The sequence below is a fragment of the Homalodisca vitripennis genome, chromosome 7, assembly GCF_021130785.1.
Source record: "Homalodisca vitripennis isolate AUS2020 chromosome 7, UT_GWSS_2.1, whole genome shotgun sequence".
Taxonomy (NCBI): Eukaryota; Metazoa; Arthropoda; class Insecta; order Hemiptera; family Cicadellidae; genus Homalodisca; species Homalodisca vitripennis.
The window spans coordinates 13089131-13233309 of record NC_060213.1 but is presented as its reverse complement, the minus strand read 5'-3'; the positions used below and the strand labels follow the sequence as shown (position 1 = coordinate 13233309).

The following is a 144179-nucleotide window of genomic DNA, read 5'->3' as shown; positions in this document are numbered from 1 at the left end:
GAGTTTCAGAATGTTACATTATATAAATAAATAAATATATATATATATATATATATATATATATATATATATATATATATATATATATATATAAATTTATTAAGTGGTTATAAGCATGGTTATAAGATGGTTATAAGCACAGACATTGTATGTAAAGTTTTTTCACTTTTGACATTTTTATATCTTTGGAAAGCTGTAGTCTTCATCTTTCAGATCATACATATTGTTTGTCTATTATTACAATAGAAAAATTAATAAAAATTCTTAAAAAAAGTGTACACTTGGAATGATTTAATTTTACACTGCACAATTGTATCATGTCCAGTGATTCAGTACCAGCTGATCAGAGAAAAATACCGTTAGAGCACAGATATAGTATCTTTGGACTTGCAATGATTGTGCATGAAAATACTAGGCCTACTCTCTCTGGTATTTGTTTTGCATCTTGTACTATGTCCAAAAATTCGCTGATTTCAAGTGCACTCATATAGTTAGTATGTCCAACATTTTGTTTTACAATTAGGTTAGGTTTACGACATACAACATCTGTGCACAACAGAACATAATCTATAATAATAAACGAAACCACGAAGACTATCTTAATGTTTCTAGTTCGAGCTGTTAACCTCTACTAAGAAAGCTTGTGTTATAGACTTTTCTGATTATTTTGTAATTACCGTAATTACTTATGAAAATTTTTAGGTTGAAATTTAAAAAATTTCAAAATGGTTAGTCGCGGGCAGAAAATTCTCAAACTCTTACAAAACTCTGAACGGAAAGGTGGACTCAATAATTGTGAACTCAAAAAGCTAACCTCTGCTTTTCAAGTTAAGTTTAACTCAGCTTTTCTATTTCTTTGATGAAATTATACCTATGGTTTGAAAATAGGCCTATAAGTTAAAAAATTTAAACAACTTTTTATTAGATTTAGTTTCAGCATTAAGTTACAAACCTTGTTTGTTTGTTGTTGATACTTCGAGTTGGTTTAGTGTTTAACTAGGCCTAGGCTACCTCTGGTAAACCCAAGAATATTGTAAGACCCATACTGCAGGTAAAATTACCAGTATTAGTTTTATAACCAATGAAGTAGGCTAAATGGCTAAAAATAGTGTTATAGAAACAGAATATTCCTCACTCAACAACATTGAGAAAAATGAAGAGGTTTTAGCATTAAACACCAAAGAATCTCAATTTGAACCAGTCGTCAATGTAACAGGTATAGAATCTTGGTTACACTATTAAATCCAACCGATTCAAAATTTCCTACTGTTGCACCTTTATGCTATTAGCGTACAATAAACTCCGTAGTTGCTCATTGATTTCCGTATATGCATCACAACCAGTCGTCAATGTAACAGGTATAGAATCTTGGTTACACTATTAAATCCAACCGATTCAAAATTTCCTACTGTTGCACCTTTATGCTATTAGCGTACAATAAACTCCGTAGTTGCTCATTGATTTCCATACATGCATCACAACCAGTGTAGGTAATTTCATACTCAACTTTTGCACTTACAAAATTGCGTTTTAAGCCTGATGTATTACTGTACAGTATTTCTAGGTATGTGAATAATAATGCATTACGTTACTACGTTAGATTATTACCCTTCATTCGAAAGAGCTATTATGGTTTGGTTTTCTTCAGGTGTTTCAGCAGAGGAAGGACATGAAGGAAGGCAAGATGGACCAGAACCTGAGGAAATTAATAATAGTACTGACGTTTTTAATCTATCAATATTTCAAGGTGGATTTGATGATCACGATATTCTGCTAGAAGAGACAAATTTAGATTTTGAATCCATTACTGATACAGGAGTTTTGGAATAAAATACAAACGTTGTAATTGAAGTAGTCAACGAGGGTGACATAATGCTATTAGGAGCTCAAGATGAGGTAACTATGACAGGCCTAGTCCAATAACAACATCCCAACATTTCAAATGGTAATGAATTAGATAATGAGGACCCTACAATAGGTACTGATCAAAACTTAAACGTAGAAGAAGCTAATATAACTGTAGAAAATAAAAACACACAGACCAAGAAAAAGAAGAGCGAACTCTAAAACTTTGGGAAAGAAATGTAAGGAAAAAGGCCCAATTATTAGGTGAATCCTACATTACAGCTAAAGGATAGGTTATGCCTCAAAAAACTTTTTCAGTTGTAGAAAATGTTAATACGTGTAGATATAAGAGTGATGTAAATATACCTAAAGAACAACAGAAACAGCTATTCAAAGAGTACTACGGATTTGGTGAAGATTGTCGTCAAAAGGCATTTCTTTCTTCTTTAGTAGTCGAATGTCCTGTTTCAAGAAAAATGAAGAGAAACCCTGAAAAAAACAGGCAGAAAAAAATATCAAGAGTATACTATTTACCTGATGAAAACAAGGAAAAACACCGAGTATGTTTAAAGTTCTTTTGCACAGTTTTAAAAATCAGTTTCCAGGTTATTGATTTTTAGCATTTAAGAAATCCTCATCAAGTGGAGTTTACAATGGAACAGATGGTAGGAAGGGTAGGCCAGCTCCTAACGCAACCTAACCTGAGGTAGTGTGTCAAGTAAAGAAACACATAGATAGTTTTCCAATAACAGAGACTCATTACTGTCGTAAGACTTAAAAAAAGTTGTACTTAGCACCAGAGTTGAACATGAAAGAACTTTACAGACTTTACGTCAGCAATTTCTGTCCAAAAGAAAATATTGAGAAGCCAGTGAAAGATCAAATATATCGCTCCATTTTAACTCGTATGATTCTCCTGTATCATTCTATATTCCCAAGAAGGATCAGTGCTCTAAATGCAACCAATACAAAAATGCTATCACAAAGAACTCAGCAAAGAGACCAAGAAAACCAAGGAGCCTAAAAAACCACCGAAAAGAGTAAAGAAAATAAAACCTCATTAAAGCAGTAGTAATAAAATGTCTAAAACGACAGCACTGCTGAATAAATCCCAGAAAGACTGACTCAATGTAACTGAAACACATTTAGCTGTTTACATAAAGCACTACCTAATTTATTTAATGTTTTGTTTATTTGTATTTGGGTTTCTAATAGTTTCTAATAGTAGCTGGTAGTAATCTTTATTTTTAAAATGTAAAAAAATAAAAGTAGTATACAATGTATGACAATAATATTATTATACTATTTGTTGATTTTTCATTTCCCTACTAAATCATCTAGGGACAGTTTTTGTTTTGCACACTTGTAGCATGTCCATAAATATGTTGTTCAGAAGTACACATATATAGTATGTCCAACATGGTTTGATTTACAAATTATTTGTAAAAATATGGCTTAAAGAAAGTTCAAACTATTTATTTAAATGCATTTCCAATAAATGTGACCAACAAAATTTATTCCATTCAAACATTCAACATTTTTAGTTTAAGTTTCCCCCAAAATACAAACTTTGTTTTCGCAGTTTCCGAAATTTTATGAAACTGGACATACAATGCCGGTGCTTATAACCATCATAATATTTGTTATAATATTACAAAACAAAGAAAAAGAAAAGCATGACAAGTGTGCTAAATAAAAAAATGGGAAATATACGAAACGAAATGCTTAGACTAATTATAATCTAATTAATTTAGTTTAATTTATTTCAGAAAAAAGGAGTTATACATAACGTATGCTATAAACAACTGTAACTTAGATACAAAACTGCAGTACATTGTTTTGTCTAAATTAGCAACTAAGGAGATATAGCAGGCTAAAGTTAATTTCTTATCTTCTTTTCTGAAGATAAATAAAGGCAACACAAAACAATTTTGATTTATTGTTATGAATATTATAGATAAACAAATAAGTCCTTGTCTGTTTTACATATGAATAGCATTAGCACGGAGGTGGCAAACAACGAGAAAACAACAGCAAATTATTTTAAAGAATACTTTGTAAATGTTATGGGAACTAAAATATCAAGTTTTCTGTGAGAATTTGTGTTTAGACAATTAGTTGGAGTTTAAGTGTAATAATGTTTAATATAAATTTTATGTAAGTCAATCAGATATTAATTCGATTCTTAATAACGCAAAAAGCTAGTAAAGTTGCGGTTTAGACAGTATTATTATTGTTATTACTAATAAAAATAGCAATGATTTTATTCCACTGCTATTCCACAGCATATTCAGTAAGTCGTTGTAACAACAAGTTTCGTCAATTTCAATCAGATCAGATTTTTCAAGGATTTTTCTTAGATTTTAAACTATTTTCAGACAATAGATTTTCTGTATGATTCATTAGAAGGACTTTGCATTGATTTACTAGGGGCCCCAAAAGTGAGCGATAAACCTTAAATCATAATCGATTTCAGATTTTTGTAAATTTGTAAATTTCACAAAATTTTGTAGCCTATATTAATTTACTCAAGTTAGACTGTTTTTTTCAAGGATTTTAAACCTGTTGTTATAGTTTCATAGAGATTGATAAAATGTATACAAATTCATTGATTTAGTAGTGGGTGCAATTTAGCTAGTAAGCTTTCCGTGAGTTCCTTGTTCAGTGAAGAGAGTAGGAAAATTTATTTATTTCGTTTTTTTATCCTTTAAATAGTATTTTACCTTGATGTATAAGCAATTGAAAAAATATTTTATATCATAATAATGTATATTTAGAGAACATTCATTTTCTATGTATTACCGGTTAAAGTATTTTTTTATGAATTTTGTTTTTAGTTTAATTACTATTTTTAATTCCTTTTTAAAAACTAGTATATTAATGTATTAAAGATATTTATCAATCTATTATATATATATATATATATATTATAGTGATATAGGATTTTCAAACCTGGTAGAAACGACTTGTAAAAGTAATAAATTATATCGCAATAACAGTAACTCTATTAATAGATATTGTCGTACAAGTCATGACAATTTATTTATGTAGTTTTAAGGTTGCTTAGAATTTTGAATATAATTTTTTATGATGATTTGTTGCCTACGTATAATATGAAATAAACTAATGTCATAATGAGAGTAACAGCTTTTAAAAGTTTCAGAAATGTGGTTTACATTTGTGTCCTTTTAAACTCTCTGTCGCTTAATGAAATAATCAACAGGATATTTTGTCTCCAAATAATATCCTCTGATGGGAAACACTTAGTTCACCACGGCACAGGAAACAGAGATATATATTAAGTAAGAACCAAACTATTGATTAGGATGAGCTAAACAATACGGAGCGGCGCAGTGGTCACATGTTAACCGTATAAGATTTTTCCAAGAAAACATGTCAGGGCTAGAGTCACTACTTGACTACGCTATCAAAGTAGTATGATGGTTATGGTCAATGGGAGCTAGCAAAGGGAATATCTGATTTCAGGATAACAGCTAAATTTACTTGGCCATTTTAGACGTAATATTAAGACAAATAAATTATATTCATGAAATCAACATATTACTATAAATATTGTACAACCTGATCATAAATAGAATATGAAACAAGTAAAAGCTGTGCACACAAATGTACGGTGCATGTAAAATAGTTGTAATCTTAAGTATTTATGTTTGCACAGTATTATAGTAAATATTAGCTTATCAATTTTCCAATACAGATTTATTTCCAACAGTGATAATGTTGTTTTATTCGTATTATTATTTTAAAGTGTCAGATATTTCAGAATGTTATACTACAAATTTGTACTTACCTTACATAGGAATATTGAAATACTACTACTACTACTACTACTGCCGTGGCTCTTGGTACCCAAGGTGGTACTTTGCCTCGCCAACACACTGCCTCCAGATCTCTCTATCCATTGCCTCTTCTTCCCTTCTTCCCAGTTTTCTTATGTCTCTTCTGATCTGGTCTCGCCATCTCAACTTGGGCCTTCCTGGTGGTATTCTGCCCTCCGGATTGTTTACAAGGACGTTCTTGACTAAGGAGTTGTCCTCCTTCCTTAGTAAATGGCCAGCCCATCTCATTCTCCTACTTCTCACCTCGGCCACTATGTCTGGGTCCATATATAGTTGCCTGAACTCCACATTATGCTTTATCCTCCACTCTCCATCTTCAAGGGCTGGCCCATAGATTTTTCTCAATAATTTGTTCTCAAATACTATCAAACGTTTTTCTGTTTTTTTACTTAACACCCAGTTTTCTGAGCCATATAACAGAACTGGTCTTATAATGGTTTTATATATACGGAGTTTGGTCTTGTGTGATAGTAGTCGAGAGCTTAATAGCTTGTGGCATGCTGATAAACTTCTGTGTGCTGCATTTATCCTTTGTTGTATTTCCATGTCTTCTTCATTATTATTCGTCAGCATTACTCCCAAATAAGTGAAGTTGATTACTTTTTCAAATTTGTGCCCTTAACAGGAATATTGAAATAGCAAAACCAATTAATAGAGACATAAATAATGATGGAGACATGGCGAGTGTTTCGCAAAATGCAAAGGGTTTCCGAAAAAAGTATTTCACCTATCAAAGAAAATACATTTCGTATGAAAAGTAACAGGAATAACTGATTTAAAACTATAGTTATATAATATAAGGTGACGAAGATTAAAATCCTGAACATATTTAACGATTACTGAGCTCTTAAACATTCACTGATGGGGTAACTTGGAATATTTTCGATAAACATGGAAATATTTCTACCTTCAAGACTGTGATTCTTTTACCAACATTCTTTTAGAACCTGCAATATTCATAATAAGAGTAAGTATTTAGTAGAAAAATATATATTATTATAGTAGAAACTTACTTGATAGTAGCCTACATCGAAAGCTGTTATTTCCATATAGGTGTGTTTTATATCTTCTAGTTTAATCCCTAAAACATTAGAAACTAGTAATAAAATAATGAACATTTTAGAGTTATTAGTTAAGTTAATTACGTTTTCAAATAAGGATTAACTCATATATGTGAAGTAATAATAGAGAATAAAATTTAATTTTTTGCTACAAAAGAAGAAAAACAAGTGTGGGATCATAGTATTGTAATTGAGATCAATATTAGGAATACCACTAAAGTTTTTCTATACGGCCAATTTACCTTTAACAAACTAACTCTTTGACTACAGTTCCGCTGAGTGGTTTCTAAGTACATTGAATATCGTTCACATTTCCCTTACAGGCTATTAAACATCAATACGTATTCGTCAGCTCCTTTTTACTTACATGTTTTAAAGCATTACGGTTCCTTGAAATTAACTCGTATGTATAATTAAAACGATAGTAGACATACTGTATCTATTGTACGAATCATCGTAGTAACGCTTCTATGGTGATCTAGGAGTCTGTCTGTTCTGTCCATCTAATATCTAGTTTCTATGTTTGTATTCCAACAAGACGTACACCTTCAGGGAAATGATCCGTATATCCGTTGTTACTGATAGGTTTACGGTAATATTTTGTCAGCTAAGCACAAACATTTAATAATACTTTGGTCTCAGAAAAAGTAAATTAAACCAGGAAATAATAATAATATAACTTTATTGCGGTAACAATAATAAAATTGCATACAAACGTCATAGTGTTGATGGCTGCTAGAGAAAGTGTTACTAGTTTATGAACGGTCGGACACAAATGCCACATGGCAAGCCATAAACTTACCTGCAGACAGCACCAATCGCGCAATCTTGTATCAATTTAGAGGGCCTAGTAAAAGTAATGTAAACCAGGAAAACAGTGTTGATGGCTACTAGAGAAAGTGTTACTAGTTTCTGAACGGTCGGACACAAATGTCACATGGCAAGCCATAAACTTACCTGCAGACAGCACCAATCGCGCAATCTTGTATCAATTTAGAGCGCCTAGTAAAAGTAATGTAAACCAGGAAAACAGTGTTGATGGCTACTAGAGAAAGTGTTACTAGTTTCTGAACGGTCGGACACAAATGTCACGTCACAAGCTATAAATTTACCTGCAGACAGCACCAATCGCGCAACTGTTTAAAGAGTCTGATAAAAGTTCATGACAGACCACCAGGCAAGCATAAAAACTGAATTAAATGCATGTATTCTTATTGAAACATTTAGTTACATGTGAAACAAAGGAATTCGAAACAATCATTCTCTTTGATATTGGTTGTTTTTTTTATTAAATACGTCCTTATTTCCAATGTTATCATTATGTTAATTTATTGCCATCAGTAGATATGCTTCTTACTTTAGCATAATAATGTAACGCATCTCCACCTTTTTAAATGTCACCATGTAAATTTTTTTAAAGGTTTAATTCTAGAAAAATTTCCTACAACGAGTTTTCTAATAAAGCGTTTCAAGCTTGGAGCTCCAAACGTTGATTTTTCAATCAAAGTAAAACCTCAGCTATAGATACAATCGGGTTTTACTTAGAAGCTTTCACATTTTCTCAGATTAGGGGCTTAATTTACTGCAGAAAAGTATTTGACCCTGTAGGCTATATTTGAAGCACTCATACAAATAGCACTGATACACAAGAATAAAAACACACAAATATAGGGTATATATCGGCATTAAAATATGGTTTACAACGTATAATCTAAACCCTTTTAAGACGCTGAATGTTCTTTTATTAACTAGATTTTGAGTTGCAGGGAGGCTTAAACATCTTAAATCTGTCTCAATCAAAAAGATAAGTTTCATAATATTTGTATAACCTACTACCACTGTCCAATCAATAATTAGCTAACATTTACGTTTATATCTGCACAAAATAAAGTTCATCGTAATAATGTTGAACCAATCCCGTCAAGGTCATTGGAATGTTGTAACGAAAAATAGTTTACAAAACATAACCTAGAGGTGTTGAACTTCGCTCCTCTTCACTTTCAAAATAGTGCAGTGTCTGAAATCTGACTGTCAATGTGGATTCCACATCCGACGATGATGTCCAAAAAAGTCAAAGAAGTCAAAGAAGAAGACGTTCTAAACGGGAGTTTTGCCTCGGTTCGACAACAGAGACAACTAGAAGAAAAACATTACTCTGCCTAACTAGTAATAATGTCTGTCTTAGGTAATAAGTATTCAGCAACAACTCTGGGCAAACGAGATGTTGAAGTTTAACCATTGTCTCATCAGGTGCAAATTATAGTGCCTTACGAAGCTGTAGACACAACTCCAAGACACGATTGAGAAACGTAGTTTTATACAAATAACAAATATGGTGGAAAGTGTTGAGTAAATGTGAAGTTTACGAATTAATAACATTTTCACTTCTTAAGGTAATAAGAGTGGGTCAATTAGCTTATAGTTTAAAAAGTAAAAATTTTTGTTGGTACTAGTTTACACAACACAAATGCCTGCAATGTTACAGCAACAGGTAAGTAATTGCAATAATTATTCTCTTACTTTGCTACTGTCAGTATTGATCGTTTGCCAGTATTAATAATTCCATCCGTTGTCGTTTGTTTTTGCCCTGAGGGCTTGAGAGTGTTTTGTATCATCCGTCTATTCACGTAATTTTTAGTTGCATTTTTATAATAAACTCTGTCATTTTTGTACATCAACGTTAGAACAAAAATTTAAAATCCCTAAGTATTCTTACTTTAAAAGTGCTAACTAATAATATTAGTTGAGGGTAAATAATGATAAGAGTAACGTTATTACTAACAGTTGATGCCATTATGTAGCAGTACAACCAGTATTACGTGATTATATTTGACTGGAATCATATATAAACATATAATAGCTTCTCTGTTAGACGGAAATGCTGCATGACACAAAGCAGTTTATCACATACGAAACAGACTCGTGTTCACTATATTATGTCAACTTTAATGAACTGTCAATGTTATCTAAAAATGTATCGCGGGGGAGGGTACGGTGCACGTCAGTCCTCTCGGCATCATAATACGTAACCTTACAGTAGCAAATGTCTCTACATGATTAGATGATCTCTGACTACAAAAGTGGCCTGAATGTGTTTTATGGAAACCGTAACGCTATTCTAAGAAGATTGCATTTCACACTACAACCGGTCTGGGAAGGCTGCTTTGGAGGGACTTGTTGCTGACTTTATTGTACACCGCGGAGGCTCTCTTTTCTTCTGTAATTTATCTACTCTGAATATACACAGGCAGGGAACTCCAATCTCGGACGAAGAGAATAACCATCTCCAAGATGTGGATGGACGTTCACTGGTTGAACCTTCTAGAATGTTCGCTTCTGTCACTGTAAAAGACTTATCTTCCATTCAGCCTTTCCCTGTCATGTCAACCGTCATATCTGATGTCCAGTCTTCCCACGTCCAGTCTCTGATCCGTCCAAAATTTTGCTTAAACATGATGCTGTAAGCCCTCTAAACCTCCAAAGGAGTTGCCCTTTCCATTGCTGCCAATGGATGCCTCTATACCTCCTCTGTATGGGAGGTTTGCTGCCCACTCAATCATCGCTTGATGTTACCTCTGCTTCTGATCCTTGGAGAGGAGTTGGCTCATTTAAATCACTTTTTTGGAAGTGACTTTTTAAACATTGAGCCTTGTGAAATAAGTGTCTTTGGCAGGAATATTGTAAGCTGTCACCATACACTACACTTGAAATATTTCAAAGACATGGATATTTTCTTCCAAGGAAAAACGTTTTATTTTTAATTAGAATATACAAGGATGTTGGTGTAAAATTGGCGACTTCAGTGATATTACTCAAGTTCTGAAGTAGTATATTTGTTAAACCCGATATAAAACGTTTCTGATTCTTATAGTAAGCTATGTTTTCGAGGTAAAAACCATAACCTAGACAAATACCAAAGCCAGTCACGACGAAAAATATGGCTTACTACTACTTTGTCTAATATTTAATGTAATACTATAGGTCAAGGGGGCATTTATAACAATGCTATGAACCATATTCCACCATGCCGTTGATATAATATCACTAGCAATGACACAACGAAGCCCGTTCCGTGACTTGGCCTGGCTTATTACTACCTAGTCTAATATCTGGTGTCATATCACAGGTCAAGCGAGCTTTCATGACAATGCTATGAACCATATTCCACCATGTCGTTGATGTAATATCACTAGCAATGACACAACGAAGCCCGTTCCGTGACTTGGCCTGGCTTATTACTATCTCGTCTAATATCTGGTGTAATATTATAGGTCAAGCGAGCTTTTTAGCGTGAGCTAATAGAAACGAAGAGTGTAGAGCTCCAGGTACAACAAATTTCTATACAAAACTATTATAGACACCTAGCAATTGGCGAATTTTCGCCAGAAGTGACATTCAATTGCATTAGAACGAACAATAACCATAGATATCTTCATTGTGCTGTAAAACAAAGAAGAGGGGCTTCCACTCTGATGCCTTGTTGTTATACATAACTATTATGGGTATTCTTTCTTTAAAATTTTTAACCTAATTTGAAATGTACGTTTTATAAGACGCATGTTAACAAAGGATGCTTTTGAAGCATCTTTTGAGTAGTCTGATCCCTACGGTGAAGTACACTATAATTATTCACAATTACTGTGAACATTTAGAGATGACACAACGAGTGTTTATAGTAAATATTGTCATACATTTTTGTCAGACAAAATAATAATTTATAATATTAATAAACGCTAAACTAATAGCTGTCAGATTTTGCTATTCACCGATGATGTCAATGGCTGGCATCTCTTGAGTGCCTGACATATTATATTTGTAGGAATTCTTTTCTTATTTTTATATGAAAAAGCACATTTTACATATATATTGCAAGATGTAGAATATGGATTACCTCCGAGGCCCTGTCTTGTGAATGTATCTACCCGAAACAGTGTGAAAATTTCAATCGATTGTGGTAGGTGTGATTGTAAAAGTTTTGGAATAAATTTGATTGAAGATAGATCCACCAGCCTTATAAATAATGAGCAAAATGTATAACTTAAAGGAAGAAGTAATATTATGTTGTTTACGATAATATGAGCGTTAGTAATCAATAGAACGTTTGAATACAGATTATTTATGCTTATAAGTCGGTTGATGGATCCTTTTTGTACTGTGTATATTTTCCAACAATTTGTGGAAGGACAAAATATACACAGAAATCAAGCTCAATAGGTACCGACAACGTAGAGTCAAACGGTTACAAGAGTAGTAAAGTTCATGTTAATTTGTCATCAATCGTTTGATTAAAGGGTGTTATAACAACGAATAAACTAGATAGACTTCAAAGGCTTTGATAATGTACATTCTCAGATTACAAACTTTTCTAAAAAAGCTATCAACTAAGTTTGTTAAGCGATTTCGTTTTGATGGCAAGTGCTTTTTTATTTTTACTAAAACAACTGTTTATAATTACATAGTTAAAAACTAACTATTTCATGGTCCTTACCTGGAAAATACTACACAATAGTTTCAACCAAAATAAAATCACATTTTTTATTAAAGCTTTATTATACAATTATTATTACACGATTAGTATTATAGTCAGATAAGTCCATGGTTTTATTAACATCTGATTATGATATATACAAGAGCGTCACAATTAGCCAATAGTTAGAGTCGGAAGGGTTAGTTAAGTAAGAACTTTGAATTCAGCTGCATTTCATCTTCCACTTAGTGCAGCATCTGAAATTTTACACTTTCACAGATTAAAGTCCTGGAATTTAGTGTCACTTTCTGTCTGAAAGGGAAGCAAATGTCAACAAAGAATCTCAAACAAAATCCTTGCATCACTTTGACATTAGAGGTGTTCTGGCTGTCTCATCAGATGCGTAGTTGAGACATGCCTGTGGACACAATAAGATGCCTTTTATTATTTTTCTTTGCTGAAAAATAGAAGCCACTGTCCTTACCAAGAACATATCAATTCTTCTGTAGCTTTTAGTATTTTTGGAGATCTTATCTTCCTTAATAAACCAGTGTGTGAAATAAAGGCCCCAATACTGGTTAGATATATAAAAATGTATATAATCCCCAAACCGAACCAAGAAAATAGTTGATATAGTACAGAAAGATTTGGAAAACTAGAGAATTCTGTACTCAATGTATAACTCCTGTGATGGAGAACAACAACAGAGGCTTGCAAAATTGTAATACTTGTTCACTTAGGGAAATAACCAATCATAAATATATCATTTCCTTGATAATGGAAACAATGTCAACTCAACCTTGGCTAGGTAAATAAATTTCACATAAATAATGTTAGACCGAAAAAAGGTTAAAATTCTGGAGATATACGACTGTTGGCCAAGTAAAGCGTTGATGAAATATATCTTTTAAGTTTGTACTATCCAGATAACAAGACAAACTTAACCTTGTGATTTAAAAAATATAGTTAAAAGCGTGCTCTTACACATGTAAATCTAAAAGAAGCCACAGTCAGAATTTCGCTACACCTCTGCTCCTCTTAATTATAAACGATATATACCCGATTAGGATGATGTTTTAATGCCTGATTCCGTTTGAAAATTACTTTAGAGCTTTGTCATGTTATATTATAAGTGTTTTACTAAATATGCTACGGATTTTGACCAAATTATTTTCGAAAACGGAACTAAATCATTTTGTGAATGTTTCGTGTTATTCAAAACTCAATAAAACGTTTTAGTTTATGGATTATCTTCTAGGAGACTCTCACCTATCTCAGGTGTTAGGTATGGTACTTAAAAAGGATATGGTTATCATGACCCTTTTATTTGGCATAAATTTGGGTACAAAACCGTGGAAAACTTGTGGTATTATAAGTGTATGCCAATCACTGTAAAGAACCGTTTTTAAACTGTCTAGAATGTTAAAACTTTATGGAACTGAATGAAGTTGATGGACGCCAAGATCCTGAACTTGTTCATAATAATATTAAAACAATTTAAAAGGAATATCGGTTACCTCTCTATGATTCTATCAAGGGCAGGTGAACCTAAATGAGTGGCACAACCACAGAACCACTACGGGAGAGCTTAACAAGGTCAAGAGTCTGAGTGCTTACCACATATATGCAGACAGCAGTGGCCAGCACTTCGCATTAGAGAAGCTTGAGACCATGGCAAAGCCAAATTATATTTTAATGTACTACATAGACGTCTTACTTTTATATGCCATACGGTAATACTTCAAATAAAATAATATATGCCTGCTACGAATAGTTACAAATATTCTTGCTGCTTGGTTTTTTAGTTAATTTATTAATGAGAAAGAACTGTGATATTTATTTAATATAACTAATGAATTATAACGCATATTCTAATATAAATTTAATATTGGTATCCATGTTTAAATTAAAATATTATTATTAAATAAAATATTGGAAATATTTGTAGTAAATGAAAATGTTTGCAATGTTCCAAGAATCTTCATGTTATTGTGATGATCACATAACGAGTAATAGTTGGTATATTTCTACATGATCATCCTCCAGTTATCAATAACATATATAACTATTTAACACACACTCACACACACACATATATATATATATATATATATATATATATATATATATAATACATATTCACAAGCACATTCACCCGGCAAGTGAGAGATCCGGGTTCGACTCCCGGCTGAGCAAGTACTTTCAATGTTTATTGATATTATATACATAAATTTTCAATTAATAAATAATTATATAATTTTCGTTTCCCGCCAATCTCATCAATCTGCAACTGTTTCCATAATTACACAACTAGTAAATAAAATTAACCTGTAATCATAATCTTTTACATATATTTATTTCATTTGTTTACTGGTATGTTAAATGTTTTACTGTTAGACCATTATTTCAATATAACATTGAATCTTTAACTTAAAAATTTAATTCAGCAGTGAACATTAAAATTACTTAATACAAATTAATAAATATTAATAGTATAAGGATAAATATAAGGATACAGTTCAATCGCCAAGTAATGGCTGCAGATCCTTTCGAAACTATTTGGACTGGAACAAGCTTCGTAGTTCTGGAGCTCAAGGCAAACATCAGAAACTTATAACCTAGGCACAATATCAATGAGATTTGTTTTCCATTTTAATTTTAAAAGTTCTGTAAAATTTGTCTGGGCTCATGATAAATATACGGATACGGATCAATAAACGAGTAATTGCTGTAGATCCTTTCGAAATTGTTTGGCTGAAACAAGCTTCGTAGTTCTGGAGCTCAAGACAAACATCCGAAACTTATAACCTCGTCTCAATATCAATTACATTTGTTTTCCTTTGTAGTTTTGAAAGTCCTGTAACATTTCTTTGAGCTCTCCATAAATAAGAGGACACAGTTTGATCTCCAAGTAATGGCTATAGATCCTGTCGAAATTGTTTGGCTGTAACAAACTTCGTAGTTCTGGAACTCAAAGCAAACATCCGAAATTTGTAGCCTCGTCTCAATGTCAATGACAATTGTGTTCCCTAGTAATATTGAAAGTCCTGTAAAATGTGTCTGAGCTCTCGGTACATAAGAGGACACAGTTCAATCACCGAGTAATGGCTATAAATCCTGTCGAAATTGTTTGGCTAAAACAAGCTTCGTCGTCCTGGAGCTCAGGGCAAATATCCTCCACTAGTAAATTGGGAATGGTTGCTTCATTCCAGTAAACATTGAATTTAGCTTCCTTTCAAGTTACTCTTAAGTGCAGCATCTCAATTCTGATGCTGTTGACTTGATTCCTGAAATTTGGAGTAATATTCTTCTGAAGGGATCAAAAATAGTATGTGGCGAAGGAGCACTACGAACTCTTTGCTTCATTTCGAAATCAGAGAATGGCCCTGATGGAATACCCTGGATAGATTATGAGAGAATCTATCCAGAGTAATGGGGGCAGTTTACTGATGGCGAGTTGGCATTTACCGTTCAAATATCCCTTCCGACTTCGTCGGTAGATTTCTCACGAGGTTCACGATTTCTGTCAACTCGAAATGTAAAATTGAATATGCATTAATAGTTTAGATGTTTGATTCTTACAAAACTGATGGGATGATAACCCTTAAAATTTCAATTTTAAACTAATCACATTCAAAAAATTAGAAAACTGAAACAGTAAAAAAATTTTGTTTACAACTACATAAACTTCTTTCTGAATAGGTGGGCTGCATTCAGTTTCAATGAATCCAAAAATATATCTGAGAACATATTAACTTATACCGGTACAATTATATACTTGTATAACTTAAAATGGGGTCCATATTGAAAAGATAAATCATATAAAAAATATAAATTTAAATGTTGTTTGGATTTAATTAAAGTCTAAAGAAGTATTAATATTGACATATTTTTTTAAACCGTCTAGATAAAAGTTTTTTCTTTAATTATAATTACAGAATTTTATGTTTATGTTATCAAAACATTTATAAAAAATTGTTTTTGGCGTAAAAATTAACACGAATATAATATTACTGATTGAGTTAAAAAAATACTTTAGAATATTCTTATCATCTGATATAAATATCAGTTCTTGCACTACACAAAAACAAGTACATGTAGAATAGACAATACATCCAAGAAATATAACAAATGAACTTAAACTAAAAATTTGTTTTAAACTGCTATTTGATTAAAGCTGTAATCAGTGTTCGAATCCAAATTTCAACATATTACTTGATATTAGTATAGCTTAACTAGTATTTCATCAAAACATTTTTACACTGAAATATAAATGCCGCAACAGATGTTTTTGTATTAGGGATGAGGATAAAATTATCTTTATTTCCTCATTGTAAGAACCATACTTTATTTTTTTAAATCGGTTATTATATGTACGACTTAAGATTTGAAAGAAATATAAGTATAAAAAATGTGTCCGGACTTAAGGGAAAATTCATTATACATTCATGAGTAATTTTACTTTCCACTTTATAAATATTTCAGAATTAAAATTCAGAGCTTAATGTAATTTATATTCTCATTTTATCCGTTCTTTAAACTTAGTATAGTTGCATGTAGTAACAAGTAACAGGTAAACTCAACTTGACAATAAGTTGGGATTGCTCACTCTTGCTGTATGATAATAAGACATTTCATTCTTCACTGATCGTATTGTATATTATGTTATTAAAACAGATGTTAGGTTAATATATTACACCCAACGTACAATATAAAAAAAACTAGGTTTCTTTCTTTTATCAAGAGACGTAACGATTTTATGTTAACATTTATTAACCACTGTTAATTCTTCACTAAGAATGTTCTAATAATGATAAAATTTAAATAATTAAGCTTCCACAATATTTAAACAATATTATTGTATAACTAACTATAATTTCCATGGGTACTGTCCCTTAAAAATTATGAAATTGTCAGTTTAATAAAAATTCCAGGTTACGGAATATTATTTTTATTACAGTAACATTAAATATTATTTTGATGATATTTAAAATGTAACTCGATAGTACTAAAAACAAATTTCTTATTGATATTGTTGGGTCACTTGATATATACGATTATATTTTTAGTTTCACAGCTTTATAATGATAATCTCTCGTAGGGATTATTTTTCAAAGTTAGAGTAATAATTTAAAGTGGAACTAATTACTAAAATGATTTATTAAATTCCATTAGGCTACTGTTTACTTCTATTTCTATTCATACATAAATTTTCTCCTGTAATCAGAAGTTAATTCCGTTTAAAATTGATTTGTGGAATTAGTAAAAAGTTTCTATTTCAAGATACCGTGTATAATTTGTAATATTGTAATGTAAGTATCAGTTTCACCCTCTGACTGCAGTGCCCCATCTTTAAACTTAGATTGAAAATACACCAATATATTAGAATATACTTCAGTGACTATCACTTATCTCAGTATTGTATGCAATTTAAAATGAATATGCTCAGTTTTTCAGCAGGAAATTGCACATAAACTACAGATACCTGTTAATAATGCAATATTTTGAAATACGTATGAGTATAATATTTTTGATGTTACAATCAGATTTAATACGTATATGGATTGAACAACGCATAGCCTATATAAAACATTAAAATTCCAATAATACGCTGCGTTATTAAGATAAATCCTTAATCTAAATATGAATTAAATAATAATATCTTACACAAATAACTGGAATATTTTATTTTTGACGAAATATGCAAAATTTATAAAACTGACACTACTTGAAGCGGCAATACTTTTTGATACAATTTGTTAAATAGCTTCTGATCCTAGTAATAATTGAACATGTTTCATAATACTTGCGTTAGTATACAATTCAAAAATTCTATAAATAAATACTTGTTGCCTGTAAACTATAATTACGTTTTACAGTACTGTACGGACTGTACGTGAGACTTGAACGTGGGACTGTTATTGTTTCTAACCGCCCAAGTTGTTTGTTTCTGCGGCTGACTTTTCAAACTAACAACGAAATAGGAAAACTTATAATAGTCATGTCCATTGCAGGGTACTAATACTATGGATTGCCTTTAAGGTTGCATTTAAATTTCTCTTTCAATACTAATCTGACCCAACTTGTCTGATCTTGTCGCTATCTCTCTGTCAGGTAAACAGTTACATCCTAATCTGGGAGCTGCGCTATTGTTACACACAAAGATTGCGTGAATAAAGTGTAAACCTCTCGATATTATAATTTTATATTTATACATTTTAAAAACAATATGTATATACATACATAAACACAATTATTATATCAAATAATTAAAAAAATATAGATGTGTGAATATTTCCCCTCTAGTTTCTCAATAACAATGGATCCAACTGGAGTTAGCTTTAAACTCTGGAATGGCATTAATACCCGGTTAGTATAGGGCACACCTCAACTGATACTCAATCTCATAAAAACGTATGGAGGGAGAATATTGATATATGTTTTCAATAAGGCTTTAAAGTAACAATTCATATTCAGTTTGTAATTTTTAATTCACAAAGTTCACTTAGATTTTAATTTAACACATCTGAATTTTTTTAACATTATTAGGTATGCAATAGCACACTGCAAACAACAATTTTAATTGATTTAAAATTTACAATAAATCGCACCATATATTCATTACGTACTTTGCAGTACATTAAATCTCTGTTTACGTTTTGATAACAAATTCAACAGGGTATGATTTATTTCACTGTTAAAAGTAGTATTTTGGTAATATTCACGTGAAAATTGTTATTGAGTGATACATGTTCAATTTATCAAAGGTAATTTAAACCCCTTGAAACCATAATCCCGAGGTAATAACATCGAAGCCTAATTATAAAGCCTAAGTAAGCATTAGGCCGGGGGAACCTGGGGTAACCCGAGGTAACAATTAGGCCGAGGTAACTGCAGGTTACCGTGAGTCGTACAGTATACTAGTTTGGTATATATCTAATTACTAAGAAAAATTGCATTTCCAGCTCATTCGGAAGAAGAAAGGTCGATTTTATATTCGGTTACTATGGGTATTAAAAAAATGACAGTATTTATCGTGTTTAAAGGCCCGCGTTATGGTTCATAATATACATTATATATTATATTATACGTAGTTTCAATAAAAATTGAATCACAAGACTGCTTTTTCCGCCGGAACTCGAACCCGGTTCTCTCACTAGCCACGTGAGTGTGCTACCACTACAACAAAGAGCCCCTACTTTTTAAAATTCAATTATATTGTACTTGGCCGTTTCTGTCATAAGTAAAATAACATATGATCATAAGAACAAAATAACTGTCAATCGACTTTTATTTCCCTTTTTTTAATGTGTATAAATGGTAATAAGCGAATTGCATTTAAATAAAGATTGAGTAAAAATGTATGTTTAATAATTATATAATATATTTTATATAATAGGTAGTGTATTAACAATATTACTTAGATTAATAACATCTTCACAAATCGATAAAAAAGTGACACAAGAACACTAGTAACACAAGCTTTGATATATTTGATAAGTTGATTTTATATTTGTTTTAACGATAATATACAAACATTTTATCTCTTTACAGTAGTAGTGTTTCCTTACAGTTTGTTTGATTAATTGTTTTCTATTAATGGAAATAATAATTTTCTATTCATTATAGCTGAGAATGCCTTCGAATATTAAGATCTCTTTTGTAAAGATCTAATATACGATAGTTAGAAAGAACAATTCTTAATTCTGCTTTACTACTATGACAAAATATTAACACAGTAATATAGTGGAATGTGCAGTCCGAAAAAGATAAGAGCATGAATTTAAAATTCCTTAAAAACTTTCCAGACACGAAATACATTACAAGTGACACTTCACAGATGGGAACATCTCCTCGCACTGCGCAGCGGGCTGTCTTATAGGCAGGGTTTTTACTAATCACTGATCAAATATTGTGTACTTATAACCAGAAAAGTTTTTTCATCTCTCTTGTGATCACAGAGAATGGTCACTTACTCTTATCTAATTGAAATAATATCGTATAAAAAAATTAATTTAGTTGCTTATTTTCGTTAGTTATAAAATGTACTAAACCGTCGTAAAATAATAAAACGACACTGCAATTGAACGAGTTATACCATAGTATATCATACCTCGGCATGGCAGAAACCGAGTCGTTTTTCCACTACCATTCTCTTACCCTTAGGCGTGATTGTACAAAATATAATTAATTGCGATTTTAGTACTTTCATGTATAGAGAATTATTAAATTGTACCCTATACATCGACGGAGGTACTCTAGTCATAGTAATGCAACTTGATAGTGTATTTAAATAATTTATTTGTAATGCTTATACATGTGATATGCGAATTATATTTTCTTTTCTGATTGTATATGAATATATTTGCAAGCTGTCTAAGAAACTATAGTAAGTGGGTTATAAGGTTCGTTAAAGTTACATTTAGCTTTCCACGTCATACCTTAATCATGGCTTCATCTTCTTAGGTGGCTTAATACTACTTACTAATCTTGTTCACAAGTACTTCAGAGATAAATTTTGTTAAATGGTATTAAATTGCTCTTTTTTGTTTTCTACTCTTTTGGAATAAAAGCTCCACGATATAACTGAGCACCAGAGAATCATAATGTTAAATAAATGTATTTAAAATAATCCTGTGTTGTAAAGTTTTGTCGCATTTTCCGGAATACGTACATTTATCAACCTGAGCTTTTAAATTCAATTCTCGTTAACGTGCTGTCATCACAACGCAAATTTAAGATTTTAATGTTGAATAAATTATAAGCAACTAATAAAAAATGTTAGCTATTTTGAAATGCTTAGTCGTGTAATAATTATTTGTAAATACTATAAACATCCTTTTTAAGTAGTATAGAAGTAATCGAAACCCCTTAGTCATTAGCATTTATATGAAAATAAAAAAATATTTTTCATAATGTAATCTTACTGTATTTGTCTGCAGCAGAAGATTCAGATGAATTGACGCTATAGTTCATGAGCAATGTAGGTTAACACGTTGCATCCATCTCCTGTGTGGTCTGTTGGTATTATATAAGCCTTTGATGTCAAGTAATAGTCTAAAGATTCTTGGTGTCACTATTGACTCCCAACTCGATTTTTCCAATTATGTCAAAGCTATATGTAAAACAGTGACAATGAGATTAAAAGCCCTTTACAGATTAAGCACAATTTTGCCAGAATCTTCCAAGCTGGAAATTGTTCGGTCAACAATATTTCCTGCTATACATTATGCTCTTCCAGCTTTTGCTTGTTGTCTGACTCAGGAAAATTTGATGATACTTACTCGTCTGCAGAACAGAGCACTGAGATTCGTTTACAATCTGAAAAAATTCGACCAAATCAGCGAGTACAGATTAAATGCTAAGGTGTTGTCTATCATGGGTGTCTCCGACTTGCAAACCGTCAATCTAGTCGACAAAATTCTTCAGACGGAAAAACCTGAATACCTCAGGAATAAGCTGGTATTCAGGCAAGAAATTAATGTGCGTAGTACCCGTCAGAACAGCCTATTGCGCCTACCAAAGACAAAGCTGGAAACGGGGAAAAGGGGTTTTAGTTACTTTGGACCAAAGAAATACAATGCTTTGCCACCCACTTTAAAAAGTTATAGCTGTAAGAAATTTAAGAGGAGTGTGAAGGTGGTTTTTGCCTGACCCATGCATATGCATCAGGTTAGTTTAGTTTTTACAGTTTATTGTTTTACGTTTATTTTATGGTTTACGTTATTTTTCTATGGAGATAGAACTTTGGTGTTCTATATGTCTGACAAGAGGTTTCATGAAAAAACAGTAGATAGTCTCCTGGTGATATTAAACCCCCTGTTCGACTTAAAATACTGCCTTGAGGTCGGTTTTTTATTATGTTTATACTAAACAATTCAAGATAGCTGACCCGTGCAGACTTTTCTCCCGAGCTCATTTCTGGCTAAACCATAGGTCGTAGATCAGATCTGAGGGCACAATCGAAAGACAAAATTAAATTTCCAACAAGAAAGGTCCAGTCACTTTTTGTCGTATCTCTAACGGTTTAACCGCAAAATGCCCTCAAAGTCAAAAGTTTTTTACGAATCCGGAAAAAATCTATGAAAAAGGTCAATTTTTAAATCCCTTGTCATTTACTTAATGTCCGGACTTAACCAGTCACCGAATTCCGCTTATCCCCGAATTTGCAAGCGTTTACTTTGGGGGCCTGGGGGCGTAGCCCCCAGCGAGCCGAAGGCGAGTTAAGAGTATAATGCTAGAGAAACACGATTCGTTTGGTAAACAGGACGAGTCAGTGGGTTATTAAGAGAGAGTAACATTATTGCCTCAATACCTTTTAAACTGACGATGTCTCAGTAATATTTACTGATTTATTTACGAATTATATAATAGTATAAGAAGTCTATTTTCCTTGTTATTATATATTTTGTAAGCATAATTGTGCATGAGTATTAAAAATGTTCATTGTTTCTTAAATATTACTGTAGTTAATTATTTAATACAATATAAATTTAAATTCAATATACTACAATTTATATTTATTTGTGATAGTTAATATGTTTCTTTTATAAAACGCAATAATTGTAAAAGTAAATTAATTAAATTGAGTACATTATAATTTTGAATTTTGTTTTAAAAAAAGTTAAACAATTTAAGAAAGTAGGAATAGCTAAATTTAACTATAAGGTGTCGATGGTAACGAGCAATGACAGATAAGAGTTTAATAAGTTCAAATGATCATTAAAATAACTGCTAACAATCCATATCACTTCTTATTTCTCCTATGGTAACTATTATAATCTGTTCTCGTTGTGTACGGTAATTTAAAAGTGTTATTGTGTTATGAAATAATCTAATTTAATTTTAAATATTCATGCAGATCAAATTTTATATTTTTGATCTGAGTTTACCACTAATACAACATGTACATAACACAATTTAAAAATCGAAAAATAGATTCTAAAATAAAATTGCGGAACAAATATATAAAGTGCGGGATCTTGGAAACTGTAAGGGATACATCATATATTGATTGATGATTTGATTGATTGATTGATTGATTGATTGATTGATTGATTGATTTATTTATTTCCAAAATTTATGTACAGAGTTAAATATAATACATAACAAAAAACTTATAGGAAATTATCCCCACACATGGGCATCAGCCTGTGTGTGGGGAACGAGTTCCTCAGTCTGCACTACCAAATAACACACAAAAAAATGAATTGTCATTAATAAAAACATTTTCATTAACAAATGAGAAATGAAGATTTAACCTCTAAAATAAACCATACAAGGCCAGAGCATGGAATTACATGAGCAAAATTCAGTTAATAAATAAATCTAAGATTTGAAAGGAATATACTTATTTAGAAAATATAATTTGAAGACTTAAAAATGTAATTTATAAAAACTTGTAACTTACATAAAAAAGAGCAATCAGAAAGACTTACTTAAAAAATTAGCCGATATAAGTAGAGAGAGACTTGGACCACACACTGCACACCCACGCACACACACTAAACACACACACACACACACACACACACACACACACACACACACACCAATCACGCACACGCACACATGCACGCACTACACGTACTCGTTGGCCTGCAGTCAAAACGATTTGTACAAACTCACCAAACACTCAGACTAACATTGATTGTAATAAAAAAATATAACAGAAATTTAATACATAAAAAAAGCATATCTAGGTGTAGATTGAGGAAAAATATGACGAAATCCATCTCGCCCAGCATCTACTAACCATTTATTGACTAATTTTTTGTACGTACTAATAGTGCAAGGTCTTGGGTTTTTTATAAAGTATGGTAATTTTGAGAAAATTATATGAGCAATATAGTGAGATGATGTTGAATTAAAGGCTTTAACGAGTCTAGGAACAAAAATTCTGTTATGAAGTGAAGAACGCGTAAAATGGCTGTGGTTACTGTGAATGAAAATTGAATCTCGATGTTGAAACATGTACAAAATTAATGTTCGGATATATAATTGCGAGACGTTAAAAAACTTTAAATTCTTCAAATAATAAATTGGTTGGATAAGTACGATTTCGCTTCAGAGCTACTTTTATAATAGTTTTTTGAACGACTTCTAAGGGAGCAAGGTTTATTTTGGAAACAGCCACCCCATGCTAAATTACCATACTGAAGAATTGATTGCACATAAGCATAGTATACAGTTTTTAAAAGATCTATTGTAAGTATATTACGCAGATTACAGAATATAAAGATAAATTTTACGAAGTTTATTCCGCATGTAAGCTACGTGATTACACCACTTCAAACGATTGTCAAAAACTACACCCAAGTATTTATACTCACTCACCCTATCAATACATTCACACAAAACGCATCCATCCTGGCCACCACAAGTATGCAACCGTAGCTTAAAAAACAAAAGGATCACCGTCAGCTCGTATAGAGATTGGCATACATTTAGTTTTTGCTATATTAACTGTGAGCCGACATTGATCAAACCAGCGCTTGACAGTGAGTAGACCGCGCTCAGCCACATCCCTCACTTCCTCCCAGCTTTCACCCTCAAATAACAAAGCGGTGTCGTCCGCATAAAGAAATATCTGTCCTTTAAGCAAAGTCAATCTTTCCTAGATTGTTTAATAAAAATTAAGAAAAGCAAGGGTCCAAGAGTACTGCCTTGCAAAACCCCATACTCAATTTTTTGAGGAACGCCTGTATGGCCCAACAAAACGGAAACAACTTGATACCGATCGGACAAATAACTTTTGAACCATCTCCAAGAGTTCCCTTGTATTCCAATATATTTTAATTTTTGTAGTAAATAGTTGTCTATCAACTGTATCAAAAGCTTTAGCTAAATCTATAAAAATCAATAATGGTTTTTTTATTACGGCTAATCGTGTCATGAACACTTTTAGTTAGCAAAATATAAATCGTCATTCAAATTCTTATCTTTTCTGAAACCGAATTGATTTTGTACAAGAATATTATTGATGTTTAAATATTTTTTCGAGTTGAATTCTGACACATTTTTCCAATAATTTTAGATAAAACACTAGTTAAAGTTATTGGTCTGAAGCTAACACATCGATTTTTGGGCCTCCCTTATAGATTGGGATTACTTTACCCATTTTAAAAGGTGCTGGGAAAATTCCCTGTGACATTACTATTGTTTATAATATGTAGAAGTGGAAGCTTTTAAGAAATTAAAAAACATTTTGATAAGAGTAGCCGGATTCCATCTTCTCCCGGAGCAGACCCGCCCTCTAAGGTTTTGTACAACACGAGCAAGGACATCCTCGGATATTGGCTCCAGCTGGAAGTAAGAATTCGCCCCGTAATCCTCGTCATTCACAACGACTTCAGTCACGGGAGGCACAGCACTGGCTAAGTTGGCACCCACCCTAACATAGTACTCATTTAATGTGTTAGCTACATTATTTATATCATTGTCTCAATATTAAGTTTGCCGTCCAGAAACTGTTCAATAGGAAAGGAATCTTTTTTTTTATTCATATCCATAATTTCAGCAATATTTTTCCACAAGAGCTTATTATTATTTTTTGATTCATTAATTTTATTTCTAAAATACATTTCTTTAGCCAATTTAATAGTTTTATTTAAGAGATTTCTATATTGCTTGAAACGAGTTTTTAAACATTGTATTAAAAGGCTGGCCTTTGAGCTGCTTACTCATTTTATCTCTAACTCGAATTGATTTAATTAGTCCAACGGTAAACCCACGGCTTTAGCTTGACGTGCTTAGAAGAAATTGGGTTCTTATTAATTGAGGATTGTAATAGAATATCTTGCAAATATTCAACAAACTTAGATGCAGACAGATTAACATCCTCGATCTCTAAAATCGGTGTCCAATTTCTTTCAGAGACAAGACGGCCAACAATATCAAAAGTCAATATATGTGTTTTTAACTAAAGATGATTGTTTTCTTTTACTTTTAATTAAACTCTGTTGACTTTGCGAGACAGTAAAATAGTGATCCGTAATTTCCGCTTTGATGACCGCCCGACTTAACACCGTCCGTAGTTTTAATATCCGTAAATATATGATCAATACAACTTTTGGTAAAATCCAGTAACTCTGGTTGGCACATTAATGCAACTAATGAAACCAGCTCCATACATTACATCAAGATATCGTTGTGACAGTGGATCGTTGGTTTCAGGTAAAATACAACAATTTATATCACCAATCAGCCAGTGAACCCGATCCCTGTGCCTGGTTTCAAGATATACCTCGAGATCACTAATGAAAGAGTCCAAGGTCACCGGACGGACTCCGGTAAATGGCGAGCAACGACATCCGCTCCCTGCCAAAACGTTATATCTAGTTTCAAACATGTGGCACCGCTCAGATTCACTTCCGCATGACATACTGAAAAACATTTATTAACGAAAACAATCACGCCATCATTCTGATTCATACTTTCCTTATTTACGAATCTATCATACCCATCCATACTCACATTTACACTGCACTCATCCATCCAAGTCTCTGTTAAAATAATTATGTCAAATTTAAACTTTATAGTTGTTCAAAATGATAATTAGCTCATCAAAATTCTTTTTACAGCTTACGAATATTCAAGCTAAGGATTGTCACTCGATTTTTATTTACGTCTTCATTTTCTGAGAAAAAATCAAAACTATCAACATAATCATAAACACATGCATTCACAGCTCTAGAATTGACAATTTCATCCATAAACTCGCCCATTGCACAAACCTGCTCATTGTACACCATGCTCAGCCCACCTCTATATATCTATACAGATATCACTACACTTGATAAAAAACTACAACATCATCAAAACAAACTAAAACCAAATGTATAGCTACCTGTAAAAAAACAATATTAATATAACAAAAAACTTATATGTAGTTGAAACCAAATACCAATATCATATGATATAGTCATAAAATAAACATTTTTGTTTAATTTAATACATATGAAATAAAATAAAATGTATACATGGAATAACGTTTAAGAAGCATTATCGGTATAGGTACATCTATGCTATGCTGCAACTTATGTTTAAAATAAACAAGAAGCACCTTTACAAATTTATGCAATTTAAACTTTTCAAATATAGATATGCTAAAAATAAAATCACGTATCTTATATTACATGCCACAATGAAATGTAACTAGCACAAACAAAAATATAAATTGTTATTAAACATATGAATAACTAATTAAATTACAAATATACTTCAGTATAAATTCTGACATGTGCATGCTTATAATTGTGTGTGTCATATATTCAAAAGACTGACTATAAGAATTATTATTCCATATATAAAAAGACATAGACGGAAATTAGACCTAATATACAATTAACATCGCACTGACCATGCAAAAAACATTATCTGTTAACCTTTGGACCGTAAAGATGGCTGTAAAAATGGTAAAAAGTTAAAAGAAATTAAAAAATTTACATTCTGAAACTTATAATCTCGAATTACAAAATTTACATTCTGAAACTTATAATCTCATTGGCATGAAAATATTTATTAATTAATATTATTTATACATTAAATTATTGTTTTTTCTACAGTAACTTGTTTATTCTTATAATAATAAATAACTAATAGTAAGATGGGATAAACTGTTTTATAAAACATTATTTTGATATTTTTCGTTAGCCGTGTACACATACACATACATACTCAAGTGCATACACACATACATACTCACATGCATACACACACACACACACGCACACACACACACACGCACACACGCACGCGCGCGCGCACGCGCACACACACACACACACACACACACACACATATACTCACATGCATACACACACACATACTTCTACCCATACGTATTTATAATTTAATTATAGGTTGGTATAGTACAATCAATATTTAATTTTGAATGCTGAGTGTCCTAGTAGTATATTAATATTAAACGTCGCTGCAAAAATATTTCCATTTTTCACTTTGTTAAGTCTTATTTAAAAATACACATGCACATGCCAATAAATTCTACAAACTATAATGTCAAACGAAAATTGTAATATAAATGCTGCAAACAAAAAATTAACATACAGTAATAAAAAAAGTCTTACTTGCCATGTCCTTATCTGTATTTATGGAGTATCTATAACCTACGCTAAAACTCTGGCAAATTACTGCGTTGTCGTGGGACTGCCGCTAACCACCGGACGTACGAAGGCTTCCACTTCGTCGATGCTCCTCACCCTCCTGGCCGGTGACTCCACCGTCTGTCTCACCAACACCATTAAATGTACAAAGTTTTGAGGAATAACAAGATTACATCAAAAGGATTGAGCTGTCACCATTTTTTAAGACTACCAAGCATGAATTGTAGGCTTGGACTAATTTGTTTATGGCACGACCCCTACTGTATTTAGTTCATCAAAAACAAAAAATTCTTTTACTTTTTTCAATAAAACCACATATTTTATGTTTTCCTTGCGAATTTCGTCAAAAATGAGTCATACAATTACTTTTTTGTATAGTTATTAGAAGGGAATATGTATTCTACTATTCAGATAGTTGGTAAACCTGACTGACACATTACTGCACGCAATGCTGGAATCAACTATTTGGGGAAACATAGAAATTATCTTGTAAGGTAAGTCTGAAATTTACTGTGAAATATATTTTTGTGATTGATTATGACAATAGAATTTTAGTTTAAAATTGTATCTTATTTTTTAATCTTAAAAGTTATTACATAGGCTAAAAATAATTAAACAGCCTATTTAAATATTTTACGTCACCTACTTTACTTAAACAAAAGATATGTTTACAAACCTTACACTATACCACACATAAAGCATTATGTCAATGTCCCGCAATGAATCCTGGGTTTATTCAATTGCAAGGAAAATGTGTATTGCAACTGTAACGTAATTAATAAACATTACTGTCAGTGCTTACTGTTTAAAATACTCTAAATGCACTTAACAGCTTTTGAATCTAAAAACTGTTGAATTCCATAATTTATGTTAAATTTAAGTTATTTTTAATAATTTATGGAAATGCTAATTGCTTTATACTATGATATGGTATATGAAATGTTTCGTTGTGTCTTATGTTAATTTTAATTATATATTTTTAAACACATACTTGTAATATATAATACTGTTGTATAGTATCCATGCACTATTGCATCGGAAATTACGAGAGGAAGTGCATTTTATACACGCGTGAATTTTCTATTGCAACACGAGGAGAAAACAAGATAAAGTTGAAGGAGATGGTAAATAAATAAAAGCTAAGATATCAACCCTAGATCTCCTGAAGTTTTCAATCCACCAATCGATTCCGATCCTCTCATCTCTCTCAATGCTGTACGCGAATTGTCAAATTGACGGTATGGATATATGACACATATAATTATATATTCATTATATTTTCAGTTTTAGCAGAATTGGACAATATGATAATGACCTGATGCATGTGAAACCATCATTTGAAGTACTACAACAATAATTCCCAAAGCTATCGTATTATCATTGGATAAAGATAATTCACTTACTAGTAATTGAGTTTTGTAGAGATACACAGTAAAAGTGAAACATATAGTATGACTATTAATTAAAGAAAGTTATTAAAATTAAGCAAATTAATTTCAGAAATGATGTACAATTTGTAATTCAGAATTAAATGATCCATTTAAGATTTGTTTTACATAAATGAAGCAACGAATTCGTAACTACTATCTGTCTAAAAGGTTCACTCGGGAATGGTAATTTCCGTAATGCAAAATTTAAAATTCTAATGTAAATCACATATATTGCATGACTATGTGTACCCACCATACACCATACCATAATGCTTAAAATGTTCATTAATATAATTTTATAAGTATATTAAACCATATCCAATTTCAAATATGTATATTAAAAGATAACTGTAGCTAAACTAAATTAAATTTAATATTCAGTTTTTCAGAACACTTTTAACTTTCCAGATTCAACAATAAATTATTTTGCACGTTTTTCCTGACTATTCGTTTTGAAATATGTTAATCTTTTATTTTATTTCAAAATTATTTATCATATTTGATCAAAAGTTACTATGAATATATTTTACACATATATTAGGAGTAACAAAAAATTAAATGAGCAAAAGCATACACAAAAATTCATATATTTCTACATCCACAAAATAAACAACTGCTCTCTATTTTCCAATATCACCCAATTTTTCTAAATTTTAGCACACCGTATAAATGACCGAGAATGCCCTATTGGTGAAAATTAGAATGACCCCCTTAGAATTTGATTTCAGAATACAAATTGTCAAGCTTTATATTCCGTCCAGCACGTCGGGTGTTTATGTTTCGTCCAGCATTTCACCCAAAGTTATTTCATTCATGAAAATTGTATGCTAACTAAAGTTAAATGCAAGATGGAGACGAAACGGTCAGCCTAATTCAATGTCGCGGAAGCTGTTTTAGACTGTCATCAGCCTTTTGTTTGGTCCAGCACCTAACCTTGTATTGAAAGATATCACATTCTTGAAAATTGTTGGCTAAATAAAGTTAAATACAAGATGGAGACGAAACGGTCAGCCTAATTCAATGTCGCGGAAGCTGTTTTAGACTGTCATCAGCCTTTTGTTTGGTCCAGCACCTAACCTTGTATTGAAAGATATCACATTCTTGAAAATTGTTGGCTAAATAAAGTTAAATACAAGATGGAGATGAAACGTTTAGCCTAATTCAATGTCGCGGAAGTGGTTTCATACTGTCATCAGCCTTTTGTTTGGTCTAGCACCTAACCTTGTATTGAAAGATATCACACTCATGAAAATTGTTGGCTGACCAAATTCAAATACAAGATGGAGACGATACGTTCAGCCTAATTCAATGTCGCGAAAGCTGTTTCAGACTGTCAACAGTCTTTTGTTTGGTCTAGCACCTAACCTTTCAGTGAAACTTATCTCATTCATGAAAATTGCTGGCGGACTGAAGTTAAATACAAGATCGAGACGATAAGTTCAGCCTAATTCAATGTCGCGAAAGCTGTTTCAGACTGTCAACAGTCTTTTGTTTGGTCTAGCACCTAACCTTTCAGTGAAACTTATCTCATTCATGAAAATTGCTGGCGGACTGAAGTTAAATACAAGATCGAGACGAAAAGTTCAGCCTAATTCAATGTCGCGAAAGCTGTTTCAGACTGTCAACAGTCTTTTGTTTGGTCTAGCACCTAACCTTTCAGTGAAACTTATCTCATTCATGAAAATTGCTGGCGGACTGAAGTTAAATACAAGATCGAGACGATAAGTTCAGCCTAATTCAATGTCGCGAAAGCTGTTTCAGACTGTCAACAGTCTTTTGTTTGGTCTAGCACCTAACCTTTCAGTGAAACTTATCTCATTCATGAAAATTGCTGGCGGACTGAAGTTAAATACAAGATGGAGACGATACGTTCAGCCTAATTCAATGTCGCGAAAGCTGTTTCAGACTGTCAACAGTCTTTTGTTTGGTATAGCACCTAACCTTTCAGTGAAACTTATCTCATCCATGTAAATTGCTGGCGGACTGAAGTTAAATACAAGATGGAGACGATACGTTCAGCCTAATTCAATGTCGCGAAAGCTGTTTCAGACTGTCAACAGTCTTTTGTTTGGTATAGCACCTAACCTTTCAGTGAAAATTATCTCATCCATGTAAATTGCTGGCGGACTGAAGTTAAATACAAGATCGAGACGATAAGTTCAGCCTAAATTCAATGTCCTGGAAATTCTAAGTTTCGGACTAAGTTAATAGCCTTTTGTTTAAACATCGCTCTCGCTCTCAAATTAGCATCTAGTGCAGGATATATGTAATATGTCTTGTATGAACAGGTGCCATACAATTGTAAATTACGATCATAGATCATGCTTTAAAGTTATATGGTTTACAAACCGTCTGAGTATATTACCTAAAGTAGATAAAAACAGCTTTATTTTTTAATTCATAAAATTATTATAAGATGTAACTACCATGATATATTAGAAACTTGAACAACGTCGGCTCATTCATATCAGAAAAGATACACGACTAAGTTAGACGTGTGAAAATCATATTTTGTGCAAAATGATGTATTTTAGCTTTCCATAATATTCGCTTTTACTGTGTTCGAACAGTTGTTCGTCTTAAAGGGACATTAGCGCCAAGAGTAACCTAAGTGTAGTACACGAAGCTAATCATATATGTATATAGCATAGTGTAGCTCAAATATTATAAAAAAATCAGTAACACTACGATTCAAGATGTAAAATCTGATCTCTTCCATACGTGAATAATTGATTTGTAAACAAATAGTTATTCTTAAATAAAAAGTTTGAAAGTTTGAAAGAGCATTGTATATACATACACTAGGCTGGGAAGCGTACTTCTATAAAACGACAATTAACATTTTGTATTTTATGTCTGAATTGCAATACTGAACGAGGACCGCATACTTAATATATAAATATTAAATATATGGTAAAATTAGATTTGTAATAAAACATTTAATATTTTAATCTTGAAGTTTTTTACTCTGTGCTCAAGAGCGGTTGCATAAAAGTCTGAAACAAGAAATGTTTTTTAGTATCACGCTTACTCTATGCTTTCAAGACAATAAATGTAAAAACATTAAAGGTAGTGGCGAAATTAACTAAACTTATGATACGTTAGAAACAAAAATGTTTACACAAAATAGTTCATTGCATTTAACGGGCTCTTTCATAAATAATATTAATTGTTTTCTCTAATGCATCTTTTGAGACCATGATGGTATTTTTCCTAACTTTAGAACGGGACCTAGCCCAGAGGGATTTTCTAAATAAGAGTTTCTACCAGTATATTAATACCAGAGACCTTAATAATGCCTTTGTAAAATTAGAAAACTATTATCAGTTAAATATTATACGAGTGAGAGCGTAACAAACAAACAAAAGTCACTTGCACTCGATAACGTACAAAAATTTGTTTTATAATAGTATAAACATATTTTATCACATAAAACATTGAATTATGGGATGTGAGAGTGTCTAATGGAACAAATAAGGTCGTAATATGTATAAAAGAACGCAAACGAAGAAGAAACCGTTTACTTGTAATAACCAATTTTGGTTTAGGCAAAACGTAAATAAGACCTAAGCCTGGTTACCTGGTTAGGTCTGGTTGGCCTTGTACGACCTTTTTGGTTTGGTCGTTAACTTACAAATGTAAGTATAACAGTTGAAGTATTTACCTAACCATTTATTTGCACGCAAACAGAAAAAATATTCTACTTGTATACAAAGATGAGAGATAAAAAAACAAATTAGAGATATAATATCATTGAAAGTCTCTTAGTATCCTTTTACTTTTTAATCAGTAGGCGAACTTTGTGGAATATTCATTTTACAACATTAAAGTAACAGTATTGTACTGCATTTATGCTTTTGAGATATTTTGAATTTGGACTTGACATACGAGTTAGGTTACAGCGATAAATGTTTTAATATTATTGAAGTTGTATGGGAACGAATAGGCCATTATGCAAGCCGTATCATTTCAATAGAGTTGATTTTAATTATTTTATAAGAGGCTGCTGTTTCGAGGGTATTACTTGGAGATGAGTGACTCAGAGATTGGTGGATAACAGACCATGCTTGTGTACCGCCAGTTAGGTGGAGTTTACTCTTCCTCGCAGAAAATAGTTGTATTTATACAGTATAACCAATAATATTGATTAAATTTCTTTAAAAATATTCCTGTCTTCAGTGTCAAGTTTGTGATGTATTATAAAATGAATAACCTCATCAATGAAACTAGTATTTGTCTGGCTCTCTGTATGTCCGCAGAATGAAATGAGCGATAGACTTGAAGTTTGGCATGCAATCTCAAAGAAGGCTGTTACGCGACACATGTTGTGGCGTACTTGTATATTATATAATAATAAATCACTGTATTTATTTATAATGTTTTCAAATAAATTAAAATAACCTACATTGCTAGTGTTTTAGTGCGTTTAAATAATTAAGTTTAAAATTGAAGGACTACTTGTGTCCGGAAACGTGATTTATTATCGGATAAAATGTCAATACTACCTGACATTGAGTCGTTGCATGCTTCTTAGGACAGTTTAACCAAGAATAGTACGACTGAATGGTTTCGATCTGATTTAAGAAAGTACATTATCGAAGATAAGTTTGGGGCGAGCATAACCTGCATCACAACTTGCACAACTCATAAGGACCACATTTAACTTGGTAATGTCGGATAATATACATAACGAATCAACCGGTCTACTTCTATTGTGTAGGCTAAAAATCTGCGTACTTAAAAATAAAGGTTGTTTCTGATATAAAAATTTTAAGAGTTTTTTTTTCTATTTCCTCAATTGCTTCCGTGAAGTAATGCAGAATTGAGTTTCACACAACGCATGCGTACTTGAAGGCAAACATTTTAATGTTAGCTCAGAACGAAAGTTTTTACATTGTCTTTTAATAAAATCAAGGCATTGCCACAAATGTACTTTATTACCGACTTAATGTGCCATTTGTTTAGGGAACCGCAATGTCCGATGCTCCTTTGTTTTATAATTAAGTTTTAATAAATATCTGCATAAGAACACATTTTATTGTAATTTGTTAGTGTTATCAAGGAGATTTTTATACTCCATTTCGCAATGCAATCTATTAAAAATAAATCTATTTTGCAGTACATTAGACACATTTATAAGAGCGTTCCCTTTGGAATTGGAGGCAAGGCCTTTCTGTTTTGGATTTGGTGGGAGTGACGTTTGGTGGGTCTTTTGGCGGAGGGGGAAAGAAAGCTGATAGATATAGAATAGTAATTAATTGACTATGTCTAGTAAGATACATATATATTTAGTTTGATGTTTATAAGTAAGCTACTACACTAATTAAATAAAAATGTAATTGTATTAAATACAATTAATAATAGATTGCGACTCCCTACACATTTATTATTAAATGTATGTTTTAGTTACATATGCTAAATCATTTTGCAGTACAAATTATTTATTTTTATTTTATACATTTGAGTTTAGAGATTAGGTAGGACACTTAAGAGGACTTTTAACTTTTTATAGGGGTTTTTTACAGAGCGCAGACTCATCAATCAAGTAAAACAAACAAGGCTTAGATTTGAACAACTCCAATTTATCATACATTCCTATGATTTTGTCCTGTAAGCAACACATATTGGTGGTGGTCCGTAAAATATGACCGAAAAAGTCATTATTTAAATTGTAAAAAACTTATACTGGTGCATCTTTTGTAATAATGTGGAAACTTTTACCCTGTAAAATTGGTTTTAGAATTATTTGTATGGACTTTCCACTTGTTTAATTCATCTATTGATTATTATACATATTGTGTAAATACGTTTTTATTAAGTTTTAACTGTGCATTTATTTGGAAAACATATGTCAGCTATCTGAATATTTAGGTAGCATGTTCCTGATAATCATTTATAATTTAAGAAAATACAATCTTTAAATTTGCAGAGTTGCTAATAAAAACAATAAGGACTTGGTTACTATTTAAATTACGTCAGGTGGATTTATGAATAAGAAAATTTCATAAAATCTAGAAATGAGTTGTCTTCAAAATTAAATAAAAGAATTCTAAAAGAGCCTTTTAGAAGACACAACATAGACATCAGTATTAAATATAAAAGTATATATTTTGCAATACTTTAATATTTCACATAAGTTAAAGATAATTCAATTAAGTATTAACATATTAATTTTGCTACATAAGCTATAGTAAATTAATTTCTTCTTGTTAATTTTGACTTACATTTGTAAAATATTTGAAGTAGCATTAAAACAAACACTATCTGTAAATTTTCAACTTACACTTCAACGTAAGAATTAATATGCATTGCATTTGTATAAAATTAAAATTAAATCAAAAATCACATGTACATTCCAAAAAAAATTCTAACTGAACATATAGGATTAAACATTTTATATTAAAGAAGAGAAAATTAAGAATTTGTATAATAAGTACAGTATAAAAAATTCTGAATAATTAGTAACCAAATACCTAATAATATGAAACTTTCTTATATCACAAAGAAATAAATCCATGGATCGAAAATAAAAAATAAGTAAAATAATAAAACAAAATCACATTAATTTTTCAGTAGAATTGAAATCGATGATATGTTTGAAGGGTTTATTATAAAAAAAGAAGGAGATTTTAATTTATAACTTTCATTCAAATAAAATATGACATTTTTGCTCTATTCATTAAAATATTTTGCTCTGAGGTGGAAAGCGGCTGATTAGAAACACATTTTCACCGGATATGACACCTGTGTCTGCCCATCTCTTGCGGCTGGCCGCTCATTAGGCTACTGTTACTGGTATGTAACTTATATTCCGTTAACGTTTTGTAAAGGAAACAAAACCAATATTAAGCTTGCTATATATTTTGTGCTATGGTGGAAAGCGGCTGATTGGAAACACATTGTCACCGGATATGACACCTGTGTCTGCCCATCTCTTGCGGCTGGCCGCTCATTAGGCTACTGTTACTGGTATGTAACTTATATTCCGTTAACGTTTTGTAAAGGAAACAAAACCAATATTAAGCTTGCTATGTATTTTGTGCTATGGTGGAAAGCGGCTGATTGGAAACACATTGTCACCGGATATGACACCTGTGTCTGCCCATCTCTTGCGGCTGGCCGCTCATTAGGCTACTGTTACTGGTATGTAACTTATATTCCGTTAACGTTTCGTAAAGGAAACAAAACCAATATTAAGCTTGCTATGTATTTTGTGCTATGGTGGAAAGCGGCTGATTGGAAACACATTGTCACCGGATATGACACCTGTGTCTGCCCATCTCTTGCGGCTGGCCGCTCATTAGGCTACTGTAACTGGTATGTAACTTTTATTCCGTTAACATTTTGTTAAGGAAACAAACTCAATATTAAGCTTGCTATATATTTTGCGCTGTGGTGGAAAGCGGCTGATTGGACACAGTTGAATACAAATTATTAGTTTTTTTAACAATATAAACAATTGTATTGCTATATATTTAATTATGTGCAGCAATTGTATGAAATAAATAATTATATTTATTAATTCAGGCCTGTTTAAATAGAAATAGTACTAATACAAACTAAATATAAATTAATTAATTAATTGCATAGCGTACAAGTATATTTGCAAAAGCACATAATCATAAATCCTTACCAGATTTATAACGACATCTCAATAATCTATCCTTTGTGCCACATTCTTCGAAATGATAACCTTTACGACATAACCTACAAGTAGCATAGTCTCTGTCTGTAGGTAAGTTGGTACATTTGCCACATTTTGTGTTACCTTCAGTGTTTTACATTTTGAATTTGCGGTTTTATAACTTATGCGATTATAGTTAATCTGACAATAAAAAGTATATACATATATATCTACAAATCTTTTTGTAAAAAATTACTGTAACCCTTGAGAAATCAATAATCAGAAAAGGAAAAAAGTAGCATAACCTGTATAGACACAAGCCAGTGAAAAGGAAATAAAGGATCTAATAGTCAGTAATAGCATCGAAAACACCTGTTATAGATGGAATTAGGTATATAGGTTTACATTCTCTGACCTTAGCGTTAACCAAGGCTATAGATCTCTCCCTGCCAGTGACACTTTAAGACACCAGTTGTAAGGCCTATTTGTAAGAAGGGTTAAAAATGAGAATGTAAACTATCGCCCAATATCTTTATTATCAAGTATATAAACAAATCTTCGCGAGCGGTATGCAGTTGGGAAAGTAATGAACGGCTAATAGAACCAGACCATTGCCAATAACAAACTTTAAACAAAGAACTTTCAGTACATTTTCAACGGACTTCAAAAGGAGGAAGTTACAATTCGACCTGTTTCGATTTTAATTTTTATGTATATCCGAAACTTCTGACCCGATTTGGATGAAACTTGTGTAATCAACACACAGGTGTACCGTAGTGGTTTACTCCAAATGATTTTATATAGAACAGGCTATATTTTCGAGTTTAAAATTGTTAAAGGAACTATAAGTTAGCTCACAGTTATGTGGAATGATTCCTAGTTTACATCAGATTTTCAGAAAACGGTTAAGTAGGATTACTCCGAAACGAGCAATGGATCAAAGAGACAGACATTATTTCGACATGCAGTTTTCTTTTAATTTCCACACCTTACATTACAGATGCTAGGGAAACATGGTAATAGTCAGAGTGCCTCTCTATTAGCGGCAATTTCAAACATCCGTCCTGGAGTAACGAGCGTAATGACTGAGGAGATTGAGATTCTTCAAATCTAAATCATATACTCCACAATTGCTGTATGAAATACCGTAGTCAATATTAGGGTAAACAAACTCCTGTTTGAGTCTTGTAAATCACGACTTGGAGAAATGATATGTAATAAGACGCTGAAATGTAGTTCTCCCCAATTGTCACAACTTACTTCACAGATAATAGGACACTTATTATTGTTTATGCTAACCGTCTGAGTGACCTTACTGTCATAGGTAAAATAAAACTCCATCTTGTTGTAACAGGGCCGAGTATGGAAATTGGATTTTTTCCAATAATTATGTAACATTAGAGTTGCGGTGGAAATCTTCTTATTCTGTATTAGGGTTGCAGATAATATTCCTGTTGAAATACATGACGTGAAGAGACAAGGTGGAATAAGATGTCGAGTTGTACGAGTGTAAATGACCATAACTTGCCACACATATTATATCGTTGTTTATAGTAATGGTCCGATCAACGTCCTTTTTACAGGAAGTCTGGAATTGCTATTGAGCAATGAGGTTGGGTAGAGTGTAGAGATTTAACTTTTTAATTTCCAGAATTTTTACATCAGACTTCTTGTGAGAAGCGTCTTAGTCTAAATTATAGTTGCAGATAAAAGTGGAGTACTTTGAAACATGATATAGAGCAACAAAGTAGAATAAGTTGTCAAGATGTAGTTTCTTCCGGTGACCATAAGTTCAGTCAACAGTTTTAACAGATCTTTGTTTGGAATAACGGTCTGAATATCGTCCCTGTTAGAGCCAATGTCGAATCTTTCTGAAGCAGCAGGAAAGGGTTGAGTGTCGAGACCTGTTGAGTGCAGAAATTTTCAACTACCATTTTATGCCATACGTTTTCTGCAACAACCTTCTGAGATTACGTCAAGATTCCAAATGACATTCCCTTAAAAATCCTTAGACGTGACATGAAGTAACTTTATTTGGACACACACACGCGCGCGCGCACACACGTAACATTTTATGATATAATGTAAAGGTAAGTAGCTTCACAAATATGTTTTTAAGGTGTACATAAAATGAGTTTTAGAGAGTTTAAAATGGACCTGCCCTTAGAACAGTGAATAATGAACTGAACGATGGCAGAGAGAGAAAGAGAGAGCGAGACAATTAGAACAGGCAGTACCATGTGGCCACAGGCGATGAGGTGGGACGCAATTTGATTGGCTCCTTTCTACTCCAACTTATTTGAGCTGTAATGGGCCATTGAATTCCATCACCACTTTCGAGACATAATCGTTACCTTAGAATTGAAGATTTTACATACAAAAGGATTTCTGTAATAACAATGTGTAGTACTTTTGGGTTGTCATATATTATTATATTATATTATTTTAGACCGTGTGTTTTTACAGGAAAAAAATCAATACACCTTTAATATTGTTATAACTGAATTGTATAGTTCAAATAAGGAATTCATATTTTTATGTAAGTAAAAAACAAAAAAAGTATTTCTTATTACAACGTATCCTCTTCTCCTATATCTCACGAAATATTCTGAACTTAAAACGATATTTCTCAGTAATAAAACTTTTGCGGAAGAATAAAACATTGAATATTTTTCTTCAGAACGGCAACTATAGTGTTTAAAATAATACTGATTCTCATGTCCTAACTTTATTCTAATCAAAACGCAGTTTTATAACTATGCGTTACTGCTCAATTGCTTACAGTATATTTTAAGCACAGCGATTTCATCGTTGATCCATCTCACTCAAAATTTGGATCAATATAATAAAACGATGCAAATTAATTCTGATGAAACGAATTTCACTGAAAATGACGCAACAAATTAATTACAATAATAATGGCCATTGAAATGTAATTACTGTTGAATCACCTCTCCGAAAAAATAATACGTTTTAATTAATTAATCCATTTTAATACCAATTAAATTACCTTCACTGAGACTTGGAATACGGTAGCGATACTGTAACAGAGAGCCTACGGCTTTCATTCCCACGGCAGTGATTAATATCTGCTGTAAGGGCTACAGGTGTAAAGCTTTACAGACTAAATTTAAATCAAAGCGGTACTAAGGGCTTGCAGAATGATACAACGCACTTTACACATGATTATTGTTATGCGTGTTTTATATTTCCTCATCATTCTGTTAGTAATTAAATATTTTCTATGCTTTTTACGCAATTTAGTAATGTAATAAATTATTTTGGAACAAAGTTCATAATAAGAATTATTGTATTTTATTGTTTGAAAAATAAATTACGTTACAATTTTAACAACAGTAATGTAGCATTTGTAAATTGATTATTAAGTAAATAAGCAAACAGGTCTGTTTATATAAGAGTTATCACCGTAATCATGTTGTCAGTTAGACGAATACCTTATATGAGGAGCAGTCCTATCTATATCATTCGTCTTTCCCAATGGTAATCAATAGTCAAAATTATGACAGTAATTATTTTTCCAAGCAGACATATATGTTATATTGGAGTAGCAGTCATATTTATAGTATCCATGTATCTCAATGGTAATCGAGATTATTAGTAGTAGCCATAATTATGTTGTCAACCAGACGAATGCGTTATATGGGGCAACAGTACTATCTTCAGTGCTCGTGTATCCCAATGCTAATCGAGGTCATATCTATACCATAGTCGTACGTATACCATTATCATGCTGTAGGTCAGAAAAATACATTATATGGGGCAACAGTTCTATCTTCAGTACTCGTATATCCCAATGCTAATCGAGGTCATATCTATACCATAGTCGTACGTATACCATTATCATGCTGTAGGTCAGAAAAATACATTATATGGGGCAACAGTTCTATCTTCAGTACTCGTGTATCCCAATGCTAATCGAGTTCATATCTATACCATAGTCGTACGTATACCATTATCATGCTGTAGGTCAGAAAAATACATTATATGGGGCAACAGTTCTATCTTCAGTACTCGTATATCCCAATGCTAATCGAGGTCATATCTATACCATAGTCGTACGTATACCATTACCATGCTGTAGGTCAGAAAAATACATTATATGGGGCAACAGTCCTATCTTCAGTACTCGTGTATCCCAATGCTAATCGAGTTCATATCTATACCATAGTCGTACGTATACCATTATCATGCTGTAGGTCAGAAAAATACATTATATGGGACAACAGTTCTATCTTCAGTACTCGTGTATCCCAATGCTAATCGAGGTCATATCTATACCATAGTCGTACGTATACCATTATCATGCTGTAGGTCAGAAAAATACATTATATGGGGCAACAGTCCTATCTTCAGTACTCGTGTATCCCAATGCTAATCGAGGTCATATCTATACCATAGTCGTACGTATACCATTATCATGCTGTAGGTCAGAAAAATACATTATATGGGACAACAGTTCTATCTTCAGTACTCGTGTATCCCAATGCTAATCGAGGTCATATCTATACCATAGTCGTACGTATACCATTATCATGCTGTAGGTCAGAAAAATACATTATATGGGGCAACAGTTCTATCTTCAGTACTCGTGTATCCCAATGCTAATCGAGGTCATATCTATACCATAGTCGTACGTATACCATTATCATGCTGTAGGTCAGAAAAATACATTATATGGGGCAACAGTTCTATCTTCAGTACTCGTGTATCCCAATGCTAATCGAGTTCATATCTATACCATAGTCGTACGTATACCATTATCATGCTGTAGGTCAGAAAAATACATTATATGGGGCAAAAGTTCTATCTTCAGTACTCGTATATCCCAATGCTAATCGAGGTCATATCTATACCATAGTCGTACGTATACCATTACCATGCTGTAGGTCAGAAAAATACATTATATGGGTTAGCAGTCCTATCTTCAGTACTCGTGTATCCCAATGCTAATCGAGGTCATATCTATACCATAGTCGTACGTATACCATTACCATGCTGTAGGTCAGAAAAATACATTATATGGGTTAGCAGTCCTATCTGTATTATTCGTGTATTCCAATGGTAATCAGGAGTTGCATGTATGGTTATAAGTATATTGTCAGGCAGACGTTATATGTTACATATACCAGCAGTCCTTTCTGCAGTATACAATATATATCTCAATAGTAAACGAGAGTCATATGTATGGCCATATTCATCCTGTAGGGCAGACAAATGCGTTATACATAAGCATCGTTATCCTACGTTTATGGAATTTAATAACTTATTTTACTTATTGATTAGTTCACCATTCACTTCTAAATAAACCTAGAGTAATGATATGCGAATAATTATTCATTAATGATTAATAAAGTAAAGTTTATCAATTCAAGACTGTTAAAAACAAAATAAGAATATTTTACAAATACTGAAAACTGTTTAGAATTTTGAAGAATGATTATTTCTTACTTCCCTGTTTTTTGTATATCAGAAATTGCGATAAATAACATGATTTTAAATTTTTTTGGTACTTAACATTAATGCAGTATGTCATGTAATATTATTATTCTACAATTTTTTATGAAAGAAATAAACGTTACAATTTAAAGGAAGCTTATTAAAAATACTAAATTTGGTAGATATGGGTACTCCCACTTTTTTCTTGGTTTCTACAGAAAAAATGCATCTTTTGACCACTTTTTGCTATTATTCCAGTTGAAATCACCAAACCAATACTCACGAATCTGGGATTCACTCCATAGAACTTAGGGAATTAAAATTATATAATAAAATATTAATTAACAGTAAACTTAGTTGGTATAACTTAATCTGTTACTCAGCTTGAGCGTTAATTCCAGTGGATAATTATGCCTTATAAATAACTATAAATGTTAGAGGAAAGAGTTTTAAAACTGAATAAATTTATTTAGTAAAAGTTGAAAATAAAGGTACAAATTAACCTTTCTTGTAGTTTATCGATTTATTCCTGTTTTGGAAAATTATAATTAATACAAAAATATTAGTTAAATAAACAAATATTTTTTATGTATTTAAAAAATATTTATTAAGAGTGAATAAGACCATTTTATTACTTTTAAACTCCGTTTACTTCAACAGAGGCTACTTAGACTATTTTCTTTCCCTAATACAAACTCTACTATAGTATTCAAATTTTTATTTTAATGCAGTACTTAAATACTGAATTGCGTCATAGTAAATAAATTATACACTAAATTTAAAAATTATGTACGGTTCTGATTTATACTTTTTATTCTGCACTAATTTATTCTTCGAAAACTAACATATCTAATCAAATGTTTCCTAACAAGAAACTGTAAAGTAAATCCATGATATTTGGTATGATATTTTTATTTTGTCTTAACACACCATATTAAAACAAATTTTGATACTGTACAGGCCATGGAATTACCTATTGTTAACCTCTTAACAAAACCATGCCACCATTGCTAAAACGGGAATAAGGATGGAGATTATAAGTCAATAGTTAAAAAAAAACTCGGTGTTTTATAAGGTGTATTAAAAATATAACACGACCATAAAAAATACCATATTTTATTTTATTACAATACAATGTCTGTTAGCGTACGGTTCTTTCACAACGTATAAACCCATTGGTAAATTAACATAACGTACACCATTTATTATTTATATTAACAATAAAATACCTCTTTTATTTATTGGTCTGTTACTAAATGATATAATAATGCAACTGCCAGATCTACTTTATGAATCTAAAAGAAAGTCACCTTTAATATACTATATTTTTGTAGACAGTAAAACTTAAATTACGTATTGTGAAGAAATCGTATTTCTATTGTACTATTTTGTTAAAGTGTTCAATACTCTGTAACTTACTATTTAGAGAGAATGAACATATGACAGATATCACATTACGCACCAGTAAACAGTCGAAACACGGGAAACTTCCGGTCTAGTGTGTCCCGACTTCCGGTCGCAGGGCTCATTGCGACCGGGAGTCAAGATTATCACTTCCCGGAAGCTAAGAACTGTAATATTTACAAGGAAATCTATTATTCTACAGTTAAAAATATTACAGAACCCTTTACAATAATTAAGTATTTACACATATATTTACAATAAGACTTATTAACCTAGCTTTTAGCTATAAAAATAAGTGTACTGGTATCAGATGAAAATTCTATGTTCAAACCACTAAGTTTTATTCTCAAATAGTATTATACAAGAATAACAAAAAATTTTGAAAAAGTGTTAAATCAAAAATAAATTGGTCTATTACAATCAATAGTTGTCTTACTCATAAAACATATGTCATATACTGTACTTTGTACTAAAATGTATCAATGTTTTGATTGGGTATATTAATGTAATACTAACTAAAAAAAAACTATCTGTAATATACCTTTAATGTACGAAGGTTAATATTTATTCTAAAACGACTTTACAAAGTTTAAAACCTATACCATAAAAATAATTATACCCAAAAAATAATTTTAAAATAAGTACAATATGTTGGAAATATTTGAGTCTTTGGAACAGGTGGTAGAGCCTGCTATAACCCCACATCGCCGTCTCTAGACTGGGCCTTGTGCTACAGTTGCACACCGTCCAGAGGACCGTTCCCAATGATATTGTTCAACATCTTGTTGTTGGGCAGCAGGTCGTCAGGCGCGTGGTTGTTGTTGCTTGCAGCCGGCGGAAGGATAGTCTGTGTAGACCTGTTCACCAGAGCCGGCTTCTTTGCTGCAAAGTCGGCGCACATTTCGATGTCAATACATCTTGAGCCTAGTAACAGTTTCGAGAGTTAATATAAAAATAATCACGTCAATATGGAGTTAAGTATAAGATAGTATGATTAATACTATCCAGTACACGTGGAATAACCGAGCAAACGATGTTTTTATAAGGCAGCGGTCAAGGTGATAACAGGATGACTCGTAATGACTGTAATATTATAGTTCTCTAAGGGATTCGTGAACAGACTATCAATAATCTAGACATGTTACCAATTCGTAGTATCTCAGAGGAAGGATTTTGTCCGTCACCACTGAAGGCACTGTCCCATACTAATGGTCTGTTCAGCTACTAGTACTTTTTTCAAGTGGGGTTTATACCTTTCCACACTTTATTGTTTGTTTTGTTAAAACTTTATCATTCCCGTTATAAGTATTTTTCATTAGGTAAATAATCAAACATTGTTACGTAGGTCATTATATATGTATATATATATATATATATATATATATATATATATATATATATATATATATATACATATATATATATATATATATATATATATATAATATATATATATACACAAAAAGTTCTTATTCTTACTTATAAAGATCTTGATGAAATTCCTAAAACAACAGACCTCCATGGTTTTAATACAAGAAATAAAACTAAACTATGCTTTCCACAGCACAGAACGGCCAAGATTGAGAAGAGTCCGTTTTACTTTGGTATTCGGTTGTTCAATAAGTTACCGGAACGAATAAGTGCAGAAACCTCATTTTGTGGGTTTAAGAGATCGCTGACAAACCTAAAGAGTTCAGTGCTTTATTGTCTTACGGAGTTTCTCGAGTTTAATTTTTGACTTCCTTTAAATTTTTAATTAGAAAATTAAGGTATCTAATTCTTGCTTTTCCTTCATTGATTATACATTACTCCATTATGTTACTTGACAAAACACAATATCTGTATATGTTTTGTAAAATTTTACAAATCATATGTGTGAATGAAGAATTTAATTGTAGGTACAGTAGATGTAACTTATTATTAACTTCTTCATCTTTGTCATTCTACAAGTGGCTACAGTTTTGCTCATAACATCGTACTGTCAACTGAAATAGTACGTTATAACTTGATAATAAGGCAGTAAAAGTAGACTTCAACTACGATTCTATATTTGTAAATTTCAAACCAAATTAAATTCCAAAGTATCAATTGTTTATTGAATGGACTTTGTTCTCAGTATATAACTGGACTACAATTGTGTTTAGGTCAAAATGAAATATTATAAAACTGATATTTACGATGAACGTATCTAAATACTGTATAACCTACCTAATGTATCAGTTGCTGCGATGAAGGGCTGAGAGAGCCTGTGAGTAGTGGAGACTGCGGCAACCATGACACTGCCGCTAGTGCCGGACTTGAGAGTGGCGGAGTATCGAGAGGAGGCTCCTGGCATCATACTCTGGCGGACGTTGCGCTCAGGCCGTATTAGTATGATGTACAGCTGACAACATTGATAATTAATCTTTTAATTTAAGAGTACCGAATATACAGGAATGCACAACTGAATATAAATAATAAAAAAACACAAATGTATTTTAAGCGATAATAAACAACCGAACTAGTCAAATCACTTTAAACACTTGCCCTTAAACAACCAACGCTACTCCACTTAATAATGGCTGTTATTCTGGAAGCGACTGGAAACAGAGTTACCTTTTTGTCAGAATTCCAATAAATCTTCTCTTTTGTTACAAAATTCAGGAATAATTAAGCTTCCTTTTGTACATTTATTTACTAAAGTTACATTTAGCTTTGACCCAACTTTACTCTTTATTCTGATTGAATTCTAATAAAATTGTAACTTTGAACTCGTGTGATGAACCGTTAATAAAAAATTAAGTTTCGCCTTAATTCAGAATAACACGTGATATACATTGTTTAAAGTCTCAAACGCTTATGTAAATATTCAAAAACTGTTTCTATTTCGAACTGTTTAATACATTATAAAAGTGTAATTTGTGTAATAGTATACATACAAAATAATAGTAAGATGTTATCCAATTCCATCGCAAGTTTGTTCAGACAATTTGTTAATATAACGAAATAAAAATATTTTTAAAATTTTCTTAGTATTTTGTTTAAATTACTGTTTTTATTCATATTGTATTAATAATTGCATGCTATCGATTAACGTAAAATATAGGTAAGTATTTTAACTATAGAAATATATTCTTCTATGTAGCTTCGTTTCTTCTATGTAAGGGCGTGTTCTTGCCGGTGCGTAAGTAAAGAGCCACGATGCTTGCCAGACTGCTCAATAGACAAATGCTCTACGTTACAGTGTTTCTAGGATAGGTTGTGTGCTTGCCGGTACCAAAGTAAAGAGACACGAAGGCTAGCAAGATTAATCTATAGACATACTTCTATACTACCCTGGTGAACGTTTGACTGGTTGACTATACCTTGGGGGAGAAGAGGCAGGCGATGGTGACGCTGGCGGACAGGCTGATGGTCACTGACATTGAGGTGATACGCAAGGGCATGTGGTTGCCAGTGCCAAAGTAAAGAGGTACGAAGGCTAGCCAGATTACACACGTAGTATACATCGTGAAACCTGTTTATATCATAAAACTGTTACAGGCTATTATAGTACGTTTTACATACATTAAAATTAATTGTCTCTATTGTATCAAGTATGGAAAATGGGAACATAACTTGATAATTACCTGCAGATTCTGTAACTTTGCAACCCATTTCTAAAGTATATATTTATATAAAACCCAGCTGGCGGATGACCCCAAACAATTTTATGAAATATTCAAAAAATATTTTGGCTCAAGTCGTCTGGTAGACTTTCCATTATATTGGGTGAAAGTTTATATTTTAAACATTTTCTTACGTTATTTAGGAACCTAATGAAACAATTTAAAGTGTTTCTTATGTAGGTTATTTATTTATATCAATAGCAGTTTTCAAAAAATGTATTGTATGGACTTTCAACGTATTTTACTTAATTTTTTTATAATATTATTTCATCTAAAAATGAATATTCATACATAATATTAATATTCGAACATGTTCTAACTAGGAAAATTAATTTATGATATCAAGGATATGTTTATCGGTTAGTTTGGTATAGATTTGGTCCTAATAAAGCATCGGTCCAGTTATAAAAAAATTCCAGTAAAAATATTAGAAGTCCTTAAAAATTTTATTTGTAGAAATGTATTGGTCAATTATTGGTCAATAAGCGTTTTTTATTCATCTAGGCCTAAAGGAGCCAGAACTATTTAGCAATACCTTCGTTACTGTTCAGTAGTTACAATTCATGTTTATACAGTTTTTATAAGATGTGATAATTGTCCTACAACGGAGGAACGATTGTTGTAAAATAATATAATAATACTAAGCATGAACGAAAAAAAATTTTTAAGTTAGTTTACCATATAATCTTATATTTTATAATATCAAATAATAAATGTTGTTTAAGCCATATTCAGTGAAGTTATTAGTTTTTATAAACTTCCAAATGAAGTAAACATTTATTTATGCCTAATTTATGTATCTATTTTACCAGATATTTTAAAATCGCTCATTATGTATTTTGCAAATAAATTTTGGGTATATTAATAAATGTGTATTTATAAATACTTATAACATTACCTATGTGTATTTTAGATTGTAATAATATTACTAAGCATCTTAAGATCCACTCAGATGTTAGTTTTAGACATGAAGAAACACTTTTGTGTGGGAGTAGTAGCGATTAATAGCGCTATTATAATGTAAAGTGCTATTCTCTATACAATATCAATCTAAGAACTCTTGGATTCCTCTTAATACTATACATGAAATAATATTCATTGGAGCATAATATTTCACAATATACGTCAAGAAATGTTAAATGGGAGAAGGATGTTAGTTTGTAATTAGAACTTATTTGAAAAATAAGCAATGATCTTTCGTTAGTGTAATATCTTTTGCTGCAATCTACTTGGAATGAAATCGTCTTAAATATAACTATGTACCACAATGCATGCAATATTTATAATTATTGAATATAGACAATAATTCTAAAACAGAAGATAGGAGATAAAAGTTAATCCTCCACATTAATAACGACGGTATTTGAGGAAATCAAAACTATTCAATAGTAAAACAAATGTAATCCTTATTTAATCTATTACAACTTCCATTTCAAAACTTATTATAAAAAACTAGCCTTGAACAAAGGTAAGAGCTATGAAAGTAACTGCGTTCTGTATGTACCTATGTGCTTTGACTCATTGAAGGCTTCAGGGATATTGCGGGTCTTGACGGCGTACACGGTGCAGACGATGATGAGGACGATAGGGTAGCCGAAGGCGATCATGTGGGAGGCGTCCACGTAGGAGGAGCAGATCAGGAGGTTGTCCTCCCGCGTGGGGTAGTGGTGGATGGCACGCGGCGGCGACACAAAGAACCAGATTGCGTTGATCAGAACCTGTGACGTTTAGACTTCATTAAGAATGGTAAGATAATTTAATTTCTTCAGATGAATTTACGAGCAAGAAACCCTCTTCGAAAAAAACCTGGAGAACAACTGCTTCAGTGATAACTTGCGAACCACCGACATGGCTAGTAAGACGAACTGCTTGCAAGCATAGGACCACTCAGCAGTCACCAACTCGAGCAGCAGTCACCCACCCGAGCAGCAGTAGCCACCCATCCAAGCAGCAGTGAATTTTGACGTTGCACAGTCTGGACTACCCAATAGTCCTAAAAAAGTCCAAAAACTAAAAATAAATTTGTATGCTTAAAATATTTAACTAAATTATCTTTAACAGTAGAAGTACGCGCTAATTATTCTGACCCTTGGAGTGACTAAGTACTATAAAATCTCGGCCTACTTTCGTTTAAGGTTTGATAAAACAGGCCAATTGGGAAAAAGATTCAATCTATCTGGCGTTTACAGTACTTAGCATCTCTCTCTCTCTCTCTCTCTCTCTCTCTCTCTCTCTCTCTCTCTCATGTATTGTTTCGTAGCAAGTAGCGAGGAGCACATGTTCCTAGTCCGTACCGATTAACAATTTATAATTAGGGATTTGAGATGTGCGTTTTTAGTCGGTAAGAAAACCTATAAGTAGAACATTTTGATTAATTAGAAAAAGTTTAACTCTAAAGGTGAGGCATTCAATTACCCCATAGGGGATCTGCCTTAACTGTAACCAAATTTCAATGGATATGGGTAAGTTAGTGTTATTTATTTATTTAAGGCCTATCATGAAATTAAACTTGCACTGAAAGTTAACGACATTTGCTGTACCATTCGTTAGCAAAAATTTTAAAAGTCTACCACTTGGATTGTTTGTTGGCTGTAAAGTGTTGACAGCCTATTTAGAGTCTGTACTGAAAATTCAAGGGCGTTTTTACATATTATTTATACGATATAATTGTGAATTTAAAATATAAAGGAGTATTATGAACACTTAAGAAAGGTTTTAAGTTACAAAATTATACAGTAATTATTCAAAATTTGATACGTGTAGGAAACTGGCGCCACACGTTTTACAATCACCTTGAATCATATTACTATAGTTTTTTTAGCGGTTGCTTATGCTTGTTAAGCTATTTTTGCGTTCTTTTGCATTAATGTGTTATGCATTAAAAAAACAAAGTAGGCGCCACTAGATTAACACCAGTTACGTGGTCTTCAACAAAATAACGAATCATATCATACGGTACCGTAATAAATTATAAAAATTAATGCTTGAACATAGTATAACTGTTGTAAAAACGTTTCTACTATATTATGTTATCAATCATACATGCTTTAATATCCAATTTAAATAAAAAGGACAATAAAAATGAAAATTTGAAAATTCCCGCTTTAATATTTTACTGTTAAAAATTGTTTTGAAAATTTACTACACTTACTAAAATACATGTTAGCAACATTAAGAAACAAATCTAATATATTAAACACAATAACGTATGTTTACCTTATCTTTATATCTAGTGTAAAAAATATTTCTTGAAATTTAAGTATGGTAAAATTTTTTGACTTAAGTTAGATATATTTATAAATTATATTGTTAAATATTTCCCAGCAAAATTAAAGTAATGAAAATTGTTTGCACAAACTTCCTTATCTGTAGTGTTCCATTGCTTGTAATCTTAAAAATAACCATAAGACAAAACAAACACACATAACCTTTATTGATGTATACACTTTCATTATAAAGAATTCTAAATATAGAAATCAATCTTCAAGGATTGTTTCATTAATAAAATATAGATATCAATATATATATCAAATTTATAGACGTTATGTTAAAACAAGTAAATTTAAAAATCTGTTTAACATTTAAATATAAAGTTAATATTGCTGACAGTTTGCAGTATACACATGAAACTGCTTAATGTATTGTCCAGGTAGTTAAAAAAATCCGTCCTTAGCAATTTTTGTAATTTAAACTATTACTACATCAAACAGAAGACGAGGTAGCACTTTCTGCTGGCCCGGGATGTTTTAGGCTACTTGTAAAGCCACATAAATATAACTGTGTATTTGATGGTATTAGTTACATCAGAGATAAATGAGCCAATGCTATTAGTGAAGTATAGAATAAGGAGGAGTTTGGACTGACATCTGCATAGTGAAAGATCAGGTAGTAACACTTACAGTAACAATCAAAGTTACGAGGAGCAGCCCTACCGTTCGACCTCAGAACTATTTGAAATAATTTTCGGACCTTAGCAAACCTCATACGTATGAATGATTTATGTGCTGAGTAACTAATAAGTTACATACAGTACATAAATTTACAATAGGTATATTTGGATCCGTACCCATTTTGTTTCGTATGATTATCTAGTGCGTTATGTACTTTTATCACCGACCTGTACACTGCATAGTCCGCTACAGATAATCAGCTGGGACTTAGGTGTGATGAAGGAGGGTCGCTTAGCAGTTCTCTTGCCGGCGTTGAAAATACGCGAGATCCTGTTCGTTTTGGTGAGGAGCGCCGCATACACAACCGTGAAACAGAAACCAGCTCCAAACCTGGAACAGTGAGGTAGTAGCAGCTACAATGTTCATACTATAAATTACCACTTTAGTATGAGGCTAACAGCTAAATCTAACCCTAAGGTTTCAATAGGAAGCTACACTTAGCTTCTTTTATGCCTTTAGTTTTTTTGGTTTTATAATTCGCATCAGGGCATTGAGAGTAGAATTAAACATATCATCAGTAGTTCAACTTTTATAGAAACTATTAGTACTTTTCTCAGTCTGCTTATTTGCAAGGATTAATTTGCGAAGCATGGAGAGACGGCCATGCATGACCTAAAAGAGACATTGATTTTTAAACTAGGAATTGAAATGTACAGTGTACACTATAAACATTCCATCTGGCCTTTATTATGATATGAAAAAATAATTATTTAATGTGGACCCCCAAAACTTTGCAGCTAAGTACTTGGTGGTAATTTATTACTCCAGGTATAAAGCAAGTTTTGAAAATAACGTTAGGAAATGAAGCATTGAAAATAAATATACAGTACGCAATAAAACAATACTAACAGAGTTGTAATGTATTGAAATAATCTTTACTTTGTCTGCTAGATATTCCATATCATTATTGTGATATATATTTTGTAGTTTGATATAAAGTAGTTGTATGATTTTCTAATTAAAATTAATTTTGACAGTTTATTTTTGGTTCTTATAGATGTCCCGTTTAAGATAATCGACTATGAATGTACGTATTTTAGAAATGCAACCAGATAGCAGTTCTTTTAAGGTTCAGGGCTTATAAGGTTTACCTAAATATCAAGTATAGAAATAGTTGAATAAAGGTTCATTATGCATTAGTTCCTTGCTGTTCCTATTAAACATTTTCCCATCATATTCTATTCTAACATTGTACATTTGTTAATAAAATATGTAACGCCTAACTATATAAACTTTGCGAAATAAGGTCATAGAGAAAAAATTAGTTATTTAGAGATGTTTAAATAAACTTTTAGTTAATTGAATAATATTGGAGGATTATAAAAGAATTTAATTTTGAATAGGTCGGTATTCATCATTGATAAGTTAGTCTTGATCTTTCTTAATGTAAAATGTTTCCCATGAGTTGAAGTGTATTGTGTGAGGAACTTCTTTCAAAAATATTTAGCATGCCAATCAATTATAAAACTACAGATAAAGTCGTATATAATTCAAAATTAAATTAGATTAGTTTTGGAATGAAAAATCTTACTCTAAGCAAGAAAACTTGCCATACAAGCCTTAGAGTAACAATTAGAAATAACTAAACCATTATTAATTATTTATCATGAGTTAAAGAGAAGTACTTTACCATTCTTGAAAGTATTGGGTTCAGATATAAAAATAAACAACAAAATTAAGAAAATAAATTTAAATGCCTTAAGAGTAGCAATGAACCTGTGCCTTATGAAGAAAAGAAATCGCTTTTTAAAGTCAAACAATTGGTTTGTAACTTGTAGTCAGAAAGCTTCTTCTAAAGAAGAAATGAATATTTTGTATAAAGGTTTACATTTCAATCTAAAAAGTAAGAACTATAACGAAAATATGATAATAAATGTTGAAAACAAAATTAAAAATTTAGATGACAGTAAGAAAATTGCAATTAGACCTCATATATATTCTACTGTTTCTAAAAGTATAAATGAGGCAAAACCTTCCTATAAAATACACAACAAACTCGATTACACTGTAACAAGTATAAAAGATGAGGATGTATTTTATTTGTAAACTGACAAAAGTAATACTATTTTTATTACAGACAAAAACTAATATTTTTTAAGAGTAGAACAAATTTTAAGTAAGTAAAGACAATTCAAAAAATGTTAAAAAATCCTATACATACAGTAAGTTAAATAAATCTATTTCAGAAAACTTACAAAACTGAATAGATTTTATATACCACCTATTACACAGAAAACTTAGTTAGATAGATAGTTTCCAATCCCAAAATTCGATTGCCTTAAAAAAATACATAAACCTGGAAATGGAATGCGTTAAATATTGTCAAAAATAAACTCTCCAACTATATCTTATCTCAATAGTTATCAAATCACTTCAAAATTTAAAAACTCTTCATTCAATTTCAGTACAGAATAGGTATGATTGTATACAAATAATTAAAGACATTTATATAGAATAAGGCAAATATTCTATATCTTTTGAGTTAATATCACTGTGTCATAAAGTTCCAATTATAGATACAATGGAAATAGTTTTGAATTGGTTTCTTTCTATAAATTTACAGAAAGAAAAATTTGATGAATATTCCATGTTGATAAACCTATGTATGAATCAGAATACTTTTCAGTTTAAATAATCATACTATACTCATAATGATGGTGCAGCGATGGAAAATCCTCTTTCGTGTTTTATTGCAAATATTTAATGAGTTATTTTTATAATGCAGCTAACATTTAAATGAAATATTTCCTAAGAAAGTGGATATGATATGTTGATGATGTCTTTGCAATCTATATATATATATATATATATATATATATATAAATGAATGTTTGTGTGTTTTTCCTTTATGGAATCGCAAAATATTAGACAGACCATTATGAAAATTTGTATTTATACGTATTTTTCCACGGAGAAGGTTTATAAGCTATGCCCATTAATGTAACTCACCACCAAGCGGCGCTGAAAAAGATAACAGGTTTAAAAGCGCCTGTACACTATAAACTGCAATTACGAAACAGTTACGTATATTGGAAAATTTATATTAATTTACAAATAATAGAACATTATCGTTGTTTGCTTATAGTAAGACATTTTATTTCCGATATATAAATTTTTGGAGACAACATTGGTGTAATATATCCTTAGTTTGTATGGAATGAAAATATGAAAAGGTAAGGAAAACCAAACACAGAACTTGTAGAGGGGAAGGTCGCAAAGAACTTAGCTCGCAATCTGGGTACTTGAATTACGGTACACTCCAGGGACTTGGACTCATCCGACCGAGATACCAGGACAATATCATCTACGGTATATTGTATTTTGCACATCGTACTTTTCTAGCTCTGGAATATTGGCAGACGGGTTCACTAATCGAAAAACTTGATATTTTTCGTATAATGTAATAAATTTACTGCAAAAATCTTAACCGTGTAAAATAGGGTTAGGCATATGTGTTACAGCCGAAGAGGACATTCATATTTTGATACTGCGGGTACCTGAATTTGTAAGAAACCAATTTTAACTGTTAACATTATATAATTTGTTAGCATTACATTTTATTTATGTGTTACTATTATTCGGTTATACATTTCTAACACCTCATATGAAACAACAAATAGCAGTGATACCTACACAAATATTCCGCAGAAATTATTAGTGGGTCGAAGGATCAGTGCAAAGGAACCGGGTAACGTCGAAGAATACCATTGAATAAGACATAGATCAGTGATCGTTGTTAAGTTTCCAATCACAGTTTCTTGTTTTACTACACAAAAACCCCAAACACGAAAGATTTTACTGGTATATCTACCTCTGCATATTGCAGACGGCATTGGTTGTACATAGCATAAAAAAGAAGGTGATCAAGACATAGTTTAGTTCTCCTGCTGTTTTCACTAACGTTGTTTCGTTGTGCCAGAGAAACACACCTGTCACGAAACCTTTCATCAAGCTTCCTGCCTCTGTATCCTAAAGACTGTGTTGTAGTACGTATACTGTAAGCTTAGTCGTATGGACAGTTACCACACCGCATTGCCCCCATCGTTCTTCGGCCTTGCCACATTACTATTTCAGCAGATTCTCATTATGACCTAACACAACTTTTAGATCCGGTTATTTAATTTCTTTTGTTCTTCGAGACTCAATAAGACTGGTTATTTCATTCATTATTATCTTCTTAACACGTTCTGTTTTTTACTCGAACACGAGTTTCGGGCATTCGAATTCACACGAACACGATCTCGAATTCGCAAAGGCTATTACTCTGGAAGGTAGATAATAAGTAAAGGGTATAATTTAAAGATAGCTCGAATCTAGAATTATTTCCACAATCCCACATATTCTTCTGTACAGCTGGAAACACTGCGCAAAAACCTAGACTTCCATTGGTGTAGAGGATCAAAGGACCAGTGTAACGGTCATTAGGTAACAGAGTAGGATACTGGCGAGAAAGAAATAGCTCAGTTCTCTTCCCGCAGCTTTCACTACCGGTGTCTCGTTGTGTCGCACAAACACTCCAGCCACGAACAATGTCACCAGGATACGTACCTCTGTATGCCGCAGAGTGCATTAGTGGAACGAAGGACTAGTGCGAAAGTCACTAGGTAGCACAGTAGGATGCCAGTGAGTAGGACCAGCGACCAAAGAGTTTGGTCGCTGAGTAGGACATAGCTCAGTTCTTGTCCTGCAGCTTTCACTACCGGTGTCTCATTGTGTCGCACAAACACTCCAGCCACGAACAATGTCACCAGGATACGTACCTCTGTATGCCGCAGACTGAATTAGTGGAACGAAGGACTAGTGCGAAAGTCACTAGGTAGCACAGTAGGATGCCAGTGAGTAGGACATAGCTCAGTTCTCGTCCTGCAGCTTTCACTACCGGTGTCTCGTTGTGTCGCACAAACACTCCAGCCACGATCAATGTCACCAGGATACATACCTCTGTATGCCGCAGACTGCGTTAGTGGGACGAAGGACTAGTGCGAAAGTCACTAGGTAGCACAGTAGGATGCCAGTGAGTAGGACATAGCTCAGTTCTCGTCCTGCAGCTTTCACTACCGGTGTCTCGTTGTGTCGCACAAACACTCCAGCCACGAACAATGTCACCAGGATACCGGTCGTTGAAAAGGACATTGCACCTGAGGACAAGATGACATATGTCATTAATTTTTTTTCTTGCGTTTATACACTCATCTGGCTTTTAATGCTATTACGTCTTTAATGGCGTATACGGAAAATGATGAACCAACCCAAATATGTGATCGGAAAGAATATCAAAGTTGCATATCAGTGTTGATAATAAGATTACAGTTGCTTTAAAAAAAATCTGTGAGTTAAACATAACACTCAGGAAAAACATTTCTTTTAAGAAATATTTATCAGCTTAATACAATAAACTGCTGGATCAACAATTCTTTAAAATCCATTTGAAATTGGATCACTTTGGTTTCCAATGTTTGAACAAATAATATCGATATGAAGCATAATAAGATAATGCGAATTGAGCACCGATCTCCAGAGATGGATCTTGCTGAGGGAATTGCCAGCTATTAATGCTGACTCTGTTAAATGTTATTAAGAAACACTAGCGTGAACTACCAGTTTCGTTATCAACATATCGTTTTTTACTTAGCAAACATTAAATAATAAACCAGCTGCATATCGAAGCTTGTGATACCTTCAGAAAAACCTACTCACACTTTATTTATAAACTTTAAAAGCTATTACCAAAATTAACTAAAATACTAAACATATATTTTATTTTGCACGTATCGATACCTCCAGAGGAAGCTGGGACAATAAACGCTCCCTATACGTCTCTCTTGCTGACCCTTCCAGTCCACTAAACCTGACCGACTCCCCGTACATATCTTGCAGCAGAACTGTCCATTTGCTGTCATTAGGAAGCTGGGACAATAAACGCTCCCTATACGTCTCTCTTGCTGACCCTTCCAGTCCACTAAACCTGACCGACTCCCCGTACATATCTTGCAGCAGAACTGTCCATTTGCTGTCATTAGGAAGCTGGGACAATAAACGCTCCATATCCGTCTCTCTTGCTGACCCTTCCAGTCCACTAAACCTGACCGACTCCCCGTACATATCTTGCAGCAGAACTGTCCATTTGCTGTCCTTAGCCTGTGATTTAAACACTTTGACTTCACCGAAAGACTTTTGTATCGTAGTGTATTTGAAACGTGGCAACTGCAGACAAACCCATTACAAGGCGCTTTTTACGTTTTCTACCTCGCTACAAGATGACGCACATGGTTACACATCCTATACACGGTTTAAACAAGGAACAGATTATGTTATCGTTCCTCTGTGATTTGAAGTATATCGTAACTTCATACAACTACCTACATTTTTTGAAGTTCGTGCTGTTCGTTGCTGTTTATTTGAACTAGTTGGAAGTGTGTAAGTTTGGTATTTACTCATATGTAGATACGTGAACAATAGATTACACGGAAAATCCTAAACCGTAGTATGCTGTTTAATTTTTTAGTTAAAAATGATTAAGACATTTTCATTTACAGTTAAGATTTGTTTTAAATTATATGTATAATTTCAATAAACATTGAATCACAAAAAGTACTTGGTCCGCAGCGAGTCGACCCTGGATCTCTCACTTGCCGGGTGAATGTGCTACCATTACACCACAGAGCGCTTACTTTTTCCGAATCAATTATTTTGTATTTGGCCGTATCTGTCACATATGCGTTCAAATAAGTAAACGATTTAATGTTTATTGAAATTAAATAAAGCTATTACCATTTATACAATTTAAAGTATATATATATATATACACCTATATTTAAAACATTGAACTTGTCAACAAAATGTAATTTAACCATTTTAAGGTTAATTATTTTAACATGTACAATACAACAATGAATGGTTGGTACATTAGGGAGTCGTTGCGTCACAGAAAACACTAATATTGTGTTTATTGTCGTGACCCCGTTAAACAAAGTGGATTGCTGTAGGAGGGGGGGGCGGTAAGCTTCTTCAATTTAGTTGAAGTGTATTGCTCATTTCGTTGGAACCTGAGCTATTTTTAGGTAAATTATACTGAACATGCGTATACAAGTAGTTTGGTATTGATTAGCACTCCCACATGTGTTATATTGAGATACATATTAATCACGTGGGTATGTCAAAAAACAACTATCTAACAGAATTATTAGTTACATTTACTATAAACCTTCATAGAACAATTTATACAAAATGAGTTTTATACTATGCTATAACTGTTGCAATAGGTTTCTTTCGTATAGTATAATAAATTTATGTAAAATATTTACTAATACTAATTATACCTAAAAAATGTTACGATATTTTACATAATATTTATGAAAGAGTTACAAAGTAAGCAGCAATTACATGTACCATGCCTACGTATATTAATACGAAAAAAGTTGATAATGGTGTACATTAAGTAATATTACATTTACATTTGGTTTAATTAACCATAGTGAAATAATTAATTTATATCTATATATTAACTTTATTACTTATAGCTGTATATGAACTGCTTTTTACATCTTGGCCTTAGATGCGTAAAACATGCCATAATGGACGAGTTTAATAAAACCGATTAGGTAATAGTGAAAGAACTCTCCAAACACGTTGAAAAACTCCCTCGCAAGTGTAAGTTAAGACTCAGTAAGGTTGAGACAGAGTTGAGTAAGGTTATATGTAAAAGGCGAGACCCCTCATGTAAAACTACAAAACGCGAGTGTGATCTCGCGATGCTCACAGGATCCAAACAGAAGCTCCAGCTGTCTGTCCCCTTCCGCACAACACTTGGTATTTACAATGTCACATTTCAGTTTGAATTCTGGCCCCGATGAAGAAAATATTAACACTTGTACGTCTCAGAAACCCGCCTAGAAACAAATCTTACACTTCAGGTTCTTTTGGTCTACTTTCAATCTAACATATTTATGGTATAAATGTTCAGTTTGCCTTATTGTGTAAATTTTGAGTTTCCTTTGTTTTACCGATGAAGAAAATATACGTAGCTACAGAGGACTTGGAAACACTTCAGTGTAATGAGAAATCATCCTTAAGTTCACGTGACCTTCCAAAATAATAGTTTGTACTAGCCCTTGTGTTTTAAAAGCCTTGTGGATTTTTGGCCTGTAGTCTGGAAAGAATAGATCGTTGAGGCATGTAAGTTAAATCAAATCAAATAATATTTTATTGCATTTTATAAAATTTTAAATTGCATTGCAAATGTCAGTAAATCATTTAGTAAACAGTTTTCACACATGCCAACGTTAAAACATTCACACATGCACCCAAACCTACACTTCCACACATGCACTCAAGCACACTCTCACTGGCTCCACCCATCCTATGCCTCTCAGAAATCTCAGCGGCTAATCATGAATTAATCGACGGAGTAGAACGCTTTAGACACCAATACGCGTTTTATACGAGTTTTCAATTGGTTTTTATTGTTGGAGCTTTTTATACTTTCCGATAGCTTATTGATCAATGTAACACCAACTTGTTGTGGCAGATGCTGTGTAAGCGTCAGCCTGTGCTGTTGGGCTCGATAGTTGTCCCTGCCTCTTGTCTCATATCGGTGAATGTCCTCACCGCGGACTATGATCACGTCGTATATGTAGAGGCAGGGCAATGTCAGAAGTTTAAGCTCCCTAAAAGATTCCCTGCATGACTCTCTGTAATTTAACTTTCCAATTATTCTAATGATAGCCTTTTTTGGAGTCTAAAGACTCACTCAAATTTGTTTTTGGCACAGCCTCTCCAAAGTCTTACCCCATACGCTAAGTGTTAGTGAATTAGGCCATAGTAGGCAATGTTTAGAATTTTAGGGGAACATAGCTTTGCTAGGTGGCGCAAGGCTTATATGCCTGCTGAAATTCTAGCACACATATTGTCGACGTGGTCATGCTAGGTCAATACTCTGTCAAGGAACAATCCTAGAACCTTTGTGGAGTATGCTTCCTCTAAAAGGACATCATCCTCAAATACAGCTGGCCGTTCTGTCAAGTGTAATTTTGTCTTTACTGTTAGCATGACACTACTGATCAAGCATTGTGTGCTTATTATTTTATAGAGTTTAAAAGTAAAACACATGTTTTGGCCTCTTTTAAGAACTTTAGTATAAAATGTTATCAGCTCTTGAGTATCAGACAATTTTGGATTGTATACTATAAATAAGTAAATTATAAAGAAACCACTGAATTGGTCCAGCCATTATCAAGATTTGTGCTTAGCAACACAGTAGATAACGTTGTTATGAGGTTATCAAACTAATGCATGGAATGTTTCAAAAGGTTACTTTATTAGTCACTATATCAAGCCTTATTTTAAAATTTGATCCGTTCAAGTTGTGATTATAAGTACATTTTCTTAGTAAGCACTACATATATTTGCATAGTTTCATAAAAAACTAACTACTCTTTAAAATACACAAAGGATAAAAAACGGTTTGTAAAAAATTAACAGAATCCTAAAAGTAGAAAAGTTCTAACATTTTTCTGTAAATGTTTAAAATCTTTTTTTATTTTGTATTTTGGAATTTTGTTATGTTCCTGTTATTTTTCTGCCATAAGACTCAAAAACAGAACCAAACTTATCTTACACGGTTCCTGTGAAAAATTATTCAAAAGTTCAACAATGTAGCAAAGGCCAATTGAATCATCCGATTCCTCACCTTGTGCGTTTAATTTTTAATAAGAGTACTAGTTTTAGTGTAAATTTATGAACAAATATTTATTAATAAAATAAAAATGAATAAAGTACTTAAAGCTTCTAGGCTGTATAAAAGTGTGAACATTATTTTGTATGTAAATCAAAAGTCAACAATCAATATTCGTTCCTACTCATTTCTCATATTTATATTCATTACATGGAACGAAGAGATTTAAATCTAATTTAAAAAAAAACCTATGTTTAATGTCAAACTTCCATTAATTTCGTACTGTCCATCAACACTAGGCCTCCCTGGATGAAGCCATCGGTGTAACTATTACTTAAGATTAAAAGTGATGAGATCAAACAGAGTATTAGTTCACGTCGCACAGAAGTTTAGCCTCAAAGCATGCGAATCAGCTAAACAGATTTTAAAGCCAGGTAAATCGCTGCAAGCCGACCCACGAGTTCAGACTAAAAAGGGAACTCAGATTTCCTCATTAACTTCTCCCGTTTAACGCCGCGTCGGCTCAGCGTTGCGGTACTTTGCGCGGAGTGGCGAGCCTCACTGATACAAGTGAATAGTCTGTTCTGTTTGTGGGAGGTAACACTACACGTATTTGCAGAATTTATTTATTCATTAGTGTTATTATTTAGAATTGTAAAAATCTTCTTTATATAATTAAATTAATTAATGTATTTATTTATTATTCAATAAATTAGTTATAAAATTTACTTGAATCTGACTTCCAAAAAATGTCTGCCTGAAATCACGTAACATGGTAAGCATTAACAGTCTAAATTTTATCCCATAATATTACAGAACATTGATTGTTTGGTAGTAACACAGGCCCGGTTGTATGTAAAGAAGCTATAGAGATTAAAACACTAACCAAACCTCACATATGGACAAGAATTTACTAAGTATCCTATCAAAGCCTGACGAAATTGGGTTTTATCATTATTTGATCTCATACTATCATAAATAGTGCCGCAATTCTGCAAAAAACCTACTTAGCGCATTGGCACTTTATATGGGTATATATAAATAAGTTTAGATTTTAGTTCTTTATGTTTAGTTCACTACTAATATAAAATCGTATTTCGGTTATAGTTTGTTGATGTTGAATTAAAAATGGAATATTGCAACGATTTTTGATTAATTAAATATGGTAATGATATCTTTAAATTAATGAATATATACACTCTAAAGTACTGCTGGACTTTTCGGTAATATCTGTGTTAATTCGAGTAGCTCATTCTTCAAAGAACTAAATACGGGATATAAAGTTTTACTGTGCTGCATTATCTATCTACATTATATTCTATTACAATTTGCTGTTAGCCCAGGCACTCTCGGCCCGCATATAAAACCTGCGCTGTAGTGGCTATGATGTACCTACCAATAGCCCAGGCACTCTCGGCCCTAAGGAACACCTCAGGTATCTCCAGGCAGATCTGCTTGGCGGCGTCTGGAACTGTACCTTCAGGGCAGTTTACACATTGTGTCTCATCTAGGGGGTGTCTTATCTGGAAAAAATTCAACTGAAATAGTAAGCTTGAAAAACATTACAATATATTCTTTTGAATTCAGTAATAGGATATGAGTAGTAGAGTTTTTACATCTTTCGTAAAAAATACGTAGGATCTCAATGGAAAATTATATTTCAAAGAGAGTTAATGTAGTCTAAGTTTATTTTTTAATTAGTGTTTTTAGAAAACTGTGTAGTTCGGAAGATTTACTAAGAGTATGAAATAATGGGGATTTTTTGTTTAAACACCCAAAAATAACACTATGCTATAGTGTGTAATAAACAGAGTATTTCATTTATAAAAACACGTGTAACTATCTATAATAATATCTTGTATAAAACCCATTTCACACTATATTTAAAACACTTATGAGACCAACATATTTATATACTTACCAGATCTTGAAAAAGTGATTGAAGGGACTATACACAGGAAATAACGTAGAAAGAAGTAAATTATTATGAAGGAAGTAAACTATTTTTGACTCAAGTACACGTTTTAGCCAAGGCATTTACATATTTCATTTTTAGGGCCACCAAAATCAACGATACAATGGTATCAAAAATAAGCTACATCACAAGTAGATAAAATGGTCGAAATTAAACACATTTTTACATAATTTTACTGATCAGATTAATGTATGTATTTATATACCTGATCAGGGCAACAATACAAACGATATTGGGGATCCGGGAATAATTTACCCAGAAAGAAGGTGACATGGAAGGAAAGTAGACAATGTTTGATTAAAGTATGCCTCTCAGATCGGTATTTATGTCTTTCAATCGTGACAGCAAGACTTTTGTATGTACAACTCTAGCATGTACGTAGTTGGAAGTATGCTGTTATTGATTTAAAGCAGAAATGCTTCTTCACGCGATAAACCTGACATAAGAGCGAGAGGCTACTAACCCATACTTTTAAACCTTTTAGCAATGAACATTGAAATAATATTTACCATAAACATGGCATAAACCCTGATTTTGATCTCAGGTTCAAAATTATCATGTTACTCCATCATAATATGACATCATTATTGTTGTCACTCAGATTACTACACACTTCCTTTGGTACTCCTAAAAACTGTCCGTTTGAGGGCTCTACAACAGTCCAAATATCCTGGAATGGATCTGAAAATTTGAACATCTTCCATTGCTATTATTTCAAAAATCTCTTATCTACAGATGAGTTCATTATTAAATTAAAAATAATATAACTTGTGAAGTGTCTGCTATTAAATCTGCTTCTAACACCGTTACTGCTACAAACAAAAATAGTTTTTACTCTTTGTTTATATACATTTATTGTTCATTTATGTAAATTATATTGTAACATGCTTATATGCATTTCAGAACACGTAAGCTTTTTTTCTCTAGCTTTACAAATAACGGAGTTGTGAATTTAAAATAAGTTAAAACGGACGCAATATTTAAATGAAATAGCTCACCAAATGGACCAACAAACTTAGCTGACTCATAAACAATCTATTTTAGTACCAAGTTTAGACCTGTTTAGGTTTTTGGGAAGTTTCTAGTTTCCATAAGTTGCGTTAGATAGCACGGATCTGGGTTTGGGCTCACGTGGTCTTGTTATTTGAAGTTATAAATAAATTGGCAATAAGTGCCAAATTAAAAAATGTTAGATTGAAAAACGTTGATGTTGTGTACTAAATTTGACTAAAACTTACAGTTAAGTACAAGCAACTGTACCTACTTTGTTCTATAACACTTGACGTAAAGAATGTATTGGTATTTATGGAAGTCTTCCTGAACATATATTTTACAGGTCAGAACAAAATTATTATTGAAATCACTCTATCAAAGTTTAGTAACCATAATTACATATATTTAAATTATTTCAAGTGTAAAATAATAATAATAAAAAAAACAGTACAAATATGGACTGAAAATTGTTTACTCTTAATTGTACTGTGATGTTTACCTCATATGAAAGTGGTCTAAATAATAGTTTTATATTTTATTAAAAAAAATACATTTACTGAAAATATTATCGAAATTTAATACGTAAAAAATAAGTCATATAAATGTAAATTTTAATAATTAAAAAGTATATATCATTTAAAATTAAAACTTTATAAGCAATAAGATATGTTATGCTTTTTCTACTTACAATAAAACTAAATATAAAACAGGTTACTTTAAAAGATAATATACATTATCTCTATATTTATACGACAATAGTTAACTGGTACTGGGAACCGTTGAAGCAATGCCAGCAGCAAGATTCCCCTTCTACGTACTTCTTGGCTTGCCCCAGCTCGCAGGCTGGACTGCATACAGACGCGGGGATTGAGGGTGCGATAATCGGAACTGTATATTTATACGACAATAGTTTACCTGGTACTGGGAACAGTTGAAGCAATGCCAGCAGCAAGATTCCCCTTCTACGTACTTCTTGGCTTGCCCCAGCTCGCAGGCTGGACTGCATACAGACGCGGGGATTGAGGGTGCGATAATCGGAACTGTATATTTATACGACAATAGTTTACCTGGTACTGGGAACAGTTGAAGCAATGCCAGCAGCAAGATTCCCCTTCTACGTACTTCTTGGCTTGCCCCAGCTCGCAGGCTGGACTACATACAGACTCCGGGGGTTGAGGGTGCGATAGTCGGAACTGTATTCCTGGAATTCAATAATTTTTTCAGACAAATTCTAATTTTGAATGTTATTATAATGTAAATTAATATTTATATCAGTAGCAAATATTTATTAGGTTTAACCTATTTTTTTGTCAATTATGACAATTTTACTCATTATTATATAGGAAAAGGTAGGAGTACGGCAGGCTACATTACTAATAGCAGCCTACCAAGAGTTAGCACTCAAATGTGTAACCGATATTTTTTTTATTCTATAGATATACAGACAGAAAAAGATTGTACCAATTTCAAGATTGATAGAAGGAACCTTGTGCAATCCCCCTAATAGATTGACTTAAATGTCATTTCGTCAAATCCATTTGATGTGTTTACGTGTTTATTACCAAACAAAAAGTAGCCTATACGGAAATGTAATTCAATATAAATTTACAAGTTTACAGCTCAACTAGTTTCTGAAATATCCAGCGGGATACGATTAGATATACAGACAGAAGGGGACTTTCAACTACAATTGAATAATTGCAGGGTGCACAAAATATTTATGCTGATTGAATTCTATAGATTTCACCTGCAACTAAGCTCTGCCGAATCCCACGTAGAGACATGCACGATGAATTAACTGTTTATTTTTCTATACAAAATACTGTTCATGTGTTACCTGTTTCTATACATTAATACCTCGATACAGGATTAATGAAGAGTCCAATACAATGCAACGAAATTCTTACTGACCAGTCTAACAAATTTACTGCATTGGTATTTTATCTCACATTTTATATCATACGTTTGTAATCAGTTTTTTACAAAAGGTTGTATTTTTACTATGTTGTTGTCACCATTCTTAACAATTCGACTTGTCAAATTTTGTGTTATTAATTTTCTATAGAATTAGGTAATTAAAGCCTTCTAATAAATATAAAGACTGTATGTTAATTTTTTTATTATGTTTATATAACATGAACGGCAAAACTTTTGAAAACATACAAATTGTTAATTCTTCATTTCCACTTTGGCCGATAAAGTCCTATATATTTTTGTACTTAGTAAAAAGAAACTACTTTGGACTTACCTGAATTTATTTAAAAAAAGTATGTAGTTTACATCATCTATTTAATTGAATAAATAATGGAATAAGTTATTATAAATCATAAAATTAATATTTTATAATTTAGTGCGTGTAGCTTGATTAACAAGTACTTTTACAACCAAGCAATTATTTTAATGTTCGATGGAATTCGGTATTTGACTAAAAAATGTATGGATACTAACCTGACATGTTCAGTCTGAGCTCCCCCTCCACGTACTCCCCCACGTGCACCCACTGGTAGTTGCCTGCCGTCACCTGCTTGAAGTGAATAATGTTGTAGCGGGCCGGGCCGTCTCCGTTGGGGTCGAACCGAAATTTATCTCCGGAAAGACCTAGGAATAGAGAAAAGATTAACCTTCACTCCCACACATCCACGTGCATTCACTGGTAGTTGCCTGCCGGCACCTGCTTGAAGTGAAATATGTTGTAACGGGTTGGTATTTGACTAGTATTCAGACGATTTCACCTTAAATTTGCTTTGATGGTAATATAATTAATCCTATTTCATAGAGTGTATAACTATATACAACGATCTCTTAACATAACTTTTTATTTAACATTATGAGTAGTTTTCATTGATTTCAAAATAATTTATTTTATTAAAGATGCAATTCTCTCAAAAAAAATAAATAGTATAAATTTTAGAATTGAACCATATAACTATTACAAAATATATTAGGACTTTTATTATCATCCATTCTTAACTTAGTTAATATTTTAAATTTTAATAAATTTCATTTATTAACAAAACTAATAAATGAAATAAGTGTGTGATAAAAGAATACAAGCGATGTCATGCACAGTGTAATATAAATTAAATAACACAACTGTGCACAACATTATAAAATATAACGTCTGACATTCCATGGTAGTTTGCTAAAATAATTGTACTAATCTATGCAAACCCAAGTACTAAACTTGTCCATTTAAAACATTATTTAACTTCAATTTAACAAACTATAGTTTGTTTATATTTAGTTTTGTTTTATCCGTTTAATTACTTTTCTTATCATTTACAAAACATCTAAATAATTTAAAGAATAATATTTAACGAGTATGTACAATGACATATGTCAATTAATAAACTGGTTGTTTAGTTTAATTGGACAGAGCCAATTAAAATGAACGCAAACTTCTAAAACATTCAAAGTGTTTTTGCACAAATGTTGACGCATCACTGATTGGCCGAAGGGAAATACAAGGAAAAATAATTAAAACTGCTGAGAGAAGTCAGTATTTCAATAAAACAGTTTTTAAATTAATGCAATATGTCATTACCTTTCAGATATCATAACAAACCTCATATAGGACAATTACGTTTCAGAGAAGCCATTATTTACAAGAAATATGTGTTTAAGTTAATAGAGTGTACCATTATTGACCAGATATCTTATAAAAAACTACAAATAAACAGTTTAGTTTCAGAAAAGCCGGTATTTAGAATAAATCTGTTTTTAAATTTATGCAATAAGTCATTATCATTCAGATATCACATGACAAACCTCATATATGGAAGTTAAGTATCAGAGAAGCCAGTTTTTACAATAACTCAGTTTTAAAACAGTCTGGCATTACTGATCAGATATCACATAACAAACCTCATATATGGAAGTTAAGTATAAGAGAAGCCAGTATTTACAATAACTCGGTTTTAAAAGCAGTCTGGCATTACCGATCAGATATCACATAACAAACCTCATATATGAAAGTTAAGTATCAGAGAAGCCATTATTTACAATAACTAGGTTTTAAAAGCAGTCTGGCATTACCGATCGGATATCACATAACAAACCTCATATATGGAAGTTAAGTATCAGAGAAGCCAGTATTTACAATAACTCGGTTTTAAAAGCAGTCTGGCATTACCGATCGGATATCACATAACAAACCTCATATATGGAAGTTAAGTATCAGAGAAGCCAGTATTTACAATAACTCGGTTTTAAAAGCAGTCTGGCATTACCGATCGGATATCACATAACAAACCTCATATATGGAAGTTAAGTATCAGAGAAGCCAGTATTTAAAATAACTCGGTTTTAAAAGCAGTCTGGCATTACCGATCGGATATCACATAACAAACCTCATATATGAAAGTTAAGTATCAGAGAAGCCAGTATTTACAATAACTCGGTTTTTAAAACAGTCTGGCATTACCGATCGGATATCACATAACAAACCTCATATATGGAAGTTAAGTATCAGAGATGCCAGTATTTACAATAACTCGGTTTTAAAAGCAGTCTGGCATTACCGATCGGATATCACATAACAAACCTCATATATGGAAGTTAAGTATCAGAGAAGCCAGTATTTACAATAACTCGGTTTTAAAAGCAGTCTGGCATTACCGATCGGATATCTTAAAAAAAATACCTCATATAGCACAGTTAATATTGTCTAACGCTCAAGCAAATGCCTTGTACGTACCATCATCATCAGCACCAATCATAATTCTCCTTATATTATATAAATAAAGTGTAATTAAATTATCGTGTTTATAAATAAAATATTCTTATATCTTGCAGACTGAAACCCAAGAAAAGTATGTTATAGCCTGTGAAGTCATAGAACTCGCAATCGCTTTGTTAAAAATATCTAATATTGTATATGAGAGATTTTTAAGAAATTACACCTTAGAGTAAGAAATGGTTTTATTTCGATTTTTGAAACGTATTTTTTACATTTAGTACATATAATGATGAGAATGTCTGAAACTATTTTATTCTATGAATACATTAAAAGCAGTTAGTTAAAGTAATCGAAACTCTGAAGCATTAGATTAAGATTTTTAAATGTTTTAAACGGATAATATAAATGCAAATTAAAAATAAACCTGTTTACTAGGGAATTTAATAACTTTTAGGGAATGCATGTAACATTATTGATGTAACTGTGCAGAATTCAAGAACGCAACAAGAACAAGCCGGTGTGCAAACAAATTGCAATCAGCTTGTTAATTGGCTTCCACGTATCAGGATGGAAACCAAGACACGCCTGTGGCTTATTCAACCACTTCGATTTCAGCACTGGCGAATTTTCTTCCTTACAATTCAGCTTTATGTGTGAGCGGTCTCGAATAAATGAGTATAGAAAGCTTTTATGTAAATCAAACCCCTATCTTTTATCTTACATCGTATATGTACATCATAGTTTCTTATCTAGAAATATATCTTATGAATTGTTAAAATCAAAATATTAATGATGTACAAATGTCTACTGTAACAATACTTAGTTGATCAAAAGAGCTGTTTGATTATCAAACTGGTTCAGTTTCACCCATATTAAAAAGTATCTCAATATTGTTATCAATTTCAACTTTTATGAACGGTTTATTGTTATTTACGTTATATTTCGTATATGGTGATTGCCTATATGTGTTAATGACGTAATATTAAGCTTCGTTATATTATTCATGTTTTATTCTGCCGTTATAACGTGTAAGTATTTCTATGACAACCGCGCGTCGCGCTAGTACGTCTGGCGTTTTGAGTCGATGTCAGCCATCCTTAGTCCTCTGTCATGACGGTTTGCTCCTTTGTGAGTTACATTTAGTCTCACAGTGCAGAGACCTGGAGTATTTGTGTCTTTAATTCTAGTATCTACTGAACAAATGAAATATCTTACGCACAAAGAGTCGATTGGTTTCATTGGCGTGATGGCAAAAACGTCACAGATTGTGAAACATTACTAAATAGACAATGCAATGGACATAAACCTTGACAAAAATACGAAAGTATACTAACGTTATCCCCATAAAAAGTGTATATCTAATTTCTCTAAACCTGTCTCTGAAAAAAACAGCTATCATACTTTTAGGTAAACAAAACACTAAAGTGATAACTCAAAATCAAGATTCAGTGTTAGCTATTTACTAACGGTTACTAACGGGATTTTAAAAACTTATATATATTTTTTTGTTTACTTGCATAACAAAGGCCTAAAATACAGCAATGTTTACAACGAGATTTTTTCTTATCATCCTAACATAATTTTGGTATTAAAATATAACTTATAAAAATATTCGCAATCCATTTTTTGTGTGGAATTAAGTATAATTACCAAGATTTTCTATTAAAATACCAGCTGAAATATGAGACAATAACATCCAGTTAATGAATTAGTTGGTGAAGCTAAACTATGCCTATTCGCAAAAGTCCAGTCGCTTATTTTAGAAAACAGTTTATTTAATACTGCCCATTTTTGGAACTACCACTGAATATTTTAAGTTTAGACTATGTAATCAGCTGTATGAGACTATTAAACACATTATTTAGGATATTTAGAGGCTTCAGAAAGTTGATTTTCTCTATTATAAACTTTGATGGTAACTGAAAAAAAATTTATACTATTAAATTTTACATTACAGTTTTCACGAAATAAATTGGTGGTGACGGAATGAAGAGGAAACATAAAATAAAAACACAATCCACCTTTAAAGTTGACTGTCCTCAGGTACTTGAGCAGCTCGGGGCCCTTGGTGGGCTTCATAGCGTCACAGAGTCCCGGCCGTCCCTTACACACGGCCCGGTGCATGTCCTTGAAGGCGTGTGCGAAGGCCATCACCGCGTCACTCACGAACTGAAGCTGGTTCTCGAAGGCGGTATTGTCTCTGGTCAGTCGCTCTTTGGTCGTGCAGGCTCGAGTGTATTTCTGGTTGTGAGGAGTCCGCGAACTGTTCGGGTAACGGCAGTGAAAGTGGTCCTCCCAGAATTCTGAAATAGATAGATTTAGTGTGGCAGTAATTAACTCTACCTCAGAATGTGAACATTTGATTATACGAACTGTTAGGGTAACGGCAGTGAAAGTGGTCGTCCCAGACCTCTGAAATAAACAGATTTAGTGTAGCAGTAATTAACTCTACCTTAGAATGTGAACATTTGATGATACGAACTGTTCGGGTAACGGCAGTGAAAGTGGTCGTCCCAGACCTCTGAAATAAACAGATTTAGTGTAGCAGTAATAACCTCTACCTTAGAATGTGAACATTTGATGATACGAACTGTTCGGGTAACGGCAGTGAAAGTGGTCGTCCCAGACCTCTGAAATAAACAGATTTAGTGTAGCAGTAATTAACTCTACCTCAGAATGTGAACATTTGATGATACGAACTGTTCGGGTAACGGCAGTGAAAGTGGTCGTCCCAGACCTCTGAAATAAACAGATTTAGTGTAGCAGTAATTAGCTCTACCTTAGAATGTGAACATTTGATGATACGAACTGTTCGGGTAACGGCAGTGAAAGTGGTCGTCCCAGACCTCTGAAATAAACAGATTTAGTGTAGCAGTAATTAACTCTACCTTAGAATGTGAACATTTGATGATACGAACTGTTCGGGTAACGGCAGTGAAAGTGGTCGTCCCAGACCTCTGAAATAAACAGATTTAGTGTAGCAGTAATTAACTCTACCTCAGAATGTGAACATTTGATGATACGAACTGTTCGGGTAACGGCAGTGAAAGTGGTCGTCCCAGACCTCTGAAATAAACAGATTTAGTGTAGCAGTAATTAGCTCTACCTTAGAATGTGAACATTTGATGATACGAACTGTTCGGGAAACGGCAGTGAAAACGCATACGTTGTGCGATGTTACCAGAAATTGCTTAATAAATGTACACCAAGAGTTAAGCAATCAATCCACTAGGTTCTAGAATCTGCAAGCTAGCTGAAACTAGAACTTTCGAAATAATTATCGATTGCAGAATAAAATAAAAATATTCGAATAAAAATCTTATCATTGCAGTATGATTTGATGTCCGTTTACAATTAATTATTTAGGACAATTTCGAAACTGCAGATACAGTAACAGTCACTCTAAAAGACGAATTGCTGCATAGTAAAGCATTTATAACTAAATAAATTCAACTAACATTATAATAACGAAATATAAATAAATACTAGCTTTAAACCACTTATTTGAAGTGTAGTTCTATATAGTTCTACTAAATATTTGTATATTTCAGTAGTTCCTGTTTTTTTATTTTTCCGCTTAAGTGAAGAGGAATGAATTATTCATAGTGCTCCAGATAATTTAATTTTGTACGTTTTCTACAACTTCCACATTAACTCGTCACAAAGCTGTAACTAAGATGAACTTTGCGAAAAGAGAATCAAATTAAATAATTGTGGAACGTTGTCAGTTTTAATTTTCTTTCCTGAACTCCTTGTTTTGCAGTTTATATTTTGCATTGAATGTTCTGTTGAAGTAGCTTTTACAGCTTCTATCACTTAAAGAAACATCCTCCTACCAGATTTTACTTGAATTATACTATTCATCTCTACCAGTTAAATATTTAAAAAATGCAAGTAATGTATAGTAAAATGAAACATGAAAACATTCGTTGTTATTCAAAATATGGACCGTACATTTTTTGCGATAAAACATAGTGCTAGAGTGACCATCACTGATACTAATATTATGTTTATATAAACTCAATTAATTTTGAATTTTGTGTTGAAAGGGCCGTGATAATTAAGTAAATGCATAAAATATTAATATAAAACAATGATTTATGAAACATATACCACAAAAGTCGATAAGGTACTATAAATTGTATGTAATTCATTAATATCATTTTATATTGAGGTGATAATCTTAAAGAATGTTAGTGTTTTTATGTTAGAACGGTAATAGTTTCGGTTCTGTAAGACATTCTAGGTTTGGTTTCAGCTTTGTATTTGAATTTTGAATCAAATTATGTGCGACTACAGATTTATCAACACACTTTCCATTTTAATACTTGTGCTCTGTCAATCTAATGTTCTTATGTGAATCTTTTTACTCATTCTAGTTTTAAGAAATACATTCTACTAAATAGTATTTTTGGATTAGCAATGTGATTCTTAAAATGCTCAGTAAGGATTCTGTGTAGCGGAATAAAAATTATTATTTTAATAGTTTTGGTGATTTAAACAAATTAAAATCTCTGGTAGTAATTGGACAAGTAAGAACCTCTCGTCAGAAACATGGCCTACTTTTGTAAGAACCTAAAGTTGAAAAAAATCCACACACTCATCACCTAATCTCTATGAACGCAAAGGATTCTATCCGACGACAATCATCCATAACGGTAACGTACAGGTGAGAAAGTGTTGACCTGATGGTCGCTGAGACTAGATGTGTCAGGTTAGTTCACTCATGCTGTGCAGGTCTATATTGTAATGCGACTTAGCTAAAACTTTCTATTGACTTTAGTTCAAGAGATCCTCGCCAATCCTAAAGGTACAGGAAGACGACTTACTGCAGAACATCCGCCCCCATCCTAGGCATAATATTTAACCGCAGTCAACAAAGTCATAACTTAAGTGAGTATAGCGCAAGTGGATTCATTCCGATCACAGTAATCCATAACGATATTAATGCGTGTTAATTTCCTTTAACGTGTCTTCTCCTATCCATCTCACTAATATAAATTTGAATCTCTGTGTGGTGTAAAGAAACCGGAGTACAATATATTATGTTTCGGGGTCGTGGTTTGGGAGGTGTTCCACTGCCTTGTACTCCATCTCGCTTGTCCCACTGGGCAGTGTTCCTTGCATTTTCTTCCCATCCATTTTCCACTACAGGTGAGTGGTGAAAGAAAGAACATCTGCAAACTGTGCAGTGAGTTAAATTATTTGGTAGTCCGTCTCTGTCTACAGCCGGTTGCTTCACACAATGATATACTAAGTAAAAACTTTGTTTTCTCTCAATCACTGTATTTGTATTGCACTATAATTTATAACAACTAGTATATGCCGTCCCTACAGAAAAGAAATAAAAGAATAAAAGTCGTTTATAATTACTAAATTTATATCAAATATATTAGGAATAAGTCGAGTTACAAATTTAGCAACTATGAAAAATGACTACTTTTTTCAAACTTGTTGTTACTATGGACTGACTAAACATTACATTCAAGATTTATTCAATTATTGCTTTTGTAGGGATTTTAATATGAATATTTTAAAAATAATGGCAGTTATATTGCTTACAAACCCACGTTATGTTGAATAAACCCCCCTCCCCAAACACACATAAACACTATGAAATCTATCAAAACATACTTACAATTATTACAGGAGTTCACTAATAGCGTTTTACGTTGGCTTGCAGCAGAAAGCTGCTGACAAAGAAAAGGAGATGTTATCATATAGTAAACCTCGTATATTTGAGACTACACTCACCTACAAACCAAGGGTTTCGCTTGTTGTTTTCCACTGTCAGATTGAGAAAGTAGAGGTCGAAACCTTGTACGGGGTTAGCCTGTGGTTGTACGCTCAGTGTCCCCTCGACTTCCGCCTCACTGCCCTGCCACACCAGACTCCGTGCAGACCAGCCGTCACTACCGATCCAGGAGAAGCTGCCTGTAGCATTACACCTCCGCACCGCCCGCATCAGTCCCGCCACCTCCTGGTCCGACCCGAATATTATAGCTCCTGTGGAAACAGATATATAGTCAGTGTACACTCCACCTCACTGCACTGTTACACCAGACTCCGTGCAGACCAGCCGTCACTACCGATCCATGAGAATCTGCCTTGTAGCATTAAATCTCCACACCGCCCACATCAGTCTCGCCACCTCTTGGTCCGACCCGAATATTATAGCTCCTGTGGAAAACAGATATATAGTCAGTGTACACTCCACCTCACTGCACTGCTACACCAGACTCCTTGCAGACCAGCCGTCACTACCGATCCATGAGAATCTGCCTGTAGCATTACATCTCCGGACCGCCCGCATAAGTCCCGGCACCTCCTGGTCCGACCCGAATATTATAGTTCCTATTGAAACAGATATATAGTCAGGGTACACTCCATCTCATTGCACTGTTACACCAGACTCCGTGCAGACCAACCGTCACTACTGATCCAAGAGAAACTGTCTGTAGCATTATATCTCCGCACCGCCCACATCAGTCCCGCCACCTCCTGGTCCGACCCGAATATTATAGCTGATGTTGAAACAGATATATAGTCAGAGTACACTCCATCTCACTGCACTGTTACACCAGACTCCGTGCAGACCAACCATCACTACTGATCCAAGAGAATCTGTCTGTAGCCTTACATCTCCGCACCGCCCTCATCAGTCCCGCCACCTCCTGGTCCGACCCGGATGTTATAGCTCCTGTTGAAACAGATCTCTAGTCAGAGTACACTCCATCTCACTGCACTGTTACACCAGACTCCGTGCAGACCAACCATCACTACTGATCCAAAAGAATCTGTCTGTAGCATTACATCTCCGCACCGCCCGCATCAGTCCCGCCACCTCCTGGTCAGATCCGTATATTATAGCTCCTGTGGAAATGAATATATAGTCAGTGTACATTTCACCTCACTTCGCTGTTACACCAGACTCCGTGCAGATCAGCCGTCACTACCGATCCAAGAGAAGCTTTCTGTCGTATTACACTTTTTAACTGCCCTGTCACCTTTAGGTTTGATCTGAATATGTATTCTGCTATTTTTGCATATATAGGGTGAGTCTAAAAGGACTTTAAAACTTTTAAATTAAATAGATATTTATTGAATTTACTTACAGACTTGATATATGTGTCATTTTGTAGCAAATTACTTCAAGTTTTACCCCCGTAGTGCTATAGTACCAAGTTCCGCCACTGCGAGCGCCAGCTTCGTCTGTATAAAATGGCTACTTTCACTGGTGCGGAGCGTGCTCGCTGTGTGTTATTGTTTCATAAAACAAACTCTGCTACAAGTGTTCAGCATAGATTTCGCACATAATACTGAAGAGACCGTCCAAGCAGGCCTTCTATTTACAGTTGGCACAATAATTTTGTCAAGACAGGTTGTTGTGTTCGTCAATAGGAATCGCCCACATGTTAGTGATGCTACTGTGGAACAGCCCGTAGTCCTAAAAAATCAACGCGGCGTACAGCTGTAGAGACTGGAATTCCACAAAAGACAGTTTGGCGAGTGCTACGGAGACGTTTGCACTTAACCCTGCGCTACTCGCGTGATGTTTTGTTACGCCAATACTCGCCAAATTCAATAAAAATATATACATTAGTTTTAAAATTGCTTATTTACATAAGTTTCGAATTGGCAGTTGCCTCTAAACTTGAACAATTGTTCGTCAACAGTGCAATACTCACTGGGTGTGAAGAACATCCTAAATTTCTGCACAATCAGCTCAAAAAACGATCTAATAGGTGCTAGATTATCTAGAAATTTTCTTTGTGGACGATCTCGAATATCATCGAATCGCATACACCTCATTAGAAAATGAAAACGATTTCAACTCATTGTCAAATAACACGATTCTGCGCCACTTCCACGATTATTGTCCCAAATATGCTTTGTGTGTTTCCTTCAACTGCCCAAACAACCAGAGAGAAGTAGAATTCCTTTAAAAGCACGAATTTCAGTGTTATATATTGGTCTTGCATCTCTTTCACGCTCAAATTGGTCTTTTATACCTAATATGTAAATGTTAGTTCCATTTACTATCATTTCTATAAACATCATCATCAAAATATAAATTAAACAATCGATCTCAGTTTTAGTGTTCCGAGCCTCACCTCTAGGCCCAGGCAATCGCAACACAATGTTTGATGCCCTTGTACGAATGTTAGATGGATCAAGAGGACACTTATCACTCCACTTCATCACTCTCTTCTGTTTGTCCTTTGAATAAAAAACACATTACCTAAAGGAGGATTATCTTCGTCATCACACTCACTCATGTCCTGTGGACTAGAAGGGGAAGTAGGCGCCATTTCTGCATCTTCTTCATCGGGTAAATGGATTTCTTCTTCCAAATGATCTACTTCTCCATCATCACTGTCCACGGCAACGCAATCCTCCTCATCAGAACTTAATGGACTGTCAAACTCATCAAGAATATCTCGTTTGGTCAATCTGGCACGCTTCGGATTACTCATGACACAAACAATCGCGCGGGCTACAGTTGTAGCCCAGATCACTTTGAAGTAAAACCACACGGACACCTTTACTCCATGCAGTGCAAGAGCACACTGACTGGACTGAGCAGCTATTGGTTTAGAAGGTACCGAGGCTCCGACCCTCCTAGGAACACATCACTCCTAGTACTAGGTGAACAAATTACACTGGGCTACACATGTAGCCCGCGCGAGCACCGCAGGGTTAAAACCATACTGACTTACGATGGTGCAACATATCACTTATTTAGATAAAGCTGATCATGGAGGATTCTGTGCTGTCATGTTGGATCGAATTGGGAAGATGAGACATTCCTGAACTCAATAATCTTCAGTGATGAGAGTACCTTTCATATCAGTGGTAAAAGTGAATGTGTCCACCCATAACTGCAGAATCTGGGGGAACGAAAACCCAAGAGAATCCCTTGAACGAGTTCGGGGACAGTCCAGAAGTGAATGTGTTTTGTGCGATGAATAAATTTAAAGTGTACGGGCCATTTTTCTTCATGGAGACAACTGTCACTAGTATCATTTACCTTGATATGTTGCAGAATTTTTTGATTCATCAAATTGATGAATATGGACAACAGGATGCTCCTTTCTACTACCAGCAAGACGGAGCACCACCTCACTACCTAAAAGATGTTAGGGATTTCATAAACGGTCGTTTTCCAGGTGGCTGCATTGGGCGTTCAGGACCAATTGCATGGCCATCTTGTTCTCCCGATTTGACTCCTATGGATTTTTTTCTATGGGGTTTTATTAAAGATAAAGTGTATGTTCCACCTCTACCAACCAGTTTTGCAGATCTAAGAAGAAGAATCACAGCTGCGGTTGCTAAAGTTTCGCCAGATTTGCTAGAACGGGTGTGGCGAGAAATTGATTACCGGTGGAATGTTTGCCGTATCACTAATGGAAGTCACATCGAACCGAAATAAGAATGTGACAATAAACTAGAAGTAATTTGCTACAAAATGACATATATATATATATATATATATATATATATCAAGTCTGTAAGTAAAGTAAATAAATATGTATATAATGTCAAAGTTGTGAAGTCCTTTTAGACTCACCCTGTATATTTATCGCTTATCAGAAAATATTAATTAATAATTATCATTATATAGCAAATAGTTTGACTGTCATAAAACTAAGTCATTTATACTTCTAACCGCATGCTATTTTTCGTGTAAGTAGCTGATGTATTTAAAACTGATGTATTCATTTATTTATTAACATTGGATAACTTAAGATTATTGTTGTAAATCTAATTTTTACACGTTCGTAACACATTCAATTGAAAAATAATCTGCAAAATTAAAATTTTCCAGTAAAGTTTCTAACGTAATTCCTGCGGTCATTTAGTTCACATGAGAAATATTGTTTTATCAATTTAAGTGTTGGCTATCTTTTTAAGATCTTTCACCATTGAAACGAACAGAAAACTAATTACAATAACATGTTTATGTATGTTACAATATATGTATATTATTAGTTAACAAACAACTTCCTTTTGATAGTAAAATGATATTTTTTAGTAATCAGTTATAAAGGTCCCTTGTTGAGGGAGGTGTAGCACTCTTCATGTTATGACTTAACCTTACACTTCAAAAAGGTTTAACACTCAATGTTTTACATTATTAATATATTAAAGTAAATTTTACACTTATTAACATTTTATAGAACGGTTCCAATCAAAACCACATTTTAATTTCAACTCTATAACTGTAAATTATCGTTAAAATTGATTATAAACAACAATAAAACTACTGAACCAAGTAATAAATAAATGCATTCATACTTTGAATTACATTTGTGTTCTAGGTCAAGTTACGATTTTCGCAAAACTTAAAATAGTATTTTCAATAAATGCTTCATACTCATCTATATTACTACAATACCTATAAAATAAAGGTGTAGAAAAAGTTAAGGGGGCCATTTACCCAAAACCAAAAGTTTTTTTTTAATTATAATTTTTTTTAATTTGACTATTTTATTATAACCTGGTTAGTTTTGTAAAAAACATTTCAATGAAAAAACTTTCTTTCCCCCCCACCCATTGCCTTAGGGGGGGGAGAGCAGTTTTTTTTTTGTTTTCACGGGAAACACTCTAGTTTTATTAGTATTATAGATAATTAAGTATTTCTTTTTTTAATTGTAGGGTAAGCAAATACCTACACACTGTAGCATGGGTTTTAATAAATTCAGTTATTTATTACCATAAAAAATTTTTTTTCCTCAAAAAGTCAGGTTTAAAAAAAAAATGTTCAAAAAGATTTTTTTTGTGGGGTTATTTTGTAGTATTTTTGTAATTTCCATGCTACAGTGTGTAGATAAAGTATCTAGGAGAGTACATAAAAAATTTCAAGTTGATATATTAACAAATAAAAAAGTTAGAGTGTTTCCTGCGACGCAAAACACAGAAATTTAAAACTTTCGGAAAAGTCCAAAAAACAAAAGCTTGACACAATTCTTACATTTTATTTAGTTTAAACACTTACTTATAAGGATATAAGTTCCTAGAAGTTCCCTGCTCCATAAGTAGGCCCTTCTTTCTTCTTCTTCTTGTCTTCTAGTCTCTGCTTCTTCAGCTTCAAATTCCTTCGATATCTCTTGTAATGCAGATTGTTCTTGCGCACAGTGCTAGTAACTCTCTTTTTGTCTCTGATATTTATTATTCTACCACTGAACCTTCCAGGAGAGACTCCAGCAGCACTCATGCTCAATGAAAATACAGAGTTTCCAAAATTAAACTGTGAAACAGCCTCAGCTACTGCGCCCTCAAGAGTCTTTTTCGAAACGTTTCTTGTTTTAAGACACTTTTTCCATATGGTACCATGCAAACTCTCATTTGCATTTTGGGTCCTTCCTTTTACACATCTTTCCAACAAATCCTTTGCCACTAACCTTTGGTAAACAGGAAAGATGTGTCTGAGAACCTGTGGCGTGATGGCAGTACCCAAGTTGTCCTTATGCGGACCAGGTGTAAACGTTTGTAGCTTGCGCCCTTTTGTAAAAACACCAGCTCTTTTCTCCATCAGGACATTTTGAGTGGCGAGGCGCTTCATCTGTGGATGTACAATGATGTAAAGTGGCAAGTATGTCACTTTTCATTTTAGAAATGTCATCTTTATTCCTAAGGATGCTATTCTTGTAATATTTTGTCAGTTTTATAATTGTTGTTTCCTTGAGCATTCCGTAGCCTTTGCCACCAAGGGTTATACCTTTAGCACGACATGTCTTAATAATATTGCGAAGCCCAGTCCCAAGGCGTTTGGCAACGTGGTTAACACATTCTTCTTTTGTTAGGACTAACTCATTTCCATAAATATGAAGGCTCTGGAGGTGACCAAATACAGAAGAATCACCGTCCGACAAAATAGTGACATAACGAAAGTTATAGGTCAAAGATCTCTGCCAAAGGATTTCCGCAGCTTTTGTTTCCATTGCTGGGGATGACCCATCATAGTTTTTGTAGCACAAGTCTTTATGTCCACTAAACCAAATATTATATTCTGGAGAATCTTCACCTAACTCTGTCTTAGTAATTTCACACACTTGACAATACTTTGACAGTACGCAATAGTCTACGACTAGGCCAGTTTGTAGCTCTATCCACACATCCAATGCCATAATTGGATGTATGGCCTCTCTTGTGCCACGATCCATCGTAGCTTACACCGAGATCAATGACAGAATCGTCAGTTACAGTACAATCCATTTCTTTGTATACTTCACGCACTCTTTTTCGAGCCATTTCAAGATTACTTTGACTGACATCAATGGCAGTATTTGCTACAACTGAAGCATGCTTGTGAAATGTTTTGCTACTCAAAATAGGCATGTTCATAATCATACAAAACTGTTCTACAGCAGCATAACCTTTTCCTAATGCTGTAAAACTTTTCACAACTCTACGGTTTACATCAAAGTTGTTAGATTCATCAATTGTATCAGAAGTAAAAGAAGAAGCTTTTAATTCTTCGCAAGTACTACATGAAATCGTAAGTTTTATTGCAAACCCACGTTGGTCTGATGTCTTCAAAACTAAATTTTGTTGAAAGCATAGAGGGCAAGCTAGGCTAGTAACAAGAGGCTTCAAACACCTAATGTCAACCACTGCGTACTCCGGTGTGTTATGCGTACTGCCGTGAAGGCTTGTGTTATCCTCGCAGCTAACTTCCGAGTTACGCCTAGTAAAAGCTGTGTTTATATCATTTACTCTAATAGTAGGTAGGCCTAATGATTTTGTAGACCTAATTAAATCACTCTTATTCTCAGATGTTTTAGAAGTACTGGGAACAGGGTTAGAATCATCACAGGATGTGGTAGGCCTATAAGTTTTTTCCACTTGCCCCCCATCTTTTACTGGCTGCTAAAGCAGCTTTTAGTTTTTTGTTACTCTTAGTTCTAGCACTTTTCTGAATAGTAGAATGTTTTATCGGTGCCATTTTCACTAACAATACAAAAATTCATAAGCTCACCACCAAAATTCTTCAAAACAAATCTGTCTACCTTCAAAACAAATCAAAGAAGACAGCACCGTCCTTCAAACACTTCCACTAACATATAAAAACTAATATCAATTCACTATTTATAGTTTGTGCTTTTCTACTGAAAATAAAAGCAAACTTCAAAAAATTAACACACTGTGTTTACTGACCACAACAAAACAAGGCTAGAGAAGTAAACAAAACACAAACAGCTGGCTTTCTGCTTGCCAGTACAAAAAATCAGATTGTTTCTGGCTGGTATTGCCAACCTAACAAATCAAAAAACTCTGAGAAAACAACCACTGTTATATTGTATAATTATATAATAATTATATAATAATTGTATAATAATAATAATTTTGTTGGATAGTTGTATTTGGGTGTAGCATAATGAAGGTTTCTGCATGCAGGCGAAAAAATGGGAGTCAGGCAGTGGTATGCATGTACAAAACCACACAAAAAACCATGATTTAGTCAATAAAAAACTTATTTAAATGTCAAAACATGTCTTCCAGAATGTTTAAGAAATAAAAAACAGAAAAAAAAATTTGAAAAAAAAAATCATTTTTATGGGTAAATGGCCCCCTTAACAAATATATATTTTCCTCCCCATGTTAGCCTACACTCAGTGACCTCAGAAAATGATTGTAGGAATAGTACAGTTTGTCACCTCACGAATGCCGTAGTTTGTTCAGTGAATCCATCCATCTCATCAAGTCTTAATATATATACATGTGTGTGTGTGTGTGTGTGTGTGTGTGTGTGTGTGTGTGTGTTAGCCTACACTCAGTGACCCCAGTAAATGATTGTAGGAATAGTACAGTTTGTCACCTCACGAATGCCGTAGTTTGTTCAGTGAATCCATCCATCTCATCAAGTATTAATATATTCAGAGCGTGTTCGCGGTACGCTCCAACTGGCTTTGGCTCAGATTTATAATCTTGTTGTTAAATATTTAATTTTTATTCTTTTTTTACTAGATTTAAATTAGTTTTTATAAAAACCCATTCAAGATTGGCACTAAAGGCATTTCCGTCTACGACGCGAAAGTTCTCAAGAGGAAACAACAAAGCAGTAGTTGCATTGATTACAGTTACAGTATTTATTATTGACTAAAAAACGTATTTCTCAAAAAAAAAGCAAATAGGTTTGTTCATACAAACTATTTATTTAAAGTATTCTAAATAATGTTCTTGTATATTCATATATTGATTATAACCGCTTATAAAAAATTTTTGGATATAAAATTCTATTCTTTCGTACGAAACGCTGGTTGGTTACTAAAATCCTATTCTATATTACTTATTATAATATAAAAGGAATTAAAATTAAAAATCCATCCAGTATATGTCAGAGTTAAACATAATAATGAAAATATATTTGCTGATCCATTGGGTAGTGCTGAAAAATATCTTGTTGATCTGTATTGTTATGTATTAATCACTTTGATTTATTGCCACTACTATGAGAAACAATAGATATTTGTGTAAAACACTTAAAAATAGTCTAAAAATCAAAACTGTTCCTGAACATTAAGTAAACTCAGAAAAGTATGCCCAGCCGATTTTTTTGTAAAACAGTTTTTAGTTTTTTACAACCAATGTTTATTCAACGACATATTTTGTCTCTGGTTCATTGGTAGAAACATCATTTGTGTCAAGAATTGTAACGTTATTGTCTGTGCATGATCCTTCACTCTCATCGGGGCATGTCACAGAACGAATAGCTGCGTGAAGTGAAAAAGCTATTAATGATATCTGACAACTAAATATTACCTTTGGAGACGGAGGTCCTTGTGTTTGAGTATCATACTAAGTTAGCATGGTATGTGCATCACATAATCAACTACTTATTGAAGTCATCCATTGCGACACATTCATAGACAACAGCCTGATCAACGTGTTCTATGAGGAGACAAAAGTCCTTGTTTACACACAATCATAAACAATAATCTCTCCGAGACACTCTCAAATCCGTATTACTGCTTAAATAGTCTTCGTATCTGAAGAACATCATCAAGAAATGTAACTGATGTATTTGTCTGGATCCAACAGACTATAACTGCTCTATTTTCCCAGTCTAGCCTTCATACAGTATTTCAGGTACCACGTAATTACTTTAACTTTGAGTGGTATTCCCCTGCTACAGTTTTTAATTCTAATTACAGGTTTTTCTCGCCTGAAGAAGGGGTAGTGTTCACTTCTTGTAACATAGGGTTATAGTTTTGTAGGGCATTCTCGTATAGCGATGGTTAATATTAAAACAAAAATGAAAAGACATATTTTTATAAAAATAATATTATTTTTTAATACATTATTGCCATAGAACACTAAAAGAATTTGTTGTAAAAGTTCCAGTATCACACACGAAGTTTTACATCAAAATGTGCCAAAAAAACGTGCTTCTATGAACATAAAATCTTAACATGTTTTCTGTTTTTTTTTCTCACCCGCGAATGGTAAATAATCATAAAAGTTGTAGCTGAGAGAGATTTGGCGTATTACAAAGTTCACACTGGTAACGACGTACTGTAAGTGGTCAGTAGGGTAGCGGTAGAGATTATCTCCATACGTAATCTCCTGTCGTGCGTGCACTGTAGTCCCATATAAAATAGCATATCTGAGTTTAATCTAGTTCATTACTCATAGCATGAATAAAATTATAAAGAAAATTACATAAACATATAATGTTTTATTTGTTAAATGTTAAATAATACTTTTGACATTTATGGTTTTTAATCCACTCCACAGCTTTTATATTAAATCCTCATTTCTTATCTAGCTGTAATAGCTACTCATATAAATAGTGTATATAGTGTAGGAATACTTTTTATTTTTATCATTTAACGCAGAATATTCAGATTCAGTATAGTTTTAAACGAACTCAATTCAGAAGAAAAATTTGAAAAAAATCATAAAGTTGCATTCTATACCGACAATGTAACTCATTGAGCCGAATATTTTATCATTCCCTTTATACGTCTCATGAAACTTTAAGAATAGATATTAACCGTTGAAAACTACTAAGAAATTCGATGTGTTGATTTTTTAAAACACGAGTTTTTACGTTGTTTGTGACCTTAGTGCTTTGTGCGTGAGCTACATACAGGGAATGATCTAAAAATGTACGAATATATGTTTTGTGAGTTCTGCATCAAGTAATAACTTTAAAATATTTCACATATTAATGTAAAGCCTCTTGATGTGCCATGAGTACCACTTTGGTACTCACATATTTTTTATTTAAAATTTGTAAAATTGATTAATGAAATTATTATGTGTTTATACAAATATACAAAAATATTTAAAAAATTTAACAATAAAAAATTTCGGCCCCAGTGGTCAGATACCTTAAATCAGTATGGCAGTCAACCTGTTAACTTTAAAATCGGTCGAATTTGAAATTACTTTTACGAAGTTTAATGATTGTGCGTTTGTGTTGGTACTTTTAAATGCATAGATGTATGTTAGGACGTAACTGTTCGATGAGAATTTCAATTTTAAAAAGCTCACGTTGCGTAATGCTATGATTTTCAAAATTCAATACAGCATTTTACTTATTATTAACTAGCAGCTATCCGAGGCTTCACAAAAATGGCGTTGATTTTCTCACTGAAATCAGTAATTTATTATATATATATGAATTTAGCCCTAATGTCATCCAATGAGCAGTATACCAAATCAGGGAATCCATTTTTCAGTATCCTCAGTTTGGAGATTCACAAGTTAAATAGATTCTGGAATTGTTTAGTTAATGTTTAAGTTCGGTACAATATATACATTTAAGCGTTAAAAAGCCTAATTCAATCTAGTTCACAATATTCTCTTTAAATGAACCTTCTGTGTCAGATATTTCCAGTGCCATAGTTGACTTTCTATTGTGTCACGATCAGAAAATAAAACGATCAGAAGTCAGTATACTTACAAAAAAAATACTTCAATAACATGTTTAATTTCGTCTCTTATAATTCGCTTTCTGTATAAGATAGTACTAATACTAAAAGATTTTATTTTTCTATTTTGCCCCGATGAGCAAAACTATAAAACCTTTGACTAAGAAGTTATGGCAGTTAAATAGTCAGCACCGGGGCCATTTAAACTCACTTCTGGCAAATGTGTAGGAGGAGCTGTAGTGTATGTTGCTCTGTTTTTTGGTAAAAAAAAGACTAACTTAGATCAAAAAAGCGTCTGTTTTCAGAACTTGTGTTCTAACTACGGCCCTAACATATATCAAGTGCTATGGTTAGACTTTGTCTTTTTAGTCCCAATGAAGATAATATATCATACTACTAAACGGTACTTGAGGCCAAGAATTCAGTTCCGGCCGTTTGAGTTCACTTACGGTTCTAATTATTATTTATTAATTGTTCTAGAGTTGAGTCTGCGTGCTACCCTGATCAAGGGAATATATACATTCGTACGTTGCTTTTTCAATACCTACTTGGGTCTAGTAGCATCTACTACCAGTTGTTTCAATCTAATTCCTGTTAAACGTATTTCAAGTGACTTTGAGTTTGCCTTTTTGTGTTGTTGAAGAAAACAAAAACATACTTACGTACGACTAAATTGTTTCTGTCGTAACAAAGTAACAGTTCCTACCGTTACAAATTCACTCCTGATCTAATTTATTTATGGTTCTAAAGATGAGGTAATGCTGTTGGTTTACGTGGGTTTTGGAATCAAACTTAGATTATCAAGCTTCCATTTCTAGTCTAAAATATTTACAGAGCTATAATTTACTTTAATTGTTTACTCCAATCAAGAACATATTTGCATATGTAAGCTTAAAAAGACTAATTATGTCGTAGATTGTCTAATTCCATCACTTGTGTACGCTTCCTGTATCAGTGGAAGAGTTTTCCTTTAAAGTTCCATACAAAAATATTAAGTGATCTAACCAAATTCGGGTACCTTACGTCCAATAACTCAGAGCCATTAAGTTTACCCAACACAGTCAAATGGTTTGTGGGGGGGGGGGGGGGTGGGGGGGGGGGGGGGTGGGGGGGGGGGGGGGTGGGGGGGGGGGGGGGTGGGGGGGGGGGGGGGTGGGGGGGGGGGGGGGTGACTTAGTCCCCTTTGTAGACCACTTACCAAAACGCTGAAGCAAGTAAAAATGTACAAAAATTAAACATCAAGTCGTCGTACCTAAAATAAAATATAAAAAAACATACTTATACGAATGTTTTTTATTTGTTGTATAAATATCGACTGCCATAGTTTAAACAATAACCAAAATCAGTTTAACAACCTAAAGAAGACTTACATAAAACAACGATTTTAAATCATATGTTATGTTGGGTGTTATTTTTGTAAACAGACCATACTTTAGGTACGTTTTCACGCAAATGTAAGTACACTCTGATAATTTAGCCTATACCAAATGAAACTGTTTTAAAGGCGTTCGAGGAGCTTGAGGTTCTCCTCGCCAAGTACGACATCTGCATAGCCATCAAGGAGAAGCTGGTCAAGGACTCTGGGGTGGCGGAGGACACGGCGTACGACTATATCGTGCAGAAGCTGCTCACCAAACCACGTGCACGAGGTAACCTTAAACATAATTGCTATAAAAATGATAGCAAATTGAACATACAAAACAACTATTTCTTAACATAATAAATTTGCTTAGTTTAATGATGATTTTTAAATTTTTAATTATCTATAACGTATAAATACAAACAATACATACCTTTATGGGGTACTATCTCTTTCCTTTACATATGAAATATTGCATTGAACAAGCTTTTACTCTGTCACCTTCACCCCTCTGTGGTCTTTGATAAATGATGGATCAATAACACCGGTCTTCTTGACATCAGCCGACCTGTCCACAATAACGTGGTCTAACAACGTGGCTGAGGACGCTTGTAACTCCGGTTGGTTGATTTATAATTTGTTTTGAATTACTTTCCCTCGAGTCAGTCTAAATACTTAGTCTCGTTGCTTGATTTTTAAAAGCATATCTGTATTATTATCTCCTAATTATGCACAAGTTAAAGAGGAAAGAGCGAAGAAGAGTGCTCAAACTAGGGGGCCTTTAAAGTGCACAGATTTCAAGCCTCTTTCCCTTTAAATGCACGACAACACAAAGAAAAACAACACTAGCGGTGATCTTCAGAAGTGACCACTGTTCATAAGTAAGATCCTCCTTGATATACAAGGTTACACACCACCTGACTTATTGTCAGATTCGGCCTTCATATCGACTCGATCCCTCCTCAAGATATTGTAACCTGGTAGAATATAGGTAGAATATAGTTGTCAGCATGAAGCCATGTTTCACCAGCAGCAAGAGCATCAAAATCAAAGTCACGCCCTTGTGAGCTTATTTGATCAAACCTATCAACTAGCCGACCATACTTTTGAATGTTTTGTATGAAAGAAAGGTTAATAAATAAATAAAAGAGATTTTATACCTAGTTACAAAGTACAAAGTACCTAGTTACCTAAATACAATAAAAAATCAATAATGTGTTACTATCAATTTGTTTATAATAAAGAGTTTTGTTTGATTGTAAGAGAATTCTCTTTGACTCTGAGCAGATCTTTCACAGATTTTAAAACTATTTTTTATAAAAATTTTATGAAGGAAAGCTTTGGCCAATTGAGCTAGAACCACTATACATGTAATTAGAATATATAGATGAAATTTACTTCTATCGACATACAGCAAATATAAGTATAATATTTTTATTATTTGTGTGTTAATTAAATTTAAAATTACTATCACATTTTTTTTTAAATAAATATTTTTTTATTTTAAAAAAATAAAAATCTTGTTTGTTTGCCATCGTCAAACCGAGTACAATAAATGGTTTGCTGTGTTAAACAAGCTGGTAGTATTAAAATACATTAAATTTGGCATTATAATTATATATATTGCCTTGACATTGTAATATCAACTATGGCTGAAGGCATATAATCTGCAGTGTAGCCAAGTTCTCTATATAACTAAAATTAAAATGTGCAGAAGAAGATGTTGCTAAAATAAATAAAACTAAATATATTTCTTTTCCTGCTAAACGTTCGTATATTACATGTCAGCTACGAAAATGATAATTGATTCCCAGTTTATCAGGTATAGAAAAAATTGCACGCAACTGGTTAAACATGATATACCTTTCATAGAAGGTATACCTTTCAAGAACTTAAAAGTGAGATAGTTATTCTAGACTTACGTCTTAAAAGTTATTTTATGGAAAGTTTGTAAAAAGAATACTACACGCCTGAGAATAAAAACGCCGGATCCAAGATTCAGTGCAGCCATGTAACAAACAATATTACAAATTAACATTCTTAGTTCCTCCTGTAATACACGAGTACTACACGGCTGAGAATAAAAACGCCAGATCCAAGATTCAGTGCCACCATGTAACAAACAGTGTTACAAATTAATATTCTTAGTTCCTCCTGTAATACACGAGTACTACACGGCTGAGAATAAAAACGCCGGATCCAAGATTCAGTGCCGCCATGTAACAAACAGTATTACAAATTAACATTCTTAGTTCCTCCTGTAATACACGAGTACTACACGGCTGAGAATAAAAACGCCGGATCCAAGATTCAGTGCCACCATGTAACAAACAGTGTTACAAATTAACATTCTTAGTTCGTCTTGTAATACACGAGTACTACACGGCTGAGAATAAAAACGCCGGATCCAAGATTCAGTGCCGCCATGTAACAAACAGTATTACAAATTAACATTCTTAGTTCTTCCTGTAATACACGAGTACTACACGGCTAAGAATAAAAACGCCAGATACAAGATTCAGTGCCGCCATGTAACACACAATATTACACATTAGCATTCCTTATTCATCTCGAAATACACGAGTACAACACAACTAAGAATAAAAATTCGGAATTCAGTATTCAATGCCGCTATGTAGTAAACAATATTACAAATTAACATTCTTAGTTCCTCCTGTAATTCACGAGTACTACACGGCTGAGAATAAAAACGCCGGATACAAGATTCAGTACCGCCATGTAACAAACAGTATTACAAATAATTATTCTTAGTTCCTCCTGTAATACACGAGTACTACACGGCTGAGAATAAAAATGCCGGATCCAAGATTCCGTACCGCCATGTAACAAATAGTATTACAAATTAACATTCTTAGTGCCTCCTGTAATACACGAGTACTACACGGCTGAGAATAAAAACGCCAGATACAAGATTCAGTGCCGCGATTTAACAAATAGTATTACAAATTAACATTCTTAGTTCGTCTTGTAATACATGAGTACTACACAGCTGAGAATAAAAACGCCAAATACAAGATTCAGTGCCGCCATGTAACAAACAATATTACACATTAGCATTCTTAATTCATCTTGTAATACACGAGTACAACACAACTAAGAATAAAAATTCGGAATTCAGTATTCAATGCCGCTCTGTAGCAAACAATATTACGGATTAACATTCTTAGTTCGTCTTGTAATACACAAGTACTACACGGCTGAGAATAAAAACGCCAGATCCAAGATTCAGTGCCACCATGTAACAAACAATATTACAAATTAACATTCTTAGTTCCTCCTGTAATACACGAGTACTACACTTCTGAGAATAAAAACGCCAGATCCAAGATTCAGTGCCACCATGTAACAAACAGTGTTACAAATTAAATTCTTAGTTCTTCCTTTAATACACGAGTACTACACGGCTGAGAATAAAAACGCCGGATACAAGATTCAGTACCGCCATGTAACAAACAGTATAACAAATTAATATTCTTAGTTCCTCCTGTAATACACGAGTACTACACGGCTGAAAATAAAAACGCCGGATCCAAGATTCAGTACCGCTATGTAACAAACAGTATTACAAATTAACATTCTTAGTTCTTCCTTTTTTTTATACGAGTACTACACGGCTGAGAATAAAAACGCCGGATCCAAGATTCAGTGCCACCATGTAACAAACAGTATTACAAATTAATATTCTTAGTTCCTCCTGTAATACACAAGTACTACACGGCTGAGAATAAAAACGCCGGATCCAAGATTCAGTGCCACCATGTAACAAACAATATTACAAATTAACATTCTTAGTTCCTCCTGTAATACACGAGTACTACACGGCTGAGAATAAAAACGCCGGATCCAAGATTCAGTACCGCCATGTAACAAACAGTATTACAAATTAACATTCTTAGTTCCTCCTGTAATACACGAGTACTACACGGCTGAGAATAAAAACGCCAGATACAAGATTCAGTGCCGCCATGTAACAAATAGTATTACAAATTAACATTCTTAGTTCGTCTTGTAATACATGAGTACTACACGGCTGAGAATAAAAACGCCGGATACAAGATTCAGTGCCGCCATGTAACAAACAATATTACACATTAGCATTCTTAATTCATCTTGTAATACACGAGTACAACACAACTAAGAATAAAAACGGAATTCAGTATTCAATGCCGCTCTGTAGCAAACAATATTACGGATTAACATTCTTAGTTCGTCTTGTAATACACAAGTACTACACGGCTGAGAATAAAAACGCCAGATCCAAGATTCAGTACCGCCATGTAACAAACAGTATTACAAATTAACATTCTTAGTTCCTCCTGTAATACACGAGTACTACACGGCTGAGAATAAAAACGCCGGATCCAAGATTCAGTACCGCCATGTAACAAACAGTATTACAAATTAACATTCTTAGTTCCTCCTGTAATACACGAGTACTACACGGCTGAGAATAAAAACGCCAGATCAAGATTCAGTGCCACCATGTAACAAACAGTATTACAAATTAACATTCTTAGTTCTTCCTTGTAATACACGAGTACTACACGGCTGAGAATAAAAACGCCGGATCCAAGATTCAGTGCCGCCATGTAACAAACAATATTACAAATTAACATTCTTAGTTCATCCTGTAATACACGAGTACTACACGGCTAAGAATAAAAACGGGGATCCAAGATTCAGTGCCGCTATGTAACAAACAATATTACAAATTAACATTCTTAGTTCCTCCTGTAATACACGAGTACTACACGGCTGAGAATAAAAACGCCGGATACAAGATTCAGTGCCACCATGTAACAAACAGTATTACAAATTAACATTCTTAGTTCCTCCTGTAATACACGAGTACTACACGGCTGAGAATAAAAACGCCAGATACAAGATTCAGTGCCGCCATGTAACAAACAGTATTACAAATTAACATTCTTAGTTCGTCTTGTAATACATGAGTACTACACAGCTGAGAATAAAAACGCCAAATACAAGATTCAGTGCCGCCATGTAACAAACAATATTACACATTAGCATTCTTAATTCATCTTGTAATACACGAGTACAACACAACTAAGAATAAAAATTCGGAATTCAGTATTCAATGCCGCTCTGTAGCAAACAATATTACGGATTAACATTCTTAGTTCGTCTTGTAATACACAAGTACTACACGGCTGAGAATAAAAACGCCAGATCCAAGATTCAGTGCCACCATGTAACAAACAATATTACAAATTAACATTCTTAGTTCCTCCTGTAATACACGAGTACTACACGGCTGAGAATAAAAACGCCAGATCCAAGATTCAGTGCCGCCATGTAACAAACAGTGTTACAAATTAAATTCTTAGTTCTTCCTGTAATACACGAGTACTACACGGCTGAGAATAAAAACGCCGGATACAAGATTCAGTACCGCCATGTAACAAACAGTATTACAAATTAATATTCTTAGTTCCTCCTGTAATACACGAGTACTACACGGCTGAGAATAAAAACGCCGGATCCAAGATTCAGTACCGCCATGTAACAAACAGTATTACAAATTAACATTCTTAGTTCCTCCTGTAATACACGAGTACTACACGGCTGAGAATAAAAACGCCGGATCCAAGATTCAGTGCCACCATGTAACAAACAGTATTACAAATTAACATTCTTAGTTCCTCCTGTAATACACGAGTACTACACGGCTGAGAATAAAAACGCCGGATCCAAGATTCAGTGCCACCATGTAACAAACAGTATTACAAATTAACATTCTTAGTTCCTCCTGTAATACACGAGTACTACACGGCTGAGAATAAAAACGCCGGATCCAAGATTCAGTGCCGCCATGTAACAAACAGTATTACAAATTAACATTCTTAGTTCGTCCTGTAATACACGAGTACTACACGGCTGAGAATAAAAACGCCAGATACAAGATTCAGTGCCGCCATGTAACAAACAGTATTACAAATTAACATTCTTAGTTCCTCCTGTAATACACGAGTACTACACGGCTGAGAATAAAAACACGCCGAATTCAAGATTCAGTGCCCATGTAACAAACAATATTACAAATTAACATTCTTAGTTCGTCTTGTAATACACGAGTACTACACGGCTGAGAATAAAAACGCCGGATCCAAGATTCAGTGCCACCATGTAACAAACAGTATTACAAATTAACATTCTTAGTTCCTCCTTGTAATACACGAGTACTACACGGCTGAGAATAAAAACGCCGGATCCAAGATTCAGTGCCACCATGTAACAAACAGTATTACAAATTAACATTCTTAGTTCCTCCTTGTAATACACGAGTACTACACGGCTGAGAATAAAAACGCCGGATACAAGATTCAGTGCCGCCATGTAACAAACAGTATTACAAATTAACATTCTTAGTTCGTCTTGTAATACACGAGTACTACACGGCTGAGAATAAAAACGCCGGATCCAAGATTCAGTGCCGCCATGTAACAAACAATATTACAAATTAACATTCTTAGTTCCTCCTGTAATACACGAGTACTACACGGCTGAGAATAAAAACGCCATACCAAGATTCAGTGCCACCATGTAACAAACAATATTACAAATTAACATTCTTAGTTCCTCCTGTAATACACGAGTACTACACGGCTGAGAATAAAAACGCCGGATCCAAGATTCAGTGCCGCCATGTAACAAACAGTATAACAAATTAATATTCTTAGTTCCTCCTGTAATACACGAGTACTACACGGCTGAGAATAAAAACGCCGGATCCAAGATTCAGTGCCGCTATGTAACAAACAGTATTACAAATTAACATTCTTAGTTCCTCCTGTAATACACGAGTACTACACGGCTGAGAATAAACACGCCGAATTCAAGATTCAGTACCGCCATGTAACAAACAGTATTACAAATTAACATTCTTAGTTCTTCCTGTAATACACGAGTACTACACGGCTGAGAATAAAAACGCCGGATCCAAGATTCAGTGCCACCATGTAACAAACAGTGTTACAAATTAATATTCTTATTTCCTCCTGTAATACACAAGTACTACACGGCTGAGAATAAAAACGCCGGATCCAAGATTCAGTGCCACCATGTAACAAACAATATTACAAATTAACATTCTTAGTTCCTCCTGTAATACACGAGTACTACACGGCTGAGAATAAAAACGCCGGATCCAAGATTCAGTGCCGCCATGTAACAAACAGTATTACAAATTAACATTCTTAGTTCCTCCTGTAATACACGAGTACTACACGGCTGAGAATAAAAACGCCGGATCCAAGATTCAGTGCTGCAATGTAACAAAAAATATTACAAATTAACATTCTTAGTTCCTCCTGTAATACACGAGTACTACACGGCTGAGAATAAAAACGCCAGATACAAGATTCAGTGCCACCATGTAACAAACACTATTACAAATTAACATTCTTAGTTCCTCCTGTAATACACGAGTACTACACGGCTGAGAATAAAAACGCCAGATACAAGATTCAGTGCCGTGATTTAACAAACAGTATTACAAATTAACATTCTTAGTTCGTCTTGTAATACATGAGTACTACACAGCTGAGAATAAAAACGCCAAATACAAGATTCAGTGCCGCCATGTAACAAACAATATTACACATTAGCATTCTTAATTCATCTTGTAATACACGAGTACAACACAACTAAGAATAAAAATTCGGAATTCAGTATTCAATGCCGCTCTGTAGCAAACAATATTACGGATTAACATTCTTAGTTCGTCTTGTAATACACAAGTACTACACGGCTGAGAATAAAAACGCCAGATCCAAGATTCAGTGCCACCATGTAACAAACAATATTACAAATTAACATTCTTAGTTCCTCCTGTAATACACGAGTACTACACGGCTGAGAATAAAAACGCCAGATCCAAGATTCAGTGCCACCATGTAACAAACAGTATAACAAATTAACATTCTTAGTTCCTCCTGTAATACACGAGTACTACACGGCTGAGAATAAAAACGCCGGATCCAAGATTCAGTACCGCTATGTAACAAACAGTATTACAAATTAACATTCTTAGTTCCTCCTGTAATACACGAGTACTACACGGCTGAGAATAAAAACACGCCGAATTCAAGATTCAGTACCGCCATGTAACAAACAGTATTACAAATTAACATTCTTAGTTCCTCCTGTAATACATACGAGTACTACACGGCTGAGAATAAAAACGCCAGATCCAAGATTCAGTGCCACCATGTAACAAACAGTGTTACAAATTAATATTCTTATTTCCTCCTGTAATACACGAGTACTACACGGCTGAGAATAAAAACGCCGGATCCAAGATTCAGTGCCACCATGTAACAAACAGTATTACAAATTAACATTCTTAGTTCCTCCTGTAATACACGAGTACTACACGGCTGAGAATAAAAACGCCGGATCCAAGATTCAGTATCGCTATGTAACAAACAGTGTTACAAATTAACATTCTTAGTTCGTCCTGTAATACACGAGTACTACACGGCTGAGAATAAACACGCCGGATCCAAGATTCAGTGCTACCATGTAACAAACAGTATTACAAATTAACATTCTTAGTTCCTCCTGTAATACACGAGTACTACACGGCTGAGAATAAAAACGCCGGATACAAGATTCAGTGCCACCATGTAACAAACACTATTACAAATTAACATTCTTAGTTCCTCCTGTAATACACGAGTACTACACGGCTGAGAATAAAAACGCCAGATACAAGATTCAGTGCCGCGATTTAACAAATAGTATTACAAATTAACATTCTTAGTTCGTCTTGTAATACATGAGTACTACACAGCTGAGAATAAAAACGCCAAATACAAGATTCAGTGCCGCCATGTAACAAACAATATTACACATTAGCATTCTTAATTCATCTTGTAATACACGAGTACAACACAACTAAGAATAAAAATTCGGAATGCAGTATTCAATGCCGCTCTGTAGCAAACAATATTACGGATTAACATTCTTAGTTCGTCTTGTAATACACAAGTACTACACGGCTGAGAATAAAAACGCCAGAACCAAAATTCAGTGCCACCATGTAACAAACAGTGTTACAAATTAACATTCTTAGTTCCTCCTGTAATAAACGAGTACTACACTTCTGAGAATAAAAACGCCAGATCCAAGATTCAGTGCCACCATGTAACAAACAGTGTTACAAATTAAATTCTTAGTTCTTCCTTTAATACACGAGTACTACACGGCTGAGAATAAAAACGCCGGATACAAGATTCAGTACCGCCATGTAACAAACAGTATAACAAATTAATATTCTTAGTTTCTCCTGTAATACACGAGTACTACACGGCTGAGAATAAAAAACGCCGGATACAAGATTCAGTGCCGCCATGTAACAAATAGTATTACAAATTAACATTCTTAATTCATCTTGTATTACACGAGTACAACACAACTAAGAATAAAAATTCGGAATTCAGTATTCAATGCCGCTATGTAGCAAACAATATTACGGATTAACGTTCTTAGTTCATCTCGTAATGCATGAGTACAACACAACTAAGTATAAAAATTTTGAATTTAATATTCAATCCTGCTATGTAACCAACATTATTACAGATTAACATTCTTAGTACATAATACGTAATGAATTTTATTCATTTTCCACATAAATTAAGTGCACTGAAATTGCAAGAATATTTACCGCTATTCCAGGACTTATCCGATAACTAACTAGAGCGGATTAAGGAAGTTAGTTCGTGGTCGAGGAGCTTAATCTTTTCCGTATCCCCTACAATTCTATTCTATTCCGAGAATTAGTACAGTATGAAATAAAGTTTTATAATTCTATATAAAATTATTTACAATTGTAATTGTTGTTAATATGTTCACCGGGCAAAATGAATAGGTTCATTCATTTATCCATTACTGTTATCTATACACATCCTTTAACCACTTACAATTGTTATCAGTAGAGGCGTTTTTAGGTACAAATAGAGTCGTCTACGTACAAGTAGAACTCTACGTTGTATTCCTTCATTCTATTTCTCCTGCACGTGTATAAAATGTGTATACCACACAAGGACCATAATTATCTATCAGTGATTATAAACTGGCTGCTGGTGTTAGTAAAGAATAAATAGCAATTATTTAATGTAGTGCCATAGCATAATTTATCACGTGGAGTCTAATAAAATCAAGTTATGTTAATGCAAACAGCAATGTTTATAAGTTGGCTGTATCATTGTTGCCTTAAATGTTTACCAACTAAAATCCATTTTTTTATAATTTGTACATAAGAGCTGTCCATTACAAGTGATTTAAGAAAATAGTATTGTATTGATTTATTGAATATAATATTTTAAAATAAAATAAATCATAAAGTAATTTCCAATATATCACTGAAACGATAATTCTCATTACAAAAGAATCATATGACATGGCAATAAAAGATTATCTTCACCGTAATTTCCGCAGATTATAACATTTATTCGTAACCTACTATTAAATTTATTCATTTAAAGTTTTTAATATGTATTGCATTATTTGTTAACTAATAATTATTTTTGTAAATAAGGAAGCTACATAACTTATATGAACATGATTAAAAAACATTAATTTAAGAGTTAGCAGCGATGTTCTAATATATAAAATATTGACTATTACATTAGCTTTGTACGCAGTTCTCTACAGCACAGCTAGTACGTAATGGCCATATATTTTTTATGGCATCCAAACATAAGTGATAGTGACATTGCATCTGGATTTACCTTGTTGTGATCAAGAAAATGTACAAAATTTATACATATGAAGTTGTCAAAAACTTACTAAAGCTAAAAAACGTTTACAGCTGCGTTCACAATCTACTTCCAGAATACGGAAGTAGTTTAGCCAACCATATAAATCGCTACCACACAAACACTATAAATCACATAATACAGAAAGAGCAGCACGGTTAGAGAGGTGTGGTGTGAGAGATGCCTCTAGCATTACTGATGACAATGAGTATATACAACTGATCACTAGCTGATATTGTGCGAAATTGCATGTGAAAGAGAATAATGAAAGGTTAAGCATATTACTTATTAATATTTTACCAATATATAAATTGTGTTGAGAGAGATTAGTAATGTTGAATGTGATGAAGAAAAGAATGCAAAGAAGTTGACAAAAATTATTTCATAACTTCAAAAATCAAAACCATTTAAGATATACGTGGATCAAAAGTGACGAAAAGAGAAGAAAAAAGAAAGATCCCAGCTAAGTAATAAAATAATGTAATTAAATTAAGAAAATCAATTATTGGACAGAATATAATCACTTGCGAAATAGGTTTAACAGCATGATATATAAGGAAGAGAAATAGGTCTTTAGCAATATTTTGTCAAGTTGTAAAAATAATAAAGAATTTTTGAAGTGGCTCAGATAAGGAGACAAATAAAAGAAATGCATTTATTTACAATTTTTCAACAGTTGCAAACTTGTTTTCCGGGCAACTTAATACATTAAAATTCTTTTTTAACATGTAATGGAAAGGGACTTCAGGAAACCAGGGAGGTCATTATACAATGTAGGCCCCAAACAGGAAAAAAACTTGTTCAGCCTAACTCAAGCCTGACTGTATGGAAATGACGCTTCCGGTCGCTGCTGACACGCTGCGAGACCTCATCCCGATACCGCAGTCTTTCATTCAGGTACTGGGCCTCCCTGAGTAGGAGGACTTTGTGAGTCAAGCTGTTTTGCAACAGCATGTAGACATCACCCATGCGAAGCATATTTGCAATAACACACATGATCATTCGATCTCAGAAAGAACAGATACCTCAGCGGTGTTTGTAGTGTTTTTTTATTTCTCTGAGCGTAATGCATCGCAATACTGTTCCCAATAACAAAAAATACAATAGATAATACTAAAGACTGCATGAACTCAATTTTTATAGGTTCAGGCAACAAACCTCTAAACCGAAGCTAACCCCCTCAGCTTGCGAATGTTGAGCTGGATATTATAGGACACATAGTCTGCAAAGGAGAGGTCACTGTCTAAAACAACGAGAGTTATGACTTCTATATATTTAATTTGAGGCCTTTTTCGGAGGACTAAGAGAAGATATTTTCAAGGTCAGTGTTAATTTTTAAAATGACAAGCTGATATAACTAAGGATCGTAGAAAAATTGCAGTTAACAACCATGAGTGTATGAATGTGGCGTGCAACTCTGGACACAATTTGAAAACTCTTATGTGTAAAGGCTGAAAGTTATAGGCCCCAAGCAGCTCCTCTGAAGTGCACCTCGCTCTCTGTTAAGAGAAGCGAGCCATATTGCGCTCTCTTTTGTTGCGCTACCCATTTGAATCTGACCCTTAAACTTTGTACCCACTCAATTTTTCCCGCTCCAAAGCCATAATGATTCATTTTTGTCGGTAGTAACTTGTGGTTTATTAAATCAAAAGCCGCCGAGTAGTCTAGAAGTATGAGCATGATCCAATCAACTTTGTTTTTCGCATCGATCAAGTCACTAATATATATGTATATTGATTTGGCAAGCTAAAATTATTCCTACGATATTTAAAATCACTTGCAATATTGAGATGAGTCTTACTCATTGAACTCCTTTAGGGCCAGTTATCTTCAGGAGTGGGCATAAAAAGCACTTTTCCGGCGTTTTGGAAATATAATATGTAGCTATCGACTGATCGAAGAGAGAAGTTATCACTCCATATTGCGCTACGCTTAATTGCGTTGCATCGTAGATTTAACTTAAGTTTATCAGGTCTAAAGTAAAAGGAGGTTTCAAATTGTTTCAAAAGATTTACATTCGAGTTGTATTGTGCTTTATATGTTCTTTAGAACAATTTTCCCATTAACTACGTTATGTTTTAAAGTGCCATTTTCTTTGTTACTTTTTAATTGCCATTGAGGCTGCCCCATCATATATTTCCAATATCTTTTATCTTTAAATTTCTTAATATTACCTACTATATTCTGTAAGGCGTGAGCCTGCTAATTCTGAGTTAAATCTAGAGAAGTCTTCGTATATTGTCATCTTTGGCTTTCGTGATTCCCTTACACATACAGTATTGCATTGAACAAGCTTGTAGTCCGTCATCTTTACCCCTCTGTTATCTGTGATAAATGATGGATCAATAACACCGGTCCTCTTGACATCAGCTGATCTGCCCTCAATAAGGGGCCAGTCTAACAACGTGGCTGAGGATGCTGTGACTCTGGTTGGTTGATTTTAATTTGTAGTTAATTATTGTTCGAGTCGGTTTAAATACTTAGTCTTTTTATAGCATTATTCATTTGAACAGCCAAGTTAAAGAAGAAAGAGCTAAGAAAATGCCTAAGAAGAGCGTATCTCATACTATGAAGACTATAAAGTGCACAAATGTCAAACATTTTTCCTTGAAATGCATGGTAACACAGAGAAAAAAAACACCACGGAACACTTCGTCTGGAAGTGAACACTGCTCATAATTAAGATCCATCTTGATATACAAGGCCACACATCCACTACCAGACTCTGTCAGATTCAGCCTTCATATCAACTCTATCCCTCCTCAAGATATTGTAACCTGGTATATTATAGTTATCAGCATGAACCCGTGTTTCACCAACAGCACGAACATCAAAACCAAAGTCACGACCTAGTGATCTTATTTCATCAAACCCAGTATTTAGAGACCTCATGTTAAGGTATGCAACTTTTAGACGCCTATTCCTCCTTCCCCACCTAGAGTTATTATAGCCAAACACGTTAGTCAGATACCACAAAACATTGAGTTCAGTGAATTGAATAAATATTTTGTTAATATGGGAGCATTTCATGAAACCTCCTCTGTATGGATATAATTTTATGACAGTAAAGAAAAATCTGACCTTTCAGAATTTTACATTGAAGATAGAAATATCTGCAATAAATGAAATCAAATATAGAGGTTTTGGATATGACGATGTAAGCATTGACATAATGAGAACGGTAATACCAAATGCAATCACAGCTATTATTCACCATTTGATTGAATAGTTAAGGACTGGGAAATTTCAAAACCTCGAAGATGGGTATAGCTGGTCTCTTGCCGAAAAACAAAAAAGACCTTCCTATGTAGATAATTTGAAACCAATTTCTATTTACCAGCCCTATCAAAGGTTTTAAAGAAAATAGGCATTTACAAAATAGACTACACATTCATACAGGGTGTCCCTTGCAAATTGGAGTCAGGTTTTAGTAAAATCCACAGTACCTGCACTGAATTGGTGTAAATGTTAGCTGAATAGATTGATGTGAGGAATAACGGCAGGTGTAGCTCAGTCATAATGTTGGATTACACCCAAGCCTTCGAATAATTCAGACATAGTTAGCTTCTTTCATAGTTAAAATACTTTGGCTGTTGTGGCAGTGGAGTTGGCTGATTCAAGTCTTATCAGGAATAAAGGTTTCAATTACAAAACTGGGCACTAACGTTTCTTCTCCTCTTTCAAAAACTCTAGGAGTGCCACAGGGAAGCTGTCTGGGTACTGTGCTGTTTATACGGTACACATCAGACCTAACCGATTGTATGAAGCACTGCAATGTGCACGCATATGCAGATGACTGCCAGCTTCATTTGACATACGAACCCAGTTCAAATGATTTGTCCATTAAGAGAGTAAACTCTGATCTTGAGAGCTTAAATGTGTAGTTAGTCAAGCATGGTCTTAAGCTTAATGTTGATAAATGCATATTTCGTGAATACATTCTGTGCCTCCATCATCTTTTCAAAGGTTTGTCCAATATTTACGCTAAATAAATGTTTGTAAGATTTTTAAGAGAATTTAGAAGTAGCAATTTAGAAAAATATGTTTATATTGCATTCTTAAATCCAGCAATATAGCTTTTTCCAGCAATATAAAATCTAACATCATGATCAAACAACATGATTAAACATCCATAAATCTAAACATATTCACGAACTTTCGTATTTAGAACAATAAAACAATTATCTAATAGGAAATGAATATACGTGTTAAAGAAAACATTTGTTAAGAAAATTAAATAAATTATATATATCTCTAGCTATTTAAAAGGAGTTCTGAAAGAAGGGGCAGGTGTTATCGAGAACCTTCCAAGACGCTTTGATCAAGTTGTGCACTCTTTGTCTTAAGGTAGTGGCAATAGGAGATGGTGGTTCCAGCTTCCAACTTAACAACGAACTTCTCGGTGTTTGAGTTAATTTCACTTGTATGCTTCCATTAACTTCATCGACTTAAATACTGGACTTAGCTGTTTTGAATCGAACACTACTTCACTTACGTATATATTAACTACGTTGGTTTTAACGACATATGTCACAGCAATCTTGCACAAATAGTCATAGTCCTTAAACGTATAATTTTCGCAACTTTGGTAAAGAGTGAATATGTATTTTGTAAACTTATTACTGTCATTTCAAAAACCGACTTTAGAAGCGTACCGACTAGCATTACGCTAGGTAAAAAAACTGAAAAAATCTCAGATGAGTAACCTCAGACTGTTGATGTGTTCAATAACTAAATAGTCGTAACTAAAGTTGAAACATACAACTGAATAATGCCTAATCACATTCAAACTTGGAATGGATTTTTCTATTAAATTGTATAATAATTACATGTATTATTTGAGATATTTAACTTTACTAAATAATGTGGTTTTTTCTTATATGAGAGAGAGTTATACTATTGACAAGACGTACGTAAATACCAACACATATCGATCACATAAATTTATTTAGTAACCTGGTAAATACAGGGAGCGTTATAATGCATGAATGCAACCGAATCTATCTAACCTGAACTGAAGTGCCTTTATAGTGATAAAAAACTTCTCTTGAGTTATCCTTTATCACTGTACGTTTAATCCTGTAAAATTCCAAAGGTTCCTCTTGAAATTTAGTAGAAATAACCGTTTGAATATTAGTGAAATTAATTATATTACACCATATTTATCTGAAGTATCAAGCAGTTGTTGCTATACAGTTAAATAATTCATGTGATTTCAATTAAAGAAGCCATCTACCATTTTTTATAAATTTTTAATAGACAATTCTTTTAAGAAAAACTGTGTGACCATATTTTTTTGTTAAAAAATTATTACTAGTTTGCCAATTTGAACGCATCATATTTATTACAATTAGTTTTTTTTATGTTAAAATATTATTTACATTGCTAATTAAGTATGTATTGCATCCAAAACTTCTTAATAGTCGATTTTATTACTTAATTAAATTTTAGATATTTATATCAGGGATATTGTAAGTCAGAAAATGGTTACAAAACACGTTATAAATATTTCAGAATTTATGTTAAATTAAAATTGACCTGTGAATAAGTACTAATATCCAGAAGTTAATCTTTACGGGGATCATAGTCTAAACTGTACGTGAAATAAATATTTTTACGTACAATTATAAAAATAACCACTTAACGGATTTACTTATCCTTATAAACACTGCAGTTTTCATTAAAAGAAGGCAAAGTTATGTGCTTTAATGAAAACAGTGAAATTTAGATTTCCATTGGAAGTCTGAGATACACCATTTTCAGACTAATGGACTGCACTATGAGTGTCACTTCGTAACTGTCGACAATGCAACGTTAAGAGCTCTTTGCTCGCCGCTGTCTGCAGTTTAATAAACTTTTACCCTTCAGCAAAGTGGTTAAAACTACTAAGGAAATCTAATTCAAAATTATATTCAACGTCACGTTCTATTTAATTTTTATGGAACACTATTTTAAGCATACAATTTAACGTTTTTTCGTGGCTTTCCACTATATTACAACTTACAAGCGTCATGATTGTGGCTAAAAATTCAATTAAATTATAATGTCTCGACTTTCTATGATTTGATCAACTCTGCGTCTTCATCCATAGTTGTCCTACAATAACTAAAACTGAATTATAAATTTAAAATTTTCCTCAATTTTCTTACTTTTATCAAACGAATATAAAGTAACAGGTTTGTTTTGGCAGTCTATTTTATTACAATGACTTGTTTAAAATTACAATGGAAGCATATGATGTTTCTAAATAAATTCTTTCTTCCAAAAATATGTCCAAAACTGTCTGGGGCATTATAAACAACAACACTAACGATATAAATCAAATAGAAGTCCCAATAAGGGATAAAATTAGTGAGTGAGAGGTCGCTACCGAGTTTAATAGATCGTTTACATCTCTTGCTGGTGGGCGAGATCCTCTTTCATCAATTCCACTAGGAACCAGGCGGAGACAAAACCCAGCAACCTCATTGGCGCATTTTGAGGACGAGATTAATAAAATAATTCAACAAATTCGAAATAAAAATTCGACATTAATTTGATGTCAATGTGCTCGTAAAAATGCTCAAAACATATAGGGAAGCCACTGACCAAATTAATTAATCTATCATTTCAATCATTACTCATTCCATCTCTCCTAAATATAGTAAAACTGCATGCAGTTTACAAGAAAGATAACCCAAAAATAGTAAATAACTGCCCCTATTTTCCCTCTAATGAGCAAAATATTCGTAAAACTCTTTTTGTCAAGAATCCAAAATTTTTTACAAGTACAACCAGCTTTCAGGAGACCAATTTACAGTAGTTTCAGAAAGAGAAAGTCAACAATTGACGCTATAGTGAATCTTTTCCATATGGATGCAAAGGGAATGGTCATAATCACACATTAAATATATTTCTTGACCTTACTAAACCATTTGACTGTGTTGGGTAAACTTAATAATAAAGGCTCTGAGTTATTGGACGTAAGGTACCCGAATTTGGTTAGATCACTTAATATTTTGTATGGAACTTTAAAGGAAAACTCTTCCACTGATACAGGAAGCGTACACAAGTGATGGAATTAGACAATCTACGACATAATTAGTCTTTTTAAGGTTACATATGCAAATATGTTCTTGATTGGAGTAAACAATTAAAGTAAATTATAGCTCTGGAAATATTTTAGACTAGAAATGGAAGCTTGATAATCTAAGTTTGATTCCAAAACCCACATAAACCAACAGCATTACCTCATCTTTAGAACCATAAATAAATTAGATCAGGAGTGAATTTGAACGGTAGGAACTGTTACTTTGTTACGACAGAAACAATTTAGTCGTACGTAAGTATGTTTTGTTTTCAACAACACAAAAAGGCAAACTCCAAATCACTTGAAATACGTTTAACAGGAATTAGATTGAAACAACTGGTAGTAGATGCTACTAGACCCAAGTAGGTATTGAAAAGCAACGTACGAATGTATATATTCCCTTGATCAGGGTAGCACGCAGACTCAACTCTAGAACAATTAAAAAATAATTAGACCGTAAGTGAACTCAAACGGCCGGAACTGAATTCTTGGCCTCAGTACCGTTTAGTAGTATGATATAATATCTTCATTGGGACTAAACAAACAAAGTCTAACCATAGCACTTGATATATGTTAGGCCGTAGTTAGAACACAAGTTCTGAAAACAGACGCTTTTTGATCTAAGTTAGTCTTTTTACCAAAAAACAGAGCAACATACACTACAGCTCCTCCTACACATTTGCCAGAAGTGAGTTTAAATGGCCGGTGCTGACTATTTAACTGCCATAACTTCTTAGTCAAAGTTTTATAGTTTTGCTCATCGGGGCAAAATAGAAAAATAAATCTTTTAGTATTAGTACTATCTTATACAGAAAGCGAATTATAAGAGACGAAATTAAACGTTTATTGAAGTATTTTTTTGTAAGTATACTGACTTCTGATCGTTTATTTTCTGATCGTGACACGATAGAAAGTCAACTATGGCACTGGAAATATCCGACACAGAAGGTTCATTTAAAGAGAATATTGTTAACTGTTTTAGATTGAATTAGGCTTTTTAACGCTTAAATGTATATATTGTACCGAACTAAACATTAACTAAACAATTCCGGAATCTATTTAACTTGTGAATCTCCAAACTGAGGATACTGAAAAAATGATTCCCTGATTTGTATACTGCTCATTGGATGACATTAGGGCTAAATCATATTATATAATAAATTATTGATTTCAGTGAGAAAGCAACGCCATTTTGTGAGAAGCCGCGGATAGCTGCTAGTTAATAATAAGTAAAATGCTGTATTTAATTTTTAAAATCATAGTATTACGCAACGTGAGCTTTTAAAATTGAAATTCTCATCGAACAGTTACGTCTAACATACATCTATGCATTTAAAAGTACCACACAAACGCACAATCATTAAACTTCGTAAAAGTAATTCCAAATTCGACCGATTTTAAGTTAACAGGTTGACTGCCATACTGATTTAAGGTATCTGACCACTGGGGCCGAAATTTTTTATTGTTAAATTTTTAAATATTTTTGTATATTTGTATAAACACATAATAATTTCATTAATCATTTTACAAATTTTAAATAACAAATATGTGAGTACCAAAGTGGTACTCATGGCACATCAAGAGGCTTTACATTATTATGTGAAATATTTTAAAGTTATTATATGATGCAGAACTCACAAAATATATAATCGTAAATTTTTAGATCATTCCCTGTATTTAGCTCACGCACAAAGCACTAAGGTCACAACAACGTAAAACTCGTGTTTTAAAAATCAACACATCGAATTTCTTAGTAGTTTTCAACGGTTAATATCTATTCTTAAAGTTTCATCAGACGTATAAAGGGAATGATAAATATTCGGCTCAATGAGTTACATTGTCGGTATAGAATGCAACTTTATGATTTTTTTCAATTTTCTTCTGAATTGAGTTCGTTAAAATTATACTGAATCTGAATATTCTGCGTTAATGATAAAATAAAAAGTATTCCTACACTATATACACTATTATATGAGTAGCTATTACAGCTAGATAAGAAATGAGGATTTAATATAAAAGCTGTGAGTGGATTAAAAACCATAAATGTCAAAAGTATTATTTAACTTTAACAAATAAAACATTATATGTCTATGTAATTTTCTTTATAATTTTATTCATGCTATGAGTAATGAACTAGATTAAACTCAGATATGCTATTTTATATGGGACTACAGTGCACGCACGACAGGAGATTACGTATGGAGATAATCTCTACCGCTACCCTACTGACCACTTACAGTACGTCGTTACCAGTGTGAACTTTGTAATACGCCAAATCTCTCTCAGCTACAACTTTTATGATTATTTACCATTCGCGGGTGAGAAAAAAAAACAGAAAACATGTTAAGATTTTATGTTCATAGAAGCACGTTTTTCTGGCACATTTTGATGTAAAACTTCGTGTGTGATACTGGAACTTTTACAACAAATTCTTTTAGTGTTCTATGGCAATAATGTATTAAAAAATAATATTATTTTTATAAAAATATGTCTTTTCATTTTTGTTTTAATATTAACCATCGCTATACGAGAATGCCCTACAAAACTATAACCCTATGTTACAAGAAGTGAACACTACCCCTTCTTCAGGCGAGAAAAACCTGTAATTAGAATTAAAACTGTAGCAGGGGAATACCACTCAAAGTTAAAGTAATTACGTGGTACCTGAAATACTGTATGAAGGCTAGACTGGGAAAATAGAGCAGTTATAGTCTGTTGGATCCAGACAAATACATCAGTTACATTTCTTGATGATGTTCTTCAGATACGAAGACTATTTAAGCAGTAATACGGATTTGAGAGTGTCTCGGAGAGATTATTGTTTATGATTGTGTGTGAACAAGGACTTTTGTCTCCTCATAGAACACGTTGATCAGGCTGTTGTCTATGAATGTGTCTCAATGGATGACTACAATAAGTAGTTGATTATGTGATGCACATACCATGCTAACTTAGTATGATACTCGTACACAAGGACCTCCGTCTCCAAAGGGAATATTTAGTTGTCAGATATCATTAATAACTTTTTCACTTCACGCAGCTATTCGTTCTGTGACATGCCCCGATGAGAGTGAAGGATCATGCACAGACAATAACGTTACAATTCTTGACACAAATGATGTTTCTACCAATGAACCAGAGACAAAATATGTCGTTGAATAAACATTGGTTGTAAAAAACTAAAAACTGTTTTACAAAAAAATCGGCTGGCATACTTTTCTGAGTTTACTTAATGTTCAGGAACAGTTTTGATTTTTAGAGACTATTTTTAAGTGTTTTACACAAATATCTATTGTTTAATCTCATAGTAGTGGCAACAAATCAAAGTGATTAATAGATAACAATACAGATCAACAAGATATTTTTCAGCACTACCCAATGGATCAGCAAATATATTTTCATTATTATGTTTAACTCTGACATATACTGGATGGATTTTTAATTTTAATTCCTTTTATATTATAATAAGTAATATAGAATAGGATTTTAGTAACCAACCAGCGTTTCGTACGAAAGAATAGAATTTTATATCCAAAATTTTTTATAAACGGTTATAATCAATATATGAATATACAAGAACATTATTTAGAATACTTTAAATAAATAGTTTGTATGAACAAACCTATTTGTTTTGATTTTTTGAGAAAGACGTTTTTAGTCAATAATAAATACTGTAACTATCACGTTCAATGCAACTACTGCTTTGTTGTTTCCTCTTGAGAACTTCGCGTCGTAGACGGAAATGCCTTTAGTGCCAATCTTGATGGGTTTTATAAAAACTAATTTAAATCTAGTACAAAAAGAATAAAAATTAAATATTTAACAACAAGATTATAAATCTGAGCCAAAGCCAGTTGGAGCGTACCGCGAACACGCTCTGAATATATTAATACTTGATGAGATGGATGGATTCACTGAACAAACTACGGCATTCGTGAGGTGACAAACTGTACTATTCCTACAATCATTTACTGGGGTCACTGAGTGTAGGCTAACACACACACACACACACACACACACACACACACACACACACACACACACACACACACACACACACACACATGTATATATATTAAGACTTGATGAGATGGATGGATTCACTGAACAAACTACGGCATTCGTGAGGTGACAAACTGTACTATTCCTACAATTATTTTTCTGAGGTCACTGAGTGTAGGCTAACACACACACACACACACGTATATATATTAAGACTTGATGAGATGGATGGATTCACTGAACAAACTACGGCATTCGTGAGGTGACAAACTGTACTATTCCTACAATCATTTACTGGGGTCACTGAGTGTAGGCTAACACACACACACACACACACACACACACACACACACACACACACACACACACACATGTATATATATTAAGACTTGATGAGATGGATGGATTCACTGAACAAACTACGGCATTCGTGAGGTGACAAACTGTACTATTCCTACAATTATTTTTCTGAGGTCACTGAGTGTAGGCTAACACACACACACACACACACACACACACGTATATATATTAAGACTTGATGAGATGGATGGATTCACTGAACAAACTACGGCATTCGTGAGGTGACAAACTGTACTATTCCTACAATCATTTACTGGGGTCACTGAGTGTAGGCTAACACACACACACACACACACACACACACACACACATGTATATATATTAAGACTTGATGAGATGGATGGATTCACTGAACAAACTACGGCATTCGTGAGGTGACAAACTGTACTATTCCTACAATTATTTTTCTGAGGTCACTGAGTGTAGGCTAACACACACACACACACACACACACACGTATATATATTAAGACTTGATGAGATGGATGGATTCACTGAACAAACTACGGCATTCGTGAGGTGACAAACTGTACTATTCCTACAATCATTTACTGGGGTCACTGAGTGTAGGCTAACACACACACACACACACACACACACACATGTATATATATTAAGACTTGATGAGATGGATGGATTCACTGAACAAACTACGGCATTCGTGAGGTGACAAACTGTACTATTCCTACAATTATTTTTCTGAGGTCACTGAGTGTAGGCTAACACACACACACACACACACACACGTATATATATTAAGACTTGATGAGATGGATGGATTCACTGAACAAACTACGGCATTCGTGAGGTGACAAACTGTACTATTCCTACAATCATTTACTGGGGTCACTGAGTGTAGGCTAACACACACACACACACACACACACACACACACACACACACACACACACACACACACACACACACACACACACACACACATGTATATATATTAAGACTTGATGAGATGGATTGATTCACTGAACAAACTACGGCATTCGTGAGGTGACAAACTGTACTATTCCTACAATCATTTTTCTGAGGTCACTGAGTGTAGGCTAACATGGGGAGGAAAATATATATTTTGTTTAACTTTTTCTACACCTTTATTTTATAGGTATTGTAGTAATATAGATGAGTATGAAGCATTTATTGAAAATACTATTTTAAGTTTTGCGAAAATTGTAACTTGACCTAGACCACAAATGTAATTCAAAGTATGAATGCATTTATTTATTACTTGGTTCAGTAGTTTTATTGTTGTTTATAATCAACTTTAACGATAATTTACAGTCATAGAGTTGAAATAAAAATGTGGTTTTGATTGGAACCGTTCTATAAAATGTTAATAAGTGTAAAATTTACTTTAATATAATAATAATGTAAAACAGTGAGTGTTAAACCTTTTTGAAGTGTAAGGTTAAGTCATAACATGAAGAGTGCTACACCTCCCTCAACAAGGGACCTTTATAACTGATTACTAAAAAATATCATTTTACTATTAAAAGGAAGTTGTTTGTTAACTAATAATATACATATCTTGTAACATACATAAACATGTTATTGTAATTAGTTTATGTTCGTTTTCAATGGTGAAAGATCTTAAAAAGATAGCCAACACTTAAATTGATAAAACAATATTTCTCATGTGAACTAAATGACCGCAGGAATTACGTTAGAAAACTTTACTGGAAAATGTTAATTTTGCAGATTATTTTTCAATTGAATGCGTTACTAACGTGTAAAAATTAGATTTACAACAATAATCTTAAGTTATCCAATGTTAATAAACAAATGAATACATCAGTTTTAAATACATCAGCTACTTACACGAAAAATAGCATGCGGTTAGAAGTATAAATGACTTAGTTTTATGACAGTCAAACTATTTGCTATATAATGATAATTATTAATTAATATTTTCTGATAAGCGATGCGATAAATATACAGGGTGAGTCTAAAAGGACTTCACAACTTTGACATTATATTCATATTTATTTACTTTACTTACAGACTTGATATATATATATATATATATATATATATATATATATATATGTCATTTTGTAGCAAATTACTTCTAGTTTATTGTCACATTCTTATTTCGGTTCGATGTGACTTCCATTAGTGATACGGCAAACATTCCACCGGTAATCAATTTCTCGCCACACCCCGTTCTAGCAAATCTGGCGAAACTTTAGCAACCGCAACTGTGATTCTTCTTCTTAGATCTGCAAGACTGGTTGGTAGAGGTGGAACATACACTTTATCTTTAATAAAACCCCATAGAACAAAATCCATAGGAGTCAAATCGGGTGAACGAGATGGCCATGCAATTGGTCCTGAACGCCCAATGCAGCCACCTGGAAAACGACCGTTTATGAAATCCCTAACATCTTTTAGGTAGTGAGGTGGTGCTCCGTCTTGCTGGTAGTAGAATGGAGCATCCTGTTGTCCATATTCATCAATTTGATGAATCAAAAAATTCTGCAACACATCAACGTAAATGGTACTAGTGACAGTTGTCTCCATGAAGAAAAATGGCCCGTACACTTTAAATTACTGCGAACACAACAACCTGTCTTGACAAAATTATTGTGCCAACTGTAAATATAAGGCCTGCTTGGACGGTGTCTTCAGTATTTTGTGCGAAATCTATGCTGAACACTTGTAGCAGAGTTTGTTTTATGAAACAATAACACACATCGAGCACGCTCCGCACCAGTGAAAGTAGCCATTTTAGTACAGACGAAGCTGGCGCTCGCAGTGGCGGAACTTGGTACTACAGCACTACGGGGGTAAAACTTGAAGTAATTTGCTACAAAATGACACATATATCAAGTCTGTAAGTAAAGTCATTAAATATCTATTTAATTTCAAAGTTTTAAAGTCCTTTTAGACTCACCCTATATATGCAAAAATAGCAGAATACATATTCAGATCAAACCTAAAGGTGACAGGGCAGTTAAAAAGTGTAATACGACAGAAAGCTTCTCTTGGATCGGTAGTGACGGCTGATCAGCATGGAGTCTGGTGCAACAGCGAAGTGAGGTGAAATGTACACTGACTATATATTCATTTCCACAGGAGCTATAATATACGGTTCTGACCAGGAGGTGGCGGGACTGATGCGGGCGGTGCGGAGATGTAATGCTACAGACAGATTCTCTTGGATCAGTAGTGATGGTTGGTCTGCACGGAGTCTGGTGTAACAGTGCAGTGAGATGGAGTGTACTCTGACTATATATCTGTTTCAACATCAGCTATAATATTCGGGTCGGACCAGGAGGTGGCGGGACTGATGTGGGCGGTGTGGAGATTTCATGCTACAAGGCAGATTCTCATGGATCGATAGTGACGGCTGGTCTGCACGGAGTCTGGTGTAACAGTGCAGTGAGGTGGAGTGTACACTGACTATATATCTGTTTCCACAGGAGCTATAATATTCGGGTCGGACCAGGAGGTGGCGGGACTGATGCGGGCGGTGCGGAGGTGTAATGCTACAGGCAGCTTCTCCTGGATCGGTAGTGACGGCTGGTCTGCACGGAGTCTGGTGTGGCAGGGCAGTGAGGCGGAAGTCGAGGGGACACTGAGCGTACAACCACAGGCTAACCCCGTACAAGGTTTCGACCTCTACTTTCTCAATCTGACAGTGGAAAACAACAAGCGAAACCCTTGGTTTGTAGGTGAGTGTAGTCTCAAATATACGAGGTTTACTATATGATAACATCTCCTTTTCTTTGTCAGCATCTTTCTGCTGCAAGCCAACGTAAAACGCTATTAGTGAACTCCTGTAATAATTGTAAGTATGTTTTGATTGATTTCATAGTGTTTATGTGTGTTTGGGGGAGGGGGGTTTATTCAACATAACGTGGGTTTGTAAGCAATATAACTGCCATTATTTTTAAAATATTCATATTAAAATCCCTACAAAAGCAATAATTGAATAAATCTTGAATGTAATGTTTAGTCAGTCCTTAGTAACAACAAGTTTGAAAAGAGAAGTCATTTTTCATAGTTGCTAAATTTGTAACTCGACTTATTCCTAATATAGACACAAAACCAAATATATTTGATATAAATTCAGTAATTTTAAACGACTTTTATTCTTTTATTTCTTTTCTGTAGGGACGGCATATACTAGTTGTTATAAATTATAGTGCAACACAAATACAGTGTTTTAGAAATCAAAGTTTTTACTTAGTATATCATTGTGTGAAGCAACTGGCTGTAGACAGAGACGGACTACCAAATAATTTAACTCACTGCACAGTTTGCAGATGTTCTTTCTTTCACCACTCACCTGTAGTGGAAAATGGATGGGAAGAAAATGCAATGAACTCTGCCCAGTGGGACAAGCGAGATGGAGTACAAGGCAGTGGAACACCTTCCAAACCACGACCCCGAAACAATATATATTGTACTCCGGTTTCTTTACACCGCACAGAGATTCAAATTAACATTAGTGAGATGGATAGGAGAAGACACGTTAATGGAAATTAACAGGCATCAATATCGTTATGGATTACTGTGATCGGAATTAATCCACTTGCGCTATACTCACTTAAGTTATGACTTTGTTCACTGCGGTTAAATATTATGCCTAGGATGGGGGCGGAGGTTCTGCAGTAAGTCGTCTTCCTGTACCTTTAGGATTGGCGAGGACCTCTTGAACTAAAGTCAATAGAAAGTTTAGCTAAGTCGTATTACAGTATAGACCTGCACAGCATGAGTGAACTAACCTGACACATCTAGTCTCAGCGACCATCAGGTCAACACTTTCTCACCTGTACGTTACCGTTATGGATGATTGTCGTCGGATAGAATCCTTTGCGTTCATAGAGATTTGGTGATGAGTGTGTGGATTTTTTTCAACTTTAGGTTCTGACAAAAGTAGGCTATGTTTCTGATGAGAGGTTCTTACTAGTCCAATTACTACCAGAGATTTTAATTTGTTTAAATCACCAAAACTATTAAAATAATAATTTTTTATTCAGCTACACAGAATTCTTACTGAGCATTTTAAGAATCACATTGCTAATCCAAAAATACTATTTAGTAGAATGTATTTCTTAAAACTAGAATGAGTAAAAAGATTCACATAATAACATTAGATTGACAAAGCACAAGTATTAAAATGGAAAGTGTGTTGATAAATCTGTAGTCGCACATATATTGATTCAAAATTCAAATACAAAGCTAAAACCAAACCTAGAATGTCTTACAGAACCGAAACTATTACCGTTCTAACATAAAAACACTAACATTCTTTAAGATTATCACCTCAATATAAAATGATATTAATGAATTACATACAATTTATAGTACCTTATCGGCTTTTGTGGTATATGTTTCATAAATCATTGTTTTATATTAATATTTTATGCGTTTACTTAATTATCACGGCCCTTTCAACACAAATTCAAATTTAATTGAGTTTATATAAACATAATATTAGTACCAGTGATGGTCACTCTAGCACTATGTATTATCGCAAAAAATTTACGGTCCATATTTTGAATAACAACGAATGTTTTCATGTTTCATTTTACTATACATACTTGCATTTTTTAAATATTTAACTGGTAGAGATGAATAGTATAATTCAAGTAAAATCTGGTAGGAGGATGTTTCTTTAAGTGATAGAAGCTGTAAAAGCTACTTCAACAGAACATTCAATGCAAAATATAAACTGCAAAACAAAGAGTTCAGGAGAGAAAATTAAAACTGACAACGTTCCACCACAATTATTTAATTTGATTCTCTTTTCGCAAAGTTCATCTTAGTTACATCTTTGTGACGAGTTAATGTGGAAGTTGTAGAAAACGTACCAAATTAAATTATCTGGAGCACTATGAATAATTCATTCCTCTTCAGTTAAGCGGAAAAAAACAGGAACTACTGAAATATACAAATATTTAGTAGAACTATATAGAACTACACTTGAAATAAGTGGTTTAAAGCTAGTATTTATTTATATTTCGTTATTATAATGTTAGTTGAATTTATTTAGTTATAAATGCTTTACTATGCAGCAATTCGTCTTTTAGAGTGACTGTTACTGTATCTGCAGTTTCGAAATTGTCCTAAATAATTAATTGTAAACGGACATCAAATCATACTGCAATGATAAGATTTTTATTCGAATATTTTTATTTTATTCTGCAATCGATAATTATTTCGAAAGTTCTAGTTTCAGCCAGCTTGCAGATTCTAGAACCTAGTGGATTCATTGCTTAACTCTTGGTGTACATTAATTAAGCAATTTCTGGTAACATCGCACAACGTATGCGTTTTCACTGCCGTTTCCCGAACAGTTCGTGTCATCAAATGTTCACATTCTAAGGTAGAGTTAATTACTGCTACACTAAATCTGTTTATTTCAGAGGTCTGGGACGACCACTTTCACTGCCGTTACCCGAACAGTTCGTATCATCAAATGTTCACATTCTAAGGTACAGTTAATTACTGCTACACTAAATCTGTTTATTTCAGAGGTCTGGGACGACCACTTTCACACTGCCGTTACCCGAACAGTTCGTATCATCAAATGTTCACATTCTGAGGTAGAGTTAATTACTGCTACACTAAATCTGTTTATTTCAGAGGTCTGGGACGACCACTTTCACTGCCGTTACCCGAACAGTTCGTATCATCAAATGTTCACATTCTGAGGTAGAGTTAATTACTGCCACACTAAATCTATCTATTTCAGAATTCTGGGACGACCACTTTCACTGCCGTTACCCGAACAGTTCGTATCATCAAATGTTCACATTCTGAGGTAGAGTTAATTACTGCCACACTAAATCTATCTATTTCAGAATTCTGGGAGGACCACTTTCACTGCCGTTACCCGAACAGTTCGTATCATCAAATGTTCACATTCTGAGGTAGAGTTAATTACTGCCACACTAAATCTATCTATTTCAGAATTCTGGGAGGACCACTTTCACTGCCGTTACCCGAACAGTTCGTATCATCAAATGTTCACATTCTGAGGTAGAGTTAATTACTGCCACACTAAATCTATCTATTTCAGAATTCTGGGAGGACCACTTTCACTGCCGTTACCCGAAACAGTTCGTATCATCAAATGTTCACATTCTGAGGTAGAGTTAATTACTGCCACACTAAATCTATCTATTTCAGAATTCTGGGAGGACCACTTTCACTGCCGTTACCCGAACAGTTCGTATCATCAAATGTTCACATTCTGAGGTAGAGTTAATTACTGCCACACTAAATCTATCTATTTCAGAATTCTGGGAGGACCACTTTCACTGCCGTTACCCGAACAGTTCGCGGACTCCTCACAACCAGAAATACACTCGAGCTTGCACGACCAAGGAGCGACTGACCAGAGACAATACCGCCTTCGAGAACCAGCTTCAGTTCGTGAGTGACGCGGTGATGGCCTTCGCACACGCCTTCAAGGACATGCACCGGGCCGTGTGTAAGGGACGGCCGGGACTCTGTGACGCCATGAAGCCCACCAAGGGCCCCGAGCTGCTCAAATACCTGAGGACAGTCAACTTTAAAGGTGGATTGTGTTTTTATTTTATGTTTCCTCTTCATTCCGTCACCACCAATTTATTTCGTGAAAACTGTAATGTAAAATTTAATAGTATAAATTTTTTTTCAGTTACCATCAAAGTTTATAATAGAGAAAATCAACTTTCTGAAGCCTCTAAATATCCTAAATAATGTGTTTAGTAGTCTCATACAGCTGATTACATAGTCTAAACTTAAAATATTCAGTGGTAGTTCCAAAAATGGGCAGTATTAAATAAACTGTTTTTCTAAAATAAGCGACTGGACTTTTGCGAATAGGCATAGTTTAGCTTCACCAAGTAATTCATTAACTGGGTGTTATTGTCTCATATTTCAGCTGGTATTTTAATAGAAAATCTTGGTAATTATACTTAATTCCACACAAAAAATGGATTGCGAATATTTTTATAAGTTATATTTTAATACCAAATTTATGTTAGGATGATAAAAAAAAATCTCGTTGTAAACATTGCTGTATTTTAGGCCTTTGTTATACAAGTAAACAAAAAAATATATATAAAGTTTTTAAAAAATTCCGTTAGTAAATAGCTAACACTAAATCTTGATTTTGAGTTATCACTTTAGTGTTTTGTTTACCTAAAAGTATGATAGCTGGTTTTTTTCAGAGACAGGTTTAGAGAGTTTAGATATACACTTTTTATGGGGATAACGTTAGTATACTTTCGTATTTTTGTCAAGGTTTATGTCCATTGCATTGTCTATTTAGTCATATTTCACAATCTGTGACGTTTTTGCCATCACGCCAATGAAACCAATCGAATCTTTGTGCGTGAGATATTTCATTGGTTCAGTAGATACTAGAATTAAAGACACAAGTACTCCAGGTCTCTGCACTGTGAGACTAAATGTAACTCACAAAGGAGCAAACCGTCATGACAGAGGACTAAGGATGGCTGACATCGACTCAAAAACGCCAGACGTACTAGCGCGACGCGCGGTTGTCATTGAAATACTTACACGTTATAACGGCAGAATAAAACATGAATAATATAACGAAGCTTAATATTACGTCATTAACACATATAGGCAATCTCCATATACGAAATATAACGTAAATAACAATAAACAGTTCATAAAAGTGTTGAAATTGATAACAATATTGAGATACTTTTTAATATGGGTGAAACTGAACCAGTTTGATAATCATACAGCTCTTTTGATCAACTAAGTATTATTACAGTAGACATTTGTACATCATTAATATTTTGATTTTACAATTCATAAGATATATTTCTAGATAGGAAACTATGATGTACATATACGATGTAAGATAAAAGATAGGGGTTTGATTTACATAAAAGCTTTCTATACTCATTTATTCGAGACCGCTCACACATAAAGCTGAATTGTAAGGAAGAAAATTCGCCAGTGCTGAAATCGAAGTGGTTGAATAAGCCACAGGCGTGTCTTGGTTTCCATCCTGATACGTGGAAGCCAATTAACAAGCTGATTGCAATTTGTTTGCACACCGGCTTGTTCTTGTTGCGTTCTTGAATTCTGCACAGTTACATCACTAATGTTACATGCATTCCCTAAAAGTTATTACATTCCCTAGTAAACAGGTTTATTTTTAATTTGCATTTATATTATCCGTTTAAAACATTTAAAAATCTTAATCTAATGCTTCAGAGTTTCGATTACTTTAACTAACTGCTTTTAATGTATTCATAGAATAAAATAGTTTCAGACATTCTCATCATTTTGTACTAAATGTAAAAAATACGTTTCGAAAATCGAAAATAAAACGATTTTCTTACACTAAGGTGTAATTTCTTAAAAATCTCTCATATACAATCTTAGATATTTTTTAACAAAGCATTAGCGAGTTCTATGACTTCACAGGCTATAACATACTTTTCTTGGGTTTTCAGTCTGCAAGATATAAGAATATTTTATTTATAAACACGATAATTTGCTTACACTTTATTTATATACTATAAGGAGAATTATGATTGGTGCTGATGCATGATGGTACGTAGAAGGCATTTGCTTGAGCGTTAGACAATATTAACTGTGCTATATGAGGTATTTTAAGATATCCGATCCTTAATGCCAGACTGCTTTTAAAACCGAGTTATTGTAAATACTGGCTTCTCTGATACTTAACTTCCATATATGAGGTTTGTTATGTGATATCCGATCGGTAATGCCAGACTGTTTTAAAACCGAGTTATTGTAAATACTGGGTTCTCTGATACTTAACTTCCATATATGAGGTTTGTTATGTGATATCCAATCGGTAATGCCAGACTGTTTTAAAACCGAGTTATTGTAAATACTAGCTTCTCTGATACTTAACTTTCATATATGAGGTTTGTTATGTGATATCCGATCGGTAATGCCAGACAGACTGCTTTTAAAACCGAGTTATTGTAAATACTGGCTTCTCTGTTACTTAACTTCCATATATGAGGTTTGTTATGTGATATCCGATCGGTAATGCCAGACTGCTTTTAAAACCGAGTTATTGTAAATACTGGCTTCTCTGTTACTTAACTTCCATATATGAGGTTTGTTATGTGATATCCGATCGGTAATGCCAGACTGCTTTTAAAACCGAGTTATTGTAAATACTGGCTTCTCTGTTACTTAACTTCCATATATGAGGTTTGTTATGTGGATATCCGATCGGTAATGCCAGACTGCTTTTAAAACCGAGTTATTGTAAATACTGGCTTCTCTGATACTTAACTTCCATATATGAGGTTTGTTATGTGATATCTGAATGATAATAACATATTGCATAAATTTTAAAACAAATTTATTCTAAATACCGGCTTTTCTGAAACTAAACTGTTTATTTGTAGTTTGTTATAAGATATCTGGTCAATAATGGTACACTCTATTAACTTAAACACATATTTCTTGTAAATAATGGCTTCTCTGAAACGTAATTGTCCTGTATGAGGTTTGTTATGATATCTGAAAGATAATGACATATTGCAATAATTTAAAAACTGTTTTATTGAAATACTGACTTCTCTCAGCAGTTTTAATTATTTTTCCTTGTATTTCCCTTCGGCCAATCAGTGATGCGTCAACATTTGTGCAAAAACCCTTTTAATGTTTTAGAAGTTTGCGTTCATTTTAATTGGCTCTGTCCATGGGGGGGGGGGGTGGGGGGGGGGGGGGGTGGGGGGGGGGGGGGGTGGGGGGGGGGGGGGGAGGGGGGGGGGGGGGGGGGGGGGGGGGGGGGGGGGGGGGAGTTTCAACCTTTATGTTGCATAAAATAGGATGAACATCCCACTATAATGTCTACTTTCTTTCTTTGAGTATTATTAAAGGAAATTTACTTTGTTTCCGCAACAAATAGTATCATTCAAGACACAACACATTGTTTTATTTTTAAATGTTGTTCAGTGACATTGTTTCACATTAAATTCCACTGCTCCCGGCGGAGCAAGTACTTTCGCGATTCAATGTTTATATATATATATATATAATTATAAATATATTATATATACATAATATATATGAAACTATAATGTCAGTGATGAATCGTGCTTAAAACTTAGGCATTAGAGGTGAGAACCATAGTTATAATACAAGAAAAAGAGATAATATGGCATTAGCTCAACATAACTTAAATCTTTTCTGGAAAAAAACAATATACATAGGAGCAAAAGTTTTTTTATTTGCTACCGTGCAATATAACTTTAATAGAAAATTATAAATTATTTAAAAATATACTTAAAACCTAACTGACTGACCTGCCGTTGCATTCCTTTTCTAAATTATATTATATTCACAATGTAATATATTCATTTTTAGAAATTAAATAAAAATTCCTCTCTTATGTAATGAATTTTCCAAATAAGAAATTTAAAATCTTAGAAAATGTTATTGTTTACTAACAACATGATTTATTTTAAGGAATAATGCAATTAATTGTAAAAATGTTTAACCTACTATAATAATATATGGAAATTAACTTAGTTTTTAACTTCTTACAAAAACAACTTACTTCAATTTATATAATTGTAATGTAAATTATTACTCTGAAATAAAAATGTATTCTTTACTAAAAATTTTTTAAGACTACACAAAGTTTTCAAAAAACCATTTCCTTCTAGTTCTTATGACGACAATGTTCACTCCATAACAGTACTGAAATGTTTCCTAGCACACGGGTACTGTACTGACAAGTCTCTCGCCTTCATTCTCCATTTAACAAAATTCAAATAAAATATATTGTCAAACTTAAAAAGAAACCATCACAGGTCACACATTTAGGCGCACACGGATTATTACTCCATAAAAACTAAACACAATAAGGCGCTCACGGAGATTTCGTCCAAACACTACAAACACAACATCGGGCGCTCACGGAGGAATCGTCCAGTCTCGCACGGAAGTAGACCTTATACTGAAAGATTTTGGTAAAGATAAGCGGGAGACTATTGTTTCGCTTCCCCGAAAGATGCTCGTGAAGTACACTGCGGGAAACGACTGCCAACATCAGCAAAGTAGTACTATTTTTAATAATAAAAAATACACGGAGGAAAACTCCGTTTAGCGCCCGATGTAGGGTTAAATAAAACTTTATTACAACTGATAACAAAAGCTCACCACCTCATAAGATCATCAACTTGAACAGTAATTTATTAAAACTTGTAACGGTATATTCAGGTTAAGCGCTGAAATAAATTCCTGTTGATGAAGGGGCAATTGCAAACTGAGACTTCAAAGAATATCCTCCGTTCTCAATTATATTGAAGCCCTGAACTTTAACGAGAATCATACTCGTTTCAGAAAGCTTACAATTTGTATTGGTAGAAGCATTATTAATTTAGTTTGTACACTTAAGCTCTATTTTATAAAGTTTTAAGCGTGTTCTTGCGTTTGAAGAGATGGGTTTTATTAGTGTATTTCTGGTAAACCTCTTTAAATGTAGCATAATTCAAATTTAAACTAAATTTTGGGAACTTTATTGAAGAGGATTTATAATGTTAGTTTTACATTTGTATAATAGTTGAGGTGTGATGTAAATAAAGATATATTTATTTTAATACCAGGAGAGGTTGCATTACTAGGATCATTTGTGTAAAAATTGCACGTTTGATTCATGATTCTGTAGACTCAAAACTACCGTGATCATTAAAACTTATATTTTTAACATGAGATAGACCTATGACAAATTTTAAATTTGCATGAACACATTCAGTTGGTAAAAACGGCATTGTTCTGCAAATTGGCTACAGCTATGTGTGTACTGGATAATTTCATGGCATCTAGATTCCAATATCATATCCTAGCCGTTTGAACTTTCACTGTATGTAATTAAAAATGATACAAACAAACTGCCAAGCACTGAACTTGTTTTAAATTATCAGCAGGAGAATGGGACTTTTACGTATGTTATGGTTTCAACTAATTAAGGTACCTAAAGATATCTATATCCATTATTAATGGATTATATGTTCCATTAGATGTTTAGGAAATGTCGAAATTATCAGCAGGAGAATGGGACTTTTACGTATGTTATGGTTTCAACTAATTAAGGTACCTAAAGATATCTATATCCATTATTAATGGATTATATGTTCCATTAGATGTTTAGGAAATGTCGAAATTCAAAAGAATTAAGGTTTAGAATATTAATTAATTGTAATCCTTATGTTTGTCCTGTTTTTTCTTTCTCCAGTAAACTATTTAGCCAAATATAATAATGTTTTACGTGGGCGTTTTAGGGTCTCTGGTACGAATAGCTTTATTATTATTTTGATAATTCCCCCGCACTACGCCTAACATATGGACATAATGGACTCTAACGTAGCAAAAAATATGATCTTAGTCTTTAAAACTTGTGGAATATAAATTGAAAGAGCCTGTTAAATATAATCAGTTCTTTCTGTTGAAACATTGTTTTATGACAGCACAACCATATTTTTAATTCATCTAAGAAACATATTCAACTTTTATATATTAACTTGTTCTGCAATTACTGTTGAGCGCTGGGTGATAAGATACCAAGGTAAAAATATTAAAACTTTAAGACAAAGTTATATTTTATAAAAGACTGTAAATAAAACCCATATTAATTTTCTTTTAGCATAACTATGCTTCTCATGCCTGCCTATGTATATATCGTCTTATTCATACCAACCAAGCAAACTCAACTATGGTACCAGTGGCCGAAACTATACACCTTATGACTGAAGTAGGTTTTTCAAATCTCTGTATGTACACATATTTTCTTTATCGGGGAACAAGGCAAAGTCATCTGTATTACAAAATACTAAGACCTGAGTAAATTACAATGACTATAAATACATACTTATTGAAATATTTTGTTGATATTGCAATGGAAATATAATTCAATAGAAAGAGGAGTGCTCATACACGTGCAACGACTACGATTTTTTTTAAAGTAGAGACCGATCCCCTTTTAAGCCTTATTCTGTCCGTCCTCATGGGCCAGTGGCCTGTGCGAGGATCTTATCAAACAGAATAAGGGGGAGAGTCGATTCAGTACAAGGTCGATGGTACTGATAAAAAGTGCAACGGTCACAGACAGGATTTGAACCAGCACTATCACTAACTCAGACCCAAAATCCAACGTTTTAGACCGCTCGGTCATCGGTAATTGCTCAAAAGCGGCAGGTAATATTATATATGCAAATTTGGTTCACTTTTTCTGTTATGCTTTCACGATGAAAAAAAGACACAATTGCACTAAAATTTTAAATGAACGTCCTGAGGGTGTCTGGAATAAATATATGCCTATTATAGTTTAACAATTACGATCTTTGGTCTCTAAAGTTTCACTACGGCAAACAAATGTTTTCATTTCAAAAAACTTTGATAAATATAAATTGTTTTTAATAAACATTGTATTATAGCAGCATAACCATATGTTTGGTTAATTAAATCTCTGTTTCTAATTTGCCACATTTATAGTCTCGATATCATAGAATAAGCTTTATATTGACTTCAATATTCATTTAACATTGTTTCAACACCACCGTAGATAACAAAGAATACATTTTCAGATACTGTAATTAAAATTTTTGGTAATAGTAGACCTCTAATTCTTATATGTACCTACTGCTTGAAGCAATCCATTATATTCTTATGCATAACGCTTGTCGCACGATTACGGAAATTGTAAAACGCGCCATCAAATAAGAAATGCATAAATAATAGTTCACACTGGTGGGTTGTCAAAGTTATAATGAGGCGAGTAGTATGATAGTATGGCCTTGTTCGAGCGTCGTAGACAGAGTCCGGAAACTTTTTAACATATTTTCTTGCTCGTGGCAACAAGGGAAACTTAACACTAGTGTCAGAAATATAATTCACTTCACCACAAGTGCTCATAAATACGCAAAACCTAAGATATTACGTACGAAGCTGCAGATGACTACAAACAAGTAGAATCATGAAGGAAAACACCTGACAGTAAATGCAATTTTTTAATGACATAATATCGTTGAATATCTATACGTAAATGTTGTAATATATCATAAATGCTTTCCCGCGACTGCTAAAAATTTCGATTTTGGGGTTTCTTAGCATTGGTATTAAATTATTTCATGGTTACTGAAATCTTTAGAACGTTTCTATGAAACATGTGGAACGTAGGTGTAATATAATGCTGAGGCCGAAACCGCAAATAAATGCTATTTTTTTAGATTTGAGAAAATTTGTTATTTGTTGAAGTACTAATTTTTATTACTAAAGCTGGGTAAACCGTCAGCTATAGGTTTTGTACTTTATATTAGGAAACATAACAAACAATTTCAAAATATACCGAAACAAATCAATAGTTTTTTAGAACATTACAACAACTATACGTGTTTTAACTAAATGTTTTTAATTTGGTATTATTGATTGATGATGTTTAAAAATAATTTTGAAACTATGTGAGTTATAACTGTAAAGATTTCAAAACAGTAATACTGTGAAATATTTGGCTTTTGAACGAATGAGTTATAAGAGCCATAAACAGCGTGAATAGAGCTTCAACTTGTCAAAGTGAGAGGAGCAATTTCAGGCGATATTTGAACTAAGATATGTATTAATATCGAAAAAACCTAGTTTTTTTAATTAAATCAATAATGAAAAAACTAAAGGATAAAATAAAATTTCGTGAAAGTAAAGTAAGTTATGTTCTAATTAGTTCCATAATAAACTTAATCTAAATAGGTATATATAATTTATATTTCATACACAACTTACATTTTTTATGTCGGTAGTATACAATAATGTATATTATGTAATAGCAACGGAATAGGTTAATCAAAAGAAAAATATGTCATCAAACTTTTTAAACATTTTCTAAGTTTGTAAAGGTAAATCCTATTAAAAACTCATTTTCTAAGTTGTTTAAGATAAACATTTTTATTTTAGGAGGGCAATATTTATAATATAACTCATTATTCATAAGTTCACAGTTTATTACAGCGTAGTATAATTTAATCTCTTAAACTTTACATCCCTGATAAAACTCTTACTATCTCGCATAAAGCCGGTGTCGTAATGGTAATATTACTAAATAACTGGATGTGGTAGTTTTTTAGGATGCATCCAAACCTAGCAACAGAACAATAACAATCGGATATGGTTTTAACAATTACTTAAAGAATGGAATTGATCTACCTTTGTTTCAATAATTTTAAAACTAAGCAAATATCGTAGTTTTCGCTGACTATAACTAAATGGATGCCTGGATGCTTGGGAGTCCATTTAAAAAGAGTTGCGCTCAGAAAGTAGTTGGGGAAAAAGGATTTGGTGAATTCCTAGAATTGAATGTTGAAATAATAATATATTGGTAATCTTCTGTGAATTCCAAAATCATTAACATCCTCGAACACTCTCAAAAATTGATGAAGAGAGTATTAAGATTAGGTATGGTATTTCTCTAATTTTAAAGGGAGGACTGATGATTACCTAGTATACTCTAATTATATCATTAATTGCCTGAACGGTGGTGAAGCCTGTTATTAGACGGGTTAAAACACGTTTCATTTTCGTCCACATTATATCCCAGAATAAACTGTCCTATAGTCTTGAAAGTTTCCACGATGCTGCATTTCTATATAAAAAACTATGTGTTCAATGATGGTACGTATCACTCCATGGGATTTTATTTAGCATTAGGTAACATATCTACATCAGTATTGTAGGTAACTATGATTGCAACAAGAAAAGTGTAAAAAAAAATAAATCTCCAAGAACAAATTTAGTTCACACATTTGATATTTTAACATGTCAGAACCCCTCATGTAGCTTACTACCCACAAAGTATATGTAGAAAGATTCCCCATACACAATTTCAATATTGCTGAAATATTGCTACATATGTAAACATTCATTGCAGCCCCAAATTTGTTAGGCGTGTTAAATTGTTCTTAGTCATACCTACCCGCCTGTCAGTCCGCAGGGCATCCCAAAATTTGAATTAATTACAGACTTGAAAATTTTTTCTTCAATTCTCTGTGAAGCCTGCTATGTAACACGTGTTGGGGTTTACTCCTACCTTGTAATAATAATAAAAGTTTACAAAAACTCTACATACATATGGGTCGCATGGTATTATTGTACTATTCGGCTTTTGAAATATTCATTAAATATGTTGAAACATAATTATAAATAAGTAATAATTGTGATAATATTATAATAAATTACTATAATAATAAATTTCTTTATACAAATTAAATAGTTCTGTAAAATATAGGTACGTGATTCCTCATTTTTTAATATTCAAATAACACAACTTTAATAATTTTGTACATGGGAAATAAACAAGATGTAAAAATCAGCAATTTACTTCAGTAACTACCTATACACGAAAAGAAATGGATATATGTAATTTCTTCCATTAAATAATGCAACCTCAACGATGTAGATTAAAAATGTAAATCACCAGAATAATATACCAAGCGCAGGAAAAAATAAGTAAATTTTTACGTTTTTTGTGGGTTTTTCAGTACACTTGTACAGGGAATGTATGTTATGGTTCTTGGTGACAGCTTATGACAAATTACGTACTTTGAATTGCAATAAACAACGTTATTGGGGTCTCCATTAACTCTCACTGCATAATATATTTAATTTTATATGGTTTTAATGGTTCCATGGTTTTGTTTAATTTTAAATCATAAACAAAAGAGTACAAATACTTTACTTTGAAGTTTTTATAAATGCGCTATCTCCCAAAGAACTACTACCATATACATTCCATGCCTTAGGAATGGCTTAGGAACTGTCTATTATAAACTTTCAATCGCTCATCGCGTGATCAAAGTGTCTCTATTTTATACCCTAATATAATCTAGACTTTCTCTAAAAAGCTTCTTTAATTTAGTGCAAAAAACAGAAATGTTTGAATGTATACCTTATAATCTGTCTAGCCCACATCGCCTCGTCATTTTTTCATTTTCAATATGCCAATATTTTCCACATTTACTCTATATAATATGTTCTGTCATGTAATACTCAAACTGGAAATGTCTGAACTTATACCTTATAATCTGTCTATCCCATATCGCCTCGTCATTTTTTCATTTTTAATATGCCAATATTTTCCACATTTGCTCTATAAATGTTCTGTCATTTAATACTCAAACTGGAAATGTCTGAACTTATACCTTATAAGCTGTTTATCCCACATCGCCTCGTCATTTTTTCAGTTTCAATATGCCAATATTTTCCATATTTGCTCTATATGTGTTCTGTCATTTAATACTCAAACTGGAAATGTCTGAACTTATACCTTATAAGCTGTTTATCCCACATCGCCTCGTCATTTTTTCAGTTTCAATATGCCAATATTTTCCATATTTGCTCTATATGTGTTCTGTCATTTAATACTCAAACTGGAAATGTCTGAACTTATACCTTATAAGCTGTTTATCCCACATCGCCTCGTAATTTTTTCAGTTTCAATATGCCAATATTTTCCATATTTGCTCTATATGTGTTCTGTCATTTAATACTCAAACAGGAAATATCTGAACTTATACCTTATAAGCTGTCTAGCCCACATCGCCTCGTCATTGTTTCCATTTCAATATCCCGATATTTTCAAAACTTTTTCTATAGAGGTTCTGTCATTTAATACTCAAACTGGAAATATCTGAACTTATACCTTATATTAAATCCATCCCACATCGCATTGTAGTTGTTCCCACATTTGACATTCTTCTCTAGAGAAATTTTTTAATACAATAGAAAAACATTTTCAAACATAAACCTTATAATGTTTTACGTCGTCGTTGTTGCAATATTTAATATCCTGTTGTATTCCAGACTTTCTCTAGAGAGATTTGTCCTTTGAATAAATAAACCAGAACTGTTTTAACGTATCCTTTATTAGGTGTGTAGCCCACATCGCGTTTCCTATATTTAATATCCTGACCTTTTTCACACTTACTCTAGAGAGCTTATTTTATTTAATACATAAACCACAAATGTTTGAATGTATACTTTATAAGGCGTATAGCGCATTTCATGTCGAAATTGATCCCATATTTAATATATAGATATTCTAGATTTGCTCTTTAGGGCTTCTTTCATTTAATACAGAAACCATAAATGTGTTTTACACATACACATGCTACATCAGTTTAGTGTATTAACGGTTTCACGCTTAAATCGGACCTAGTCGATACGTGCAGAATGAAATAAACTTGCAATGACTGAGATAATTTTCAAGTGTATATTAATATAAAAGTGCAAAAACGTCAGGAGTATTTACATAAAAAATACTGCAATATATTTCCTCGTATTCTGAAAAACTTTAAAGCAAATAAAAATAAAGCAAAAGCGATTCTATATGCGTGCATATATCTTGGTGCAGCAATGTATGTGAACTCAATGGAAAATTTATTTATCTAAAAATTACTTACTGAAATAAAATAATCCAAGTTATGTTGTAGATTTCTCTTCAGTTATGGTGAAGTAAATATACAGATACAACATGGTATTGAAGGAAACAAACGGAAGTAACGAAATAATTATATTAATGACGTACGTCGGTTATTTTTAACCAAAAATCTGTAAAGTCCTTCGTACCGAAGTTTTTTTTTGGCGATGGAAGGATTGTGAAGGAAACAAGGTTTTTTCCGGACATATGCTATAGTTCAGTGATAAAAAAATATCAGTAAAACTAAGTTTCGATTTCTTCTTCAGGTAAATAATTAACGTTAAACATAATTTACAAATTAGGTTACACAAACAAACCATACCAGAACTTTGTGACCGAGTAAGTAAGGAATCGTAATCCCTATGTTGTGGACTGGCTGTAACATGCAATTGATAACAAAAAAAAACACCAAAATATTTATTAGAACTAAACAACAGTAAACAAGTGACAATAATTGGGTGAACATTATTTGTTACATTCTTTGTTTGAAGTTTATTTTTGATGATGAAGGGATTGTGAAGGAAACAGGATTTTTTCCGGACATTTGCCATCGTTCATTGAAACAAAAAAATCAGAAAACACCTGTTACATATTAATTTGTTTCTTGATATTTTAATGCTGTTCTTGATTGAATGCATTAATTTGTATCACCTATTTTTAGTAAGAGTAATAACTGTACAATACTTGTATGAAATAAACTAGAAAACTGCACTTAAAGCATATATAGCAACCGAAAGCATAACTACAGTCACAATACAACACTAAAATAAAGATATTAGTAATATTTAACTTCATTGAGGCTTTAATTATTTTTAATTCATTTGTAAAGGTATAATATTGATTGCAAGTACATTTGTGACCATTTTATACAACAGGGTGAAAATATATAGGTGGCGTTAACATTATAAAACTGATAACCAATCAACAAGTGATCTTTGTGACTTAAACTTGTCTGTGTTTAAAAAGCAGTCTGCGTTAAGGTTTACGAGGATAGTTTAAGGGATAATTAAAGTCCAAATTCCGTATGGTGTTAACGATTTATTTAATCCTCTCTAGAGTAATACTCTCTGTACATTATACATTTTTAATAGTCTAAGGTAACATAAACTATGGCTTAAACTCCTAACCTCGATATTACTTATACATTAATAAAACCCTTGATCAGACGAATAATTTAATACTTTACTCGCTCACTACGATATTAAAAGGATTACATCTACGTTTTTATTTCAAATGATTGACATTCCAACTAAAATACTTTCAGAAAATACAAAATAGTTTCATAAAGTTACTAGCCAAATCTTTGGAGAAGCGATTAATATTATTTGGAAAACATATTATTTGGTTAATGAAAACTTATACTGCAGTTGGGTTAACCTATGAAGTGAGAAAAAATTCTCAAGAATTGAGAAAATTAATTCGTAATAATATGTCAAATGTAATACAATATAATTTCTAATTATAATTATATAGTTTTTTAAACTTTATCTCGACTGATATTACTCGCTATGTCTAAGTGAAATTAGACTTAGATACTAAAGTGTAACAATACAGTTTCACTCAAAATAATTAATTGATCTAAATAATATAAGTCCAGGTTGTTTAAGTCTTATTATTTATAATCATTGAGAAATTTATCATTACATTTCACAGTGATATAGACAGTTGTGAAATATTTTAGTACGTTTTAAATATCGCCGGTATAAAAGAGCGAGCACGTGGTAGAATTACAATAAATTTAGCTGTCAGAATCGAGGAAACTGTCACTTTTAATCTGAGGTAATAAAAGATAAAACTATTTTAGTCTTTAACACGGAGTGTAAATCACCTGGGCAAATACAGTCAACAGGTGACAATTGTAATGTTATCGTAAAGAGTTTTTCCACGAAGACTAAATTTATCTCATTTCTCATTAAACCATTCTTCCTTAAGTATTCTTGTAGAGGATATTGTGAAGGCTAGAACGCTCATGTGGATTGATTTTGAGACCCGGGCATGACAACATGCTGAGGTGTGCAACAATTGCTTCATCGATGTTTGTCAATAAGCTTTCTGCTTCACTTACAATGGATTCTAGCAAACATGATTCTAGGTAAAGTCTCATTCAAAGCTGCATGTTGTGGCCTGTACTCTCCTTGCAGTCAGCGCACACATTATTAACTCTAAATGGTGTGGTTTGCAAAATTATTCGGAGTTTTCATGTTTCATAAATTTATTGTTGGTACAAAATCATTGATCTGAAACGAATATGAGCAACCATAATCCGTGTTTAAGAAAGACTTTTAAAAAGATTTAATCCATTTACTACCCAGGTTGTTGAGACAAATCAGTATTTTAAAACATCATAATACAGTGAGTAGATTTGCATTATGTGTTGAGGACGGCCCTGAACTCTTGCAGGTTATTTACACAATATTTAAATATTTCTGAACCATTGATCTAAAAATAATATGAGCAACCAGAATCCGTGTTTAAGAAAGACTTTATAAAGATTTAACCCATTTACTACCCAGGTTGTTGAGAGAAATCAGTATTAACGTCGACATCATAATACAGTGATTAGATTTGCATTATGTTTGTATTGAGGACGGCCCTGACTTCTTGTAATGTTATTAACATATCTCAATATTTCTGATTGTTTATGGAGGCAAACATTATTCACCAAATATGTATGCATTTTCTAAAGTTACTAAATAATATAAATGCTGTTAGGTAGCCAGAAAATTGCATTCTATGTGTAAAGGGTATATTTTTCTTTATAAATACAATTCCTTAACTAAAAACTTACTGATATTTGTGTAAAATATCATACCGTATTCATTCTTAGCCATGAGTTATTATAATAACTGTACTGTATTTGTGATTATGTTATGAAAAAACTACATAAGTACTTAAAACACTATAAACTTTGCGCATGTAAACAATCTAACACATGCAATTTTGAATATGTATTACTGTATATGTATCTACGGTTCTGTTTTACATAATTATGAATGATCGGGTATTTCATCTCTTGTAATATAACTAATACTTGGAAATAGTAGCTAATGTACTTGCTAAATTGCTAAAAATGCTTACTCAATTTTAACTTATACCCCGGATTGTTTCTGGTGAAATTCGAATATACATTTGTATATAACTGAGCTGCACTTCTAGGCATCATATTACATACGCATGACTAAGTGAGTAAAATTCTTTAACAATAACCGGTTCATAACTTGTCCTGTAACCTAATAACTTCGGATATTATACAACACTATTACATAATTAATTATGATGTTAAATGTACGTAAAAACTCTCTTAGTGAGTAATATTTATTTAAAACCACACCTCTAAAACCCTGTCTTTTACATAAGTGTCTGCTTAGAAATATACAAGCAGGAATGATTTCTGTTTGACATTGCTATTTTGCTGTTTTCAAACACATTTCATAAAACGCAGTGAAATCGAGGCTATTACAGTAACTTATGTTATGGAACCGCTGTTTCGGGTAATGATTCAATTACATACCTGTTTCGAAGTGATACCAACTATATGCGGTATTGGAGTATCTCTGTTTACCAATACAATAACTATTTACCATTGTTCGAATATCTGATTTAATGACATGGTTACAAAATGGGGTATAGAATCATAACTAAAATCTTAATAAACCTTATATAACAATATTTTAGTATTTATATTTTACCACAAATAACATTAAAATTATGTGTTTACAGTAAAAACAATGTTATTTATAATTTGTTTTATTGTTGAGTCTTAGTGAAGCCTATCACTCGAGAGTTTAGAAAATTTTTATTTATATTAGTCTGGCTACAGGATATCTCAAAAATTAACTTAGCTATCATATGAATTTTTGTACGAAGCTTTCTTCTTTAAAGGTAATATTGAGTCTAATTATGGTGCATTTCACACTATAGGATTTGGCTCAACATTAACAACCATGTTTACAGGAGTCTTATGCGTAACTATGATGGCATCGAGAAAGTAGCAAAATAAAAATATTAAAATGATAATGTTTCAGCGAAATTTTGAATTGCGTTGATACTAATAGCTCACCCGACCTTTTATTATTCGAACAGAACTCTGCTATGAAACATAACTTGGTGAACAAAATTTGAATGTATCATGCGGCAGGATAATGAAAGATATACTAACTAGACTTTTAATCTTAAATGCATCTGTAATACTAAACAGAAAATAATGACTTCTATTACGGTACGTGTCTGACTAGAGAATTAGGCTGAGCGACATCACTCTGTTTGCTGACATAATTTCTCTTATGTCTAACGGAGTTACACTTTCTGTAATATTCCCTCCTTAGCTGCAGTTTTAATCGAAGAAAAATATGATAAACTCTAATTTCATTTCGTATTGTTGATCTTTTGATATCCATCCATTTCGACATTCACCAAAACATATGTGACTACTATCAATTTCTTTCTTAAAGGTAACTTTGCTATAGATCTGAATACAAACCCAGTCGAATACTCTTACAGTGAAAATTGGCTCTGACCTCCTTAAATATTGAGAAAAGCTTTATAAGTAGTATACACTGAGCGGTCTTCTGTGAAATTATTGCCCTGACGTGACATATACTTTTGTGTTCATGATAAAACGGACATTGAATAAATTTACAACAATGTTTCCAATATGTAGCATTGTTTAACAAGATGAATAATTGGGACAGTCGGTTCTCTGCCATTGAAAGATAAACTGAACCCGTCACAGTAGGCATCGTGAGCTGAATTGGTCGATGATTGGAAGCGATTAATAAAGTACCAAACCAGACATTCATCATCGCAAACCTACGCTAACCTCACATCAACAAAACAATACTAGTAATAATAGTTATTATTACTGCAGTGTTTAACAAGATGAATAATTGGGACAGTCGGTTCTCTGCCATTGAAAGATAAACTGAACCCGTCACAGTAGGCATCGTGAGCTGAATTGGTCGATGATTGGAAGCGATAAATAAAGGACCAAACCAGACATTCATCATCGCAAACTTACGCTAGCCTCACATCAACAAAACAATACTAGTAATAATAGTTATTATTACTGCAGTGTTTAACAAGATGAATAATTGGGACAGTCGGTTCTCTGCCATTGAAAGATAAACTGAACCCGTCACAGTAGGCATCTTGAGCTGAATTGGTCGATGATTGGAAGCGATTAATAAAGGACCAAACCAGACATTCATCATCGCAAACCTACGCTAACCTCACATCAACAAAACAATACTAGTAATAATAGTTATTATTACTGCAGTGTTTAACAAGATGAATAATTGGGACAGTCGGTTCTCTGCCATTGAAAGATAAACTGAACCCGTCACAGTAGGCATCGTGAGCTGAATTGGTCGATGATTGGAAGCGATTAATAAAGGACCAAACCAGACATTCATCATCGCAAACCTACGCTAGCCTCACATCAACAAAACAATACTAGTAATAATAGTTATTATTACTGCAGTGTTTAACAAGATGAATAATTGGGACAGTCGGTTCTCTGCCATTGAAAGATAAACTGAACCCGTCACAGTAGGCATCGTGAGCTGAATTGGTCGATGACTGGAAGCGATTAATAAAGGACCAAACCAGACATTCATCATCGCAAACCTACGCTAGCCTCACATCAACAAAACAATACTAGTAATAATAGTTATTATTTAATCATTACCATACGTTCTCGTATCCTTACAATCCCTCTCACTCATATCAAGTTGTATTTGTTGGTAAAAATCCAAGATATCATACAAGTGAAAGTTATACTTTCGTAGCTCGATACATTTTTACTTCTCAGAGTATTTCTTTTAAGATGTATATTTATAATATATGAACTTATACAAAATTTTCGGAAAATAATGTATATTCTAATCGAAATCCTATTAGTTAAAGCTGTTTACAGTGCTTGAAAAAATAATAAGGAAATAAAGGAATATTTATTTTGCAGTCTTGTTTAGTAGAGATATATATTTAAATATTATATATGTTGAAAAGAGGTGTGACCACGTTGGTTGCCACTATGATCAAGTAATTTTAATAAATGTTTGGTTGCTATTAACTACAAAGATTCATTGTAATGAGGCACTACATTTCTGTGATACCTTAACTGCACACTTTGAACTACAGTAATCTTGAAACTACCCAGAACTTTGCTATGAAAGGTCTCAAAGGTCATCAGAACACGATGTTTGTAAAAGGTGGAGGCAGTTGAATTCTATGCATAAAGTGTTATTAGACTGTTCTAAACAATTGAACTACGAATTGCTTTCAAATGTATCAAAGGAAAATTACTTGTGATAAAAAAAATTTTGAGTCGAATAGTTATATTAAAAAGCTGTGAATGTTTCAACTCTGATATCGTTTAGCATGATAATATTTAACACTACAATCTCAATACCTGAACCACCGTATCGTAAGATTGTGTTATGAAATAAACTTTCTGTAAGTGGTATGATAAAATGTTCGTTATTTTAAGAATATCGGTAGCAATATTTGCAAATCTATCTTTGTACTAGTGTTTGGTATTCTCTGCAATGAGTGAGTTAAGGAATAGCACCACATTTGGGACCATTCAAAGTTTAACTAAAATTACTCATTTAAAACACATCGCGTTGATATTACATGTTTAGGACTAAATTGGCTCTTTAAAATTATTATGTTCCTGTGCTATTTAATCCTGACTAGACACCAACAACAATGACATGGCGAAGTAACGAGATGTTAAACAATAAAATACAGTAAAAGTGTGATTGTTGTTTGGGCTATAAAATTAAACGTACCCTTGATGAAGTCTACGGCCATCTCGAGGCCGTACGTGTCCTTGTCGCAATCGTCCAGGATGTGGGCTCCAAGGCTAAAAGGGAGCAGCCCTTCACTGTTGATGACGTCCAAGGTGTAGAGCATCGTCTCCAGGGCCTGGATCCCTCCCTGGGGCATGATCGGGCCACAGGTGACCGAGTCCTCTCGCTCGTGTACCATCATCAGTCCTCCCAGTATGATATCGCCCTCCAGCACTGCTTCCTTCTTGACGGGCCAGACGATCACGTCACCGACCACACTTCCGGCCATCCCCATTTCCATCAAGGAACGGAAGTTCCGTGACTGCAGTCGGTCCGAGAGGAGAAACCCTGAGCGCAACAGAGCTGGGGAGGAGTTTCTCAAAGTCATGTTCGGTGTAAGATATGCACTGAATTTCTCGCCGTATTTTCCGTCTGGGAACTTGAAATCCTTCACAACACTTAGGTTTGAGTAGCCTATTTCCTCCGAGCGTTCACGTGGAAAGATGTCTTGAAGACGATTATACTGATGATGGTGATGGTGGTGATGACGATGATGACGGTGATGATAGTGAGATGTCACTGCAACGTGATGCCGTAGACTAGCACCGGCTGGGTCGAGGAAAATGATCACGAACAACAGCACTTGATTCAGTAAGCGACTTATAGGCACGTATTTGCTATCCAAGTGGAAACATTTATATAGCATTGTGGTGAGGAGAACCAGATTTTGAACCCGGCATTCTTACATCCTCATTGTCCATCGCCGGAGGGAAACGGTCAAGTCTCGGTCTTTGTAAAAATGTCAAGTAACTCCTCTTAGGAAGGCACTCTTTTTTCTTCAGTCACTTTAGTTTCTTAAATACTTTAAATAATTATTACTGTTTCTTTTAAAACCTATAATTAGGTGCAATGGAAGTTTTATTACTTTAACACATTATAAATTCCAGTACCTGTACATACAATAAATTTAAAAACCTATGTAAAGAACAGGATTTTGACATTTACGTAAAATTATCTTGCTCTGTAAAAAAAGAACATGCTAACTTCCTAATAACTTGCTTATTTATAAATATTGAACATTTCTTGTCACGCAAAATTAGATGCTAAATTGGCATCAGAAAGTTATGTAATTGTAATTAAATATACAAACAATGAAGTTCAACACAACAAAATAATCGTTTTGATTTTGTTTAAGATTTTAAATATTACAGTTACATATAAATAATAGTATACAACCTTGGAAAATACGGTGTTATGCTAAATAATATATTTAGATTTAAAAAATAAAATATTTCATTAACATTTTATATTCGTGTATTTGTTAGCAATAATTTTACTCGCATGGATTCCAACGCATATTGAATGTCAAGAAATTAGGGACTTACTTGGAATTATGTTATTAATTATTGTTGTGTTGGCAAGAAACTGATTTATTATAAATTCACAATAAACTATACTTATTACAATGTACACACATCAATAATGTAATAGTCCATAAATGAACGACAAATTTAACTGTAGTGAATAGTGAACAATAGAGAGGGGCGCGCCGCGAGACTGCGAGACATCGCGACGGCGGCGGCGAGGCCGTGACGCTCGGCCTACGAGAGCGAACAGACTGCTGGGCGTCGGTAGCCGCCGCGGCGCCCGCGCATCCACCCCTCACCGCCACCATCACCGCCTCCCGACCACCGAGTCAGATGCACGCTGATCATATTTAGTGTGAAAAACAGCCAAAGTTGAGGAGAAGTTTAAACGAGTGTAACCTGTTAATCTATTAATAATATCAATAAAAATATGCCACCCTCGCAAGTTAGTTATCATTTCTATGATGCAGTTAGTGTTTTCTAGAATATTATAAAAAGAGGAATGTCTATTGCCTGAATTATTATATTTGGGACATACCTAAATATTTAATTAGAGACTAAAAGAGTATTACAGTATTTTAAAGTCAATTTCTGGGGATCGAAAACTATCGCATAGGAAATATCCTGCCCCTGGGTGGGATATAAGAAGGATGTAGGGTGATATCAATGGGGTTGGAGAAGATTTGTTCGTGTCTACGAGTTGTGTCGGAATGCTAGTAACCAAGACTTTATAAGTTCTTATTTAAAATTATATTAATCTCACTTTAGTATATTAAGTTTCCGCAGTGTACTCGCCTTACGGGCAGTTTTACTCCGTGCGTTTATTCTAAATTAACTATTTAATTGACTAATAGTAGCAACCTTTAGAGAAAACTAAGTCTTGTATCGTTTATGTAACATGCACAGTCCACCCAACGTAACGTAACACGTCCACCAACCACAACACGTAACGTAACAGTCCACCCAACGTAACATAACACGTCCACCACAACACGTAACGTAACAGTCCACCCAACGTAACATAACACGTCCACCACAACACGTAACGTAACAGTCCACCCAACGTAACATAACACGTCCACCATAACGCGTAACGTAACAGTCCACCCAATTAGTTAGGTTGTTTTTGAGATTATTGAAATTCTATTTAACACTTAGTTTCTTACTTAGTCCAATTATTCATAACTCTTTTAAAGAGCAATACATGTTCTTTGTTGCTTGCTATATTTTGCAATATGTTTTAGATTATACTTGATAATAATTTAGATTAAATAAGCGATGGTTCATAATCCTGTAGAACACAAGAGTTTCGCAACATATTATCGCGTAAATACGAACATTTTTCTTAGGTTTTAAAGCATTTATTATTGTAATTCTATAACATCAGTAGTTCCTCGCTTTACAGATTATGAAGGCAGAGCTCTAAGGTAGTACTCAATTTTCATCACTGTAAAATTAGTGATCATTGTGCAGAATTAAACAGTATTCGCCAATGTACACTGACATCTCTTGATTAGCATATGAGTCAACCTATAACATGATCATTTTAGGACTCCATTTTTAGGTAAATACTGTATAGTTGAATGGTATACGAAATATAAAACCATAAATACCAATATATATATATATATAGGGAATTATTGTTTGAATCACTAGTATGAAACATTATCCTTGTTACTCTAAGATAAGATTTTGATTTACTTTAATTAAATGAGTTTCACTAAATGTTATTGTATTAACACATACTATTCTCCTATAAATCGTCCTGATTACAAAATGCTGATATTATGTAAAGGCTTAACCTGATTAAAAGTACAGCAGAAACATCAAGGAAACCCAAAACTACACACACCTGTACAGAATCAATTTTTACTATTTTTTTTAGAATAATAGCGAAAGTAAATTTATAATTGGAAGGAATTTGTCGGGATCGGTACAATAAACAGATGTTAATGTTCTATAAATACAGTCGTACATATAGTATATGATGGCTCTTGTTGAAAGTATACACTGTTACTGATTGAGTTACAATGGAAATAAATTAGTTGTAAATACAAACTTAGATAAATTTAAGAGCTACAAACTATTCATGGCATTTAAACCTCGATTTCATCCTTCAACTATATTTTGACTACTAAATTTGTTTACATTAAAATCGATATCCTTCAAATTATTTGAATGAAAATAGAAATTCTTTTGTCAAAATAAATTAGTTTTATATTATATGCTTCCAAATACACCTATTATCATTTTATATATCCATACATCCCTTAGTTTAAATAAAGAATAACATTAATAATACGCCATACTGGAATGAAATGACGTAAGAGATTTGCTAATTTAAATTTTGTTCCTAAATTACAAATTAATTAATTATGTATATTTTGCGTGTATTTCAAAAGTTCTGGGTGATACAAATATTCTCACAGGATTTCCATACAAACGACATCTCTAAGTCGAATTTAATGAGTATAGGACGAAAAAGATTCTAAGATTACATAACAGGTTCCATTTTTTGAATGGCACAGTACAGAATTATGGCATTTACGATTCAACTCATTTTTAATAGACCGTTTGTGTCACATATGTCTTTAACTTTTTTTAACTAACATACCACCAGTATAGGCTACCAAATTACTGTTAAGCATAACTTTGTTCGTACTATGAACTTGAAAAAAAATTGTTCTGTTGTGTATTGGTAACACCTTCACCCGGCAAGTGAGAGATCCGGGTTATAGTACAAGCGGAGCAACTACTTTTTACTTCCGGGACTGGAATGTTAAACTATGAATTCTTCAAGATAGTTCACTAGCAGTAATTCTTGCATGAATTATCCTACAATTGTCAACATAAGATAAAGCCAAACCTTTGACAAGACATTGCTTAGAACACAAAAATGACCAAATAGAACATAGTTCTGGATTAAAAGGAATAAACTAATATGTCCAGATGAAAATTTTAACTGATTAAGTTAAAGCGCCTGGAATTATCTCATTAAATTATAATGAACCAAAAAATCAATTTAGATAAAATTTAGAATAATCTTTAATTAATACTTATTAGATCAACATTTAAAATAAAAAAAAACAAGTATCATTCCATCTTTAAAAACATTTACTATTCCACGAAGAATACATTAGATTAATTTAACGTTAGCTGGACTTAATGAAATTTTATGCACTGTGTTTACATTTATATTTTCTTGGTTCCTTTTTACTTGTCATACTTTTGTTTTATTGCGTTAATTTATACTTAAATCTTACTGAAGGTGGAGGTATTTAAAACCCACAAAATATGGAAGTAAAAATATATCCTTTCTTTTCCTTTATTTAATGATTAAAACACACACACACACACACACACGCGCGCGCGCGCGCATACACACTCTATGGAACAGTATTAGTCTTGGCTTAGAGGCCTAACATTTTTAATAAATGCTACCTTGAGCAAAACAGCAATAGCCTGACTTTTAATATAATATGCAAGTAAGACACCCAATAATCCACTAATATAAATAGGTCATTATTTTGTGTACTGACTGTAATGATATGTAATATTTTAGTGTGAAAGCAGTGTAAGTGTTATAAACTGAATTATATAACTGCGGGCTGAAGGAAATTAAACCTAAATGTAGACCAGTAATCAAAGCGTAATATCCATTTCAAAGGGATCATTTGATGATTGAAATATTAGGAATCTGTTTATTTATTTCATTTACAAACGGTGAATCAGCAAATATAAACAGCTCTAAACTATTACTGTTAATAATCGTTGAATCATATTTACAGTTGTATCAATATTTGGGCACATTTACAATTCAATTTATAATAAATAGTTTAGTACAAAGAATTTTAATAAATCAACGCTCAGTTTGAGATAGTTTTCACATTAAATTAGTATTTATTTATGTGTAAGAAAATTACTATCATAGCTTAGTCATGTATCCGCTAATCGATTACCAGAGACCTGAAAGTGGGCCACTTCAAACTGAAACATTCCGCACACTAGTATCATATTCATGCATCTGTAATCTCCTAAATATCATCTTTTATTCTGTACAAAGTCATTATATAGTGATTACATTCGGTACACATGTATTCGTCAAACAATTACCACAAACTTGAAGTGGGCAAGTGTAAACTGAAACATTCCGCACACTAGTAGCATATACATGCATCTGTAATCTCCTAAATATCATCTTTTATTCTGTACAAAGTCATTATATAGTGATTACATTCGGTACACATGTATTCGTCAAACAATTACCACAAACTTGAAGTGGGGGCTAAGTGTTGTAATATGAAACATTCCGCCACACTAGTAGCATATACATGCATCTGTAATCTCCTAAATATCATCTTTTATTCTGTACACAAAGTCATCATATTGTGTATTAATTCGGTGTTACTCATGTATTCGTCACAAACAATTACACAAACTTGAAGTGGGCAAGTGTTTAACTGAAACATTCCGCACACATAGTAGCTTATACATGCATCTCGTAATCTCTAAATATTCATTTTTAATTCTGTATAAAGTTCTTTATATAGTGATTACATTCGGTACGCATGTATTTTCGTCAAACAATACCACATAACTTGAAAGTGGGGCAAGTGTAAAAATGTAACATTCCGCACATAGTAGCATATACTATTGCATCTCGTTAATCTCCTAATTATCATCTTTTATTCTGTATAAAGTCATTATATAGTGATTAACATTCGGTACACATGTATTCGTCAAACAATTACACTAAACATGAAGGTGGCAAGTGTAAAATTAAAACATTCGCACCACTAGTAGCATATACCATGCATCTGTAATCACCTAAATTATCATCTTTTATTTGTTCAAAGGGTCATGATATAAGTGATTACATTCGGTACAACATGTATTCGTCAAACAATTACACAAACTTGAAGTGGGCAAGTGTAAACTGAATCAGTCCGCTATCACTAGTAGGCATATACATGCATCTGTAATATCCTAAATATCATCTTTATTCTGTATAAAGTCATTATATAGTGGATTTCATTCGGTACAAATGTATTCGGTACAAACAATTACCACAAACTTGAAGTGGGCAAAGTGTAAACTGAACATTCGCACCACTTAGTAGCATATACATTCATCTGTAATCTCCTCTAATATCTCTTTTCTTCTGTACAAAGTCATTATATAGTGATTACATTCGGTACACATGTATTCGTCAAACAATTACCACAAACTTGAAGTGGGCACTATGTGTAACTGAAACAGTCCGCACATAGTAGCATATACATGCATCTGTAATCTCCTAAATACTCAGCTTTTATTCTGTATAAAGTCATTAATAGTGATTACATTTCGGTACACATGTATTCGGTCAAACAATTTACACAAATTGAAGGTGGGCAAGTGGTAAACTGAAACAGTCCGCCACTAGTAGCACTTTACATGGCATCTGTAATCTCTAAATATCATCTTTTATTCTGTACAACAGTCATTGGTATATTGTGATTACATTCGGTAAAACAAGTATTCGCCAAACAAATACCACAAAACTTGAAGTGGGCAAGTCTGTAAATGAAACATTCCGCACTCTAGTAAGCATATACTGCATCTGTAATCTCCTAAATATCATCTATTTATTACTGTACAAAGTCATTATATAGTGATTACATTTCGGTACACATGTATTCGTCAAAACAATTACCAAAACTTGAAGTGTGGCAAGTGTAAACTGAAACATCCCGCCACTAGTAGCAGTATACAATCTGTAATCTCCTAAATATATCTTTTATTTCTGTATATAGTTCATTATATAGTGATTACATTCGGTACACATGATTCGTCAAACAATTACCACAAACTTGAAGTGGGCAGTGTAAAATGAAACATTCGCACACTGTAGCATATACACCGTGCATCTGTTAGTCTCCTAAATACATCTTTTATTCTGTACAAAGTCATTATATAGTGTTAACATTCGGTACAATGTATTCGTTCAAAACAATGACCACAACGTGAATATAGTGAGCAAGTGTAAACTGAAACTTTCCCGCACATTAGTAGCATATACATTGCATCTGTAATCTCCTAATAATATCATCTTTTTATTCTGTACAAAGGCATTACATAGTGATTACTTTTCGGTACACATTGTATTAGTCAAACAATTTCCACAAACTTGAAGTGGGCAAGTGTAAACTGAAACATTCCGCACTTAGTAGCATATACATGATCCGTATCTCCTAAAATATCATATTTTATTCTGTATATAAGTCATTATATAGTGAATTAAATTCGGTACCACCATGTATTCGTCAAACAATTACCACAAAACTTGAAGTGGTCAAGTGCTAAAAGTGTAAAACATTCCGCACACTAGTAGCCATATACATGCATCGTAATCTCCTAAATATCATTTTTATTCTGTATAGAAGTTCACTTAGTATAGGTGATTACATTCGTACACATGTATTCCGTCAAAACAATTACCACCAAACATGAAGTGGGCAAGTGTAAAATTAAACATTCCGCGACACTAGTAGCATATACATGCATCTGTTATCTCCTAAATTATCATCTTTTATTATGTCAAGTCATTATTTAGTGATTACATTCGGTACAATGTATTCGTCAAAACAATTACAACTAACTTGAATGTGGGCAAGTGTAAACTGAAACAGTACCGCACACTAGTAGATTATACATGCATCTGTAATCTCTAAATATCATCTCTTTTATTCTGTATAAAGTCATTATATAGTGATTACATTCCGGACGTACACATGTATTACGTCAAACAATTACACACCAAACTTTGAAGTGGGCAAGTGTAAAACTGAAACATTCCGCACACTAGTAGGCATATCATGGCATCTGTAATCTCCTAAAATATCATCTTTTTATTCGTGTTACAAAGTATTGAT

At 33.2% G+C, this 144179-nt stretch overlaps 2 protein-coding genes across 2 annotated transcripts; one reads left to right on the top strand and one right to left on the bottom strand.

The window, feature by feature from the left end:
• Positions 1-43968: 43968 nt before the first annotated feature.
• Positions 43969-75190, bottom strand: LOC124366924 (metabotropic glutamate receptor 4-like). The gene is made up of 11 exons (XM_046823531.1): positions 74943-75190; positions 71210-71491; positions 66959-67108; positions 65578-65711; positions 62939-63065; positions 56809-57007; positions 52037-52199; positions 49424-49637; positions 47617-47768; positions 46481-46655; positions 43969-45196 (listed from the first exon to the last, which is right to left on the bottom strand). Exons 1-11 carry the CDS (start codon positions 75151-75153, stop codon positions 45003-45005), a joined length of 2001 nt encoding a protein of 666 aa, XP_046679487.1. The 5' UTR covers positions 75154-75190; the 3' UTR covers positions 43969-45002.
• An 8810-nt stretch (positions 75191-84000) lies between these two features.
• LOC124366620 (metabotropic glutamate receptor 4-like) lies at positions 84001-135832 on the top strand. The gene is made up of 5 exons (XM_046823215.1): positions 84001-84099; positions 87576-87720; positions 113098-113349; positions 116925-117206; positions 135804-135832. Exons 1-5 carry the CDS (start codon positions 84001-84003, stop codon positions 135830-135832), a joined length of 807 nt encoding a protein of 268 aa, XP_046679171.1.
• The last annotated feature ends 8347 nt before the right edge of the window (positions 135833-144179 follow it).

Bases quoted from the DNA above. Each gene is read 5' to 3' on its own strand.
- LOC124366620 (XM_046823215.1), top strand. From the start codon at position 84,001: ATGGTATGTGCATCACATAATCAACTACTTATTGAAGTCATCCATTGC. The intron at 87,721-113,097 runs GTAACCTTAAAC...CTGTTTCCACAG, and splicing joins CACCAAACCACGTGCACGAG to GAGCTATAATATTCGGGTCG. The intron at 117,207-135,803 runs GTGGATTGTGTT...AATCCTGACTAG, and splicing joins GAGGACAGTCAACTTTAAAG to ACACCAACAACAATGACATG.
- LOC124366924 (XM_046823531.1), bottom strand. From the start codon at position 75,153: ATGCGGGCGGTGCGGAGGTGTAATGCTACAGGCAGCTTCTCCTGGATC. The intron at 52,200-56,808 runs GTATGTATCCTG...TCACTGTTCCAG, and splicing joins GCAGTCTGCGGCATACAGAG to GTTTGGAGCTGGTTTCTGTT. The intron at 46,656-47,616 runs GTATAGTCAACC...CAATGTTGTCAG, and splicing joins CCTGCCTCTTCTCCCCCAAG to CTGTACATCATACTAATACG.